The 124,235-nt window shown below is 31.0% G+C and overlaps 3 protein-coding genes and 4 long non-coding RNA genes across 27 annotated transcripts; 3 read left to right on the top strand and 4 right to left on the bottom strand.

Annotated features, from left to right (window-relative positions):
• The first annotated feature begins 11,624 nt into the window (after positions 1-11,624).
• Positions 11,625-19,860, top strand: LOC121126599 (ATP-binding cassette sub-family F member 2). The gene is made up of 7 exons (XM_040721886.2): positions 11,625-11,845; positions 14,406-14,866; positions 14,917-15,360; positions 18,761-19,081; positions 19,138-19,329; positions 19,382-19,585; positions 19,640-19,860. Exons 1-7 carry the CDS (start codon positions 11,710-11,712, stop codon positions 19,760-19,762), a joined length of 1,881 nt encoding a protein of 626 aa, XP_040577820.2. The 5' UTR covers positions 11,625-11,709; the 3' UTR covers positions 19,763-19,860.
• Positions 19,861-30,747: 10,887 nt separating this feature from the next.
• Positions 30,748-60,603, top strand: LOC121127201 (uncharacterized). Of its 2 annotated transcripts, XR_005867636.2 has the most exons (8): positions 31,120-31,518; positions 31,721-31,854; positions 55,846-56,816; positions 56,868-57,571; positions 58,327-59,638; positions 59,694-59,831; positions 59,894-59,947; positions 60,242-60,603. It is a non-coding gene; the product is annotated as an uncharacterized lncRNA (long non-coding RNA). The 2 variants fall into 2 exon arrangements; XR_005867635.2 differs by lacking the exons at positions 31,721-31,854; positions 55,846-56,816; positions 56,868-57,571; ... (2 more) ...; positions 59,894-59,947; positions 60,242-60,603 and adding an exon at positions 31,580-31,720 and having other exon boundaries at positions 30,748-31,518.
• LOC121127198 (protein tweety) lies at positions 39,193-68,934 on the bottom strand. The gene is made up of 6 exons (XM_040722538.2): positions 67,876-68,934; positions 66,277-66,554; positions 51,897-52,078; positions 47,851-48,010; positions 39,717-39,994; positions 39,193-39,664 (listed from the first exon to the last, which is right to left on the bottom strand). The coding sequence occupies exons 1-6, from the start codon at positions 68,597-68,599 to the stop codon at positions 39,484-39,486; spliced, it is 1,803 nt and encodes a 600-aa protein (XP_040578472.1). The 5' UTR covers positions 68,600-68,934; the 3' UTR covers positions 39,193-39,483.
• Positions 62,152-63,084, bottom strand: LOC139906763 (uncharacterized). The gene is made up of 3 exons (XR_011782650.1): positions 62,871-63,084; positions 62,543-62,801; positions 62,152-62,458 (listed from the first exon to the last, which is right to left on the bottom strand). It is a non-coding gene; the product is annotated as an uncharacterized lncRNA (long non-coding RNA).
• A 3,617-nt stretch (positions 68,935-72,551) lies between the features above and the next one.
• LOC139906679 (uncharacterized) lies at positions 72,552-83,141 on the bottom strand. 3 transcript variants are annotated; one of them, XR_011782411.1, is made up of 4 exons: positions 73,563-83,140; positions 73,378-73,509; positions 73,226-73,315; positions 72,552-72,966 (listed from the first exon to the last, which is right to left on the bottom strand). It is a non-coding gene; the product is annotated as an uncharacterized lncRNA (long non-coding RNA). The 3 variants fall into 3 exon arrangements; XR_011782410.1 differs by lacking the exon at positions 72,552-72,966 and having other exon boundaries at positions 72,992-73,315; positions 73,563-82,725; positions 82,923-83,141; XR_011782409.1 differs by lacking the exon at positions 72,552-72,966 and having other exon boundaries at positions 72,992-73,315; positions 73,563-83,138.
• A 5,575-nt stretch (positions 83,142-88,716) lies between these two features.
• Positions 88,717-89,227, bottom strand: LOC139906762 (uncharacterized). The gene is made up of 3 exons (XR_011782649.1): positions 89,090-89,227; positions 88,960-89,021; positions 88,717-88,849 (listed from the first exon to the last, which is right to left on the bottom strand). It is a non-coding gene; the product is annotated as an uncharacterized lncRNA (long non-coding RNA).
• Positions 89,228-89,492: 265 nt separating this feature from the next.
• On the top strand, positions 89,493-116,072 carry LOC121126605 (uncharacterized). 18 transcript variants are annotated; one of them, XR_011782648.1, is made up of 13 exons: positions 89,527-89,652; positions 89,826-89,917; positions 89,970-90,015; positions 90,070-90,275; positions 104,783-104,998; positions 105,069-105,213; positions 106,558-106,915; positions 106,970-107,204; positions 107,412-107,634; positions 107,691-107,819; positions 107,882-108,406; positions 112,554-112,779; positions 112,848-113,972. XR_011782648.1 is itself a non-coding variant. In XM_071892100.1 (11 exons), the coding sequence occupies exons 2-10, from the start codon at positions 89,861-89,863 to the stop codon at positions 108,756-108,758; spliced, it is 1,800 nt and encodes a 599-aa protein (XP_071748201.1). In that variant the 5' UTR covers positions 89,493-89,652; positions 89,826-89,860; the 3' UTR covers positions 109,641-109,826. The 18 variants fall into 18 exon arrangements, 12 of the variants coding, with proteins under 12 accessions (XP_071748201.1, XP_071748200.1, XP_071748199.1 ...); XR_011782644.1 differs by lacking the exons at positions 104,783-104,998; positions 105,069-105,213 and adding an exon at positions 109,883-110,048 and having other exon boundaries at positions 89,493-89,652; XR_011782643.1 differs by lacking the exons at positions 104,783-104,998; positions 105,069-105,213 and having other exon boundaries at positions 89,493-89,652.
• The last annotated feature ends 8,163 nt before the right edge of the window (positions 116,073-124,235 follow it).

Genomic DNA, 124,235 nt, shown 5'->3' with positions numbered 1-124,235 from the left:
AAGAGTGTTAAATCAAATCCTTCATAACTTTGAGAGTCCTAAAACTTACAATAAACATTCTTTAGCTCTTGATTATTATAACTTATACTTATACATTCCTACATTGAAGTAGTAGAAGAAGATATTCCCAATATTAATAGAAATATGAGGTTAGACCAAACATAAATCGTACACACGTTTTGGTATAACCTTATATTTCTATTAATGTTGGATATTTTTGTTACTAATATTTATATTTATTTGAGTAATAACAATGATACTTATTGTCGCGTTAGTTGTCTTGGAATTTGGTTATGTTCTTAGTTATGGGGGTCATATAAACATGGATAAACTTAGTCCTTTTTAGTGCGGGTGTAACCTTTATGTAAGATATCGAATAAAATACAAATTTTTTTAATTTCTATAGTATTTTTAGTATTCGCTTTGGAGTTAGTTATTTTGTTTCTTTTACTAGAATTACCTTGTTAATTTTTAAAAAATCTGGCATTTAATTAGTCATAATAATCTGCCTTACGTAGTAATGGTTTTAGAGGAGGTATCAAGGTATGTTGTAGGTACTGCATTATATTATTTTCTCAATTTAAATTTATAATTAAAGGGGTCTGCTCATTTCTCTGAATCATTGTTTCCACTCACGATAAACCCGACCCTGGTATCATGTACTTATTCTCAATAATGTGTCACAACGTCATAATTACTGGTTTCAGTGTGATTCTTTTTTCATCATATTTTTATCATAATTTAACGTCGAAAATCATAATTAAATTTCCCAAAGAGAAATGACTTTTTTTAGAGACCTACAAGAAACGAACATATTTGAAATCTTAGTCAACTACTAAATAAGAGGCTTCGTCATCCAACTCTGAGTCGCTACCAAAAGTATCAAATATAGATGCTTATATAAACCCTAAAAAGAGAATAAACAGTAACACCAGGGTTAATAGAAATACAAGGTTATACCATAAAACAATGTTTGACTTCCACCACGCTTTTTAATATTGATGTCATAGTGTATGAGTGGCTGTGTTCTTGTCAAAATCTGCTTGTATTGCTCAGCAGTCGTTTCTATACATCAAATTGAAAATTATAGCAAGCCCGATTACATTATGTTCTAACATATAATTTCTATTAACCTTGAGTAACACATACCTCAAATTTGGCTGTATAAGTACTGGGAATACAAGATGTCCTCACGTCTTTTATATACATTATATGCAAGCTTGTAGTAGTATAAACTTTAATCGTTTAGTTCACTTTATTCGCTCACTTTTTTGAATTCGTGTAGTTTATTAAATTTTTCAGTTTTTAAATGACATTTTGTTTCATTTGAAACAGTTTCAGATAAATAAAGTGCATTTAAAGTAAATCAAAAAAATCCAAAATCTTTTAATACAGGGTCCTCAAACTAAAACTCACGTGACTCGTCCGGTCTGACATGCCCTTTTGGTGGGCCCTCAACTCCGTCTGTGTGTTATTATATACACTGGTCGTTTAGAGTTTAACGTTCGGAAAATATTTTTTATTGAACGAGTGAGTGTACTTGATTTATTTTATCTCATAAAATATATAGAGTAAGATTCAGATGAAATTATTATGATACTAGAAAAGTGTACCCGGTGTTGCTTGGCCAAGGAGAAAGCCATGGCATAAGATTGAGAATGGTGAAAATAGTTGAAAACTTATTCAGAAAATAATTCTAAATTCAGAATATTTCTATTATACTAATAATTATAAAATGAATATTTCATTGTTGTCAATAAATATCCTCATAATTATAATTCTCTTGCTATGATAATAAAAACTACTACAATATTAATCACCCTATATCCATTCGGTTAAGTAAGGTAATCCACTAAGTCTCATCATAGCACCCCTTCCCTAAAACACTCTTACTATTGGCTCTTATAACTAATTAAAAAAACATATTTTGTTTAAGAGTTCAAATAACATAACAACATATATCAATAAAAAATTTTTGTATAGATGAGATGTCCATTTTTTATTTTTGTCAAAAAATTGCCAAACCAAAATTCGCGTAGTAAATTGCAAAAAAATGGCACTTTTTTGCAAGAAAATGTAAATAGCATTTATTAACACTGTAAACAGAAAAACAAAACTACCAATTTTATGTTCAAGTGTTAATTTAATCAGGGTTGCCAATAATCAGATAATTAGTCCGCTCAAGAAATCCTGTGCGCACTCCCACACATTCGCTAATTTTGTGAGTGTACTCTCGCTTGATTAAAAAAGAGCGTTACTCATTATTTTGCTCGTAAAGGAGTATTTGAGTTTGACAACTCTTTACAATTACAATTAAATTCCTGAAATTTATATATATTACTTATTCCAAAAATGAAAAGAAATAAGGTAGATTAGTAAATGAACATCTTTTGGTGTTCCTTGGGCATAAAAAGTTTTAGAACCACTGTCTGAGGGGACATGCAATCACGATTATTTGTCCCTATCATCCAGTTAAGTCTATTAATTAGTTTGAGCTTAAACACAGGGTTCTCAAGTTTTGAACTTATGTTTCTGTGAGATTTATATGAATTTGCTACATAAAAATATAAGAAAATCATATTTCAGTAGGGAATTTTTTTTTCAAAAAAGAAAGATGTATCTTCCAGCGTAACCTCCACACACGAAGGACCTGGCGGTGTCTCTGAGGGAACTTATGTCTGAGTTTTCTTGTAGTGGGCAGCTAGGTGAGAGGTAAATTTGTCATCCAAAGACAGCAAAGAGCCATTGATACAGCTTTAAAAAAATGTGTAGCTTATCTTGAGACATAACTTCAACCATCTTTTTTTGCAATCTTTAAAATTATTCTTTAACTATAAAATTGTTTGATGTTATCGCATAAGAGATAGAAACGGAAAAATCCATACACTTTTTTTATAAATGAGAGAAAATTTAAGCCATTTCATCGCTCTTCTAAAACTGTCAAGGTTTTTGAGTACAACTCACTAATGATTTCCCAATAGGTTATTATATGGCCAGATACGCAAAAGACTCAGATTCCAACCGAACCCCCAGAAAATGACAGGTTTGTCAGAAAATGACATTTTATCTTTGCATATTCTAATTAATTTCCATTGAAATTGACAGATGTCCATCTTATAAGGTTTGTAAGTCTTCCCAGTAACCCTAACGATAGGTGGTTTCCCTAATGTGCGTAAAGTCTGGGATATAATAAATGATATGTAAGCTAAAGTATATACTTAAATGCAAATCTTATTCCTTTTGTTATTATTATTTCTCTGGCATACTTTACAATAACTATTCTGAAAAGTTTCCTGGAACTCTTAACGTAACCTCTCATTTTTTTTCATAATTTTGTAACTTAAATGAAGGGAAGAAAAATCAAAGAAGAAGAAAACGTACTAAGAATCATGAGCAAGTTGCTTCAACATACTTCAACTGTGTGGAAAAGTGATTTTGGCTGTGGGCAAATGAGTTTGTAATATTGTCCTGTTGTTGAGGAAAATGTTCCGAAGAAATGCTGAAAAGGAAAGTTTGATCCATGAATCCGACGTATTCAAATATATTTAATTAATGATTACCTATTTTTAGGGTGTATAATCTGATTTATCGTGGAGAGTTGCAAATAATTAAAAGTAGTATTTCGTCATAGGATATCCGTTGCTTAAGTTAATTGAAATAAATAAGAACTAATTGTTATGTAGATGTATGTTACATCCTTATGCGGAGAATGTATGAAAATAATTTTATTATATATAATTGGATTGCCATCTTCGTCCTTACATTGAGCCCTGCGGCCTGTAACAGCTCCTTTAAGTCCCTTAAAATTCCCTTCCTCTCTTCTCATAACATATTCATCTTCAACATGTGCCAAAATCGCTCCAATACTTAATGCCTCTTTCAGTTTTAATTTAACAATATTTTTATACCCCGGGCAAATACGAATTTCTTGTACATTTTTTTTGTTCTAATTTATGAATTCCAAAAAGGATGTTCTCTATGTCATAGTTAGTAGGTCTGTTGGGAAACTGGTCACCTATTAGAGACTTCAGGTCTATAATAAGCATGCTTTTATTGGCTTTAGATGCCAAGTTCTCCTTCAGAGCTGGCAGATAGTTATATCCGACTGCATTTCCATCTGAAGACATATTCATATTTCAATTATAATTTTTGAGTAAAATACTTTGTGTGTTCTAAAGCTCATGCTGCTCCCAACATTTCTCCCTCTACCAGAGTATATTGTTTTTCAGTGTGAGAAAGAAATTTGGATCACAAAGTTGTAATTTTCCATCTATCAGAGCCATATTCTTATATTTGAGAATGACACTCACTATTTTTTTGACTTAGATAGTAATACACTCCTCCATTGGACCAGTCTGTTGATAGACATGTAGCTTTTTTTGGGTCAAAAATCGAAACTTCATGTTCTTTTTTATTGACTATCAGCTCCTTTGTAAACAAAAACATCATTGAGAGTATTACTCAATGAAAATATTATTTTAGGACTAAGTAATAGTTGAAATAATCAGTCACTTGTGCCATGTGATGTGTTCCTCGTAAAATTAATTAAAATATAAGAATGAAGCATATGTAAAATATCGAACTTCCATATTAACGTTCGCTTTTTAAGTCTATTCAAATGCATATTTAAAATTTCATCCAGAGTTCGATCTCCTAATAGATTGGCTAGCGGCTTATCGTATGTTATAAACACCAATTTTCCCCATCTTCATACTGCTCCCAACATTTTTCCATCTACCGATGCATATCGTTTTTCAGCATAAGATATAATTATGAATCCCAAAAATATAATTTTCCATACATCACAGCAACATTAGGGTATTCGAAAATGATAATTACGATGTTCTCGATTGGTATAGTATCCCAGTCCTCCATTGGACCAGTTTGTTCGTATACATGTAGCTTTTTTCGGGTCAAAAATCTGAACTTTATGTTCCATTTTAATTATGATGAGCTCCTTTGCAAACAAAAAAACATAATTGAGAGTACTACTCCATGAAAATATTCTTTCAGGACAAAGTAATGGATTGAATTGTTACATTATATCGTTCATACTTCTATAAAGAGTCACTTGGTTTGCTAGTCCAACCCATGACTGAATATCTGTATTCAACCTTATGAGTTGGAAATGAACGAATCCATTCAAAATATTTGAATAAGGGTTCAATTATCAGATATTCTGAGCCCTGGAAAGTCAACAACCTTATTCAGAGGAATTCAAGAAAAGAGATGCACCTTCATGAGCCATTTAATCTCGTTGATGGTATAAGTAAATAGAGTAGAGAAATAAGAGGGTACCCACAACGAAGGAAATATAAATCTTCGGACTAGAGCTATGACAAATCAATAAATAGTCCTTTCTTTCTATCGATGGAGTTTCTTCCATTTCTTCAAGCCTCAACTAAGACCACCACAATGATTCATTAACGTGCCACAAGTTCTTTCGAAATAGATTAATAATCCCACATCCGTGATTCTTTACTCCTTATAAAGTATAAGACAGATTGGAATAGTAATGTAAATCCTGTGAGTTTTTTAGCAGGGCCGTTAGTGGAATTGGTAATCCGAAGAATGAATTTTCTTTTCCTTAGCAGTTGGCATTAGTTGTTGATTAAAAACGTGATTTAACATTTGTGTTCACTGGATTGGAACAATACCATTTGAGGAGTCCTCCCCTCCGTTGGTCTTTACCTTCCATTGATTCCCCTGGACAATAACTTTTGAGTTCTTCCTTTATGTAAGGAATTGTGGCCTTGGTGTACTCAACAACTCGAGCTGGCTTTCTGTTGATAGGGGAAGAAAAATCCTCATTCTACAAATAAGTCATATTAAATTAAATATTTGTATGCTGGTATAAATTATATACGTACCTTGCTGTCAACAAGCCAAATCAATTTTCCATTACAGGTCTCGCCCACGAAAGATGGTAATTGTAGATTCTTTCATTAGAATGTAAAGTTCTTAACAAATTAGGCTTTAGTAGAAATGCCTTATCACCACCAAATAACAATGTTAATTAGATAGTATTAGGTACACTCCAGTTGCTCCAAAGTACAACTAAATGAGGCATCTTAAAATTTGGAATAAAGTTAATAAAGTTGAAATACTTATTAAAACTTAAGAACAACAAGGCCTATGAAAAAAATAGAAACTTTAATATCTCTTAAGAAATGATTTTAAATCATTCATGTTTAATGTACATTAAATTTGTATGGTTTAATTAAAGCTGAGGGAAGTAATTAACATGAATAATTTTTTTTGGGTGGAATATGGAACTCTAGAAGATATAAAAAATCGATATTTTGTGCTATCCTTCATCCTCAAATTGGACCTTAAATATATGTATCCAGAAACATAAAAGCATTAAAAATAACAGCTTTTTCTTAGTTTAAGATTATAAAAAGAGCTATATCTCGCTAACTGTATGGCCGATTTTAAAATTATTTTTTTATGCTATCATATTTAATGATGCTCTATACATCAGCCTAGTTAAAATTAATTCTCATCGTAGTGGGTATAAAATTGTTTGAAAATATGTAGAAACATAATAGAACTAGGAGTTCCATTATATATCGACAAATAAGTACCTTATTTGTACCTAGCTACTAAAAATAGCATTATTTTGATCCTTTTAAGTTCATGAATGGGGATATAGGAAATCGATACAGTTTGTCAAATGTTTCTAATTTGTTCCATTTTGGCACCAAATATAAGAATCTTGAATTAATTACATTATTAATACAACAATAATGGAGCAATATTTCAAGTTGTTTGAATAAATCATATTCTAATTCAAAATCTATTCAACTCAGTGTGTAAATACATGCAACTTTACTTACTCTTGGCTTAATTAAATGTAACTACTGAAAATTACATTATTTTGAACTTCTAAACTCATAAATTGGGTGTATGAGTAGAGTTGTTGGAATCGTTAAAAAAGAACGAATTTGATTAGTTGAAAGAGATTATATAAAAAAAGGAATAAAACATGTTGGTAACCTTGCATCTCCTAAACAACTTTTCCTCAGTATTGTATCATCAGCAAAGCAACTTCCCGTCACTGCTCTCTCACGTACATCCCCATCATGCCGAAGAAAACGTGCATTTTTTCATTGGTTTCTAACAACAGAGGTACTGATAAGGAATTATGATTTGGAAAATAATAGTATATCTTGCCGTTTTTGCAGTTTCTTGTACCCATCTCGTTCTTTATGGCAAGTATTCCGCCACTCCAAAACCTCTTGTCACATCAACAACTTAAAAGTCTTCAATAAACACAAGATTCAAGGAGACGAAGGAGAATTAAACGGTTCACCATTCAATTTGGACCTAGCACAGTTATTTGTGTCGTGTAACATCCCTTTAAATGTTCTGGATCATCCCAATTTCTCCAAGTTTATTGAAAAATATAATGGAAAAACTTCTCCAGGTCGATGGGTCGTTAACAACTTGGTTGGGGAAGTATGTCAAGGAGTTTTGAATAGAACAAAAGAAGAAGTGGAAGAAAAATATATTTTCGTTACACTAGATGAGACAAGAGATTATCAAGGGAGGTCAATGACTGCAATTTTGATGGGCCCTTTGGACGGACATTTTGTGGGAGACCTTACCTTATTGACTTGATTGATATTGAGATTGCAAATACAAACTATGTAAAGAGCATCGTCATAAGCTCAGTTTATAAGTTATTGGTAGAAGATTTTGTCCCGTGTAGACTTAAAGTTTTCATCACTACGAAAAAAATTCCCGGAATTGATTCTCATTACATGTATTACTCATGGATTACATAGAGTTGTAGATATGGTTCAACAAAAGTTTCCTCTAACGAACGAACTTATTTCCAATGCGAAGAATATGTTTTTGAATTCTGTAACAAGAAAGAGAGTATTTACTGCTTCGTACGAAATTCCCCTCCCTCCATCACCAATTATAACAGGATAGGGAACTTGGTTAAAAGCAGTGGAGTACTACTACTGTTACCTTAACGTCCTCAGAGAATATTTAAATAGCATTGATGAAGATTTGGTAGCAACCAGAAGAGCATAGGAAGTAATTGATAATGATTCCTTAAGAGGAGAAGTCGTATTTCTACAGGAAAATTTTCGTCAAATACCTTTGGCAATAACTGTGCTTGAGAAAAAATTGCCTCTTCTTACCAGCCTAACCATAGAAGAAAATCTGACTCAAGATTTGAAGGAAGAGCCATTCAAAATGCTTCAAAAGAATCCTGGGTACACAAAACTAAAGCAACTCTCAACAAGTGAAAACCTTGTATACTAAAATACTCCAATTGTCAATTGTGATACTGATATAGTCTTTAGTATGATGAATATCATCAATGCGAAAAGGAGGTCCAGACTAAGTACTGAGAAATTGAGGGAATTATTGATCACCAAATGGAATGAATGTTTGTTATCATTTAATTGTCAACGCATAAATATTAACAATATTTTTTAAATAATTTATTACTTTATTGCCTCATTTCTATTATTCAGATTTCGTTCCAAAGTTATCTATTCATCCTTTAGTAGTCACTAAGAAGTTATAAGTACACTTCCTGTAATGATGGGTTTGGTGTTCTCTAACTAACAATATATTTTGTCTTGCATAAATTTACAGAATATAATATACACTTATACAGTTATCTATAGGGAAGTTATATATTAATAATATACAACAATCTCTCTTCCTTTATGTGTAAATAAATTAATAATTTAAGTTAAAGTTATATTATAAAGGATACTCTTTTAATCGGGTTGGAATCGATATTTACTTTGAACTCTTGATCCAGTGATAGATACAATTACACCACTCTCATATGTAGCTATTATATTTTTGAAGTAATTTCCATGGACATTCAATGTATCGATGGGAAATTTATTCAGTTCAAATTTTTGAATAGAGTTGATGATCGAAATAGAGTTTTCTTTTAGACACCTGAATACTCTTGCATAGTGACTTCTCTTACTACGTCTTTTGCATTCGAAGCTTTTTGTAAGCGAACTTTCCAATTCTTATGAGGAAATTGGAAACCACACTGTCTATGCAATCTTTCTTAGTTCTTGTTCCACGATCTCCTACAGCTTTGACTTCTTCGATATATAATGAATCCACATGACCGTATTTGTGTTAACACCCTTTGATACTAAATCATTTATACTATTTTGATTATTCTTTGCCGTTTCTACTATTCTCCATTAATATATACTTCACATATTTTATTTGCATCATCAAATAATCTTAATTGTGCTTCTCTATACTTACGGACTCCGGTCAATTTTTTAGACGTCATCCTTGAATGTTCTTTCAAATAGAAGTTATATACTTGTATCTCAGGTCTAATGATGATTAGACCCACCTTTACTATTTGTATAAGAATAATAATAACAATAAGAAAGCAAGGCCCAGCTATTGGTACCGATTATTAGAGTTGAGTAGTTCGTAATGGAAAAAAATAGCACGAGGAGAAGAGAAAAGCGAGACATATGGTACTCCTGAATTAAGACCATTGTTAATATTATCTGCCTGTTACATGATTTTGAGGGGAGTAAATTAATTACTCCTATAAAGAGCAGAAACTTTTACATTCGTGCTGGGAAATATTGTAATAAATTTATATATATTTATTTATTTTATTATGCATTTTAAAAAAAATACACCAAAGATAGGCAATAGTTTATACTTAAGAGGGAGAAATTAATACGACGACGAACGATTAAATAATGAACAAAAAATAATAAAAACATACCTAACAATTTATCCTTTCCTAGTTTTTAAATGTAGTTTTTTTTATAACAAACTTATCAACTCTAACCATAAGTTAACACTAGAACGACGAGGGTATTATTTTTGATTCCCATTTGGGATTTAATGAAATATTGCAATAAACTGGTTGATTTTATGAGTTCACTGTTTATAAGTTCTTAAATTTTCCTAATTCATGTTATTAACTACAAAAAACAAAAACAAAAAAATTAGTAATCGTTAAATAATCTACTTTGTTTTATAATTGTGTATGAACAGGCTCAAGCCCATTTCAATAGGGTCAAGCAAGTTCAGACATGAATGTAGAATTCTTGGAAGAAATCGCTTACCTTCTTTGTATAAATATAAACATAGATTTTACTGAGCTAGCCATTCTGCTTCCACCTTTTAATTTACAAGGATGTCCAAAATAAAATTATCCATTGAAGAAATAAGACATTATCTTGTGTACACATCGTACTCCAATTCAAAAGGTGATGATTAAGAATTGGAACAAGATGAAAAGTGTCTTCCACCACCTCAATCAAGTTCTTCTGATTACTATTCTAATGTTTTTGACAAGACGGTCAGTAAATAATTTTGTTGAGAATCATTATTAGTTTGGATAGATACTATATGTATTTATTTACAGCTAATTGGTATATTTAAAATTTCAAGAAATGCCAAGATGCAATCAAGTTAATCAATTCCCCCTTCTAAGAAACATAAATCAACAGACCTATTAGGAAAGACAATATATGTCGGCAAAGATAACACAATGTAGGACAAATAAATATGTAATGTTAAGAGTTCAGCCTGTTTTAGTCAAGAAAACATTTGAAGGAATTCCCAGGTCCATCATCATTTGCACGTAACATCAAAACATTATTAGCTTTTGAACTCTTGATCGATAATTATATTATTGATCACATTGTAAAATGTACAATAGTTGAGGCTTGTTCAAAACTTAAGAATGATATAGGGACAACCAGCAAGCGAAAAATACTCCAAGTAATTGCTATAATGTATCCGAGAGGAATCTTAGACAAAGTGGAGCCTACTGAAGTCATTTGGTCAAGAAAATTGGGGATCAATCTCTTGGGGAACACTATCCCTCGCAACAAAAATAAGAAACTATTGAGATTTTTCCACTTTGAAATTCGTTCCACAAAATCACAAAGACTCTAAAACGACAAGTTCGCCTTGATTTTAACAGTATGGGATCGATTCGTGGGAAATTGTAAGGCAGCATACAAATGAGGTTAAAATATTACCATTGATGAGCAACTATTCCCAACAAAAGCTAGTTTTCTATTTACGAATATAAGGCTATAATGCATTTATTTTAAAATTTTGGTTAGTAGTTGATGCATCTTCCAAATACTTGATGAATGGATTTCTTTTTGGAAAATATTTTCAAAAACCAGCTAATAAATATTTATCAGAAAATTTCGTAATGAAGCTAATTGAGCCATATTTGAGGTAAAGAAAGGAATGTTGAAAATTCGTTTTTTTAAGACATTGTCTCTTGGAAATGAACTTCAGAAAAATAGGACGAGTATTTAAGGAACAATGGATCGTTCTGACCAAGAAATACCTCTTGAACTAAAAGCTACCAAACAAACACTATGTTCAAGCTTAATCTTTGTAAATAGTGGCAAATAATAATATACTTTCAACTCTAGTAACTACTAACTGTTATAATTATAAAAAAATTAATAGGTATCATTTTTGATATCCACCGTCGTTAAAGGGATATTGTTATTATTCATTGTTCTAGTGTTAAGTGTTAACACACCCTTAAAATGGATGTCCTATTGTTCGGGTAAGAATTGCGAGTCCAGACACTCTATACATATTTAATTTTTACTCTTTTCTTTTTTGTTTTGAAGAAAATGTTATATCCAAATTGGGATACAAGTGACAACACGTGAATTTCTAGGACGACGGATATTTGGGGTGAAGATGCCATCAGACTATCAGAAAAAAAAACTTGCCAAAAAAAAGGAAGCTGCCAAAATAAAAGGTGGAAAAAAAGCCACGAATGATGAGAACAGCGTGTCTAAAGATACTAATGACGGTACTTCTTCATACATGAAAGGTTTGGGCTCATTATCTCTTTCTTAATATTCGTGATTATATTACTATTTATGCGTCCGTAATTTTGATGAATTCCAAGTCCTGATTTAAGGGCCACATTGTGTTTGATTTCTGTTACAAATGAGCCTCCATTGAATGACTTGCGATTTGAGCCGGTTAATGAATTGAAAATGAGGTTTATCTCGTGTGAGTTGGTTCTTGTTTGAAAATTTAGTCTGAACATGATTGGCGTCTTGATCTAATAGAAAGCTGGAGTATTGAACGTGATCGGGGAACAGCTCCACATTGAATATATTCAGGGCTATTGAAGATCAATTCAACCTTAGAAATCCCTCATTTTTAGAGAATTACTTTCAGTCATTCCATCCCTAAATATTTTTGGATTCATTTACACCCAAATTAATTAGGAGTGAAAATGTACAATAATGCACTTCTATAAATATATGAGATGTATGAAACACAATTTCATAGTACATTACAAAACCTTTTGACCTATTTAGTTTATACTAGTCTTTTAAAAGAAGCCATATTTACCATTGGAAGGAAATGGGGCATGATTCAGATAGATAGATTCCTTCCAGTTGTTTTTACTCATCTTTCAATGTCCTGGAGAAAGATAATAGCAAGCAGTAGTCGTCATTTTGTTGTAGTTTCAACTTCTTATGGCGATCACCATAGTGGACCTTTGAAATTGTATTTATTGATGCTCACATTATGATTTAATAGATTTCGGAATTTGTTGGGTCAGATATGATCAATCTTCTCATCATATCAAGATCTTCGAATCCTAAGACATATGTCATCTCTGGATGGAATGATTCAGTTCGTTTGAGAAAAGCAAATACTTCAAACAATTATGTTTGAATTAATTGAAAGACTGGTTGGCTGTAAAATACCTAGGATATCTCAAGGATTTAGTATTTTCAGATGAAGATAAAGTTCTTTCATTTTAAGTACTATTTTTTGGTATCCAACATTTATGGATGTTGCTAATCGGAAGAAGGTAGAGGTTCTGACTGTTTAAGTATCCGAATTACTTCCTGGGTTTTTTTTTCTAGAAACATTATTTATCCCGCTGATAAGGTTGCTCAGTTAATCTCTGAAGCCACTCCAGATTTTTATAGAACTCCATGGTTCATCATATGTTAATATCATCCCTTTATCTTGACATTTTATACTGATCAATTTACTAGACAACAGTTCTAAGAAAATTGCCCGTCATTTAACAAAAAAAAAAAAAACCCGCTTGGATTTCAATATACAGGTTGCGTAAACATAACTTTATTTTTCCAAAAAACAATCAAACTACTTTTATAAATCAGAAATATTTTATTTTCATTTCATAATTATAGTACAAATTTTAAGTTTTGTTTAACACAGTTTTGAAGGATTGGCTTGGCGAAGTTCTCTATTGTCCATACAATGTACTGTTGATCTTTTCTTTAAATAACATACAAGGTTTTAGAAGGATAGTTAATTTATACAAAAGGATGTAAAATTTAATTGTCTACATATTTTATAGTTTTGGATGATTATGTAATAAGTTAGTGGCTTTTTCACAAAAAATGGGAACGTTACTTAGTAGAAGAAATACCCAACTTCTTTTGATTGATATAACATATATTAAGATAAAAGAAACATAAACACACTTGACAGTGGTTCGAATGACAGAATTGGAAATCACTTCAGTCTTCATAATCAATTTTAATATAATTAGATATAATGAACTATTCATATTGGACAACACTCATGGATTGACAAACAAGCATTAAAAATCAGTCTGAGAAAATGTCATAAAAATTTAAAAAACTATGATATATAGTTATCCTTATTATCTGATACGTAAGAATTTCCCAAATATGGAGCAACATTTAATGAAAAGAGTATTCATATTTTGCTTCTTCTTTTTTTTTTTCAATTGGGCTAGTTTCAATTTATACAATATACCCGTCCCAACATATAACTGACCAAGAGAAAACTTGCAATTGACAAATCCACGCGAACAACTTGGAAATGTTTTACCTTAAACGTAATTTATGTGAAGCTTACCACAGATAACTTTACTTTATTTTCTCTCATGACGTATCCTACTTTTTCTTCCCTTCGCAGAATTAATCTGGTTAATTCATTGAGGTTTCATAGTTAGGTATACTTGACGCCCCTTGTGGACCAAAATGTTATCGCGCAGCCAATGATATTTTGACAAATATTGATCACTTGGTCTTCGTTTCGCCACTTTGGTTTATAGCCTGGAATAGACATTCAAAGTAATATATATAGGTACAATATCTTAATACACCATTTGTAAGTTATAAGAATAATACACTTTGAATCATATTAATTGATTTATGAATAATTTGAAGTGTGTGATCAATATGTTTTAAGATAATGTAAATATTTTATAATTATACTTTTATTTGTACATTAAAAGTGTCAATACTTTGTTTTAACATTATCCCTCATCATTTTAATATATGTATTGTATATATTTAGAGAGAGTTTTCAGTGTTTTCACAATAGTCATTACGATATTACATGATTGCTTTTTTATTTTTCAATAGATATGTTGTCCAATGGTACTAAAAAAGAAATGACTAATGAAGAGGAGTTATGTTATCGATTGGAAAATGAAGCAAAGCTAGCTGCTGAAGCAAGAGCCTGCACTGGTGTCCTGGGGATTCATCCTATGTCTCGGGATATCAAAATTGACAATTTTTCTGTAACTTTTCATGGAGCAGAATTATTAACAGATACCAAATTGGAACTTAGCTGTGGGCAGCGTTATGGCCTCATAGGTGACAATGGTTCTGGAAAGTCGTCACTTCTTGCTGTTTTAGGTAATCGAGAAGTTCCTCTTCAAGACCACATTGATATATATTACCTGTCACGTGAGATGCCTGCATCTGAAAAATCTGCTATTCAAGCAGTTATGGAAGCTGATCAAGAAAGAATAAAATTAGAACATTTAGCCGAAAAACTTGCTCATTTAGACGATGAAGAGGTTCATGAATATCTAATGGAGGTATGTTAAGAGTAATTATCTGTTATTATTACTAGTTCCTTTATTGATAGGTATATGAACGTTTAGAAGAAATAGGCTCTGACACTGCTGAAGCTAAGGCAAGTGCACTGCTTAAAGGTCTGGGTTTCGATAAAGAAATGCAAGCCAAGGCATGCAAAGACTATTCTGGTGGATGGCGTATGCGTATTGCTCTTGCTCGTGCATTATTCATTAAGCCTCACTTACTGCTGTTAGATGAACCTACTAACCATCTTGATTTAGAAGCTTGTGTATGGTTGGAAGAAGAACTTCGAAAATATAATCGTATTCTTGTATTGATTTCCCACTCGCAAGATTTCATGAATGGAGTTTGTACAAATATTATGCACTTAGACGGCAAAAAGTTGAAATATTATGGTGGTAATTATGATGCTTTCATTCGAACTAGAGTTGAATTATTAGAAAATCAAGCAAAACGTTATCAGTGGGAACAAGATCAAATTGCTCATATGAAGGTATATTATTTTTTTAAATTATTCTTACAAATTACACTATACAAAATCATTTTGGTTCGCCAGTTGGGACTCACATTAATTATTGTTATTTAAGATGTAGAATACAAAAATGACCCAATTAAATCCTTGAAACAACATAGATTTGCCCTTAAGAGCCTTATAAAAAATCAATTTTTTAGGGTGTAACTACGACTCAGTGCCATATTTCAACGTGGAAGGATTATATATACAGCGATTACATATGGATACCAGACATTGCAGCATTTGGAAAAACAATTATTTTTTACTTCATTTTGATAACAATTAATATAAAGTGTGTATATCCACCATCAAATTAAGTACCTTACTTAGAAGCCATTATATTTTTTATTCAAGTGCTCTATATATAGTGATGTAAGTCGTGTGATTTTCTATTATATTCAAAACCTGATTGCACATTTGTGTGTGCTCATAAAAGACGGGGAGTAGTAACCTTAAAAATAAGTTTGCGGAGTCATAATTGTAAGACCTTGTTAGACTCTTAGTAGAATGGAGGATCGAAATTTGCTGTAAGTCTTGCCAATACTCATGTTTATTTCCTTCTCCCTTGTCATCGCTGATTGTAGCTTATCTAATGAAACGTTATGACAGCTAAGCTGCTCTCCTCTTTAATATTCTTCAAGTTGTGATGCTTGTCATATTAATTTTCCTATTTTTAGTGTTCTACTTTATAAAATTTTGCGTTCCCTTCATAAATGCAGTTAAATTTCGAGTTCTGTTCACAAGCCTGCAAAAATGTGGAGCACAATATATAAAAGTTTACTACTGTGTTTCGTAAACCTAATTACATTCTAATATATATATATGTGCCAAAATTGTATTCCAAGGTTTTGTAAATTTTTAATCGATTCCGGTATCAACGTAGGGTTCAGTGAAGTTATTTTTTGTCTTAGTTGCAATATTGAGCAATGGAGGGTCAATTTCTTGCATTTCAATAACATTACCTTTCCTTCAAATTTGAGTTGAAGCATATTAATAACTTCATATTTAAATTTAAGGAGAAAAATTGAGGGGGGAAAAAGATTATAAAAATAATTATTAATCGCCTTTTTACAATCCTATTATTTTACTTCAATCTCATTGGTTGTTTTACTAATCCATTTACTTGTTTTTTATTCATTGTCAAACTTGGAAATAAAAACAGTACATGATATGATATAGTTCGAAGTACCCAGGATAGTAATTTACTATGTAAATCAGCTGTGATGGACATAACCGGCTAGTCCTTAATACAATAACAATTGTATGACTTCGTACCTTGACATTTTAAATGAATAATAGTTGTTCAGATTCATTGTGTTTGGTATATGCCATATTAATATCTGCCCCAAGCGCCAGAGCGTCAATAATAATTTTTTTTTCTCGTCAATTTATGTCATACCCTTGGCGTTTTTATAAAAAATAAAAGTAAACAAAAAATTTTGAAATGAATCGTGTACAAAATTTTAAGCTCCAAGCTTGAAAGAATGTAATTATAATCCGATGACCTCTCAACCCCAAACTATCCACAAAAAACCGACAACTTTTTTTTTCAACCTGCGTTCGTCCAAATATTGTAAGTGTTCTAAATACTGTAACTCCATGGATAAATACTTTTTTTTTTTCTCTTATTAAATCTGCCAAATTTGATCATGATCTCTCAAAAAATTGAGTTAAAGCATCAGCATCAATGTCCAAACCTTGTAAGTTTTCACAATCAGTGTATAAATACATTCTGTTACTGGCATCTCCCACTCTTAATATTTTTCAATGTTATTTCATATAAAAAAAAGTTATTCTTGAAGAATACTGACTTAATTTCTTCAAAAAAATTGCCAGTCCAGCACAAGAGTCCTTTAAATAATCAGTACCCCGCTCCATTAAAAAATCTAAAGAAACTCTGCAAGGGCTGTCCATGCACACGAAATGTCGAAGACTGAAAGAACATCATATTTACTGGAATTATGAAGTCATTTTAGAGATAAATTTTTCTTCCTCTTAGTTTACAAAAGAAGTTATCAACTTCCAAAATAAATCCCATAGTATATCTAAGAAAAGGAGTTACATTTAATAATTTAAGTATTTAAAGCTTTAATTTTATTCTACATATTTAGCGCGAACGATTTTAAAAGGATGATAGCCTTCCTTAGTTTAGATCAAATGTATTTTTGATTAATTTCAACAATATTTTCCCCAATCCACGAGCCAAGTAACTTTATTTTGGATGTTGTCTTTAAAATAGGTTAACTTTTCTCCAAAAGGGCGTAGTAATGACTCTTTCCGAACAGACTTTGTTAGCCTTTCTACGAAATGACATCCCTTTGGTACTAACAACAGATGCTTCTTTAATTTTAATAGGCACATTTCTTGAAACATTTCATCTTTTTGGGATGGTTGTCAAGATTCGATTTTCCAATCTCCATTGATTCCGATAGGGGACCATAATTTACCGGAACTCTGTAGAGGTGCTTAGGTCCACTTTTCGGATCCAATTGCCTGTGTACTACAGAATTCCATGTGGAGTCTAACGGGATCTTGGAAATGTTATATAGAACCCAACTTTCTACCAGAATGGTTTAGGAAATAGAATCGTAGCTTGTGTCCCACCTGTAATACTTTTCGGTGTTATGTATGCGTTCCCATCGATTTATAGAATTTTATTTTCGCTGTTACTTTATTTATTGGGTACGGCTTCGACACTACCGTTGTCTCTTGTGAAGTCTCCAAATATGCTGATCGGTTGGTGCGATTTTGATAAATTTAAAACTATGAAGCACTCCCCTCTAAGGGTTCTACCCGAACCACCTGTTAGGGTTCAGTTCAATCGGCCTTCCAAAGTTAAACTTAGCGAACTTTGTGTTTCTTAAAAAAACCTATTAAACCGGAAATAGCATGAACATACTTAGAAACGTTCAAAATTCTTTCAAGAATAGAGAGGGCCCTTAAAAAATAAGACATTGAACATCGCTCGAACTTTGTATCGGTAGACTGTTTGAACCAGCTTTTGTAGTTAATTATATCCTTCCTTCAAAAACGGATAATTTTATACTCTGATCCGATTACTTTTAGAATTTTGTTTTAGGCTGGGACTCAGCCTCTCTGGAGAGTTTGAAGTATTTGTATGTATTGAGTTATTTTAGTCGAAAGTTGAAGCTTGGATTTTCTTTATTGTTATGTGATTGATCTTTGGTAATAATAGTCAGTATTCTTAGAGAACTCATTTACTGAAGTTTTCTCCATATACTCGTATATCTTGAGTACAATATTAATGTTAGATATGCTATCATACATTTTGAACAATCAAGTTTTTTAGGTTGTTGTTTTAAAAATATGAAATAGGTTGATTTAGTAGTATAGATAATTGAGATATTTTTACCATTAGAATTATATTGCACGTTTTGGTCATGGAAGTGCAAAGTTGGCACGTCAAGCTCAATCGAAAGAAAAAACTTTGGCAAAAATGGTTGCTAGTGGTTTGACGGAGAAAGTTGCTACAGAACGAAATTTTTCATTTTATTTTTTTTCCTGTGGCAAGATTCCTCCTCCTGTCATAATGGTTCAAAATGTAAGTTTCCGCTATAATGACTCATCGCCATGGATTTATCGAAATCTTGAGTTTGGGATGGATTTAGATACCAGACTAGCTCTGGTTGGTCCAAACGGAGCCGGAAAATCTACACTTTTGAAGTTAATTTATGGTGATGTACGTAGCTTTAAAATATTGATTCTTTGTTCAATAATATTTATTCTGTTCAAAAGCTCATACCTAGTGAAGGGATGATCAGGAGAAATAATCACTTAAAGATTGGAAGATATCATCAGCATTTACATGAATTGCTAGAGATGGATAGTACTCCACTGGAATATATGATGAAACAATTTCCTGCTGTGAAAGAAAGAGATGAAATGAGGAAAATTATTGGCCGTTATGGCATCACGGGGAAAATGCAGGTAATTTAACTTATCGATTTGCTATATTTCAATTTAATTATATATTGTTTAGACCTCTCCTATCAAACAACTAAGTGACGGTCAAAGGTGTAGAGTTTGCTTTGCATGGTTGGCATGGCAGTCTCCCCATATGCTGTTATTGGATGAACCTACCAATCACTTGGATATGGAAACTATTGATGCCTTGGGTGAAGCTATTAATAATTTTGAAGGAGGATTAGTTCTTGTATCACATGACTTTAGACTTATTAATCAGGTGCGAAGTCTTTAAGTTTTTATCTTTCATAAACATAATTAAAACATTTTTTAGGTAGCGGAAGAAATATGGGTTTGTGAACATCAGAAAGTTACAAAATGGGATAGTGACATTTTGAAATACAAAGAACATCTTAAAAACAAAGTTTTAAAAGAACTTAGCAAAGACCGAGCATAGTCCAAGACTATTGAATGTGTAAAATGGTAAATTTGAATTTTGTTGAAACAATCTATTATATGAACAAATAAAAATTTCCATGAATAATTATTATACAATTTTTCATTATTTGCGATGTTTTATTGTTTTAAAAATACTTTAAAAAGTTTTAATAGTTAATAATACAAAATGATATCTCAAACAGAGATAAAGGCATCTTTAAGAAATTTCAAACGGATATTAGAGTAAATATTCCAAACTACGGAATTCTCTCAAACGGAAATTCCCTTACCTGGAAGAAACTCTCTTGCATTAAATGATTTGACTTCTTTTTTATATCGATTTTAATTCTGTCCAACGGAAATTCCTTAATCTGGAAGGCTTTTGAGGTACAAAAAGGTCAAAAACACATTCGATTTACGGAGAGGAAGTTTTTTGCCAGAAGAGTAATTTTAAGTACATATGTATGTATTGAACCGCCACTTGAGATGCGTATACATGACATAGTTATGTATCTAGTTTGACATCAACTAGTTAATTCAGATAATGTGGTACAGCAACCCATGAGCTTGTTGTTTTGTTTTATACATAATTCTATGAAGTGTACACCAAGGGTTTATTTAGAATTTAGAGAAAAATAGAGTTACGTCCATGTGCAGCATCAGAAGATGAATCAAATGAAGAGCTTACTAAAGAGGAGCCATTTAAGCCCCCACCCACCCAGCAAGGAAGTGATGGAGATTGCATCAGCGATATTGCTAATGAGTCATACAATATACCTTAGGTTCAAAGGGCTGACTTCCTCGAGATAGCTAACAAACTGTATGATACCCAGGTATCCCTCATAATGGCGGTCATGCATATCAGCGTGATTTTTTTCAGGAGGGCTCATTTGGGTGCACTTTTTACAGCACAGCTTCTTTTCTGCATAGCTCTTTTTAGCGCCATCAAAATCTTCCTTATTTATGTTGACTTTCTTGCATAAATGAATACATTAATACAATATTGATAACCTAAACTATATTAATATCTATTTTACATTGTTTAATTTCCAAAATTTAATCATCATATTTTACTCCCAATTTTAGCTAGAAAATTACAATATAATCCATTTGAATTCATCAAAATTGCCGTTGTATTCCTAACATCCACAGAGAAATGAACAAACGAAGTTAGATGGATCTTTCCTACGAAGCATTCGGTTACACTGGTCCATCGTTTCCATTCTTAATAATTAAATCATTCTTTTTGGATATCTAGTCTTATGCCTTCTGATCCTTGCTTCAACTTCTTGTTCTGTTCAAGGGGTCTCGTCTCCTTTAATGGAGGGATCGTTCATTGTGCAGATGCCCCTTCAGATCAGAATCTTTGATAGTGACTAATAACTTCTGATCTTGTGAATCATCGCTTCTATGCTCAAGAACACATCCTCTAGATCTTGTAAGGAATCATCGTATAATTCTATAAGAACTAAGGAGTTTCATAAAAAGACAGAATAATCGACTGAAAGACCCAGTGAGGAATAGACACAGAATAATCATCCTCCATCCACAGCTCATTCAATGAAAATATTGAGTCAATTCCTCCTTAATTCAACTCTGATTTGTACTCTATGAAAACATTCATTGATAAGAGTCCTTCAGTGTCCTCAAATGCAGGAATCATTCAAATCTATTACATTGATATAATTCCATTAATAAGATGGAGTTTGTGATGTGCGGTCTATAGGGCTAATTATATAACCTGAACACTTCAAGCTCACCCTTGATCTCCACACAAACAAATTTATTATAGATAATGACTAAATGTTTTCCATAAGAACTAATTATAATGTATTTTATTGAAGACAATAGTTAAAATGTAACAAAATAATAATACGATTTGGTTGTACAAATAAATTAAAACATAACAGATATTCCTCAAAATTTAATTCCCTATTTATGAGCTATCCGTTAATTTATTTTTGTATCTTATTGATTCCTTCAACTTTATTTTGATAGGAAAATGCTGCTTAATTGTTGTAATTGTAGACATACAAGTTATCAAAATTATTTCTGTTATCAGTAGAAGAACTATTATATTGGTCTGTATTACAAACTGTTCAAGCAATATGCATATAGGCATGCTTTAGAAAATTTTATTTCCTGAGTATCATTTAAATATTTGCAAAAATATATATCTCTAAAGAAATAATAGTCAAAATCATATGGCTTACTTAAGACATAGTCTTCAGTTATGTTAGCAAGATCATTATATTAAGCTCTATATTTATTATATTCAGCATAAATGACAAATTAAGATCTTATTATTATTATTTTTTGACATGATCATTTCATGTTTATTACATAGTATATTACTTATTTATTCCTAGCTATAGAAAATAGTCCAGATAGTTAGATATAGAAAAAATAAAATATTATTCAATTGATGAATTAGGGTTCTTGGATATGCAATATTTGCTAAGCTATTCCACTGAGGTTGATGGATTAGGAAATACAGCACTTTTCAACCTGCCAAATAATGATTGAAAGACTTCCTCGTCCAGGACTAATCTCTAGAATATGATCTCCTCCGCGAAGTATCAACTTTTTATCATCTCTCTCTGCACTCCATTTCTCCTCTTAAGATCTTGGGGGAGATTTAACTTCGAACAGTCTCAGCACATTAGAAGAGCAAAAGGCTTTTCCGCTTTTCAAACACGTTGGTTCAACCCCCCTCCTTCTTTTGGTCATTGCGTGGGGTAAGACTCCTCGGATATAATAGGAGAGTCTATTTCAAGGCTAAATGCAGGCATACTGTATGCCATATATTAAGTAAATTTAATGCTACTTCTTATCTGAAGACTCTGTGGGAGCTTAGTATCAACATGTGGATAATATATTGAATTGTTATTGGACTAATAGTGAGGACATGACCTTATCTGAAGACTCCGTGCGTGCTTAGTATTAACATGTAGATTATATATTGTATTGTTATTGGACTACTAGTGATGACATGATCCTAACCTTTTGATTGAAAGTAATTCCAATATTGTATAGATATGATACGCCGAAATGATACTACGCTAAATAGAAACAAGCTAAAATAATCCGCGCTGAAAAGATGCACGCCCAAAAAAGCGCACCCAAATGAGTAGACACGCTCATAACAAACCAAAAGTTTATATCTTAGCAATCGAATATAGGCTTTTATTTTTCTACTGGCATTAGATAATTATTAATAGTTTCCCATCGCCAATTATTGGCACCTATATGTAATATAATTAATAAGCATTTATACATTTCTTAAGTAAATAAAATGAAATATAAAACTATCGGTACCTTAGTTTGCCAAAATAAATTTTGTTTCGCAACCCCGAATTCCCACTAGCGGAAATTCTCTCATTCGGAAAGTTGTTGAATGCAAATATGATTACGTTATAGAGGATACTACTGTATTATCAAAAACAATTAATAAATACTATTAAACGTGTATTAGTTACTAGCGGGAGTACTTGGCATTGCTTGGAGTTATTTTTTCAACTATGACATAGTTTTTCTGTTTTTCATACCCATATACATAGTTTAGTCAATTTGATTTTTTTTTTTTTTTTACTTTTTTTATATCTAAAGCCTAGTTACAACATACATCGTGTATGAACACTTAAAAACGTGTATAAGAATTTATTTATCATAACATTGCATTATCTTCAAACCTTAAAAATTCACCTTTCAAAATAAATAGGTTCTGTGGTTTAAAAATACTAGAATGATACTCAGGCCCGTAACCACGGAAGGAGTTTGTATTGGTTGCTCCATCCTTCTCATCACGAAAATTTGCCGACAAAACAACTTTATTTGTCAAAAAATGAACGTATTTTTTCAAAAAAAAAAAAATTTTAATTCACTTATGTAATGACTAATGAGTTCGAACCAGAGACAAAATAAGTAATTTTAATAGATACAAGACGGAAGAAAAATAAACAAACACAACTGCAAAAAAATCACTTAATTACCCATTCTCAATTATCATTTGATATTACGGATTATTCATATTGGAAAATACACATGGATGGACGAACAAGCCTAAATCTACATGTATTTGAGAATGAGATATATTTAATATTTATATTATACATCGATATACTTCATTAACTTATCGGTTATCACAGTAATAGATTTTGATGTGCTCACTTCGACCCTTCATCTGTACTTCCCTCACTGTGCCTCTGGAAACGAATGAATATCGAATTTTGAATAATGCTTTGAAAACAACTATAATCTATACTCTTGATAAATATCAGAGGTACGAACCGAAGCTTGCATGATTATGAAACTTTTATAGTGGTTTTAAAATATTGTATGAATAATTTATTGGCCGAAGGAACTTGTATATCAAATAAATGTCTACAATCTAATAACACGTACAATACTTATAAAATAGCCTACTTTATACCTATTATTGATTTGTTCTACCAATGTAACTTGAAGCCTTAAACCCATTTGCATTTTCTCCATTTTCATTTTTTCTTTGTACTACTATTCTAACATAAGTGTATAGTTTCTAGACTCTTCCAAAATAAAGCATCCTTTTCAGTGGTTGATAAATAGTAAATACAAGAGCTCCTTTGAGCTGTAGAGTTGTCAAACTTTGAGAATTTTATAGGATTAGGAAATCTTCACAGTGTGAGGTTTAATGTCGGAATATCAATTACTAATATAAAACTAACTATAATTATTATTTCAGTCTATTTCAAACTCATAAAAACTCAAAGATTCAATGGCTAGGATGGACATGGAACATCGGTGACCATTACATTCTAAGGAAATTATGCAAATGGTGTAATTAGTTGGCTAATTTCCTAATACATCAAGAAAATCATCTCCACAGGCTGTTAGAACCGGAGATATCTCTAATAGGAAAGAATGTATAAACTTGTGTCGGACAATATCATCTTACGTCCAAGTTTATTTCCTCAAGAGATACAGAAGAATAAAATAATCAATTTCCATTTGAGGAAATACAAATGGTTGCTCAGTGAATTATTTCGGATACTCTAACGATCACAAACACTGTACTGACCTCCAAATTGCATTAAAGGAGTAAATAGAAAAGTGTACAATATATAGAATAAAAGTCAGAAACCCCTTTCTATTGTATAATTAAAGTTGATAATCCTGTAGAGAAAAACGCGTGCAAGGAGAAGGGGTGGGGGGGGAGAAAGAATTATGTTATCATTGTTTAATATACTGGTGTGATTATCAGCTGTCTGCTTGATTATGATTTTTGAGGGTGTAAAAAAAAATATTTATTAGCAAAATGTTTAATGAAGATATACTACGTATAATTGACATAGACATTTATTATCCGTTACAGTAGATTTGAAAAAGTGACACTCCATGAAATTTCAATTTATTATGAGCCATATTCTGAGAATCATCACTAATGAAACGACAAAGTAGAGTATTTCAAAATATATTTGAAGTTCCAAGTTTAAAAAAGAAGGCTTAAATTAAATATAATCTACATGCTAAAAAATAAACCATTATACATTTATGTTAAATATACAAAATTTAACAATTAGAAACAGATAACTAATAATAATAATAAATTATAAATACAGATTATTGAAATAATAGATTGATCCAAATAATTTTTCTTGTCCTGACATCGGAATGCAGTTAAATATGTCATAACTTTAGGTTGCAAAATACAAGCGAGACGTGGAGTTTAATCAAAAAAGATCATCACCCCTTTTTCTTCATCTGGAAGTTTATATATACATTGTGCACAGGATAGATATATCTCTACCGATGAGATCTATGTAATTATTAATAAGAAAGTGAAAGTTCAAAATCATAAAATTAGACAATAAATATACAAATAATAAAAATGTTAGAATTAAATCCATCGTAAAGATTTAGTGCAAAAGCTAATTATGTAGTAATGTCCTGCGATATTACTCCTAATATCAGACAAACTAGTTGCAAACCCTCCAAAGCTACTACCCCCGTTGTTGTGACTATTTAAGCTCTTGTTTTGCCATTTAATGAGTTGTGTATCATAATTCTTGATAATTTGAGCTAAAATAGAATCCTATTTTATGATTACATTGAAAAAAAAATGAATAAATTCAGAGTTCCATTTCGTAATTTGGTCTGGATGACTCTAAACATGCTGAAAATTATCTCAACTTCACAATGTGGTATTTCTATAAATGACATCATTACCAACCTCCTCCATTAATTAATTATGTTTCCTTGGGAAGAGAAGAATTTACCCGTGTATTTCTCCATAAATTTTTTGAACGTAGGATGATTTGCAAAGGGTAAAGGTTTTATACATGCAATAAGCGTCTTTTTTATATCAAAGTTAAAGTCTGACTTCATGTATTTATCGTTAACTTGATTTTATAGATGAATATCCATACTCTTGATATGAGATTAGGATAATAAGTTGCGTGTAATTCTAGATAGGGGACTAAAAGCAGATTTTATATCGACAAATCCGACAAGCCATCTGTTTCTCATCCGGTATGTATTTTCCAAATTCCTGGGCCTCGATTTTCAGAAATCCAGACAGAAGGCAACGTTATTTTAGGCGTTTTATTCAGTTCTCTATCGACTATCAGCATAAAATATTATATTAATATTGAATAATAAAGGCGGGATTGATACCGTTCTTGATAGAAGAAGATATATATTATTAAATCAATGATACCATATGTATTTCTTCCCTTCTCCTCAACGCTTTTGTATTATTTTCAAAATTATCAACCCTATGTATAATACAATTAATTGTGATATATTTAACATTTACTTCTCTATTTAAAGAAACTGTATTGAATCATTATAAGTAAATCAATCAATATCAAAAATTTCATCAAATATATAACTTAGGGCATGATTCAGAATATAAATTGGTTCCAGTTTATTTATATTCAACTCTCAATGTGTAAGAGGGAGATAGTATAAAAATAGTTGTCAATTTTATGATAGTTTCCATCAAAGAGAAATCCATGAAATTGTATTTAATGATGATTTGTCTAAAGAATCATTTAATACATATATGAAATGTTTGGTTTGGTATTATCATACAAAATATCCTAAGACATATACATTGTGTCGATGAAATCCTCCAGTGAGTTAAATAATAGTTAGGGTATATAATTATCAAATATATTATACATTACAAACTCCACCTTATAAATGGAAGTGATATTAATGTGATTGATATAAGTTTACTTCTGCGTTATATACATCAAGGAAACTTACTGACTCTTATCAATTAAATAGTTTTCTTGGTGTAAAGACAAAGCAAAGTTAACTTAAAAGAAAATTACTTCAGAACTAAATTGAAGGAGTAGTGGATGGAGAATGAGAACTCTTACTGTTCTTCACTTGGGCTTTCAGTCGATTATTTTGTCTTTTTTTATGGAACTCATTAGTTCTTAAAGAAGTATACGATTATCTTGTAGATGATTTGGATTAATTTAGGTATTTTTGAGTATAGAGAAAGGAAAGAAGAACCTTTGTAGTTTTTAGATAGACTACTCTTATTCACGAGGTCATAAGATGGATCCACCGAGTGAGGTCCACATTCCTCGATGAGAACATGGAGAGAGGATCAGCAGGCATCGTGTGTCTAGGATATCCAAATGGAAAAATATGAACTCTTAGGAAAAATGAATAGATGCAGATCCATTTAATTGCAACCCAGGGGAACAAAGAACATTTTTTCAGGGATTTCCCTAATAACATTAATTATATTGCACATAGGTACGCGAAAAACTAAAGATTCTTTATTGGAGGGAGATGTGATCACAATAATGATTTGACGAAAAATGAATATATAAGAAAAAAAGGGCAACAAAGGTTTTTCCTTTTCTTATCTCAAAACTGTAATTTATCTGATAAAGCAAGCCCACCCCTACTCATGAGTAAAGCTGAGCCAAAAGTTTCGATAAATAACTATAACGATTTTTGTTTGTACTCTTTCTTCTTTTCTGTTCATTATTTGGCAAACATTGTTTTGATAACCTCTCTCTCTAATAAAGAATCTATAGTTTCCCACCTACCTTTGTGTAATATTGAATATAATTAACACTATTATAGAAATAGCTTTAAAAGATTTCCCCTACGCCGGGATTGTAGTTATTAGATTTTGTATCTACCAAGCGTTCCTACGACTTCATATCTTTTCATTTGGATATCCTATGAACACGCCTTCTGAAAAAATTGAATCTTTTATTATAATTTATATTAAAATACTAATAACTTAGATGTAAGGGGATTAAAACAAGCTTATATATGCTTCATATTCAAAATAATTGATAGTTATAAACTCGTAACAGATCCATTTTCCTCTTGGAATATCATTGTAATCTATATTTACACAAGCTAACCAGTTCATTATATTTAAATTTCTTTATAAATATTAATAACTAAATTGACCAAAAATAAATCAAAAACGACCTTTTTTAAATTGAAATATAAGGTATATTCTATAACTTCAGCTAGGATATAGAGCATTTGAAGAAAAAATAAAAAGAATATTAGCTTCTAAGTTAGGTCCTTCATTTTGTTCGATTTTTCGTTGTTTATATACATTTTATTAATTTTAATAAAGATAAAGTAATAAATAATTCATTTTTCAAATGTTGAAATGTTTGTATTAATTTGTTATTTACTTTGACTTTCATCTTTATAGTTCTTTTATGTCGAAATATGGCACTGAATCGGAGTTATCCCCTAAAAACTTTATTTCAAAAAAAGGCTTTATAGGTCAAACCTTTATTAGTTGAAAGTTTAATGGTCATTTTCGTATTCTACGGCTTAAATAACAATAACACATTCAGGTTTCAGCCTGCAGGCCAAAATGTTGTTGCATGGTGTTATTATCATTAATAAAATAACACAGAAAACAGCTCTCAATCAAACAAAATATTGTAGAGAAGGATAAGAAGGTCCAAGAACAAAATATAATGGAGGGAGGGGAAATGCAATATGATTCAGAGATTAGTTATGGGTCTAAGGTAAATGAAGTAGAGAGGAAGTGTAAACCAGATCCTGATAAGAAGAGTGACGTCACGAAATTTCAGTGCCCCCTTGTGACATAGATCAAATGGGTTAAAAGAACTTAATATAATAAATTAATACTAAAAAAATAATTTAATTGAGCTTAGTTATTATGAAAAAAATAGAATAATTTATTTAACTTACTTAATTTCGCATACACATTCTTCGTCTTCCGAAAATAAAAGAAGCTATTCTATTTTCTTTATAATTGCAGTTTGCATTTGTAAATGATGTGGGTTCTTATACTACCATAGTTAGACTCAGTAAAAAATTAAATTTTATAAAATTTGGCGACATTTATAGACGACTTAATTAATTGAACTACTACTTCAGTTGTTCAGGTTACAATTTTTTTGAATTGATTTACATGAGATTTGAGTAAAGCCTCTATTTTTGCAAATTGATCCAAACAGTTCTTGGCGCAATATATTAATTGGACAAAATATAGTTCCTCAACGAATCTTAACTGAAGTGAATTCTCTATGGTTTTAATAGACAAAAGGCAGATTTTGGAATGTGAAGACTTGCAACTTAAATGTTTTATATGGTTTGAATTAAATACCGAAGAGTGGCACATTTTTAAAGACTTAAACTTTGATTCTGCGCCCCGAATTTTGACATCTTTCTCCTTCAACTACTTCTTTAATTCCTTTATTACTGCTTCATAGACTCCAAGTTGGATTTTTATGTTGGCATTTATTTCCTTCAATTGTTTTACCTTAGGAGAAATATCTGTAACGCAACATACAATTATTATTTTCTAACGATAAAATAACCAATGCAAAAAAAAAATATATATATATATACTTATAAAAAAAATCTTCTATTCTTGATGAAATTAGATTCATGTCCACTAAGTCTATTTATCTATTTTCAGAAGTAGGAGGTTCCAAATAAGGTGTAAAGTATGTATGATCCTGAAATTGTGGAAATCTTTTTTTACTTGAAATTCTAAATAAAAAAGTTGCTTGAGATTTCCTTGATTATTAAATTTTATTAGTATCAGCATTGTTCTCCCGAATGAAAATGGGTTTGTTGGAGTATTTGGTGAGCCTTAGAACTTTAGCTTTTAGATGTTTAAACAATGTTGGAATGGCTTGAGAGTTGGAATTCCTTATTTCTTCTAAATGTTAGGAGCACAGTCGAGAATCATATTATGTTTCCCAAAGATTTCATTTTATTTTTAAGACCCATTGCCTTCCAAGGAACTTGTCCCTCGGATGTAAAAAAAGTGCCATCCCCTCAGCTCAAGAACGATTCCTGTAATCCGCAGCGCACAACAAGAGGGCATACTTGTGGTATTTAAACAAAATATATTGCCTTTGTAGAGTTTTTCACCTAAAGTATAGTATTAAATTTTGAATGTTTTGGGCCGTGACTCAAACACATGAGAAAGTTAGCTATTGTCAAAGCGGATAGCCCGGTGACGTAACTGTACTTATAAGGCTATGGTGTAAACAACGAAATTCATGAAGCACAGAGAAGAAAAGTGGGGAACTAAAAATAATAATAATATTTCATGGCTATCAGACTAATACAGATGAACGTAAATGGGTTATCTTCCAAAAAAAAAAAAAGCGAGATTGCTTAAATATTATAATTTACTAAGTTACAGCGATGTAGTGTGTCTGGTGAATATCAGAATAAGAAGTGAATGTGAATTCAATTTTGTGCTTGAAAATAGAGAATATGGTACTCCAGTGCAGTTACAACTCAATATGGATATCTTTCAAGGGGTGTTGCTATATTGTCCTTGAAAGATTTGTATGGTTAATATATAGATAGAGGAGATGATGGTAATTAGGTCACAATAAGATTAAATAGAACGAGAAAAGGAACATACATTATAAGCGTTCACATACCGTACCACATACACAGTTTCTAGCTAAAAACTTGCGAGGTATGAACTTAATACCTGGAAAAGAAAATATAATTCTGTCCAGAGATTTTAATTTGGCTCAAAAATAGGGCAGGGATTAGGGACATCCCTATTGGGTTACAAAAAAAAAAGTGGAAACCTAAGTGAACGAAAAAATGTTAATAAAATGATGGATATAGCTGATACTAAGAATAACTGGAAGGTAATATTTGTTAAACAAAACGCCAAAAACTCAACCAAAAATTGAATAGTTCACATTTATATATCCGAGCCAATGTTGGGTTTAAAGATAAAAATGAATAGAATATCATCCAACGAACTGTCTGACCATTTCTTTCTCGAAGCCATGCATGGAAAGGAAAGCTCTATAAAGAACCCTAATAGATGGAAATTAAATAAGAAACTCGTAGAAGTAGATAACATCCCAAGAAATCCGAAGAAAAGTATAGAAATGATTGAACAGGACTTGGAAGATAGAAGGAATATTAGGAAGGCTTTAAAAAGGTTCTACAAAAGTGCTAATAAAAAACTTCTAAAATTTGTCGGGTGCCGGAAATCTAATGAGAGAAGGGAAAAAGATACTCAAATTTGGTCATTATAGCAAGAAGGAAATGAAACAAGTCTCCAGCAGGAATTGGAAGAGATAATGGAATATAAAATGAATGAAGCAAGAGTTCGTGCAACAATTTTAAATTACAAAATGAATTCCAAATAATTTAAATCTTTATAAAACCTCGAAAAAAAAAATGGAAGAAATAATATGAACAAGATACTAGTGAATGGACAGAAAATTACATCTCTGCTAGCTATTCTGTTTTATATACTTTTAATTCTTAGTACAAGTGCGTTTAGTTTTATTGAGCTAAAGGCTCGTCACACTTTTTTATTTCTTTCTTCTTCTAGTTTCAATTGTCCAACCTTTTCTATTCTCTAATTCATCTCAAAGATCATTATTGAAAATAATTAACGACTTGTCAGTTTTCCTTGACATTTCCTAACTGAATATCTTCCCACGTTGACTTAAATAATCCTTCTTCCTTTCAGGATACACATCCTCAACGATGTCTACACACTCTATAATTCCATCCTCGTCTGCAGGTCTACTCCTTGCAACATTTGACGGGTACTTTTTTGCATGTTTCCTGCTTCTTCTCTGATGATTCTCGGGAACATATAAGGTAATATAACTTTCAATAATCACATCATCTCCAGTAGAAAGCCCCACGGTCGCGATACTTACTAAATCTCCCCCTCCCTTTTTCACTTAATTAAGTTTTATAATATATATTCATACATTGACGTTCTAATGGGTTCACAATTTTGAAACAAGAAAAAAATTATCTAATAATAAAGCAAGTCCACTAAAACTTTATTCTGAACTTTACTCTAAGCATTACTTATGGTTTTCTATTCGCAACGATCCCAATGCATTTATCAAAAAGCAATAAAACACGTACTATGGCATAAAATTAGTCGAAAAAAGAATAATACAATTAAAAGATATAAATGTGTGTGTTGGTATATGAATATGTGAATATGGTATATGAATATTGTCTAAATTGAGTTGAGTGTCAATTTAAAAAATATATTTATGTTTGTAAGAGCAAAATATGAATGCTCTAACTTATTATTTCTCCCTATTTGAAAGTTCTAATTTATCAGGGAGCAAGAAACACTATAGTTGATAGTGATTTCTGTCAACAAATGTGTCGTCTCTCTGGGCTACCGTATGTTTTATGACATTTTCTCAGGTGTGGTTTTTACGTTCAACGCAATTTACGATTTAAAATCTTTTATCTTGACTATTAAAGAGTTTTATATGACATATATAATCTAAACAGAATCCTTTATGCTATAAAAGTATTATATAAATAAAAATTATAACTGCTGCAGAGACAAAGAAGAAACCGGAGTCCACTTTTTTTTTACATGCAAGTTCACAATTTACATAACAAAATTTGAAAAAAAATATTTTTAAATGCATTTTATTTTTGATTTAAGTGATAATGACATTCTTCTACTTCAATTCAGATGGGAGAAATTAAATCCCATTATAAATATCGTTATTTCATTATCTGCTCGTGGCAACAGTCAACAATGTAAAAAGACTTATCCGACTGGAGCTCCAAGCAAAATATCAGAAAACAATAATTGAACACTCGTCCTACTATTTGCTGGATTTGAAACGTACGGGGAATTAACGAATATTATCTTACAAAGTAATTACTTCCCTCCAGAAAGATATGCTCTACTAAAGGACGCTTTGCAATGATTTTAACATCTTCATTTAATTTTTTATATATTGATGTCTATTTTAAAACTGTCAAACTACCATATTTTCTGGTCTATTTTAGTTTAATATATTTTAATCTTTATTCATGTTATTCTTTCTCATCGTTTTCAACTTTTTTTCGGAGTATATTTATTCAGAAAACGGCACATATATTGTATATTAATCAAAAAATATTTAAAAAACTTCCAATACTTCAAAGATTAGTTTTTAAGAACAAACAGTGAAAATTTTACCTTTGATGGAATCTGGACTGGAATAATCAGGTTGATATGTAAGTATATGATAACTCCTTCAGTTCCTCTTCTTCAATCTTATTCTATTTATTGTTCAAGACAGTTATAATATATAATATAGTAGTTCACAATTCAATACTTTGGGCTTTTATTCATTTACACATACGATTATACTATGGTGCAGTTGGTCATCTACGAACTAGATTTGTGATATAAAAACGAATATCCCTAAAATTCCCTAGAATTCAACCTGATAGGATCATTATTCATTTCCATAAATGAAGGACTTATCACTATAGACGATTTAATAAGCTTAAGACTTAACTGGATTTTTTCTTTTCTGCGAAGACTAAAGACAAATAATTTTTTATTATTTTTTTGTGTACACTTCTCTGTATTATAAATGCATCGAAAAACTCAAAGCCTACAGGAGAGGCTTGAAAGCAAATTCTACTTGTATTCGGAACAATTTTCAAGCAGGTCAAGAAATTCATAAAGAAGGAGACGATCCCAAGAAATTGGAAGCTCTTCTTCAAATATGGGAAAAGTATCTTACGAAATATATCGAAGAAACCTCTGTTTTAGGACATGAAGTAGCTCAGACACATGACAAGGATACCGATATTGCAAAACTTGATTTAGACTTTTGTGAAGTTAAAGGACAAATAGTATTACTTCGCAGAGATTTCGAAGTAAACAAATTAAATGAATTTAATAGAACTCAAATCCCTAAAATTCTTATATCAAATGAATCAAATATCTCAAAGCCGAGTTTACTGACACTGAACATCAACCCACCCCTATTCTATAGGAAAATACTGATTTACTACTATATGTTCTAAAGTGGGCTTAACCTTGTCTCGGAGTGAATAAGGTATTTGATGAGCACAATGAATAGCAAACGGCTTAGCATCGGACTTCAGTATACTCTTCATTGCGTCTCCAACATCCAGGTTTAAGTTCATTAGTTTAATCAAAAACACAATTGTATACTAACCGTAGTTTATCTTCTACTAACTTAAATAGTTTTGGAAGATCCTTTCTGACTAGACATCGTTTACTAATGAGGGGTTGGTATTTGTTGAAAAGCAATCCACATTTTTGGACATAGGTTGAGGGAAATTATCGTGTATAATATTGAGATTATAACATGTTTTACGGTCAAGGTAAAAACTATTGACATTTTGACAAACAACAATTAGAGAAGAAGCTTTTGATTTACCAACACAGCTATTTGCACAAAAGGTTCCACATTGAACTAAACTATGACCATTCACTTGAACTTATGTCTTCTTTTATTCTTGGCTTTAATTTAATTTGATTTTTGTAATCCAATCTTTCGAAATATTTCCATTCCCATCACTGAAATAACTGGAACTGCTAAAGCTTTAGGTTTAAAGTTGTTTCCGTTGGACTTAATCACAACCCGAAAATGTGTTTGTACTTATTCCTCTCTACTATATCGGTCGTTCAAATATTAATAAAGTAGGTAGGTTTAATTTTTTCTATATCAAACATTTTGAAGGAAAATTACCTTCGATTCTACAAGATTTGCATATTTGATTAATGGCTGGACTTTCACACCGTTTATATTTAGTCCCGTTGCAAATTAACACTGATTTTGATGGTTTCTGTGGTTGTTTTTTTTGTGCCAGTTTACAATCTTTGAATTTCGTTCTTTTATTAGCATTGACATACTTAGGAATTTCTTGTGAATAAGAACTGAATTGTCTAGCACCCTTTCTCGCCGTTTCTAATTCCATGATTAATGTAGTTCTGAACATAAATAGTTATTTCTATATTCTATTCTTCTAAAGACCTTTTAGTTAAAACATATACTTTTAAGAAAAAGCTTTAAAAAAATCATATGTGGCATCTTCAAAAGATTTCAAATCTTCTGTCATTAATTTAGCCCTATCAGATTCATTTTTCATAGCTTGAATTAACACACCAATGTGCAGGCTGTCTTTTGTGATGTTCTCCGTGTTAGCATAATCTCCCAGTTCAGTAATTTTGTTACATAAATCCCTATAATCTTGACTTTCTAACTGACGTATACTTAAGAGCTCTTTCATATCTAAGTGTCAGTTAAGAAGGCTTCTGAGGTGAGCCGTAATAAATTACAATATCTCGTCCGAGTCCTTTCTCGTATTAGCTTTAATACCGAGAGATTCACCAACAATTTTTAAGAATCCAAGGGAGCAGCATTGCCACAAACATCGCACCCTTGTGTCACTCGAGCCCATTGAAAATTGCGTGAGTCTTGAATAATTTTACAATAGAGGTTTCCAACTTTGTTCCCAAATTAAATGGAGATATTAGGTTTTGTGTGGATCTAACAAACTTAATTCTCAAGTATTTTGTACGTCATATCATAACAAAAAACCCTGCTGAAGCTATTTCTGGATTTAGTAACCAAGATCGTTATTTTGCTAAAATAGATTTAGCAAAAGGGTATTGGCAGATGCCTCTACATTCAGATTCCCAAGAATTGACAACATTTATTACTCCTTTCGGTATATACAAATTCATAAGGTCTTCAATGGGATTTATTTCTACAGGAGATTCCTTCTCCTATAGAGGAGATATAGCCATTGAACTCACTAACAAGGTTGTGAACGTTATGGGAAAGGGGAAATCCAAGTTCAATAAACTCTTCATCCTAGTTTGTGAAACGTTGGAAAGATGTTTGAAACATGGATTAACTTATTAAGAATATTAACTTTGTTGGATATGAAATCTTTGAGAACTCAATCAGAGCAGATATTAGGAAGACTTCAGCGATATATGAATTCACTATTCCTTCATTCGTACAGCAGGTCATTTATGGGATTAGCAAATCAACTTGGTGGATTTTCCCAAGAACTCTCTAAAAATACACAACCCCTTCGTGATCTTCTCAGGTTCAAAAACGAATTCCAATATTTTATATCTACTTTTAGGTACCCAATCAAGACAAGTAGAAGTGAATCACTGTCTTGAATTTTCATAATTGCTTGAAAAAAAGATGACCTATTTTTGTTGATGACATAAATTTAATAATCTTTTTAGATATTTTTATTTTGTACCAGTCGCTTTTGTAGGAATATTCTATGATATACATTAAAAAAGACTTGGATAAAATAATTCCTTTAAATCATTCTATCCTACTTTGAAAAATAGAAAATCATCATATTTTTCTCAACAAGGATGTAACCTCTTATGAATTTCCCTCCCTGAAGTATTTGGGATTTGTACATAAAATATGTAGGTCCATAATATCCAAGATGCATCTTTCCTTCAAAATTAACTTTCTCTTTTTAGCTCTCCTATTTTTAGATTGTTTTAGCCTTCAGAAATTGAATAAAATCGAGATGAGGTCCTTGCATATCAATCTAATGTTTCAGAAAAGCGTGAAGCTCTGAGGAAAGTGACAAACAGAGCTCCATGGAATATCAGGATTCAATACTATTTTCATTGAGAAATTATGGAATCTTTTGGATACTTTCATCATTCTTTATTCTACATAACACATTACGCAGGTAACGCCAATATATTCAAAAAATTCCGGCCTACATATTCAAAGGCAAGCTTTTTATGATATGGATGTTCAGTATCCAGGTCTGGTGAATCATATTCTGAATAGAATTTGGAGCTTAAAAAAACATGTATTCTACAGGAAGTTGTGACGTTAAATTCCCATTGGTCCACTTTGTAGCATAAAAGAACAAGATAGGAGGTATATATTTAAGAAAAAGGTCAAACTTTTTTGTTATCATAAAAGAATTTGCATTTGCAGATACAACTTACATTTGTGTTTTTTAATTTAAATTTGGAACTTCTGCATTTGGTTTGATTGAATTACCTATTTTGAATATAATTAGAACTACAAGTGATATCTATTTAAAACTATTCAGACATTTGAACTTTTAACACTTCCTTCCGGAAGAACAATCAATATCCCGTTGATTTATAAATTTATTTCCTGAATAAAGCCGATCAAGTTCAGAACTTCAATATATAATTAGGATCTAAAAGTGGTTTTCTGAGGTTCCTTAAACAAAATTCTTCTCTACTTTTTCTTCCAGATAATTCATTAGAAATATGTTCGCCTTCTTTTCATTCGTCCGAGATCTCTACAACATCCTTACCACTTTCTATAATGGTTGTGGACGCTTTAGATTGGCTAGTTATATTTTCCGAAATCACCACAGTAATGTTAAGTTTGACCCAGCTAATTGATAACTCTTTACCACATACTACTGTCGGCGCAGAGACTTTAATTAGAAATGGCTATTTAGATCTTTGGTGATTAGAACAGTACAGCTAATGTTTTCTATAATGGAAACAATGTTTTCTTTTTTTAAATTGTCCACCTTACTTTGCTTTCTCTTATTCCTTACCAAAGGTAATGAATCATATCTACAGTAGTCATAATAATACGTAACCCCCTGCCTATTCTCAATAATTCCACCATTCGTTACTATCCTCTAGCTGGTTAACCCCTGAATTTACCTAATCCTGACCTCCCTTCTCAGCCTCTGGTGAAAGACCAACTGTCATAACATTTTGTATTCAAGTATACTTATCAGATATATGAAGTTTTACTTTAATTGTTTTGCTTAAGATTAAAAATTAGGAAAGTACCGATTTCAAATTTTCAGCGGATTAAGATACTTTCTTTATGGAAGATTCCGATTCCATATTATTATCAAAGGAATTTCATAAATAAATAACAAAGTTTTTTAAATGTTTTTATTAATTACGGATAGGAAAAAAACATAAATTTATCAATCATTAGTTGTTACTAAATTTAAATTTAAAAAGTTAATTACTCTCCGTCCTCAAGAGTCAATTAATTTCTGGTTAGCTCATATTAGGGAGTTAGACGCCCTTCATTTGTTAGATATTTAAAGTGAGCCTCCTTGCCCTCTTCTCTAATTTCAACTGCCTCACTGCTAAAAAAAATACTTACGATACTATTTTCTATTATTTTACTGGTTCGGCTCACGTGAGATCAAATGGTCTTTCAGTCTACAGTTCCTAACTAGTTTAAAATGCTTGCCCTCGGAATTGAAATACGTGAACTAGTTGTCGGGTCCGAATTCGTATCTGTTTTAACGGACCCGGAACAGATACTGATGACTCCAACTTGACTCAGAAAATATATACTCCACTTCAGTTCTGTTATAAACAATATTATTCAACAAACAGGCGAGAAATGAATGTTTAGTGATGAAGTTACTTAATGGTTTCAGAGTAAACCGTTCATCTCAACTCCTACCGTTACATACTTTTTGAGCGACTCATGAAACAATTGAAATGTATAGGCACTAAAAATGTAGTTATTTCTAAATTGTTGCTTTCAAGTAAATTTCCTCTACAAACTTTCATTATGTCTACATTGAAGGGGGTTCCTTACTTTTTTTGAATTTGTTTGAACGTCGTATAGTTTAGCTTTCTTTTTATTTGTTACCGTAATTTGGTCTCCAAAAATTGAGCTCAAATAAGTCATATTATCCATATAAATAATTATGCATAGGTATCGGTGGAATCGGCATTATTGAGCCAATTTCGATATATCGTTACACCCCAAGTAAAATGCGTCTACTAATTCTTCCTTGGGTAAATATTTAGTGGATCTCAATTATGTATACAATAGACATCCCAAACAAAGAAAAAATAATATAATATTCAATCTCCTCAACTTCCTCATCTTCATAATTTTTTCATTCAAATTTCGAATTCAATAACAAAAAATATATTTCTATATATTCATTCCTTGTAATTGATTTCATTTATTTATAATTAGCCGTTCCTTTTTTTAATCTAGTATTTTTTCATTCCAACAATGTCAAGCACCATAGCTTGATATGATTTTACTTCTTTGAGTTAATGTATATTCTATTTAGCTATCGAAAATTTAAATTATAAGACTATTTTGAAACCCTAAGTAAACTTATTTTAAGATTCAATATGAAACCATTTTTTTTAAAGTAAGACAATATAAATTAATTTTAAAAAGTGAAGCAAGGAATAAAATTTATTCATACACAATATAAATAAATAAGTAAGAAAATAATAATTAAAACATTCTGAAAATGGAAGGAACAATAGCAAATTATTTTTGAATTACCTCACAGTTATCAACAATTAAAATAAATTGAAAGAAAACTTTCATAATAGTGATTTGACTAGCGCATTGACAGAAAAAGAACTAATTAACTCAAATAAAAATTAAAAAAATACCACAATAATTTAAATGTCTTTATATTAAATTAATTGAAGATGAAACAATTTATTTAGTAATATTTAGACGATTCTAAAGTTTTACATTGCTTGCTTAGGGTAGGATATTGACCAAAGTTAAGTCCCATAGGTGTATTGTCGGTTGTTTCTATGCGTCCATTTACACGAAGACTAGAATAAGGGCCTCGTCTTCCCAAAGTCATTGTAGAAGGTAAATAATCTATTCCTTTTTGACTAAGATTATGAATTAAAAAAAGTTTTCATCAAAAATATGAAAAAATCTTACCATTGCGTACTACGGCCTAAGGTTCCCAACCGATGATTAGAAGTAGGACCACCCAAAGTATTATGATAAGTATTACTTCGGCAATCATAAAGTGGATCAAATACTGTGCTTTTATTGCATGAGTTATTTGTGAAAGAAGGAGTTTGTGGTGGAGTTCGACGTGACTGATTATGCATACTAATTGAAGAGGGCCCAGGTGTAACTGCTCCTTGAGGGGCCATACCACTGCGTGATCTTTCTATGGTGGAAAGAGGCATATATGGATCTTGATCATCAACCTGCACAAAAATAGTAAATAAACATATAATTATTATGATAATAAATTAAAGTTAATTATGTACAATAGAACCGGTAAAGGCACCAACACTTAATACAGACGTTAGTTTATAATGTACATTTATGAAAGTTTCGAATTAGTTATAGTTAGTGATGTTCCAATAATGCAAATAAAAAAGCAGAAAAATGCCACAAATGCAAGTAAATCCAGTAAAAAAAGGTTCATTATGGTTTTAAATATTTGTATTAAATTATCTTTTTTTTAATCAAGCAACTAGTACACTAATTTACATTTTCTACTTTAAAATACCAAATAAAAATAATGTAAATTATATATAGTATGTTGGAAATTTCATTGAAAAAATTAACCACAGTGGACACCCAATGTCACAGATTTAGTTGAAATTGAGACTAATGTAATTATAAATACTTTTTTTCAGTTTTCCTCAAATATATATCTAATTAGCTTAAGTTTAAAATTTCAAAATTCCTTAGCAAAAGTTATAAACATCTGAAATTCAGCCCGTTTCGATTTTAAAAAGACTATAACAAATATATCATTAATATCGAATCGGAAAACAACAACGAAAAAATAACAAGCGGAAAAACCTCTAAGAACCTAGAACCTTTTTGAATAGTTATGTAAAAATGTTTATAAAAAGTTAATTTATTCAACTAAAATCTAAAAAAGTGTAAAATTTTATACCTATAGGGTTGTTGAGCTATCTATTGATATTAATAAAAATGGTTCAAATTTGTCGACCGTATTTTTTTTATTCAAAGAAAGGCTTTTGAATTCTGATACATTTACTTTTTCATAAATAGGAAAATAACTGACGCAACCTAAAAGAGAGCAAATAAACGTTTTTATTTGGTTTCCTAGGTCTTCCATCTTTCCCTTAGTTCGCACACTTGTTTTTATTTTCCCCATTTAATGGCTTGTTTTTTTTTTTTTTTTTTTATTGCACCAGTGTATGGCAGCAAATTAATTATTTTAAGTGCTGCAGTGTATCCCATAATTCTCACCCGCACCTTTCCCTTGCTCTCTACAAAATACCGATCCAGCATAGTCTAACTAATTAATAAATTATAACTATTATTAAGTAGTCTTACAATTGGACATCAACTACACTTTGAATCAACTGTACTATTTGAAAACACACGGCTAATTTAATAACAATATCAGATTTTTTATCATCAAGGACGTCAGAGTAAAAATATTTCCTACATGATTGACGAAAATGATTACAACTATAGATGTATGAGGGGGCATTGTACTTTGATAAAAGATTATATTATGCTTTAACTAGTTATTGAAGAAGATAGAGTCCAAGAAATTCAATTTGACAACAGGTTGATAACATATCAATATAAATCAATTGTACAATGATGATGATGTGAGCGATGTATGTTATAGTTAATTATATTGTTGATGCACAAACATAATCAAAATCAGAAAAACTAGATTTTTCTTTGAATAATTACAAGAAAAGTTAAAATGCGCGCATTATGAAGGGTGCGATAATAAAATTGTATAAGTTAAAATGATGACTTAACTTATGACGTGCTCATTTTTCATTCACTGATGATGACCAAGTAAAGCTTATGCCGTTGATATTATTTTAAAAATCATAAAGAAGCAGGGGCTAAAAGTAAAGCATTTTTTTTTAAATGTTCGAAATATTCAGTATTTAAATGTCTCAAAATGTTCATATTGGTCAAAAAATCCCATTTACAAATTTCGAGCAGTAAAATTTTGATACATAAAAATTGTAATAAGATACATATATATTTTTAGTCATTCGTTCTACTCGGACTCAAATGATTTCGAAAGTAATTTCTTTATAAAAGTGCCTCCTATTAATTTTTTTAGCATTTTTATTTTATTTTACACAACTTTGTGTTTTATTTATACAATCATGTTGTATAGGATTTTTCTCAAATAAAGGTAAGAAAAAGGTCACAAACGTCAAAGTCAGAAAAGATCGCAATATTAAGTTAATCTAATTAAAAAATATAAGTACTTAAAATTGTGTTGTTTATCAGTCACATTGTTTGATGGGGAAACACTAACAAACAAATAGGTAGACGGAAATCAATGTATCATTGAACTTGAATTTCGTTGTAACACAGATAAATGCTAAATTATCTTTCAAAAATTCATAAAAAATATATATATAAGAATTTCATTTAACTTTTTTTTGTTTGTTCTAAATCTAAGATCTTATGTGTAGTACATAGATGATTTAAAAAGAACCACCCTAAAACTTACAAAATGGTGATTATTTTATTTAGCCATGATATACGACTCTCATATCTTGAATGAATCCAGCTTTCTTGAATAGTATGAAGAAAAAAAAAAAAAAAAACGATGTCTCAAAACGACAGATAATTAGTCATCAGTCCAAGGATCCCATTCCTCCCTCAGACAGACCAATGTAGATATTTTGTGCTCACCCACTTCACTGATGACTAGGGGTGTAAAGATTTATTAGAGTAATAGTTAGTTGTTTTTAGCAACCTGAGCACTTTTTATTATTATTATTATTTATTGAACCTATTATCATTTTTTCACTCGTGAGGAAAGAACTTCTCAGTATTACTAAAAGTGTATACAATAAAAAAAAATGGAGAGTAACCCTTATAATTTTTTGTGGAGTTAATAGTGTAACTCCCTGTTGGGCTCAAGAATAAAATCTAGGATCGAAAACTGAGTAATTCCCACATATGCCCTTATTCGAGATAAAGTGTAGCTTGTGTTTATTTCCTTAATCTCACAGCTGCTTGTAGCTATTTTAATGAAACGGCTTTACAGCTAAGCTGCTCTCCTTTCAAACATTTGTCAGAGTGATAACGTTAATTTTCAGGGGTTTTTTTTTTACATAAGGAAATTTTTTACAGCTTTAAATCCCACTGATGACTTCCAAAGAACTTCCTTGTCTGTTCCCCTACATCATAGCACCATCTATGTCAAGGAGTCAAGGAACAGAAGCTCCTACAAAATAACTATTCTTAAGATCGCTCGTATGAAGAGAAAGGATCTCTGACTTTATCATATAAATTTTCAGTCCAGATTGTTTTCAAAATTTGTCTAAAACATTGATCACCTTCTAAAACTATGGTTTTATGTCTGGAAGGGCTTTTCTAATAAAGTTTGAAAAGTGATCAGATAATTGATTGCCAGGATGAGAGAGGATCACCGTATTTACATCCTCTACTGATAGTTAATTTGTTAGAATACAATAAATCTGAAAGAGAATCCAAACTTCTGAGAACACATGAGATCATTATGATTGATATAAAAATTTATTGTGTTGGCTTGTGAGTTTACTCACTTATGTTAGGTGAACTAACAACCCTAGTTTTGTTGCTTGTGGTGTGTTATCAATATTCATTGTTGTGTTTCTGACTTCGATCCATTTTGTACTTAATACAGCCTAAATTTGGTAACTTAAGTGATTTTCTTATTTCAATTTATTGGAAAAAAATGCTAAAATTCACACAAATTTATTAAACACAATGAAACTCCAGCGTCTTGAAGCTAATCCCAGCAACGCCTCAGCCTCTAGGCCTTGGACACATTGGTAATAACTCATTCAAGAATTTCATCACGAGGGTGGTTCATGCTGGCTCCCAAACTCAGGAAACTCCTGTCTCATTATATCAGCTCTGATGTGTATGAATATATATTTGAGTGTTAAACATATTCTCCTGCTGTGTGTGTCTTGGATTCCGTATATATCAAGAAGAACAATGATACCTTTTCTCTACACCAGCTTGCTACTCGAAGCCAGAGTCTAAGTGAATCTCTTAAACAATTCTTTCAAGTACTGAAGCTTTTGGGGGAAAAAATGTCAATTTAAAAAGCTAACAATTGACCAGATTAGAGAAGATTATATTAGGGATTCATTCATTACTGGCATGTATTCTCACCATATATTAGTCTATCAGGACTACCAATTCTCTGATCACTATTGCCTCTACTGCTCACTCTTCTGAACCAGTTAGGAGTAGCTCCATTCCGGTGAGTTTAAACGATAATAACTGCTCCAATTTCAAAATTTTGGTTATCGATGATCTATGTTGCGACTGCATCCTCGGACAGGATTTCTTTAAATTACATTCCAAAGTTGTTGTCATCTTCGGAGAATGGAGAAAAACTTCTTAGCTGGTATGAAAGTTCCTCTACCCTCTCTTTTTGTAAACTTACACCCCTCATTTAAACCTATAGCCATTAGATCTCTGAGACATATTCCTGCTGATAAAAAGTAAATTAAAGATAAAATTGAAAGTCTCCTTGAAGAAGGAATTATTGAACCTATTATGTTCCCTGGAGAGCCCAAATAATAATAACAAGTAATGAAACCCACAAGAAGCTACTTGTCATCGATTACTCACAGACAATAAATTATTTATCTTACTCGACGCTAATCCTCTTCCTCGAATCGAAGATATAATTGCGAAGGTAGCTAAAAATTAATATTTCAGTACTATAGATCACATAAGATCTTTCCGCCGAGTTACTATAAAGAAAAAGAGAAAATATACACAGCTTTTGAAGCTCAAGGTAAACTATACCAGTTCACTTGTGTACCATTTGGGGGTAACCAATGGTGTTGCCGGATTTCAGCGGATAATATATTTTGTTATATCTGAAGAACGGCTTGATAAATCCTACGCCTTAATAGATGATGTAAGCTTATCTGGTTCTACACAAGAAGAACACGATATTAATTTAAAAGCTTTTCTTCATGCAAAGAAGAAATATCAGCTCACATTCAACTCACAGAAGAGTTCGTTCTCTGTACACAAGATTCACTTGCTCGGGTGTACAGTGGAAAATCAAACAATTAAACTTAATGCGGAGCGATTACAACCTTTATTGCAGATGCCAATCTCTGGATCTTTGTCAGAAATAAAACGAACTTTGGGCATGCTCTCTTATAATTCCAAATGGTTACCTAGCTTTTCAGAGAAAATACAACCCCTTTGTAATTCTAATGAATTATCCTTCGGTGAAGAGGCTGTAAAAGTTTTAGAAGATTTGAAGAGATAACTTTCTTAAGTTGTTGTAGTAGCTGTTGATCCTTCCCAAAATCTCATTGTTGAGACTGATGTATCGGACTATGCCATCGGAACCACTCTCAGTCAGAGAGGGAGGACTGTTGCATTTTTTTCTAGTACACTATCAAAATCCGAAGAGTGTCATTCTGCCATAGATAAGGAAGCTTATGCAATTGTAGAACCCCTCAAAAAATAGAAACACTTCCTCTTAGGGTATCCATTCCTACTAATGTACATTCTTAACACGTGGAAAGATATGTTGCACCCCTTTACCAAACAACTAATATAAGAGTTGATGAAGAAAAGATGCATCAAAAACTGATGTTGATTCATCATTCCAAATTGTCAAAGAACTTTCAAAAAGACAGAATTCATGGCTTAAGATGAAATAAAACATGTAATATATTTGATCAACAGAAATTAAGAAATTTCAAAAAAACTTAGATCCTAGAATTATAGGTACAAATTAGTCGTGGCGGGTTGGCTTATTTATAGAGCCTGCAGGTCTCACATCTTATGAACTCTGCAACCCGACAAGGAAAATGGTATCTATTATAGAATTATTGACAAAAACACATGGTACTAAATTATATCTTGCCCTGATGGACGACACGTTCGGGTAAAATTATTCTTGTGAACTCAATGGGTAACGATAAAAATCCAGTATAGAATGGGCATGTCATTAAAAATAAACGAAAATCAACATGGTAGCCCTGACAATTAGAAGAATGTTGTGGAGGAGAGAAATAATAATGTTCATGACGTTTCATTAGATCAGCTGTGATAACGAATGTAGGAGAAAAGTATATAATCAAAGGCATTTGCTAGAATTAATTTAATGTCGATCCCCAATTCTACTCTGATTCCAACAAGGACATACAATTATGACTCCTCAGGGTTACCATATATTTGAATATAATTGAATCTATTTAGGAAAGGATGCTCACTACTCAGGAATTAAATAATAATGCCAACTGCCAAGGAATAGAATATTCATTCTTCAGACCTCCAATTTAAAAAAAATAACGAGCCTGCTAAAAAATACATCAGATTTTCATAACAGTCAATGTACGTAGATTCTCTTTCAGTTGCTCCTTTGAAAAGGAAATATACATTATGCTTGGAACTTTAGATAAGAAGGATGTTGATTTGTATTATTAAAGGATTTTAAATTCAATGACATGCTATTAATTTATACTAGCATCTATCAGACTGAAAATGTAGGAGAAAGGAAAAGCTGTCCTATGGTACTAATTGCACCTTTCTTGGTTTGATCTCAATGGCAATAATACCCAAAAAATCTTTTCCCCCAAATAAGTTTAAAACGCAATTTATGAAAGGTTACGTTGAATATAACTATTTAAGTACTGGTTGATAAAATATAATAATAACAACACTTTCAAACGAAGTGCTTCACGTTGAAATTGGAATTTTATTAGCTTAGTTATGAGCAAAAATGAAAAAAAACCTGAGTGTATAGCAGTTATATCAGTTAATGGCCAAAAAGTTAAGGACATTTTCAAGGTTGATGACGTGAGTACAAGGTGAACTAACTTGAGGTGTTAAGAAAATGACTCTGGTGCAAGTCTTGGTCCGGCCGACGTCTGATAAGGCCCAAAAAGCCGCTATAATACTCACAGTGAAGTAAAAACCCACATCATCCTGCTCAATTAAGGGCAATCTAGATAAGAGGACGTGCATGATTAGTCATCCAAATGTAAATGTTATGACAGGCACCTTCCAACAAGTAGTGGACTACCACAACATCATCATATGGGTCTCTTTTCTAATCCCGCCTGGAACGCATTCTGGGATGACCATTTTGATAATTAAATGTCCAAATATATGACAATGGCCCTCCAAAGGTTTAAATGGATAGGTCAAATAAAACTCCAGGCTTCATATAGCAAACCTGTTTTTCTCCATGATTTTTTTAATACGCAATGTATATGTACTTTAATGACAGGAGTAATTGTAATACTCTAATGTTTACTTATACTTAATCGGGGAAACTTTATCTGACCAATTAAAGACACATTAAAAAAAAGTATATAGCTTGATCTACTTAATTATGAAATACGTTATATTCCAATGTATTTAGTTAAATTTAGAAGTTTATTTACAATAAGACCCATACAATTGCCCATAACCCCTTCAACTCACCAATTGACACGTTTTATTATGAAATTCCGCTATTTATTTTTTTAAGTGTGAAGTAACGTTTTAAAAAAAAACACATTATATTCCTCACCCCGGTTTAAATAACAAAATGTGATAGAAATTACAGAATCTACGACTCTCAACCCTTACGTTTAATATTAATTTCCAAAAAAAGTCATGGCCTCATTCAAGTACCTTTTCTATGTTTAAATAAATGTGTTCGAAATACAATGCATGGAATAGAAGTATCATAAATGATAGACTTTCTAGCATATAGTACAAGACTTGAGAGCCCTTAATAGTAACACTTTTGTTTACAAAAAAAATTTTCACGAACTACTACGAGATAATCTTTGTTAGAATTGTAGGTTGAAAATACACAACCCCACCTTAAATGATTTATATCTAAACAGCAGGTCTTGCAGGTTTAAATTCAACCCATTACAACATCAGATTACCTCGTTTTTGAGTTAGTTTTTTTTTCTCCGACTGCTCAAAGTCCTTTTCTGCAAGGTATAGTTTAAAAAAAATATATATATATACCGAACTTTAATGTTATCAACCACAAATCATACAGAAAGGAAACAAATAAAATAAAATTTGTTTCAAAAATGATAATAATATTGTATTATACCTTTATATATCTGCCTTTGTGTTTAAAATATATCCAAGTGTGAGAATTGCACCATACAAGTAAAGTAAAAAACAATCCAGAAATGACAGAAGAGATGAGCATTAATATCATTCCTAAAAGCCCATTGTCACAAATTGATACCAAAGCAGTGTTGTATGACCTAATCAGCATAAAGGTGAAAAAATTAATGGTAAGACACATAAAAATTAAATAAGTATCAAAATCATTATCAAAATATAATTTAAATTAATTACTGATGAAAAATTGGTATAATTTAACTTAAAATATAAAATACCTACTGAGGGGAGGGGGATACTATGAAAAATGGCAAAAGAAGTAATTAAAAAAAACCACCACAGCCTATATTATGTTATTCAAACACATTCAGATAAATGCAGTGTCCTACTTATTTATTTTCCAAAATTTAATTAAACGACGACTGTTGATTTTTTTTTCTAAAAAATAAATACTAAATATCTACTACTAAAGCTAGTTTTGAATATTTTTTTACCATACTAAAACTTTAGGAGAATAAATAAATGCAATATATGCCAATAATTATTGAGCATGGCGCTTAATTGAGCAAGAGCGCGCTCATCAATTAAGAAGAAGCTCGAATTTTCGCTCATTTATATAATTTTTCTATTTTTACCTCTTATGAGAAAAATATCTAAAAAATTTTAAAATAAAGAATAATATTAAAGATTGCAAAAATAGACGGTTGAAGTTATGTCTCAATATAAGCTACAATCTTTTATTCTATAATGTATCTGTGACTCAGCTGTATCGGTTGACAAGTTTGCCTCTTATGTAGCTGACCACTAAGAAAACTCAGATATCTTTTCCCTCAGAGATACCACCAGCTCCTTCCTGAATAAAGATGTCATTGGAAGAAAAATTTGTATTTTTTGTAAACAAATTTTCCAAATAAAATCGATTTTGTAATATTTTTATGTAGGAAAAATGGCCATATGATTTCAAAATCTCACCGAAACATAAGTTCAAAAAGTTGAGATCCCTTTGTTCATTGTCAAGCTAATTATCAGGCTGAACTGGATGGTAGTGCACAAAAGCTCGCAAATACATGATCCCTAAGACAGTGGTTCCCAAACTTTTTTTACCCCAAACACAATAAAAAATTTCAACTTTTTTCGAATTTCGATTAAATAAAGGGCGGAAAAGTTGCCTTGAGGTATGAAAATAAGACGTACAAAATTTCATCGCTCAACGATTTAATCTTCAGTTGGCACATTTTGTTCAAAGTATTTGAAAAAATAATAATTTTCCCTTATTTTGTCAATATTCTTTGATAAACCCATATACATCTTTTTTTAAATATAGAACTGCTAGATGTTAGTGCAGTCTATATATAGTATTAACTAAACTTTTTCGTAAAATGATAATATAAGCCGCAAAAAGGGAAAATTCATACCAATTTTTTGATGACTCCCGTATAACACGCACCCGTTTTAATGCATTTCAATTAATAATTTATATAGTAATTGATTAAAAAGTTAATTCCCTTACATTCACTAGTGAAATTCGGATAGAAAGATAGAAAAATATAGAATTTTGCTAAATATCTAATTAATGACTTGCACCTTATATGTAATAAATTTCATATAAATATGAATTTTTATCATCATATCTCCAATAACCTAAAAATTTGAGTCATTTACAATAACGGATGACAAGTGACTTATTAATTAATCATTATTATATTCTCATAAATTTTTAAACAAAAACAATAAAAACACGTACATATTAAGTTAGGATTACAAAACTTTCAAAATTTACATAGAGCCTTAGGTTCAAACACAAGCATTTTTTTTCTTGAAGCTAAAGTTACTTCTACAAATCAATTTATATTATTTTTTCCATATACGCTCTCCGATGAATTTGTTACAAATTTTATCGTACGCTCTACTGTCTGGGCGTGGCATGGTATATCCACAAAGTTTTCATATTTTCCTTTTGGTTCTATTATTTCTTGTATATTGTATGACTTGTTTGTCAAGTGCCTTTTCATTGGCGGTTCTGTAACATTTTTTCCCCATTCTATCATTCCATAATAATATTCTGCATGAAATTGAATAGTGTCGATTATAAATCGCAGCTCAGATACAAATTTTGCTTAAGACTGGTAGACTTTTTGTTGAATTATTATTTATATAATTCCTTAGAAATCTGTTTAACAAACTTTCTTCATAATCAGACGTGCTTGTACTTGTAAAACTTGAGGTTTCACAAGACTCATACATAAGATGAGTTGGCTCAATGTTATTTTCAACTATATTATATACTTTATATATTATTTTTCCGTGAAGCAATATCGAATAATTGGTTTAATACATTTTAGAATAGTACTAACTTTTTTTATATAGTTAGCTGAATTTTTGATGTCTTTGCTCACATTAAGTACGCTTTTATATTGATCATGGAGGTTGTCAACCTTTTGAAATATTCTTGTTTCAGAGACGATAGGTATAGGTATTAAGCGTTGATTAATTAATAATTCATTCATTCAATTATGAGGATGTGTTAAAAGTTGTCTCAAACAGCTATTAGAACAGTTATAACAAAAAGAATAAAAACCTTTTAACAAATAAATTAGAAAGATAAAAAATGCTTTAAGAAGAAGTACTAAAGAGTTGATCAATCAATGAATGTCGATTGACATTCAATGGCACATGCTAATGAATCAATGTTTTGGATTTAATGTGTTGAAGCTCCTATGTTTCTGGTCAAGATATGATTGAGACACCTCTATCCCAAGATAGTTTCGATCTCAATAATTGTTATATGATAAAAATCTTTTGAAAAAAAACCAAAAAAACACACACACTGTTCATGCTGTAATAACAAAAAGAGCACGATTTTCGATTGTCATATTTTTTTAACTATGAAGGTATAACCTGTTAAAGGTTCCTAGGTATTCGACAGAGAAATCAGAGGAGATGCATCCACCAATTTAAATATTTCTGCTATATTTTTAAGTGATAAGATTATTGAAGGATGATCTTGATGTTAATATTGTTTTGAGACCAATCAAAAACTGACGGAGAAAAATAATGTTAGAACTGGAGATAGAAACTATATAAAATTATATATACAATGGATTTAACAGAAAAATTGAAATTAGAAGATCATAATATGAAATTTTCTTATAGATAAATTGCTTGCAAACGCATGATAGATATAGTAACCGCCTTGGGTGTAGACTATGATATATATATATATACTTGAACCACTTTTCTATGAGCATAAAACTACTAAATACATCTTTCACTCTAGGACTCAATTGCTAAGAATAATAACGAGTATAAATTAATCAACAACACATACGTGCTGTTTACTAAATAAATATTCAGACACCAACATATTCTGAGGTAAAATTGTGTTTGTGCAATTAGAACCGCTGGGCTACAACTTATTTATTCCTTCACATGACAATATTACCTCAAGTTCTATGAAATTGTGTCGTAAAATATGACGGAAGTATATCGTCTGCACCAAGGCCGAACATTTTGCGCTACCTTAGATATGAAGGTTATTAATAGAGGAGGAATCAATATTTACTAGTAAAAATGAGAAAACCATCCTTGATTCATGTACCATCATTGATATCATGAAGAACATATGTTCTTTCTTCAAGAATTTAATAGATACGAAGTGGTTAAAGGAATTCGCTATGATATACACCATTTTTACGATTCATGATACAAAGGAAGATTTTTTAAATAATAATGGAGGGTTTTATTTCCCTTTACAAAGCACAGAAGTAGCAGAAAATATCCGACAATAGTTTCATAACTTCAAGGCGGAAATTACAATTGAATTAGATATTTCCAATAAATTTGGAATTTCAATAAATACAAGTATCTATACAACAATACCTTGTAGAAACTAAAGTGCAAATATTATTTAAGTAATTTTTTAAAATTTCATTGAAAAGTTAATGCAAGACAAAGTTTGTAAAAATTTGTTGGTCAGTATTATAAATGCATCAATCTCAGAATACACAGTCATGTAAATTTACGACTCACCTGTATATTTGATCACACTTTAAAGACGAGACCAGGTCCCCAACTAATTTGGCAATATTTTCACTACTTTGTTCTAGATCATCTAGATAAGGACTGACATCATTATGAGGGTAATATGTACGAGCAATAGATGAGATTCGTCGAACTCGAAGGCCAATATCCTGTACAGCTCGTTGTGAAGTCTATAAACAAAAAATGTTAGAACTACGTTTAATAATATCTAAGTCCACATATCATTATATAATTTTAAGTTCCATAACGAGAGTTCTTAAAAATATTTGATCTTTTAAAGCAAATTTAGAAAATTTGGAAATTTAGTTTTTTTTTAAAACAGTATTTTAAAAACAAACGAATAAATATGAAACAGTCATAAAGAAACATTTTAAATAGTAAATTGTATCACGGCGTCAATATTTTCTTATCTATTATGATACCCAAACTGGTATTGGCATTCGTATTTTGATACTATCTACGTACAGAAAAATAAAACAAATGTTGTTAACTCTCCATCACGTATGGTACCTTTATTTAAAAAAACAACCAAACTTACCTTTTCAAATACTCTAGGAGAGTAACAGACAGATAAGGACAATTTACATATATTTAAAAGGCCTGAGATGATTTTTTGTTTTAAATCTCATTAATTTGATGACTACATATATTTACTTAATATATATTAACGACCTACTGCCATATAACTCAATCCAAACAAAATGATTAAGCAATTTCAAAGAATTAGTATTGGTCGTGAAGAGAAGGACCTACAATCTATCGCAAGGCAAAGATTCGAACGGCTTGGAATTAGCAAGGGCATGGAACAAGCGAATCCTAACGTCATTATGAAGACTCCATACATTTATGCACGTCAAAAATGGCTGAGGTATAGATTAGGAACGGCCTATATTTTTACAAACAAGTTCAGGGAAGATTCCGAAGAGAGATATTACTATTTTTGCCTTAAGAAGATGAAAACGTCGTTCCATCTATACTACCAATGTGAAAAAAATACTCCGATCCTTAGAATAACGGAAGAAGAAATCTGGATTAACTTAGAGGCCAGACTGAGTCCCTCAGATTGGTTCATTGTAACGTCGTCACCATATAAAGATAGGTGGAAGATTGAGTAGCTCATCTCCAAAGTACAATGCATAACATAAGCAGTGAAGTACAAGAACCAAGAGCTCCCTTCGCGGCTCCATGATTTCGTCTCTCAGGCAGTTATAATCCTCAACTCCCTTTTAATCGATGGGAAATATAAATAAACAATACTTATAGAATGTTAACTAATAATGATTTGTCACAACTAGCTCAAGATCCTCTTCATGATATAATTTATTCACCACATCTCTGAATTTGCCAGTTTTTCATTTTTGTTTATATCCGTGTGTTGTTTAGCTGAATTTTAATTGTTTGACATTTCTTAATACAGTAAAATTAATACTTTTAGATGTGAAGAAATTAAAATATTTTTTTGATGACAAAGAAGAAAAAAAAACTACTAGTTTATAAACATACTTGGCCAATTATAAGATTTATGTTCGAATTTGTGGATTGGGATACTCAGGGGTATTATAAAAAGTTAAAAAGCTTCAATTGATTATATGACTATAACTTATCTGATGGTGAAACATATATTAAGGGGCCAGACAAGGAAAACAGAAAAAGCGAATGCTTATTGCGGGTAACCTCTTTAACCATGTTTCCCTATTTTGTAAGAATTCTAAATTTAGAAACTGAATATGGCTGCTTTTTGCAGTGACACGCTGAACTTTGGTGGTAGTTACTAGTTAGACGAGGTCTGACTGTATTTATAGCCTTGAAAACAGAGAGTTTATAAGAATTATAACCAATTGATCCAATATAGCTTAATTCAGTAAGAAACAATATTATCTCTTTCTATGTTTTTTTATAAATAAATAATAGAATATTATACTATTCGATGCCATTTTTTTTTTAAAGTTTCTAAAAGTTATTAATTATGCCCCACAAAATCTATTCAGCCTCCTATATAAACATTTTAGCTTACCTCCATGCTTCGACACTTAGTTGTGGAGACAAGAAAAATATCACATAGTTCGTAATTTCTACGAGGTAGAGTATAATTGAAAATTAAGACTTCAATCTACAACTTGAAAATGAGATATCAATGTTCTTTCCAAAATCTAGTTTTCTTAGGAATAAGTACTTAGAAATGACAAGTTATGAAGATTCTCTTTAAGTGTATGTTCTCGGATTTTTTTTTTTTTGAATGGATAAAAGAGAACTGAGTATGAAGCTCTATGTTGGAAGTACCATATGTGCTATAACCCTTATAATATACATAATTTATTATATTATGTAACAAAATTTCTTGAAACTCCCATCGGCTTAAACCACATTTACAATTGTTATTAAGCCGTAGAACACGAAAATGAACATAAGGGCATTCCATGTCAAATAAAATAAGCTTAAGATATAAAAACGTAAGTAAAATGGACCAAATTCTGGGAGAAAAGTAACCTAACTTTGAGATCCCACACTGGGAGCTATGATAAAAAAACCAACACGAATTTTGGCAACAGTGATAACCTTATTTATATTTAACATGTTCCCAAAGTTTCATTTTCATAAGAGTTGGGCAATTTTTTTTAATGTTAATCAAGTACTTGCTAGTGTATTTCAGTTTTTTTTTTTTTAAATAAAAATTGAGGTAATAAGAAATCTAAATATTGGAATTTTGACTTCATTTTTGGAATTCTCACACTCCAAAATAGTTAAGTACCAAATTTCTTTTGAATAAAAATATATACAAGAAAAAGTAGCGTCTGGTAAAAAGACAATAAAGCGACGAGTATCTATATCTCATGAACGACTCAAAATTATGTACTCAAATTTGACACACTTAATCTACTCATGAATTTAAGTTTTGTGCCAAAACTCATCCAAATCTGAAGGGCTAGGGTGATATGCTCTCGTTGAATTCATATGGAATGATCCAATACAAGCGAAATTGGTTTTGTATTTACAGCAGAGTTTTTTAATCACGATTTATAGATACAATTTAACCATATTTCGACGTGAAATAACTATATCAATGAAAGGGTAAGGTAACAAAAATTGAAAAAAAATATTGCAGCACAAGAAAATAATTTGAGTACTTTTGAATACAGCTCCTATAGAAATCGGCATATCATACAAAAATCAATTAAAATGAAAGGCCTTATTTTTTAACTAATAATTTTTGTTATATTACTTTTATTAGGGAATGTTATTACTATAATAAATAATGCAATTAATAAGCAAAGTAAGGTTGCCTGAAAAAAGTTATGAAATTAAATATAATGTATAATGTAGTCGATTATTACTTAAAATTTTAGTGCCCATGAGATTAATCCCAATTTAAATATTTTCATATATAATGTACCGTGTTCGGAAATGAATCACGCAGTAGGATTTTAATTTTTTTAAAGCTCGTACCCCTTATTTTAAACTGTTTTAAGTTATATGAGCTAATTCTATAACCCAATTAAAACATTTAAAAAAGAACAAACCAATATTCGTATTACGATCGAGAGTAAAGATGAAGGTTCAAAGAAAAAGGATATCCAACTTGCTCAACGCCCAAGGTGGCAGAAATTGTCAGTATCGTCTGCTACTCGGTGAGGTTCGTCTTCATGGCGAAGAATCTGAAAAAGGATTGCCCTTTGCCTCGGTGAAGGAGTAGATAGACAGGAGCCCGATGAAGAGCATGAGAAAGATGGCCAATTTTTGAAATTTAAAAAATAAATTGAATATTTAAAATTTTATTTCCTAGGAAAAATAATTTTCTGTAAATAGTTTTGAATTAAAAAAAAGAGATGAATATTTCTAATATCATTTTTGAATTTTTTTCCCAAAAAATTTAATATTAAATTTTTTTTTTCAAATAAAATCAAAAAACCAAATTATGATCCTGCGGACGACCCTGAAGGAATGGAGGTGAAATGACTTTTGACCACCGTCAAACACAGACCTGATCATCCTGGACTGTGGGGCGCCATTGAGAGGCAGGGTTGTGCGACCTCTCAACCCAATGTGGAGTCCCTGATGGCTGCGGTGGACAAGGAGTAGGAAGACATGAGCGAGGACTTTGTGAGGAAGAGATACTTGGTCTTCTGCGCTAGGATGGAGCCCATGCTGGTGCCCAAGGGAGGCCATTTTGCGAAGTAATATAGCATATCACATCCCAATAAACTAGAGTTTTCTTAATTATCTGCCTTTTTTATTTTCGACCATCTGGGTAAAATTGTACACGGGAATCAATTACTGCACGATTGGCTGTCGCATACTTTATTTGAAAATGAATTATTCCGATTTGGTTTATATTTCATTTCGGAAGTTTTTCAAGCTATAATTTTTATTCCTTATTTAGCAAATATTCCATAAGAAAATTAACAATTAAGCTGAAAAAGTAAGCTTTTGTTTAACGACAAATATTTTTAAGTTGGTTTTTTTATTGGGTTTTAGATATAATATAAAGCAACTTATACAAATATGAAAACAATATTAGCTTTCAAATATGCTCCTTCATTTTTATTTGATTAGAGTGAACAAAAAGCTTCTTCTCTTATTTTTGTTTGTTAAAAAGTCAATGGATTTTACCTTGACCGTAAAACATGTCAAAATTTCAATATTATACACGATAATTTTCCTCACCCTATGTCCAAAAATATGAATTCCTTTTCGACAAATGCCAACCTCTCATCAGAAAACGAAGTCTGGCCTGAAAGACATTCTCTAGTGTTGCATACGCCTTATCATACAAAAAAATCTACTGGATTTAGTAAAGAAGATCGTTATTTTGCTCAAATAGATTTACCAAAAAGATATTGAAAGATTCCTTTACATTCCGATTCCTAAGAATTCCCAACATTCATTACTCCTTTCGGGACTTACAAATTTGTAAGATATCCCATGTGATTTATTTCTATTTCTATTTTCCATCTCCTATAGAGGAGACATTGCAATTGAATGGTCTGTATTATGGAACCCTTCATAATTGCAAAATCATTAAAGCAATGGCCATGCTGAAACAACAATAAAAATTGTTACATCTACTCTCCAAAATGCACTAATGGATTTAATAGCAACGAATTCTACTCAGCAATGTTTGAATTGAGAAATTCCCAAAGGAATGATGGTTTATCTCCTGCTCGCCGTCTAAAAGTACTTTAAAGTAGAGAAGTTATATGATATAAACTGTGTCTTGTTTGGGATTTAAGATCTCAAGTACCTGCCCATAGGTAATCTTTTAACAAACGATGGCAACTTAAATCAAAGGAAGCAGACCAAATACGTCTAAAAACAATATCACTGGGAAAATTTTACTATGACAGATTTACACCTACTCAAAGAATAATGTCAACTGGTTCTCACGTCATAGTCCAAGCCCCGTTAACGAAGAAGAGGGACACATTCGCTCAAGTCGTCGTAACTCCAAATTGCTGAAGATGTCATTTACTAAAATAATTATCGAACAAATTCAACTTTACTCAACGCCGTCGTACTCGAACCAGAAAGTAAACTATTATATCAAGCTCAATAGATACAACGTCGTAACTCCAAATTGCTGAAGATATCATTTACGATGATAATTTACTAAAATAATTATCGAACAAATTCAACATTACTCAACGCCATCGAACTCGAACCAGAAAGTAAGCTATTATATCAAGCTCAGTAGATACAATCTTATGGACACATCCCTTAATTCGTATCAATATGATAAATTTCCGAAGGGGGGGATCAAGTTAATATGGTGTTCTAGAAGTAGTAACTCCTTAAGTTCCTCTTCTTAGTAGTCTTATTCTATTTATTGTACAGGATAGTTTTATATGTATATAATATAGTATTTTATAATTTCATATTTTGGTCTTTATTCTTTTACACATACGACCATATCAATATTCAATTCTTAATTCATCTGGATACTGCCTTAGTAAATAATATATTCGTTTAATATGCAATTTTTAATAGAGATTTTGTGAGTTTATTAAGCTCATTCATTTTGTTTTTCCTTTGAAATTCTTGGATTATTCTTTGTTTCTATCTGAGGACTGAGCTGTACAACGGTAGCTATAAAAATGTAAAATTCTAGCTATTATTTTATATAATACATGCAAACACCGAAACGGATAGGAACTAATTAGATTTCCAAAATTTGGATTTAATAATTAATATTTCATAGAATTTTTTTATCAAAAATAAAAATTGAATGTTTTTACTGTAAGAAAAACAAATTACATCATATTAAAACCCCAAGTTAGTATTGTGTCAGTCCATATTAAGGACTGAAAACTACAGTGCCGTCTAGTTCATTCTCGGTATGGTAGAGTTTAGTCTTACATATCAGCCATAAAAACTAATATAGTTTGTTCTTAATGATGTCACTCTACTATATTTCTTTATTTAGTTCTAGCACTGGCAGCCGAAAGACTGGCAGTCTTAAGGAACTGGACTACACCAAATAAATAAGGACAACACTACCACAAACTCATGTTATTAAAAATAAGTAGAAAAAAAGAATATATTTTTTCTCCATGAAATATTTATTTTCAGCACTATAATTGATATTTACGAGAGTAAAATGGAGGGAATAGTTACAAATGAGATACAAATTTAAATAATGTAATTTTTCTAATTATTGAAGTGTTCATCATTTAACAAAATAATTGTGGTTTCTAATTTATTCAGTTTACTTTCCGGGTTATAAAAAGGTTAACTAACGGAGGATTAAAAATGTATTTTAATATACTTGACATTGTTATTTAAATTATATCAAATAAAAAATAATAATATATTTTGGATTGAGGTCCGCAATAGCTAAGATGTATTTGGTAGTAACATATAATATAACAACTAAACAAAAAAAATATATCATTTTTTATAGATAAGATATCACTAATTCATTGTGATACTACATAACTTCTAGTAAGAAAATTTATCTGCTCTGGATTACATATTAGTTTCATACTTCTCTGCCACATCATTGATTACTCATACTGATCTTATAAAACTATGTTCATTTCTGTAGCTGTTATTATCTTTTCATGTGTCAACTTGAGTAGTGAGAAAGTCATATTTCACTGCAATATCATCAAATAGAGGGCGATACTTTGGCTTTACCAGGTCTGAGAGAAATGTAGCTCTATTGATGACAGGAGACAAATCGTAAATCCTAACTATCAATACAGATGCTAATAACTTCCAGAAGATGAGAGACAAATCCAGATCCTTAAAATACAACCACTCCTTCCAATTTACACATATAGGTTCAATATCTACACAAATTTTACCGGATGAGAAACAGATGGCTTGTCGGATTTGTCGATATAAATGTACCTTTAGTCCCCTGTCTAGAATTACACGCCACTCATTATCCTCATCTCATATCAAGAGCATGGATATTCATCTAAAAAATCAAGTTAATGATGAATAAAGCAAGACATTAACTCTGATCTCACAAAGATGCTTATTGGATGTATATACCCTTATCCATTGCTAATCATCTACATTCAAAAAATTTATGGAGAAATGCACAGGTAAACCTATTCCTTCCCTAGGAACCATCATTAAATTAATGGAGGATGTTGGTACTGATGTAATTTATAGAAATACATATAAAAATGTTTTGAGTCATCCACACCAAATGATGATCAAGTTGTTAAAAGTATAAAATATTAACTAATTTCGAAATGGAACTCAGAATTTTGTACTATCTAACGGTAAGAATTCAATTTTTTTTTATAAATCTAACCATTAAATATGATTATATTTTAGCTAAACATATCAAGAATTAGATACACGACTCATTAAATACCAAAACAACTGCTTAAATGGTCACAACAACGGGGGTAGTAGCTTTGGATGGTTCGCAACTAGTTTGTCTAAGACTAGTTTACTCACTTAAAGACTGGGGTATGATCATTAGGTTTTCCAATATTACATAGTCAATAAATATTCATTTTTTATCACTTAAGGGTTAGCTATGGTTGATAGGCTCCAAGAAATGGTGTTCAGAAAACTCATAAAAGGTAAAAAAACTGCTTAAATGGTCAAAACAACAGGGGTAGTTGCATTGGGTGTAGCATTATAATTAGCAATTGTGTATATCCTTGATGACAATAGTATGTTGTTATATAAACATAAATAACGGGGAAAAAATCTTTTTTGATGCTCTTAATAAGGAATAATATCGCCGGACATTACTACATAATTGGTTTTTGCTCTAAATCTTTAGGATGGATTTATTTCTAACATTTTTTTATATTAGTATATTTATTGTCTAATTTTATGATTTTGACATTTACTTTATTATTAATAATTAGTTAGATTTCATCGGTAGATACATCTATCCTGTGCACAATTGTATATTGCAACTTCCACATGAAGAAGAGGGGTGATTATCTTTTTTTGATTAAACTCCACGTCTCACTTGTGTTTTGCACCCTAAAGTTATGACATATTTAACTGGATTCTGATGTCGGAACAATAAAATATTATTTGGATCAATCTATTATTTCAATATTCTGTATATATCATTTATTGTTATTAGTTATATGATTCCAATTGTTTAATTTTGTATATTTAACATAAATGTATGATGGTATATTTTTTAGTATGTAGATTATATTTAATTAAAGCCTTCTTTTTTAAACTTGGCACTTCAAATATATTTCGAAATACTCTACTTTGTCGTTTCATTAGCTATTATTCTGAGAATAAGGTTCATAATGAACTACAATTTCATGGAGTGTGACGTTTTCAAATCTACTGTAACGAATAAAAAACGTCGAAGTCAATTATATGTAGTATATTTTCATTAAACATTTTGCTAATAAATACTTTCCTAATACCCTCAAAAATCATAATAAAGCAGGCAGCTGATAATCACATGAGTATTTTAAACAATCTTTAAATGTCTTTTTTTCCCCCCTTTTCCTTGCACATGTTTTTCTCTACAATAATATCAACTTTAGTTATAACCTTTCTGGGACCGCTCACACTCAAATGTAAACAGAAAAAGTACTTAGGTTACCTTCTGATCAACTTGACTGAGTAAAAAGAAGTAATTTTTTTTTTGTTCTATTTAAACAAGATCTCTATGACAAAAACCATCTACAGAATCATTACCCGCAGGGCCATTAGAAATCAAAACTCCAAAATTTGCTCTTGACAAAATCACTAACTCAGAAAAGAAAGGGTTAGACATTGCAATTTGCGTGGAGATAGTAGATTACCTTTCTTTCAAAATCCTCTACAACCACAACGAAGTAAATAAGAGCTTAGTATAAATTCAGACACTAAAATTAATGGTTCTAGGTAATTTTATCACTAACATTTTCGCCCCTACATTTTTTCCGCTTGTATTTTTTACTCGAGTAGATTTTGTCGCATGACATCTTCGCTGGCTTTTTATATTTTTTCTATTATCGGTTCGAACTTTACTGTTGTATCTCGATCAGATTAATTATATAGGAGGAAAAAAAAAGGAATAATGATCAAGAAGTAATCTGTAATCTTGTACTGTTTATTTATTATTATAACTTATAAGGAGTAAGGAATCAGGGATCTGGTATGCTGAGTCTATTTCGAAAGGACTCATTATTTAGTAATATTGTAATTTTACACTTTTCATTTCATATATATCCCTTAAAGTTTGAGTTATCGTCGACTTTATAAGTACACATATATGTGATGCCTCTAATCTTAACTAATTATTATTATTTATTATATTATTTTCTGGAGTTCACTTTTTATATGTGTAAGTTAGTTTCTTGTCCTTTTTTATTATTAATTCATCCGTGTACTGTTAAAATAAAAGGGTTGTGTTTTTGTCATAAAAGAGTGAAGAAGTTACTTATTTTATAGAATGTTCTAAAGTGAAATATTAGTAGTGTTTCGAACAAACTATATACAAAGGACTGAATAATATACAATAGATATAAACTATCTAAAACTCTAAGACCATGTCAATTCATATTATATAATATATATTATATTATACTATGCATCATATCATATATAATTGTGACTCGGGGTGTATGAAGTTAAAAAGTGATAATGGTCTACTTGGTAATAAGTAATACAGAAGGTTCAAAGTTAGGGGATGATTATTTACAGACATAATACAAAAATCGGGGTAAAAACTTATTGGAAATACGAATCCCCTTTATCTAATACAAGAAACATACTGTTTCAGAGAATGATAAAATTTAGAGATATAAAAACCACAAAATTAAAAGCTTCAATCTAATTATTTATTGAGTTCCTTACAGATACAGCAAACAAACGTTGTTTATGAATACATGAACATGAGATAGATTCACAAATAAAAAGTCGTTTAGTCGAATCATTAATTAGATTATTATCTTTTATCAAATCTAGCTGTTTTCTTTGCTACGTAGATATACTAGAGATGATTGTTTATGTCAACCCATGTATTTCCTAAAAGACGTTCACTCTCCATATATATTAATAGTACTCCCTGGATAAGACTAAGGCCAAGTGAGATTAATCCAAGAAAAGAGATGCAACTTCGTGAGCTATTAAACATCATTGATAGAAAAAGTAGATAGGGTAGAGAAATAAGAGGCTACCCACCATCATCGGACAAAAGCTATAATTACCCTTTCTCCCTATCTATGGAGGTGTTTTTTTTTCATTTCTTAAAAGTCCTGAGTCCTTTCGAAATGGAGTCAGCGTACCAGATCCTCGATTCCTTACTCCTTCTCCTTAGTTATAATAATATATAAACAGTACAAAATTACAGATTACTTCTTTATCATTATTCCTTTTTTTCTTCTTCTCCTAGCTATAATTAATTTGATCGAGATGCAACTTTTAAGTTCGGACCGATAATAGAAAAACATAGAAAGGCGACAAAATCTACTCGAGGAAAAAATACCAACAGAAAAAATGTTAGCTACAAAAATACCGGTAACGAAATTAACTTACATTGCAGCTTTTCTGTGCTCCACAGACCATCAGACAGAGAAAGAAAAGATAAATAATATTTATGAACAGCGTTCCCCATTTCTTTAACTCGACAAAATCATTGAGTGCGTTGCCCATCGATGCAAAAAACACCATCATGATCAAGTCAGTTAACCTTATCTTATTAGTAAATTTAAGGCAAAATGAAAAGCATAACGCCCCTTTTTTCTATACGCTAGAAAAATGACAAATACTTAATAAATAATGAATATTTCACTTTTTTAAATCAATAAATACATTAAAACTATTGTAAATCAATAAATACATTAAAACTATTGTAAATCAATAAATAGTATTAAATTACAGGAATTTGACACCAACTTTACAAATGAATAAGAAATTTATTTTAGCATTGAATCATGACGTCGTATAGATGATAAGTTTTTAGACGATACAATTAACTAAATTCATTAAAATGTATTGAAATACCCATAAAATTGTATTTTATAGCTCAATTTATGAATTTATCTCGTAAATGTCGGAAAAAAAGTTCAAGGTGGAGTTATTTCCCTTATAACTTTTTCTATCCATTTTTCTGGAAGCCATGCAACCATTCCACTCAACTGTAGTTTTTTCCTTTTATAACTTAAAACCCTTTGAGGTTTCTACTATCTTAGATAAAATGGATTCATTTGATACATTTCTACTTGTCTATAATGAGCAGAATATACCTTTATCGGGTATTATTGTGATGTTTCTAACGAAAAATTAGCAGGATATCTAAATATACTTGGTCCAAGTCTTATAAATATTATCAATAGGAGTTGTTCCCATCGGGGAAAACTTCAATTAGGACTTGTACTGTCAACAACTAACCATATTGAAGCAGGCGATCGATCAAGTTATTATCATTTTTCCTAGAATTTTCAAAATTAAAAAAACTAGCCACCAGAGAGGCTTGTGAAAACGAGCTGGTCAAGTTTTTTACCAATAGGGACGAGGATTTCTTCAATCATGAAATACGAAATTGCATTCAAAATGGACTAAGGTTATCCAACAAAACAGCGCCTATTTTATAAAATAGAATAGCCCTAAATCTTAATTTTGTTGTAAAAATAATGGGAAAAACGCTCAGAACTTTTTACTTTACCATCTATTTTGAGTCAACTACGAATGAACCGACTCCTAAGCAGCGAGACGAATTAATTTTTTTTAAATTTAAAATTATTCACAACTAATTATAATTATGATCGAGATATTTATCTATTTTCTTGCCTAACCCTAATCATTAAAAATTTGAATATTAAAAAAAGTCTATTATTTTGTTATTTGTTTATGTAATTCATTTATCCCTAATAAGTAGGTATATTAAACGACAAAGCATTAATTAGCGGCGCTGTAAATTCTTGAGCGAGCGCGTATTGTTTTAAATAACGAGCAAGAGATGACAATTATATGCGCTTACCACGATTAATAGAAATACAAGGTTATACCATAACGCGTGTACGACTAATGTTCGACTTCCACCACGCTTTTAATATTGACGTCATAGTAGATGAATGTTTGCGTGTTTTGTTAAAATCTGCCTGTCTTGCCCAGCAGTCGGTACAAAACATGAGATTGAAAATTGTAGCTAGCCCGATTACATGATGGTCTAACCTTGTATTTCTATTAATCTTGTGCGCTTACATAATTAGTAACTGAGCGGGAGCGCGCTCAACCTTGAGGTGAGTCATTCCCTGCAATTTGATATTACATGAGTGTAAATATAGGTTCATTGAATTGCTTACGCACACATAATTTATCCCTTTATATTATTATTATTGCACTTCACTTCATAATTATTTCTTTAAATTAAAATTTAAGGATAATAATAACAAAAAGAGGAAAAAGATATGCATGCTAAATAAGAGCTCAAGCACATCAGTGAACCCACCTTTACAAAAGATTCTATTAAATTTATCGTCAATATAACCTGTATAAAAAAAACCATGTACAATAAAATTATAATAAATTATTATCATTCAAACTTTCTGTTAATTTTTGTTGGAATTTGTTGATAAATACAAGTAATAAAATAATTAGGTGACACTTTGTGGTCAGCTATATAATCATTTAATGGAGACTAGAGTAGGGTTGTCCGGAAAATTTGGAAATTACAATTTAATTCTTAACTCTTCCGCTTCATATAAAATATAACAAAGAATTATTCTCGTTTCATGTTACGTATCTTTGCACACTTTCAAAAAAAATAATTATAAGGTTAAAGAAGAAAAAATAATCAAGTTGAACTGCAATTTGCTCTGAACAGACTATAAGGGAAAGAGGTGTCGAGTATATTTATCAAGAATGTTTTTTGTTATCTCTAATTCTGATTCGTCTGAAATTCTGTATATGCGCTTTTTCATCTCTTAGGCTATTCATTGTTGTATCACGTCTTTTGAGTAAGATTCACCCAATGTAATTTAATAGAAGTCAACATTTAGGACAGGGTTATGTATTTTACTTTAGAATAAACCAGAAAAATAAACTATTAATTAAAACTATATTTCATAGTATCTGAATCATAATAATGCTCTAAAAAATTATAAAAGTAATTTTTTACTTTTAATACTAGACTCTAATAATATACGAAGGGTATTTATAATCTATATTTTTGATCGAGGTTACATGAATCCTGAACATAATTCATACACTTAGTTTTTGTTTACTTTTTATTTCCACCATCTTGTCTCCTCTTTCCATTTTAGTATCATTAGTTTGCTCAACTTTAATATTATTATCAAATTCTCTCTTCTTGTTAATTTTCTCCAAACTTAAAACCTTCTTTTAAAAAAGTGTGCCAAAATTCATTTTAATATGCAACGAGAATAATTCTTAAAATTATACGGTCTTTATTTATGCTTTTATATAAAATAGACTTTTTGTTGGTCAAAAATTTTTTTTTTAGAAAAATGCTATTAAGGGCTGCGATGGCCTTGAAGGCCGAAAAATTGTTGCCAGAACCATTTTTGGAGTCTTAAGAAGCTACATGAAAAATTTCAGACAAATTCATTCATCGGATTGGGCGTGATTCACGGAAAAATAAAAACATACAGACATTCGCATTTAATATATAGATGAATAAACTGTAAATCTTGTTATAAAAAAAAACAAACATCATAGTTAGGTTATGTCACATCTCCAGAAAACTCTGAAGTGCCCTTAAAATACAGTATCATGGTTCAAATGATGTAATGCGAATCTGGTCCAAGTTTCATCTAATCATTAATATTAAAACAAATAAGCTTGGGTATAAATGATCTAGACAATAAAGGACAATACATGAACAAGTATAAATATAATGAAACATTAGCTAAAATTGATTAAGATTTAGCAAGTCATATATTAAAACATACGAACTAACTAAATCAAGTAATATACTTACAACAATCAAATGCTGAAAAGGATGAATTTGGTCATTCGAACATTGAAGGTAATATGCAGAAATTTCTCTTGGTACTTTGTCTTCAATGGCATGCATTACCCATGGAGTAGGTTCATAACAAAAATCCGCAGTGGCTACAGAAATAGTTATATATACTGAAGAAAGTAACCAAAGGAGTATAATAGAAAAAAGGCCAAGAACCGAAAATAAAATCAAAATACATCGAGAATGAATTATGGCACCGACGAACAGAAGAAGACAGAATAGGGTGAACAATCCTGGAAAAATTAGAAATTATTTGATTAAAAAATGTTAACATAATTAACTCTGACAATCTGTTAGTAGGGATGCAAACAATTGAGTAATTTATTAATCGATCAATGTATAAGGGCTAATTTTTCTGAAAATCTGATTTTCCCCTGAGTTCCTATTTATGAAATAGAAATTGCACATCATACTCATTAATATGATAATAATAAGTAACAAAAGGGAAAATACATTAACAAACGGAACTATGCAAAAAAGAAAAAGAAAAAAAGAAGCCAATTAATATGTGTTAGAAATTAATGTATCAAACAGTATATTCATAAATACAACAAAATGAGGATGACTTTAATTTAAAACAATCATTAGTACACAGTCTTTAATTATCAATATAATGATAGATTAATTTTTAAAAAATGTATTAATTTTTAACAAGCACAATCCTTTATCTTAAAATAATGGTTACCTGTATCAAACTAAATTATCCCTTAAAATAACAGTTGTGTTCATGAACAAAACCGAAACATCCAAATCAATTGAACAACAATGGATAAATTTTTGCATCCCTATTTACTACAAATTTATAATTTTTATAGAATAATACTCAATATCGTGTGGAGCAACTGAGATTTAAAATATTAGATGGTTAACACTATTTTCCAAATTTTCTTTTCAACATATTTCAAAGGAAAGCATTAATCCTCATTTAAAAACCAATGGATTCTTGAAGATTAGAGTTAGTATCCCTAAGTAATTCCCATAACTGAAGTCAGAGAGTCGACTCAAGGAACTCAATTTAAAGGAAAGAGATTATATTAATTATTATATACGAAATAAACTATTTTATTGTTGATAAAACTAAACACATCTTTGAAAATTAATTACTTTTGATTTCTAAGCGGAAAGAGTTGTAGTATAATTTTTACAATCTATGTACAGGTATGACATGAATATTTAACCTTAAATAAAACCCATTATTACTTAACTAAAATATATCGTGTGCACAGAACAAATGCGGAATAAGTCATTTAATGAAAGAATATATATATGGCTATGATTGATATACTACAATAATTACCCATACTTTACAAATACTGTGAGTAAATATTAGTATTTGTCTTTATTAGATTTATAAAGATGTAACTCATTCATACTTATTATTGAAAACTAAATGCACTTGTTATACTTTGGCCCACAATGCACTCTCATATAAAACATGTTCACCTAAATTTAGTATTTATATTAGTTAAATTAGTTCCTCTACCGGGAATTTCAGACATCAAACCCCAAAAGATTGAAGTAATTAAATTATATATATAAACTTAAGATAAAGACCTTGTAAGGCCATTGTAGCCGGCCATCGATACACTTCCAGAATCCTTGGCCAACGCGTCGCGTACTTGAAGTCGATAGGATTCTCATGGTGATGAATGGCAAATTGGATTTGCTTCATAGCTTTCTGAGCTTCACTTATATTATAAAATACGAGATCGGCATTATTCATCAAATTTGAATGCTCATTTTTAGACTGTGGAGTAGACTTTCGAAAGGGGCCATCAAATAAGTGACTAAGATTATCATTAAGATCGTCTGTTAGAACAAGTAAGTATTTATGCGCAATCTCCTGACTATGAGATATAATTGTGTTGATATTTTTGGTGGCCTTTTCCAATTCAATAACTCCTTTGTGAAGCAAATGATTGCCAAAGAAGCCCAATGTCAATGTTGTACAGCATCCCAAGGCAAAGAAAGAGAGACAACAGCGAATGGGCCGAGATTTGCGCTTCTTGCCATCCAAAGCACTTCTGATGCCTTTGGTTCGGTCACAACAACGTGTCAAAAGGTACATCAAGAGCAGAAGAAGAGTTCCAATCAACCAACCTGCGGGAAGGGAGCCCAAAATACCCAAAGATTCCAAGTACACATCACTTTCAGGGTTAAATCTCCCATCTACTTCATGACCCGTAATATTCACATGCGGCACGGAATGAAATACTTTGGCCCAAATTGTGGGCTCATAAGCTGTTTGAACTTGACTACTACTCTCAATTAAAGACATCCAGACAATAAAATCTGAATCAGGCACCTCCAATTCCACTCACACCTTTCGTTGTGAGAAACTGACAAAACACTCTAAAGTCCAGTGAACAGCATCACCAACAGAAACTGAGAAGTGGGGTTGCAACTTCAAGCTTGCAAGCCGCCACTATAGACATAAGATATGTAATGCTCAATTACTACGCGAAGAACACAAAAGAGAGCAACAAAAGAAAAGGAGAAGTTCACTTGAAGGAAAGGAAAAGAGGGAGGAAAAAACAGGCCCAATTCTCAGGGAGTAAAAGTAGGTTATAGCATTAAAAAGAAAGAGACAAGATGGTTGAAATAAAAGTAAACAAAAAAAAATAAATAATATGAATTATATTTACCATTCACGTAACCTCGATCAAAAAATATAGAAAAAAATAAGTATGTTAACAAAGTAAAGGGGACCACCAATCATTTTTTTCGCATGGGAATAATGTAGCTCTACCATATGATTCATTTTCAAACCAGTTCTTCAACGAATGTTTGATTATTGAGTGATTAAACATTATTTGATTTGAATACTGTATTTTGGCAAAGTTTTGCAAAAGTTTATTATATTTATTGAGTTTAACGTTTACATAAAGATCCCAGCCATATCACTCTCCAAAAAAATATTCAATTCTACGAGATATAACTATATTATTTCGTCATTTAAAGTAGTTTCTTCAAATTATTGTCACGGATAGCTTTTATGTTTCGACTCTCGAGTCTCTCCAGTTAACCTGTAGGTGCTTGTCAATATTCCTACGTACGTAGTAGGGTTATATTTATTAGTTTGTCCAAATTTCAGCATACTTTACACTGGTTATTGACACTCAGGTCGTCCGCAAACTAGGGTAATAATTATTTAAGTTGAATTAATTTGATTTCCCCCCCCCCCTTATTACAAAGGTTTTGATGTAATTGAACGATGACACATTCTTTATGTCTATGTAATATCTGGGAACTATAATGCAATGAAATCTTCACGAAACTTGAATGAAATATGAGAATCAAGATATGGAATATAAAAATATTTTTTGTTTTACTTAGCTGTTAAACAGATTGGTTTAAGGATATATAAAAAATTCAAGAAACTTTCGGATAAAAATATGATGACAAGATTCTCCAACGAATGTAATACACCGTTCCTTTGATCACTTAACGCTTTTGAGCCTATAAATCCTTCTCCTTATAACTCAAACTTAAATGACCCTCAGATCTCTCTCTCTCAAAGTGCCTCCAAAACAACTCCAAATAGCATGAGTTAAATGAACCCCAAGCTTCTTTTGCCCAATGTGCCCCTAAAACATTCAATGAAATATTTGTCTCACTTTCTTCACTCCAAAAGAAAAACACAGACTTAGAAATTTTAGTATCAAAATATAAGGCAAAGTCCGAAAGACTGGAAAATTCCATTTATGAAGATTTTAATGACCCTACTTGTTTAACACAACTTCAAGTTTTAGCTGTGCTGGGCAAACTTCTGAACTTGGTTATCATCAAAGTTGTGGTACTCGAGTCATTTTATCATAGACTTGGTCTCTGAGTATGATTAATCAGGCTCAACTCGGAAAAGATAGTAGGAAGACACGTAGATATGGTAACTTAGCAAAACGAGTAGTCTCAGAATTTTTAAATTAACTTGAACTCCGGAATGGTTGACTCGACTACAACACAGGATATTACATTCAAATTAAGGAGTTTTCTGTTAAAAGTGGTTTGGTTAACTACAGATTTATGTGTATTAAGTCAAGAAGAAATCATCATCTTCTCCACTCTCCTCGTATTTTAACAGCGACTTTAGTATTTATGTTAATGAATAATACAAGTTTGAGTAATGAAGTTGATATCATGGAGCCTATGTTTCAGGAATTAACAAAAATGGAACTTAAATTGTCAAGCAAAGATCTATAATGAAATGATTATAACATATTTTAACAATAAAAATTAAATATTTTAAAGATATCAAACACCAACTATTTATTTAAGAGTTTATTAGGACAATTTCGTTATCCGTCTTTTGGAGGGTGGATAGTTGTCTGATCTGTATTTCTTCCTGGAGCTTAACAAGCTTATCTTGCTATAAAATATTTTTACAATTGAATTTTTTTTTTTCCAGCAACAGTAAACAATAAGTATTCTCAGAACAGTACAAAACAACGTTCTTAATTTCTTCTAAATCCCAAAATAAGAAAATCTAGTGTATAATGGATATGTCAAAAAAACAAAAAACAAAAACGAAAATCAACATGGAGACCCTGTTGAATGTGATGAAAGAGGATAATAGTATTTTTTTATTAGATCAGGTACAATCAGCTGTTACAAAGGAGGAAGAAGAAAATGATATAAAAAAAGAAATTTGTTAGAAATATTTCGATGTCGATCCTTAATTCTACTGTGTGTCCAACAAGGACTTACAATTATAACTCCACAACAAATCCTGAGGGTTACGCTCCATTTCTGTGAGCACAAACGAATGTTCAATCAGATTTGGAATATAATTGAATCTATTTAGGGAAGGATGTTCACTACTGAGAAATTATATAATAATAACAACTGCTAAGGAAATACAAATTCATTCCTCAGATTACTATATAAAAAAACCAAAAAACGGGCTATTTAAAAAATACACTGGATTTTTATCACTGATCATAGTATTTAATTTAAACAAAATATTCAATGTTTTAATATAAAGTTCCTTGACCTTTGTAAAGCTTATTACAGATTAGTATGACATAAACACTTAAAATTATTATCTTATTTATCAATTGTGAACAATGATGTTGTTAACGGAAACTATACCCTACAATGTATAAAATCTTAATCTTGAAGAGGCTGTCTCTATTGTCCTTCAATGCCAATTCTATTTCCAATGTACAACGGGCCAATAAATTATTTCCTTATTTACATTCAGTGGGCTCCCCAGATATAATCTGCCTATTAGATACAAGGATAGATCATTGTAAGATAATCTTATATAAAGATTAAAACCTGTATCTATATAGTATTTAGATGTACCCTTGCATAGAATATATAATTTATAAATATCAATAGAATCGTCTAGCAATACAGTTGTTCGTAAATTGGTATCTCAACATGGGACAGCCGACATATTAAGTGATTTACCGAAGAATTAAAGCATAGCTTACTCGTCAAGTAATAGCACTAACGAATTATATGAATGGAGTGGAGTCCATAACATTGGAGGAAAGAACAGAGGATATCATGGTCAAAGTTAAATTCATCATGTCCAAAGTTAAATTCATCATGTCCAAAGTCGAGAATGTCTTACAATAAATGGAGACAAAATTCAACTCTTAGTTAGAATGAGAAGAAAAGGAGACCAAGATTCAATCCTAGAAACTTTCCCAAAATTCTATAAAACCAAAATAAAGAAACCCCCCTCTCGTCCAAGAAGTGAAAACTGTAAAAGTAAATAACGATTTGAACCCAGAGAGCCTCACGGCAGACTTGACACTTGCGGAATTTAGATCATGGTGGACAAGTTAATAGCTATACTACTGAACAAATAAGATGCAGCAAATGAGTACAGAAGAGCAAAAGGAATTTTTAAATAGTTGTATACTTTAAAAATACATTGTATAATACCATTCAATACAACTCCAGACACTTCAATATAAGCATCCGAAGATATTTAGATGAAATATATAAAAAATTTCATCAAGCAATTCCCTTACTAATTGGTATAGTTGATAATATTGTAGAGAAAAACGCGTGCAAGGAGGAGGGAAAAAAAAAAGACATATGGTATCATTGTTTAAAATACTGATGTGATTATCATCTGCCTGCTTTATTATGATTTTTGAGGGTATAACGAATGTATTTATTAGCAAAATGTTTAATGAAGATATACTACGTATAATTGATTTCGACATTTTTTATCCGTTACAGTAGATTTGAAAACGTCACACTCCATGAAATTGTAATTCATTATGAACCTTATTCTCAGAATAATAGCTAATGAAACGACAAAGTAGAGTATTTGAAATATATTTGAAGCTCAAAGTTTAAAAAAGAAGGCTTTAATTAAATATAATCTACATACTAAAAAATAAACCATTAAACATTTAAATTAAATATACAAAATTAAACAATTAAAATCATATAACTATTAATAATAATAAATTATAAATACAGAATATTGAAATAATAGATTGATCCAGATAATTTTTTCTTGTTTTAACATCGGAATTCAGTTAAATATGTCATAACTTTAGGTTGCAATACACAAGCGAGACGTGGAGTTTAATCAAAAAGATAATCACCCCTCTTCTTCATGTGGAAGTTGCTATATACAATTGTGCACAGGATAGATATATCTCTACCGATGAGATGTAACTAATTATTAATAATAAAGTAAATGTCAAAATCATAAAATTAGACAATAAATATACTAATAAAAAAATGTTATAAATAAATTCATCGTAAAGATTTAGAGCAAAAGCTAATTATGTAGTAATGTCCGGCGATATTACTCCCTATTAAGAGCATCAAAAAGATTTTCCCCCGTTATTTAGGTATGCTTATATAACAACATACTATTATCATGATGGATATACACAATTGTTAATTATAATGCAACACCCAATGTAACTACCCTCGTTGTTGTGACCATTTAAACAGTTGTTTTTGCCTTTTATGAGTTTTCTGAACACCATTTCTTGGAGCCCATCAACCATAGCTAAGCCTTTAGTGATAAAAAAGTAATATTTATTGACTATGTAATATTGGAAAACCTAATTATCATACCCAAGTCTTAAAGCGAAGTAAGTAGTCTCAGACAAACTAGTTGCAAACCATCCAAAGCTTCTTGTTGTGACCATTTAAGCAGTTGTTTTTGCCCTTTACTGAGCTGTGTATCATAATACTTGATATGTTTAGCTAAAATAGAATCATATTTTATGGTTAGATTTAAAAAAAAATTGAATACTTACTGTGAGATAGTACAAAATTCAGAGTTCCATTTCGATATTCGTAAATACTTTTTACTGATAACTTGATCATCATTTGGTGTGGATGACTCAAAACATTTTTATATGTATTTCTATATATGACATCAGTACCAACATCTTCCATTAATTTAATGATGATTCCTCGGGAAGGGATATGTTTACCCTTGTATTTCTCCATAAATTTTTTGAACGTAGATGATTAGCAATGGATAAGGTTATATTACATGCAATAAGCATCGTTGTGAGATCAAAGTTAAAGTCTGACTTGATGTATTCATGGTCAAATTGATTTTATAGATGAATATCTATACTCTTGTTATGAGATGAGGATAATGAGTGGCGTGTAATTCTAGACAGGGGACTAAAGGCACATTTATATCGACAAATCCGACAAACCATCTGTTTCTCATCCGGTAAGTATTTTCCAAATTCCTGGGCCTCCATTTTCATAAATCCAGACAGAAGGTGACGTCATTTTGGGGATTTTATTCAGTTCTCTATCGACTATCACCATCTCATATTATATTAATATTGAATAATAAAGGCGGGAATGATAACGTTCATAGAAGAAGATGTATATTATTTAATCAATGATGCCATAAGTAATTCTTCTTTTCTCCTCGCACGCTTTTCTATTCTTACCAAAATTATCACCCTTGCTAATTGGTCAAAGTGAGCCAAACCATGAAAAGATTATCGAAATAGCCACGGCATATAATGTCAATTCGATTTCATCGACGTTAAGGAGAAAAAAGCTTTTTAACTATTCGAGTGCAATCTCTTTCCCTGGGCGTCCTAATCCTGTAGATACTATACTACAAAACACCAATTATATACAAAATCTTATCCCTAATCTCTTGTGTACTTTCTCACCAAGGCAGTTAAGGCTACTTTACACCCGTCCAGAAGAGTGATTGTTCGTATAAAGAGTTCTATCAATCCTCAGCTTGTGGCTTCAGATCCTGATGGAAATTATATTATGGTAGATATAGAGTTCAACATTGTATCCAATCCATGATATTAATTCGGATTGAAAAAATTGGTTCTCTAATATAACGAAAAAAGACTCCCACTCACTGCCAAATGAAACCATCATTGCAACGTCAACTTCAAACAAGATAAAGATGCTCTCGGATATAAGGGGTCAAATAATAAAGCCAATACCAAAAATATGGACAAAATGATTAAAACTCTGAATTTGTGCGATCTAGATTTTAGTAAGGAAAGCGTACTCTCCTCTAATGACGTTCCACAAAAAGGTAAAGTCCTGAGTAGATATACATATATCGACGACTTGATTGTGTTTTTTCATCATATAGAGCATCAAGCCGTCTTAAAGATTTTAAAGTTCTTCCATGCTACATATTGGATCACCGCCCAGTCTCTACATCAATTAGTTACCCAACTAGATCACCGTAAGTCATATTGGAAATTGGACGAGTCTTTGCAGGAGTAAGAGGAGATCCTAAAGGAAATTTTTGAAATATTTATACAAAAAGGGAGAGAAGCTGCAAGGACAAAAAAAAATTGAAGTAGTCAAATTGAAAAAATGGACGACAAAAGCCCTGAGGGGATCCTAAAACTGGAGAAAATTATTGACTGTGAAAATAAGTGAGCTATGATTAAAATGAGAAGGAACTACTCGAATTATATCTAAAAGTGAAGACCTCTTTTTTTTAGAATTTAGAGAACACTTTTTTTTTGGTAACAAAGTATCATCCTTAAATTATCTTCCAGTTAGCATACTATTGACCCAATAATAACTTCTAATGAAATTCTCAGTACCATTTTGAACTTTTCAGGATTCCACAAAAGTGTTTTTCTTTCATTCATTTTAGTTCTCTAGCAATCTTTTAAAAATATTTCTTCATAAACATGTAAAGTGCATATCATTGTTTACACCAAGAGCTTCTTTTTTTTTAAAGATAGCCGGGCTCTGGAAGTTAGACCACCAGACGGAGAAGCAACAACGTATTCGAGGGTGGTGAAACAAGAAAGGGTAGAAGTGTCAATGAGGGGAAGTTTATTGACTGGGATAAGAGACATTAATGGAAACCCCTTTCGTATTGAAGGTCTGAAGGTTGATTGATGTTTATGATATTACATTATTACATGGTTTTAAAGAACATGAATTGGCAGGAGTAAATCCATTTTTTAGTATTAACCAAGCTGGGTTTTACACCAAATTTCTAATTTATATAAGAGGAAGATTAGAGAACCTCAAAAGGGTAAACCCTTTTAGGGTTAAAATGTGGATGGAACTTTAAATTAAAAGGGATTCAAAAAATTAACCTTAATAAAGATAAAAAAATGTTGTCACAATTATTAACGCATTCAAACGAATCGATGAGTTAAGAGCTATTAATTGGTTGAAACAACTTTGGCAAGTAATCGATCATTTCCCCCAAAAAAAAAAAAAACTTTGTTAGATTTTTTTTTTTAATGGTCATCATAACCGTCAAATTTGAAAATTTATTTTGGAATGGTCCTTAATTTCTTAATTTTAACATTGCTGAGATGAACTTATTTCTATTAAATCCATTTGTGCATTTGGAGAGTAGATGTTTATCTGAATGTATAATGTTAATGTAGAAGTATCTCCCAATATCTGTTTGCTAAGTATATTTTAGCAAAATAACGAACTTCTTTACTGATCCAGAAATAGCTTCAGTAGGGATTTCTGTATGATATAACGTACGCAAGACTTGACAATTGAATTTTGTTAAATCTTTGCAAAACAAAATATCCACATTTAGCTTGAGAACAATTACTTTTGTGGGACACCATTGAGTTGGAATATCTCTAATATTTTTAATATTTCCCCCCCCCCCCTATATCTTCTCAGGTGGACTTCACCTTGTGTCGGAGTGAATGAGGTACTTGACAAGCAGAATGAATAGCTAATATCATACCATTGGACTTCAATGTTATCTTCATTGCCTCCACAAAGTATTGACCTCTCATACGTTTAAGCTCATGCGTTTCATAAAAAATACAACTGTATACTAACCGTAATTTATGATCTACTAACTAAAATAGTTCTGGATCATCTGTTTATCGTGGAAGAGTTTTGATCCAAGCATATCTTTCGGGCTAGAATTTGTTTTTTTGATGAAATGTTGGCATTTATATAAAATAAATTCATATTTTTTTATATAGGGTGAGGCAAGGTTAATAGAAATACAAGATTATACCATAACGAGTGTACGACTGATGTTTGACTTCTACTACACTTTTTGATATTGGGTCATAGTGTATGAATGGTTGTATGATTGGTTGTTTCTTGTACTGCCGCTGGTACGATCATCAAATTGATAATTCTAGCAATAGTGACGTCATAGACTATGATTAGTTGCGTATTTTGTGAAAATCTGCCTGTCTTGTACAGCAGTGGGTAGCAAAAAGAGATCCAACGTCAAAGAAAAGTTACAACTGTAACAAGCTCGAGCACATTAGCCAGAAATAGAGAAGACCTATACATTGATGGTGTAACAAAACCCTGGTCTACACGTTCCATTATGGTAAGAAATTTGGGTTATCCTTTTATAATATTTTATGAATCTCTTAGGGAAATGAACGTCAATATTTCCCTACACGATAAAGTAATAACTAAGTTTGGTCCTTGTAGCGAAGAAGTGGAACTAACGACATTCTTAGGATCAAACAATGTAATTGGAATAGATGCACTTACGTTCAGCCTCAACGACAACTATTGAAAACTCCACTTTCAATTCAAAGGAACACAACGCTGCCTATTGATTGTACATTATAGTTGATGTAAACGTCCCAATCAACTAAGAGCAGAAGAATTAACTTAAATCACTTGCATGATTCAATCCTCATCCTATTTACAATTGGAAGGTTGTTATTAGACCTCAGATGGCTGAAGTATGACGAATCAAGGGTAATATTCTAATTTAATTGGATATACGGATATTGGAGAAGACCCCTCAACGATGAAGAAAATTATGAAAATTGGGTCAATTCATACAATGCAACAATACAGTCAGAGTAACTTCTTAAGTAGACTTTCTCCTCAACAATCAAAGGCAATCCACCATACAACGTACTCGAAATCGTCAATCCAAACACGAACTACAAAGAAGTAACAAAACTTCTTTTGGAATATATTGGTCAATCTACTGTACCTACTAGGAACGAGAAAAAGACGAGAAAAGAGATAGATACCATGTTTGGAGAACGAGTACAAAGTAACGAACACCAGAGTAAATACGAAAGACAGTTTGTAGAAGATGTATTATTTCAGTTTGATCATATTCTCTCGAAATACTCATCCGATTTTGGAGAAACTGAAATTCTGGAATTTGAAGTTAATACTCTAAACAATGGTCCTGTCCCAGTCAACGTGAGGCCTACGGTTAGAGAATGTTTCAAAATGCAACTTGAACAATGTCAAAACGAAGGGTTAGTACCACCTACAATCTCTGAATAGGGCTGTACTTTAGTCCCAGTAAAGAAGAAAGATGGTACATGGAGGTTTGCTACTGATTATGGACAACTTAATCAAATTACAAAACTGACAACTACCTATTGCCCACTCTATGGAACTTCTAACTGATCTCCAGTTAGGGGAAGCCCGTTATTTCATTCCCATTGACATGGCTGGAGTCTACTTTGCAGTCCCCGTGAAGAAACACGATCAAGACAAACTAACGATAGTATCTCTATGTGGTACTTACAAGATTATACGAATGTATTTTGGTCCAAGGAATGCTTGTGGAACATATGCAAGACTTATGCGACAAGTTTATGGACCTCAAGTAAAAAGGATTCTTGGCTTTCTTTGACGAAAACTTAATCACCGGTAAAATGGTTATGCAAGCCCTGTCATGCTTTGCAAAATACTTACTCAGAAAGAAACAAGCCTATCTACGTATCAAAACAACCAAAATCGACCTATTTACAAACCAAACGATATGGTTGGGACACGAAATTGGAAAAGGACATAATTCTCCCTCAGAACCATTCTCTTAAGCAATCTAAAAATGGCCATTATCCCATATCTAAAGTGTTAAAGAACTTCAAACCTTCTTGGGTAAAACATCTTATGATAGGAAATTTCTATCTAATTACAGTAAGATTGCCCAGCCATTAATGGGATTGCTACAGAAAGAATTGAATGGATTTGGGAAAAAGAGCAACAAGAAGCCTACAAAGAACCCAAAGAATACTTATTAAAAAGACCAAAATATTAATAACGCCTAACATTGATAAGGAGTTTATCTTGGAAACTGACGCTTCAAACTTTGTTACTGGAGTAGTCCTTAAAAAAGTTGTAGATAATGATAAAGAACGCCCTATTGTCTATGGTAGCAAGAAACTCAACGCAAGTCAATACAATTATTCAGCAACGAAGAAAGTGCTACTTGCTATAGTTAGATTTGTTGATCATTTTAAATATTTTCTAGCGGGACGAAAATTCACGATCAAAACTGATCATCTACCTCTTCAATGGCTTATGAAAACAACCGTAATATCGGAAATGCTTCATAGATGGCAAGATCACATAGGAGACTACGATTTCGATATTATCTATAAGCCTGAAAAGAAAAATCGGTAGACGACCTGATCACGAAAATCAAGAAAAGATACTAAGGTTAACAGAAGAGGACGAATGTAATTAAAAACATTTTGAATATAAGATTAACGCCATGACAACGATAAATCAAAATAAATTATGAAGTAACAACGAGCAGCACTCCAACAACGAAGATAAGGATAAAGAAAACGATGCTCCATCTCAAATCAACGAAGTAAACATCTTACAAGAACAACGAAAGGACACAGTCATAAAAAGAAAAGAAGTAAAGTGTATTAAGCAAAGTATGAACAATGAAAAAACATGATTTAATTACGCAAAATCTCTAACGAAATACATTAAGATATATTTAAAATAATATAATAATTTATGTGTTATTAAATCTGAATTATATCTTAAAGACGATGTTACAGGAGATATTCGTATTTGCGTACCAGCAAAACTAAGGAAAACGGTAATAGCTTCAGTACATGTGCATCCTCTACTAGCTCACCTGGGAATGAGCAAGTCAAAATTAATAGACAAACAATATTTCTACTGACCTAACATGGATAGATACATAGAGGATGCGATTGGAGAATGTGATATTTGCATGCGAGCGATAGAAAGAAAACAACGACCTTCTGAAGTTATTGGTCAACGGCTATAGGAGAACGATTTCAAGTCTTCTAAAAAGATATAGTAGGCCTAATGTTCAAAGGACTTGCAAATGATCCTAAGTATATTTTAACATTAATTGATGCATGTACTAAACTCCCCGAAGCTTATCCTTTACGTGACATGACAGCTGAGAAAGTAATTAATATTCTAATCAAATAATTATTTCCGCGTTGTGGTACTGGTATGAAATTAGTCACGGGCCGTGGAAGTCAATTCGTATTAAGACTAATTAAACAAGTATGTGAGGAACTGGGAGTTATCAAGCTGAAACTCAAGCTTATTAACATAACACAAATCCTGTAGAGCCCCTACATCAGGATTTGGAACGAGCAATACGTGCTAATACAAGAAGGATTACCTGGTACCAAATGGCATCTATGCTTGCTCAAGCACGATTTATGGTAATCCTACGACTAGGATATTCTCCATTCTTTTTACAAATAGGAGCATACCCTATTTTATCCGCTGTGCAATTGGATTCAAACGTTAAAGACGCTCCTCGAATAACTTCTCAACTTGTCAAATCAACATCTGACTCATTGGAGAAGGTAAGAATTCAACAACTGCAATGCCATCTAAAGAGAAGAGAAGCATACAACAAGAAGGTGAAGAGCAAGAAGCTATTAGTTGGCTGTATGAAAGTATGAAAGTGATGTGCAAATAAGTCCAGCAAAGGAATAATTAATTCCTTCTTCAACAGCCAAAGAGTTTAAACGTTAAAATGAAACAAACTCTAATTATTTTTTTCCTTGCAGTTTATACCTTATTTGCAAACGCTAAAACAATCATCGAGCCAGTGAAATCTTTAGCATACTTCGAACCAAATGGACAAATAGCAACATCCCTGACAATTATTGGGATCAAGTTACAAATACCAATCCAGGACGTCATTGAAGAAGTTGAGAAACTGATAAAGGGGGCTACAAATCCCACGGTGAAGAATATAACGGTCTGGATTCAACGGAAGACTCACATCGAATCAACTACTATTGCTAACGAAACAAACAATACCTCAACAATTTAATAGATATGGCTGGATTCAACGGGATGAAACGATCCAAACGACAAATTGTGGCAGGAATTGGTATGCTTGGAGGATGAGCACTGAAAAGTGTAATAGATGGAATCTTTGGGCATGGAGGAGACCACCACTACAACCTCGAGATGCTTGAAAATATGAAAGGACTAAACGAACAGGTAGAACGTCTTTAAGTTTCCTTGAGACACTTACCAACTGTCGAAAAGGAAAGGTTGGCTCCAGACAGACGAACAAACTACCAAATGAGACAAATTGAGAATGTGGACAGCACGATGATCATAATGGATTCAACGAAATGAAATGATTAAAATGGGTAAATGGAATTCAAGAAGCATTCACTGGACTAATCAAGCCAGATATCTTCCCAATACAACATGGAAAAAATGTTTGGGATACTATTTGAAAACATGCCGAGGATTGAAGTTGATAAATAATCTACCCATATACAACACAACAAACCTTTTCACTCTACACCAATAGGTAGAAATTGTTAAATCATTGGAAAATGATATATTGGTATCATACAAATCAATCGAAAAAGCGCACCTCGCAACGGATATGTTTGAAGTCACGTTCATGGAGTTGAACGCAAAGATCTCGTGGAGTGTTATGAAGTTAAAGGTTATAAAGGTATTGTTAACGTGGTATACTTTATAGCCTTTTAACAGTTGTTCATTTCAAGTATCTCTTTTTTTACACACATCTTTTATAACCTATGTCTTACTCTCATTATGTTATTTAGGGTATAAATGCATCATGTACGACACATTATATAAGCGTATAATGTGTTTTCTAAAGTCTGGATGGATTGTAAACTCTTTTATATAATGTGTAGATTTACGAGATGATTAAAGAGGCAAATCAATTGCAAATGCAATTTCTCAGGATCTTTTATTTTTATAAAATTTACTACTTATATGCTTCTTACTTACTTAGATCCACATGATCGAATATGGAGGAATTAGTTGACATGAAATTTACTCTTTTGGGATATTACTTAGTCTTTATTTGTGGTACTTTACCAATAATATACAATATAAGGTTTGGCAAAACTTTTGAGGCACATCCATTTTCAATAATGATTAACAGAAAAAAGAGCATTTATTGCTGTAATTGAAACAAATTTTAAATTAAACCAAAATATATATATATATATTAAATTATTTGATGAGAGGTCCTCATATAATTTCCTACCCTGTCAACATTTAAAGTTACGATGCTAAAGAAAAGTGAACTGTATCCACGAACCCCTCTCTTTTCGTATATATTTATATATATGTAATTGAAGTATACATAATACATATCTTTCAACACTGCCTTTTCACTAAATAATTAAAAAGACATCGTTTGAATTGGATATGTATTTATTTATGACTAAAAATTATTAGTTTATATTTTTTCAAATGATCTTCAGCTTCAAAACTGGGTGTTATCCACATAGGATAATTATATGTACTAGGCTTACATTTTATTTACAAGATAAACCTTTTTTGTGCTGTAGTAAATAGATTATGTTCTACATGTTAAAAAAAAAAAAAAAAAAAAAAGATCCGTCTCTCTTTCATTTTCGTTCAACTACGTTATCGAACCATATCAAATAAAATATATTAAAACGGCATGCATAAAAGTAAAATTTAATGTGTATGATATCTTGCTTAAGTTACAATTTAGAATTATTTAAAAACTAAAATTGTTGAAGAATTAACCCTTGTATGTATTTATTAATATTTTAAATTTATCTATTTAAAAACAAGTTATACAAATTACTATAAGTGGAAAGCATAATTACCTCTGCCTTTGACAGAAAAAAATAAAATAAAATAAAAATAGAAATACTCAATCTCTCACACTCTTCCCCGATTTTGATAAAATTAAAAAACAAATATCTGTAAAATATAAAAATATCAGCATAGAATGCACATAGATTTAGTGCAATAAAAAAATTAATACAATTTTGTACATGTAAAAAAAAAAAAATATATATAAAAATAACAATAGTAAACATGGCACACACAGAAGGAAAACAATGCATCTACCTCTGCACACAATGCATCTAACTCTGCACACAATATCACGCTGTTACCTTTCGAGGAACACCAAAGGGAATTAAGGGTGATGATGAAAAAATTTACGGGAGAAACTGACGACCTCGATAAATTCATAGCGATCATAGAATGTTTCAAAACCAAGGAATGATTAATACAATTTCAACTGCTATGCAGACCAAAATGTTCCAAAATAAGGTTACACGACAGGCTCAAATACTATGCTGGAAACGCCTGAATGTCTATAGAAAAGAATATGAAAACAGTTTAGCTTTATTTAAAAAAAAAAAAAAAAGAAGAAGAATGTAGGAACAGATATTTCACAGGGAGACAGATCGATAACGATGGCTATTGTAGGAATCGTGTCTGTACTCATATTTGGCCTCTCTGCAGCAACTATGACACAAACTGAACTGAATAGAGTGAATATATATATTTTGGAGAAAAACGATTAGGAGATCAAGTTTTTTTCTCGGAGATAACCGCGCCAGGATGAAAGAAACCAAAATAATTACGAAATATTATGAATATTTTCTAATATTATTTTCTATTTACTTTCATTTGCTGTATCAACATATAAGTAGAATATTATGCTAGTTATAGAAATAAATAAGTATAGGAAAACAAAGTTATGAAGATATATCAATTTATTAAATTCAATTTTCAACAATGAAATACTCAATCATAACTATATATTTATAAATTACACGTATTAAACAGTGTCATGCATAGTAGCAGTCTTACTACCTCGTGAACTTCCACTTTTTGAATCTTTTTCTTCATTTTGTGTTTTTCTTGAAAATTTTGCATATATTTTCAAGCGAACTTTTGTAAATTTACGTATTACTTTTGTTTTTACATTATAGCAATAGGGAATATTTACATTGACGCTTAATTGTTTAAAAAGGTTCATTAGGATTTTACTTGCATTTTCTATTTTTTGGGTATCGTAAAATACTTGAATTTTTTTTCAAAAATAATAATAAAAAGTTTTTTTTAGTTCCTCCTAACAACGGGATATAAATTTTCCAGAATAATCTTGTAAGTATAACAATTTTGAATATGCACTGGCACTATTTTCTTGGGAAACCATCAAATTCATTCATTTGGAACATACAGATTGATACTTATTGATTTGAAATAAAATGTACCCAGCAATGTAGTATAAAATATATATTTGCTGTTTGCATAGATCCATTTCGACGCTAAGCTGAGGAGCTAATTAATGAAGAAAAGATGTATCGTCAACTTCATATAATTGTTTTCCCTGTTTTTAAGCTCATTTAAATATTCTATTAAGTACTCCCCTCATTATAATCATAATTTGATGAACTTTTGTAATTCATAAAATGGCTTAAAGTTGTAATCCTCTAACTGTTTTGGGCCTCTCAAGAGATGTAGGTACTGGGCTTTTATATCTTATAAGACTAAATAAATTTTCCAGGGCATCCTGGGTAAACCTTCCCGTTAAAATGAATGAAAATCCCTTATCAAGAAGCTCCTTATGTAATTGAAGAATTGATGTTGTTGTTAATATCATCCTTGATTGCCATGGTTTCCAATTACCTTTTTCCCCACATGACAATATCAAATAACTTTAATTAATCTTTCTAAAGTATCAATTGCTTCATTATATTTGCTAATATTTCTTTTACTTAAAGTCATAGCTGGTGATCTAGAGGTCATGAGTTCATACCAAGGGTGAATCAAATCAATGAACTCAGCCATTGGTAGGATAGAACTATCTGAATCTTGGATTCCTAAATACTTTAGGCCCGAACTTGTTGGATGTGAGAAAAAAGTAATTGCATCTACTACATTCATCTTTGAAAAGTGAGTAGGGTGTATAATTTTTGCAGATAGTTTAGAAACAATTTTTAACTCATGAGCTTTGTCAAACTAAATGAGATTTTTTAAACATTTTATAAATACGTTAGAATTTATTAGGTGCTTCTCCTCGATAAAAAATGATAGTAAAATTATTTCGCTATTATGGACTAAAGATATCTGTAAATTTTTAAGAAGATGGAGAACATCATAAAGAACATATAAATTTGGATTTGGTTTAGCAGGATGAGGGATGAAGTTGGCAATGGTATCTTTTTTCCCCTCAATTAACTCCCTGCCAGCTAAAAATTGCCTGGTTTGATGGTCCCATATCTGTTGTTATAGACCTAACATTAAGACCAATATAGGAAGTTCTTATTATTACGGCTTTTGTAATTTTCCCAAGAATGGTCCCATCAACAGAGTCGGGAGTAAAATACTATCCAACTACTTGCTTTCATCTACAAGCAATTAAGTCCTTTAGGTTACGGCTCTAGTATTTCCTCGAGCTGTATTTCTAAATGGATGTTGTTTGGAACGAAAATGATAAATAATCACGGGGTCTAATTCTCTTCTTGATTGTTACTCGACAATCGACATAATACATCAGAACAGGGAAAGGTGGTATTACTTTAAAACCATGAAAATCCGTTAAGTATGGAGAGGGAAGCATTGGAGAATAACATAATTTATATTCATTATGTTAAATACAGTGATATTTTCTCGAAAGAGAAGCTATTCTTTCCTTAACAAAGGAAAGCAGTAACACACTATCCGCTAACTCCTTTGCCTATGAAAATTGATTTATAAAAAAGCAATATCTACTGAAGTCATCACTGTTTGAAGAAAATATCTCCTTGTTTTAAGTTTAGAGGACGAATGGACACGCCATTTAAAATATTTCACTACAAGTATTGCCAATGGTAGGAAATTCAGTGCCTAATTTCAAGTGGCAACAGGGTCCATAATATCTAATAATTATTGCAGAGATTGTGATAATGTGTTCAAAACAGTTGTCCATGGTTTTGCTGAATGTCTGTTTGTTGCATATAAGTTAGAAGTACATATAAACACATCGCCCAAATCCTATCTAGACAATAATTATTTTTAGGCTGACAAAAATGAATCAATTACTTCGAAGAATGCTAAAGCAATCAGGTTTGGCATACTTAAAATTAAGTCGTACCTTGTAAAAAAGTTGTCCTTGAGGAACCAATGGATAGCAGCGAGGTAAAAGGCATACTTATTGGGACTGCTTCAAGATTATGGCTTTAAATTTGAAAATCTCTGAGAACGATACATCGACATTCGATGTATCTTTGGACATTGTACGGTATTTTCGGGTGAACTCAAAAATATACATTGAAATTTTAAACCATATTATCAGGGTCTTCAATAGGCATATAAATAGGTCAATCCTAGTTGGCCATTTTTTGATTTCTGACTTTTTGGGTATTTTGTATTTTTCTCTGATGTTCTCTTGTTTTATCATAACCAGTACTTCGAGACAAGGATCTTGACTAGTTATAAACAAAACTCCAGCAAAATCTAAATAGCAACAGTGAAACAACAGCCGATAATATGGAGAGACGTAGAGTCGCTATTTTGGAACTTTCCGCGCGGAGAAAGACTCCCACTGAAATTGCCAAGGTTCTGAACTGCAGCCGCACCACCATTTACAGTGTGGTTGCCAAAGGGACTCCTGAGGCGACCACAAGATTTTAGTCAAGGCCTCGAAGGTCGGACGAAATGGTTGCTGCCGTGAAAAAGTCTGTCGAGGACAGGAGAGGCAAGGTCACCGTCAGCGTCCTCTCCAGGGAGTTCAACGTCAGCAGAAGGACCATGGACCGAGGAGTTAAAAAAAGATTCTTGGCCTTAAGGTCTACAAGAGAGCCCCACGTCAAGCCTGTAGACAAGGAAAAACGCCTCGCAAGGTCGAAGATTTTTCTCAACAAGCTTAAGAAAAAGGCCTCACTCGCCTGATTGTTCGCCGCTTGACTTCCCAGTGTTTGGGGGTTTAAAGGGAATGCTGCCGGTAGTCCAATACAATTCCAAGGACCAGCTGAAGTCTGCCCTCAAGAATGCTTGAGCCAATTTCGACCAGAGCTTCATCGCCAAGTCATGCAGCAAGTTCCGGTCTAGGCTAAAGCTGGTAGTGGAGAACATGGGCGGCCATATTGAATAGACATGTGTCTAAGACTCTCACCTTTCATGTTATAAATTAATTAATCCCCCACTTTAAAAATTACAGAATTATTTAACTGTGTTTAAAAATTTCAGAGTGTTCAGTTTTAGACGCGCACACATGTATAAAAGTAGTCAAAAACCTTAAGCAACATTTTCCAATGATGTTGCATGCCACATGTATCGATCAAGTTCTGAACAAAATAGCAACAGTTTTTCCTAATTATTTCGAAAATACCAAAATTCTCATCACTGAAGTAAAATTTTTGTAGAATAATCCTGGTGATCGAAAACGATTGATTACTACGCCGAGTACTTCAATTCAGTCTCAATTGTATGGATGAAAACAATGATGGCATCAATAAATCAGCGTCGATAATGTTCTTCATTCATGATATATAGGACTTTTGTTATGGGGAAATTTTTACGCACAACATAAATGTGTACTGATGAATGACACCGTTACACATTTTCATCGAGTTTATCATCTATAAGACCTACATAAGTAATACAATCAATATAAGGAACTAAATATTAAGATATATTTTTCATATTATACCCGATCCTACCTAGATTCATAATTCTCATTAACTATTGCATCTTCATTAAATATCCTCTTAGTATTCCATAAATAATTACTCAGTCGAAATTACTGTTTTCATCCATACTATTAAGACTGAATTGAAGTACTCGGCGTAGTAACCAATCATTTTCGATCACCATGATTAATAAACAGAAATTATACTTCATTGATGTGAGTGTTGGTATTTTCGAAATAATTAGGACAAAGGGTTATTATTTTGTTCAGACCTTGATCGAGACATGTGACAAGCAACATCATTGGAAAATGTTGCTAAAGGTTTTTGACTACTTTAATACAATAATGATTAAGCAGCTCAACTGATAATGAAAACCTTTAGTATCTAGCCACAGATATTGGACCCAAAAACGTTGTTAATACTTTTGACTTCAATACTTGTAATGGTTCGATTTCAGTTTTCTTAAAATTTTCCAAATTTATGAAATAAGTACAACCTAACAATGATCATACATAGGATCAATCAACACTGCAGTCAGTATGGCATTTTCGTCTAAGATAAGAAGATTGTAATTTCCGACAAGTTCTTTCCTAATCTTTGACAACACTACTTTTCCTTGGGACTCCAATGAGTTTGTGATGGCGTAGAATGAAGTAATGGCTTTACCATTATAAAGTTCAATGAATATTACAAGATTTTGATAACTACCAATAGGGAGTGGGATATACATCCTTCTTGTTCATATCCGACATAAAATTAGAATCATCTGGAGTTGATTTAATTATATTCTTTGAATAAAGCTTCAAATTATTATCGTGAATACGGCTTTTCTTATAGTGTTGAAATTTGAATTTGATAAGAGCTTGGATCCCAAAACCACAAAGGCCACACGGCAAAAATCTGCAAGCCTTGCCATAAATCCAAACCTTAGCTCCTTCATTATCGACGAAAAAGGAATTTAAATTTATATTTATTTATATTTATGAATTATTTGATGAAATTTAATGTAACAAAAATAAAATTTAATTGTTAGGTATAATCATTTGTTTTTGTTACATACAATAATTAATACCTTATTTAATTCATGATAGAATTTTATATCAGAAAATTAAGTAATATTATTATTGTAGGTAAACTAAGTTTTAGAATAAATACAATTAAACTACCTATAATATACGCATTATAAATTAGAAAAATAGAAATTTAATATATAAATTTTATCTTACATTAAGTATGACTACACACTACAAAAGTATTATAAGAATTAAGTTTTATTTTTAAATTCCACATCATTTTTGTTCATTTTTAATCAAACTTCACAATTATACATTTAAACAATTTGGGTTGTCTTTTTTGGGTCTTGATGATGACGATGGAATTTTTATTTGACGTCCTACATAATATTGAATCCGATTCTTGGTAATAAAAATTTTGAAATTAAGAAGCTAATATGATTACAATATTCATGTAGAGGACATGGCAGTTTAATATTGTAATATTAAAGGACCATATCGTCAACCCTTACCATGCCTTTAGCGAGAGCATTACCAATTTAAAACACAAATGATCAAGAGCTGGATTCTTTTCCTGAAATTTGACATTTGATAAGTCCTTTAACCTTGATATAAACGGAGTAAGAAAATGTATTATATTACTATTCTTAGCTAAACAACGTGGGTTGGGAAGTTATGATAAAAAGTATTTTTTGAGCTACGATTAGAGTTAAGGATCGAGTTCAAAGTAATTCTTGCAAAATGTTTTTATTAGATTTGGAGTAGAATTTGTGTTTACTTCCTTTGCACCCCTCTCAGGGCTCCTCAAAACTAATCAAATAAAACGTCATTAGAGCTAAGCTGCTCTCACAAAAAAATTCCAATTGTCAAGGTTGTCATTTTATTTTTTTTGGTTTTATTATGACACCGTTGGATAACATTTTTTTCATCTTTGTTCATCACTGTTTATAACCCTATCCAATGAATATTAAAACAAGAAATTGTTAAAAAATTATTGCCCTATCTATAGCTAATCTTGTCTAGTGGTAACTCTCCTTTAGTGTGAGAGTCCATATATTTATTAAGAAAAGATTAAATGTTTTGAACAAAGGGAAAGATATTAAAGATTGAGGCTGGTTTCCTTGAGTTACTCTTCAACTCTTCTCCGCGACCTCCTCTCCGAATGTTAGGATAGCCTAAATGTTCATAAAAATAAAGGACTAAAAGTAATTAATGGATATTTTGAATAATTTCACGATAGTTAACAGTTGTTAACACCACTCCCCGATCGAGATCTAGAGTAGTTTTTTTTTATTGTTATGATAATTCTAGCACCACTTCAGTAGAAATCTTCATTAAATTAATTTATATACATTTTAATCAACTTCATGTCTTTAAGTTAAATTTCTGAAGGGGAATTTGGAATTGGAGAGAATGGGTGATCTCATTGGGATTGTTGACGGTGTAGTGAAATACAGGGATGGGAAAAAGGTATTTAAAGGATTTAGTCCATTATTTAATCTAACAAGGATTTATCTTTCAGTGGAAGTTGAGATATGGAGTTGTAACTCGATTGTCCCCCGTTGCAGGTCAATGCTCAGGTTTTTCTCTTTGAGCATTAATTGAAACATCATTACTTTCAGATTCCTTGATTTTTCAATTATGGAAGGACCGGAAAGATAAAGAAAGAAATTGCTCACCTTCAAAAGGGAGTCTGGTTTTGGAAAACTATTTTGGCTATGAAACAGGATTTACTCTGGACAAGGAATCATTGACTCTAGCAATTCTATTTGGAGAAATGGTTGTTGTTTTAGCATTCAACTGCAGAGAAATTTTAATGCGTTGGCAAGTAAGAACAGCTCTTCACTTCCTTACTTTAGTGTCTTTAGTGTAAGGATTACCAAACTTAGTTCATGATAGTCGGATAGTACAATGAATTACATTTAAATGCTTTTCCACTTACCTCTATTTTACCCATATTTGCAGTTTCTATTGCTATAAACTAGGTTGAGTGTTATGAATTTATATTATACAGTTCTTGTGATTAAGAGAATTTCATACTTTAATATTCCATCTAATCTTTGATTAGTTAATGGAATACATTTTTCATTTTCTTCCGATAATTATTATTTAATACACATTGTATGGGTAATTAGAAAGCTCAAAGAGCCACGATTTTTATATCTAATGGTTTACTTGTTCAAGTTACCAATTTATACATAACATATTTTCTCCTATATTAATCTTTTTTAAAATGAGATTAAAGCTGGATTCCATCCTGCCCTTCTAGTATTAATAGTCTGTAGATTAGTTAACGATTGGGAATCAAGGGCATGCTGATATTAAACTTTATAACAAAATAAATCAGCCTACGGAAATTGCACGTATTTAAGTGAATGTTTAATTCGACAAAAGCTTTATAAAATTTTCAAAAGATATTCAGAAACTAGAAACCCCCTCCAATAGCCAAGAACTTTTCATTGCAGATAGGATTGTTAAAGCCACATAGCATACTTTTCCACTGAATAAATTCGTAGCACATTGTAGTTGGGATATTTTCACTTCTGAAATACAGAAAAATACTGGCTTTTTATTTTCCGAGCTAATTGAACTCAGAGAAAGGACAATTATATGCATTAAATTATCAGATTATGTATTCAAGTCAAGGAGTGGAAGAGTGTCCAACTATCTTTTGACCAGCTTCCTCCTAAGATACCAAATATTTTTTGGCTTTCTATCTCGTAAGTAATAAGTTTGGTACTCACATGGTTTGGTCTTATATCCATAAAATAAATAAATTTTTTAAACCTTGTAACTCAACTCGTTATAGGGCTCTTGTTTCTATAAACGCTCTTTTTTAAAAGTCTATACCAATTAATTCTACTAATATCTGGAGTGGACCAAGACTCAATCTCTTAATCCCCATATAGGCGTAAATATATTTTTTATATTTAAAAATTAAATGGCAAAAACTTACTGACTTTGTACAACATTACTCCCTTTTATTTCATCAGCATCCGAGAATCTGTGTGAATCACGTACTACAATTAATGTATCTTCTACATAGAAAACATTTTTGAACTGAAATAAAAAAGTTTTTGTTTAAAGAACCTACCGTAGAGTGAGTGTTTCAAGCTGTAGAGTGCATTAAATTACCTTTAATATTTTTCTACAAGTCAACATCAAAAAAAGAAATTTAGACAGAATATTTTATACGTTAAAGTTAGGAATCATCTTAGTGGCAAAGGATGTACAATATAATTTCAGGAAAAAATAGCAGGAAAAGTGATTAAGTGGAAAAAATAGCAAAATTCTTTTAAACTGATATATCACAAATATAATGTACATCGGCAAAATAAAGTTCGGGAGAAAAATATTTTTTCGTCATTTTCATCAATGTTTATGTCTTCATCAATATTTTTTAACTTTAATCCGATGAAAATTATCAGAAAAAAATAGATCCATAAATTTTTTTAAATTATTTGTCTGTCAAAATCCAGCTGTTTTGTCGAGGCTTAATATTTAATGTAATGATACTCTCTGGCAAGTACGAGAGATTGGTAGTTAATTCCTTCAGAATGGTTATCATTCTATCTTGAAGACGCAAGCCATTCCTTCTGGACCGAAAATTAATTCGAAGGAAGTTTGTTTTTCAACAATACAGCAACCCAAAACATAGATCCATGCTCTGCAGAAACTTCTTAGAAAAGAAAGAAGCCTCTCACATATTATCTATTATGCAATGACCAGCTCAATCTCCTGATTTGAACCCAATAGAGCTATTGTGGGAATACCTACACAGAAAAGTTCGGGAAAAGTGCCCCACAAGTAAGAATGAGTTGTGGAACATTTTGAAGAATGCTTAGAATTATATTACACCTGCCTATCTTGAAAAAATAACAGCAAGAATGCCAAAAGTTTGTAAAGCAGTTATAGAGACAAAGGGAGGATTTTTTGATGAAGCTCAAATTTAAACAAAAATACTTTGATTTTTTTTACATATAAATGTTTATACCCATATTGAAATTAAATTTTTCTTCATTTTAATAGCCTAATTACTGTGTTACCTGATAATAAAGTCATTGGTAGTTAGAAAAATAAGTGAAGTTCTATTTTTTCCAAACTTTTTTTTGCCAGTGTACATTAACATACACTGAAAAATGATCAAGCACGACAGCGATTCGAGTGGAGGAAGTGCTAATTACTTAATTCTCTGTTATCAATAATATATTTAGAAATATATGGCACCTTAATTTTTTGTTAGCCTGAAACCTTCCCATAGAGTTGGCCCCAATCATACGTACCACTATTCACCAAATTAGATTACTATATGGGTGTCGAATATTTTTTTAAAGCCTTATTTGTTGTCATTAAATGTGTATTTACATTTATTCAATAAATTAATTGATGGAATTAAACATAGACATATGAATTTTCATTAATATTTGTTTTACAAGTTAATGAAGTTGGAGCCGGATTCTTATTCAAAATTGAAATGAATGAATTTATAGAGATTTAATATTAATAATCTTTGTCTTGTTGTTTGAGTGAGTTTTTGTCAAACTGTTAAAAAATCGAGTATGGAGGATTAATTAAATATTTGTTTTGAAAGAGTAGCCTTAAAATAGATTCAAACAATATACCCTTAAAGGCTTGTTGTTTTAAAATTTGACCCGTCAAAGTCAATCCGACTGGGAGTAATTGAGTCAAAAACAAAAATTGTCGCGTGAACAATTATTTTGCAGAGAAAAACGCCAAGTACTATTTGGAAGGGTTGCAAAGATTGGAACATCGCTGGGAGAAGTGTGTAGAGTTACTAGGAGACTATTTTCAAAAATAGAATTTTTTTTAAAATGTCTTGCATCTTTGTGAAGTCGGAAACTTTTCAGGCCACCCTCGAAGAATTTTGGTTTTTTTTCCACTTAGTCACTTTTCCTTATTTTTCCTCGTCATTTTTTTCCAAATATCATAAAATATAATATAGAAATTAATATAAATATATTAGTGCTAGGTCATTTCATTCCCAGTAAATTCATCCCGATATTTCATTCCCACCTTACAGATGGATATTTAGTGACGTCATATGGTTTCAATCCAGAGATGAACTTAAAGTAGGTGAGTGCAAGTGATCATGGAGAGAGGTGTGAGAGACCCGAGTATACTTGCTTATTATTTACGTAAATCTGAAGTGTGAGAAGAGTGATTGGCATAATGAAATTGATGGGAGGAGTAATAGTAATAATATACGATCGCAGGGAAGAGTAATGACGTCATTTACTTCTATTTCTCTAAGTCTGAACAATATCAACGGTTCAGGATTCCATTCCTATTCACAATTAAAGATTTATGATAATGACATTTATAATCCATAATCCTTTATATCCATGTCGAATTCATCATCAGTCATCTCCAGTGCCGACTTCCTAGGCCTCCCTACATATTTAAAAAAAACTAACTGGTTTTGACCGCATGCCATCATTAAATATTAAAGTGGGAATGTAATGTCCGGGGATGAATTTTTAAAGAGAAGAATTTACTGGGAATGAAATTACCGTTCACGAAATATATTAATATCTTTAATATAGGTAGAACTAAGAAAGAGAGAGGATCGAATGATTATAAATTGATAAAAAGTATTAATATTATAGTAAACAGTATTGTGAGCCATTTTAGTTTCTTCTTTAAGTATTATTCATTTATGTTGTTTTATATACTAATAGTATAATTACTATGTATATTTGAATGGCTTAATTCAAGTTATTCATTATTACAAGTATTTTTAATATTTTATTTTAAATTATGAAATCTACGTATCACAGTATTTGGTATATTTTTTGAATAAATGATAACCCAAGATTAATAGATTTAATAGCACTGCAATTATTTATTCCATACATATCTCAGGGATTGATTATTTTTTATAGGTGCAGATTCGTTATGGTAATGATTTAATCTCTAATATTATTTTATTAAATATAATTACACAAACTTTAATTTCAGAAGATTTTATCAAGTGTTCCAAAATATAATAGTATATCAATGACTGCTTAACAAAATGATGTACAAAATGTATAAAAAATACTTTCTAGGATATATTTAGTAAAATTTAAATGTTTATTCAAAAATTTCAATGCTTATTCCATAAAAATATTATAAGTATATTGGATTAAAATAACAAAATATAAAGAACTATACTTACTGGAAGCTTAACATTCAATTCGGTCGAAAACATATGAGACAGCTAATGTGAAACCAGTACACAAGCTACATTTTAGTGTATTGTAAAAAATAAATTATGTGTGCAATGAATGTTTACCGCGGAATATATATCTATATAATAAGATTTCGCTTCCCATAGTTTAATTATTGAAATGACAGATTATTAAAAATCACAAACCTTTACTCAATATACAGGGTTGCTTTTTAAAATTTACTCACAAATAATTGGCTCTAAATCAAAGTCTACAAGTCCAATGTTATTGAAATCTTTTGAAACATTTAATTTAACTATTACAAATATTTTATACATGAATTTATTCATTTTGGCCACCTTTCACCTTTTTTACAGCAATCAATCTCTTCCAAACCGCATTACAACTCATACGTACTTCCATCATCTGAAATTTGGTTCCATTTCTTCTCAAGAGCTGCCATGAGAGCATCCTTATTTCTTTAAGGATAAGTATTAACTTCCTTTTCCAGCATTCCCTAAATGGAAAAGTCCAGGGGATTTAAATCAGGCGAAGAGGGAGACCACATAGGGTTGTCCCAAAAATGCTGGAATTTTTTTAGACCAGTTTTAAATTGGTTGGGCACCATGACCTGGAGCTTAATCCTGAGTGAAGCAAACTTCTTGACGTGGAAATACTGTTTCAATCCAGGGCTTCACATTTGTCTTCAAAAAGTAAATACACTTTTTGATTAATTTTTACCCAATCAGGAATCCTTAATATAGGTGATTTTGCTCCATTTGAAGCCACAGTGCCCCAAACCATGGTTGTCTCTGGTTTTTTCACTTTGTAGGCAAATTTTTGTCCAGAATGAATGATGTGTTATGTCTTTTCCAAGACTCTGTCATTTTGCATGTTGAATATTCGACTTAGAGGAAATAACTTTTCGTCACATTAAATCATGAGTTTTTATGTACGACATGCATGTTAAGCAAAAATTTGCTAATATCCTTTCTCTTTGCAATGACACTCTTTGACAAAAGATGACGATATTTCTTTTTGTCAGATTTGCCCCCAATGTTTAACAATCTTGGTCACTGTGGTTCTGCTTACATTGTTGATCCTGGGTCAGCTTTTGTATGGATCTTCGTTGATTTTGCCGAATTTTTTCACGGATAACCTTTGAGTTTTCAAAGTTTTAGTTGTTCCACTCCCTGACCTCTTATCAGACTCCAATCGCTTTTGTACCTGTAAATAATTTTCTGATTGATCTTGGTAATCTTCTGGATTGACTTGGAAGTATGCACAGCTTTTTATAGAGTTATAATCTGTTCCCTTTGGGATTTTTCCATTTTTTGAAAAAATTATATGTTCCAGGGCAATTATGAAAATGTAATGTTTGTTATGATGTATTTATATACAACATATATTTAACAACATAACATCCCAGACAGTTATTTTATGGAATACAAGTCTTTAAAATATGGACAATTTTAAAAAGCATCCCTTTATAGTTGTCATAACGGATTTATATAGGGCTGAAATTTCTATCTATTAATTTGTGACTACTATAGATGGCCCAGCGTTGCTTGGGGTGTTAGGAAAGAAAAGAAAAAATCTATTTTTTACATAGTTATAAAATATAATAATTATTTAATTTTATTGATAACATTTGCATTGAATGCTAATTAAAATACCATTGATAAACACTAATATATTCTGTATATTAAATGCTATAAACTATTTTTTTTTAAATGTCTGTGTGTCTCAGCGATTCATGGGCAAACCAATGAATGGTTTATGTTTATGAAATAAATTATAGTACTATAATATTTGTAGTTATTACAGATATAAGAATAATACGATATAAAATAATTATTCGATTTAGTTATCACAAATAAACAATGGTGTTTTTGTCCTACCAAGATAATTATTACCGGGATCACAGGGTGACTTTTTAGATTTTGCTTTTGAGATTACTTTTAAATGGATATATACATTGTAAGAAGTTTAAGATACTTTTATGTAAGAAAAAATTATTAATTTACTTCAAGAAAATATTTATTTCCTATAATAAGTAAATATGAATAAAAAAAATATAGCTTTGTCAATTTTTTAGGAGATCTTGGGCATCAATCAAAGTTTTAAAGCCTTAGAATGTCCATTAATGTCACGTCATTGCATGAATTTGTCCTTTTTAGTAATTGGTTGTTTATAATCATTATTATTTCAGGGCTGATGGGTAAACTATATATATATATATATTTCTTCATTGACCGTTCTTTTATATGTTCAAAGCAATTACGTAAATAAATATACATAAAAGTTATTGCTTCATAAAAGAAGTTCCAAAAAGTTCTATTAAAAAGGCCAAATAAAAAATAAAAACACAAAATAGCATATTTCATGCAAGCAGTGTATTCTAGTTGGGGGTGGGCAAGTTCAGTGTCATTTATTTACAATTTAAAAATAAACGAAATGTATTAATAAAAAATAAAATACATCATTAATAAAATACATCCATTAAAGTTACTATATAAATATAATTGAAATCAAAATAAATACTAGCAATGTAGAGCTCATAGCTTTTAGGGCGAGATCTCAAAATTATGTCACTTTTCTCCGGAAATTTTATCAATTTTACGTACGTGTTGATATCTTAAACTTATTTTATGCTTTACACAGACTTACAAAAAAACAACTAAACAATAGTAATTCATAGTATTGATTAGAAGTGGACAAATAAAAAAAAAGAAAGAGTATTTTTAGTGTATCTCTTGTTGATAAAGTTAGACAGAACTTTAAAATAGTTTGTTCATAATTTTTAGAGAATTGGAACTTTCGTACATAGCTCTTGCTTCTGCTGTTATCACAATGTTGTTGCTAGCCCCTTTTGAGCGATTTCAAGCCCCAAGTGTTTCTAAATATCTCCTCTGGCCCACAAAAAAATCAAATATATATTTTTTAAATATTTAAACCTTTTTATATAAGTAATTATATTGCTATGTTTATAATTGTAGGGGCTAAGCCCTATATGATGAAAGCTAGCATCGCTCCTGATCACACATATAGCATAGGTATTGGGAACCCAACAAATATGTTTAGTAGGCCAGATAAGAAGGAAAATGGATATAAGGATGGAGAAACTTAATACTTATGTCTTTGCTTTCGTCATCTTCATTAGTAACCACGACATCCATACCATGTTGTCCTAAGTCTGAGCAGCAAATTGTGATATTTTTACTGCGATAACTGAAGATGGATAAGCAAATTGAGCTTAATACATTACTTAGATTCTTCGACAAGTCTTTTGCTAGCAGGGATTGGCTAAAAATATTTAAAGTTCCTTGTACCTAAAAGGGTTTTTGCAGCTTGATACCATTTCTGCATGTTTTTTCGCAATTGATACGCATTACTTTTATCAAAATAAACAACATTATACCTGCTATGACATCTCTACAGAATTTTGAAGAAACAAATTGGGTCAAGTATTAGATATTTGAATGGTCGCTGCAGACTACCTCATTACCGTGACTTGTGATAAAGATTGACGAGGAGCATCTAACGCCAAAGTCATGGAAATGGCGGCAATGGGGGGGGGGAATGTTCTGATACAGTTCTTATACTGCTCTGCACCATCGTCATAAAAGTAATGTACTTAATATAGGGGGTCCAAGTAATACAGAACATTTGGGGAGGCTTTAAACCCCTAAAAAGGGGCTTACGACGCCATTGTAACAATAGAAGCAACAATAGGTAGGGATTACAGTGTCAACTTCTAATCAATATTATGAATTACTGTAGTTCAGTTTTCGTTTGTTAGTGTATAAAAATCATAAAACAAAGGTATGTTATAAACACCTACGTAAAATTGACCAAATTTCTTGTGAAAAGTAACATAACTTTGAAATCCCACCCTGGGAGCTATGATAAGAAGGCCAACAGTATTTTTAACACAGTGATATTTAAAACATGTTGCCAAATCTTTATATTCATAAGAGTTGGTTTTTTTAAAATTCTTCATTCAAGTACTTCCTAGTCTATTTCAGATTTTTTTTTTAGATCAAAATTGAGGTTTTAACAATGTTAATAGAAATACAAGGTTAGACCATCATGTAATCGGGCTTGTTAGAATTTTCAATCAGATATATTTTACCGACTGTTAGGGAAGACAGGCAGATTTTGACAATACACGCAACCACCCATCTACTATGACGTCAATAATAAGACCGTGGTGGAAGTCAAACATGAGTCATACACGCGTTATAGTATAACATTGTATTTCTATTAACCTTGAGGTTATATGAAATTTAAATATTCTACTTTTGACTTCACTTCAAAATAGTGAAGTACCAAATTTCAAGAGGTTAACTCTTTTGAATAAAAAAATAGACAAGAAAAAGTAGCTTCCTGTAATAAGACATTAAAGCGACGTTTGAAAATTTTGGTCTGAGACGAGTATCTATATCTCATGAACGACTCAAAATTATGTGCTGAAATTTGTCGAACTTAATTTTCTCATTAATTTGATCTTGTGCGGCCAAAAAATTTATTTGTTTTGGTCGATTTGACATGGAATGACCCTTAAGTCTTACTAAAGTCAACTCCGATAATAGCTCCAAATTTGTTCATAGTACTTACTGATTTGATAGCTATTTGGATGTTTTGTGAAACAACATCAATTTCCCTTTTCTTCAAGAAGCCTTTCTGAATCATTCCAATATTTTTTTTTGATATAGGCTCCATTTAAACAGCCAAAACTACGATCAATTCAGTAAGAGGCATTCAATACGGTTATAGGGGTCCAGTGATTGAAGTCCTATCCATCTCCAGTTTTAGGAATCAAAGTTATTCTTCCTTTTGTGAATGATCCAGTTATTTTACTTGTCTTTTTTATGGTACACCCCATTCTATACAGAAAGGGTGTAATTTTATCCAGGCATATGATAAAAAAGCTCTCCAGAAGCTCCATCTGAGCCTCTTCTCTTGTTAGCTTTAAGCTTTTTCATGATAAAATACTTAATATTTCCCATTGAATCCATGTTATCTTTTGGTTCAAATCCATGTCTTTTAGGGAACAAAATCGTCTCAGTTTGGACTACTGATACTCGAATGAAAATATTTTAAAATATCTTTCCCATTAGGAATAATTTTTTTCATCCCAGGAGCTCAGTTTTTTTTTTTTTTTTTGTCTGGAGAAATTTTTAATTCTTCTATTTGAATCACTCTCATCCAATCTCCTTTTCGGCTATTTCTGCTATTCTAAATGAATTAACAATATCTGCCGTAAAGGTTCGAGTATTTAAGAGCTAGAATTCAATAATTTTTCAACTTTGTCTTTCCCTTCTCCTTAGTTGCAAAATTCTGAAGCATAAGTTTGAATAGCTCGAGATTGAACATGCATTACTTGCTTTGCGTTCAATTTGGATTTATTACATTGAATGATATTTTTTTTTAAATTTTTACCTTAAAATTTTCTTCGCCTAGAATCAATTTTGATAAAATAAAGGAACGCCGTTGTAAATAAGAATAACATTTTATTTCTATTAGTTTATGATCTGATGCTGGCTCAGGCCCGAATATATTCCTTTTTCTAGTTTAGTTTAGTTTGTAGGATATTAATGTCAAGTTAATCCAAGAAAACTCTTAGATTCTTTGCCTATATACTTACTTCTCTGGACAGTGCTTTTTTAAGACGTCTCCCAAATTAAATATTGCACAAAGCTCACCCTAAATTTTTATATTTGGATATTGATTTATCAAACCATCAAGCCGACGTAAATATTGATGATAAATTGGAAGAACAGATTACCCCATTAGCGCACAAAGTTATTCCATTGAAGTAGAGGTTTATAATTGACCCCAGATATTACTTAATTGATATGTACATATATCTTTTACGGAAAAAAAATTATGTAGCTTTTTTTTTTTTCAGAGATATGGACTGACCTTTTTTTAGGACGCTATGCACTGATTATATTTGATATATTTTCTTCTTTTCTCATTCAACAAATAAATAACTTAGGAAATAGAAATAATATAGTTATTTCCTTTCATAATTTTACATTATTTCTTATGATGATATACTTCTTGACTTTTGGGATGAATACCCACATTATATTTAACACACACATACAAAAAAAAGCTTTGCCCCAACAGTTTGTACATCTGGATTTGCACTGCCGTATCTAATAGGGTTTTCTTTTATGAATTGTTTTGCAAAGTGGCGACCATAATAAGGAATCATAGATTCATCGATGGAAAGTTTTAATTCAAAGGATGAAGTTCCAAATTTTTTTCCTACAGATGCTTTATAAAAGGGCCTAAGTTTAAAGTTCCATCTATTTTTGAATTGACGTTCAAATGCAAATAACGAAGGATTGCCTCAAATCTATTACATAGAATGTACTCCCTTAATATTGGGGGACAATCTGACTCTATTTCAATATATTCCTTTATTAGGATATTTAGCGCAACCAGAAATCATGAATAATCCGAAAACAACAAATCCTTATTCACATTTAAAGTTTTGTTATACTGGAGGGTATATAAGTTTTGTTTGGTTGACTAACTCGTCCATAAAAATAGTTTCAATACGTCAAGTTCTGATTCATATGGGACAACTTTTTGATGTAGCGATAGATTTTCTTCAAATAGAGTATTGATATCAAAGTTTGGAACTTCGGATGACTATTGATACTGTTTTCTTCTATTTTCAATTTCCTGAGCTTTTAATATTGTTTAGTCTCGTACGTTCTTCTCATTCATTGGGGGAGGGGGGTTGGAATAAAATCAAATGTTATATTTAGAAAAAGCAGGCCAAGATTGTTCATATTTCCTGCCATTTCAACATCCGAAAAATTGGAATCGCAGTCCGAAGCTGGACTACTTTGATCGTTTGAAATATGAAGTGTGATATCCGCAAATTTAAACACGTTAGAATCAATATCAACTAATATTTTTAATAACTCGGTCGTTTTTATTCTAAACCAAAATAAAAAATAAAGAGATAAATGCCAAGGTATACAGAAATTCAAGGTATTTTTATAATGTTGTTTTGTCCGATGTTTGGATCCACCACGCCTTTCTTATTCTTTTTACACGAACATCAGAAGTGACGTCAATATAGTGATATTTCAGTGTTTACTCAATATACCTTGTGTTTACTTATCAAATGGAGAATGTGTAGCAAATTTTTATGTTTGAGAATCGTGGGAGAAAATATTACAAAAGTTATCAGTGATTAGTTAATTATCACAGTTATTATGAAAGCATTAATGTGATTATGTACTTCCACACTTCGAGAGTAAAGGCGACGTAAACGTCTAACTCCGTCCTTGCTAGGTACACAAGATCTGGTAAGTAGGTCCATATGCCTGCGTGTATGAATTATTCGTTTCCACGTTAGATGTTTGAATTGCTGAGTGACGTTGGAAAGATTGTGTTGCAAATTTCAGAGATGTTTGAATAAAGGTTTCTCTAAATCTAAATTTAAAATTTTCTAAATCCTTGTGGGCAGTCATTTTGGAATCTACAATCTCCTTTCTTTTTCTTTTTGCTTGTTGTAGCTCTCTTTCACAAATAGATTCCTGATTTATTCCACCTGGAAGAAGAGCTAAGGTAGGAACAGCTCAATTTTCTTTTTTTTAGAGGCAAACCCAATAGCTCGTTTTTTAAATCTCTTTCATGGTTTCTTTATTGAAAATTATTAGCACAAATTTCGGGGTCCTTTCCTATGGGTCTCTTTCCCAAATCTTTCGCCTGGAGGAATCTTGAGGGAAACGGTGGTACACAACCTTACTGGTTGAATTATAAAAAGTGGCAGCACAGACAGCCTTTTTATTTTTAATTCCAAAACTTAAAAAAAAACAAGGATTATTAAAAATAATAGTTCATAAATTTAATAACTTCATTTAGTAATCACTAAATATCTTCTTTTTTTCTTTTTTTTAACATATGTAGATTAATGAAAATATAACTTATTGAGGAAGACAATTCTATATTTTTATCATTGTTGATTTTGGTTTGGGCCGATTTTTGTTCTTTGGTCCGGTCTGAAGTATTTACATTGATTAAGATCGATTTTTTAGTGAAGACTGTATATCTATTTTTTGATCCAGACCGTATACCGATATTGATAAGATCCAGACTGTAGATTTGAACTGGCCCAAACGAAATAAAATCGGTCTTGGACAGGTCTAGAATTTTCAGAGACCATACGCATTACTTAGTCTATCATCTGTCTCACGTCACCCACGGCTTATCTTGACCACCAGCCGGTACGGTACAAGTAGTTAAAACAAGAACGCAGGCCCGAATGCTTATGAACATACCCTGATATATACCAAGTACATATAGCATTCCAAAAAAAGTTATGGAAATTTTTGAGAGTATATAAATTTACAAAATGAAGTATTATCGTATCAATTGTCACAGTAAAAACCAAGATTGAGGGTTTACTAAATGTTTGATATATAATAACATAATAAGTAAAACGAAAAGAAAAAAAGTCTGCACACGGATTTTGATTACGAAAAGGACCCATGACGAAGGAAAAACTTAAACTGACCATACAAAAATAGAAGTTCAATAAATCAGATATCCTATTAAAAACATATCAACAGGATAATCCTATGTTCTCCTCCTTTTCATTTTGGATATTTATTGAAATCTAACGGATAAGGAGAAGAAGATAATATCTTGCTGTCCTATTTTTGGGACACTAAGTATTAGTAGTTTCCTCTAAAATCAAGCCTGGACCATTCTAAATCTTGGGTTAGCACCTACCATTTCGTGCTCTCTGAAACGGAACTGCATAGCAACATCATATATATCAACATGGTTAACATTATCTGCTTAGGAAGAATTTCCATCAACAGTTTCAAGTATGAGAACAACAATATCCCACTTAAAGTCACCACTAAAATTCGTATGAGTATCTGCATCTGTATGAATGCTGCTTCTTCGTTTAACGACGGTGGCAGATTGCCTTCGTGGAGATTTCAATCAGTTTTTATCAGGGGTTTTGCCTGTTGGTGCATCGCGCCTCTTAACCAGAGATGAAGATGAAGTACAGAAGAAAATCATAAAAAAAAAAAAAAAAAAAAAAAAAAAAAAAAAAGACGAGGTCTAACACACGCTCCGTTTTCCATAGGAGAAACAAAATAGTGATAGGTATCAATTAAATGATTTCTAAGCTTGATTCTCCGTATAACAGGAACGAACTCCAAATCCCGTTCCGAGATTTTCGAGTTCGATTTATAAAAAAACTTGAGTGTCAAACATACACTCGATAATTCAGCGTAAATAGACAAATCAACACAGAACAGTCACTATCCATTAAAAATAAATACCATCAATGTAGTATATTACGCTTTGAATGTTTTGTTCAAAAATCGAATTCCAATTTTTTGGCTAAACTTCACAAAATACATCATTGAAACTTAAAAAATCACTATCTAGAGACATTTTTAGCCTTGAAAAAACTTTTTAAACAATTATCAATGATTATTTTCTACCCTAAATATTGTTTCATACTTATAGCATTCAAACCAGGATCAAATCTCCAACCATGACTTAGACGTTTTTACGGAGAGCTTTTCATGGTTTAATTATGTTTTTGTATATAAACTTAATTACTTTAATCTTAATTGTATCGAACGGGTATTAGTAATTCTTAAATAATTGATATTCATACTCTAATTTTCGTGCTTACATTTTTATAAATAAAAACTTTATTTAAGGAAATTCAAACCACTTGTATGATCCATTTGACAAAAATTTAGGATTGTGAATGGCTAGATATAGACATTAATTTAATCAATTAATTTCTTCTTGAGATGATGATCGATAATAATTTTCTTCTTGACTTAATATACACAAATCCTTAGATGACACTTTTGACAGAACAATTCTTCAGTTGAATATAATATCCTGGACTATAGTCGAGTCCACTTTTTTCCAAATTCAAGTTGTACTTACGACTCCAAGATTATTCAAAGTCTCCATGCCTCCATGTCCTAATCCTATCTTGTTCGAGTTGAGTGTTCATCATAAAGTCTATGATATAATGACTAGAGTACCACAGCTCTTGTATTATTCAACTTTATGGCAAATTATCAATACATAGAGATGATTTTTATCTCTTTCCACACAAAATTATATAATATTCTTTTTGCCATTGCAGTCGTACAGAGATCCTTAGATGACCATTTTTTCTGTTTCAAAGTCCCCATTCCTCTGAGTCATCATGCTCTAAGTCCATGACATGATGCCTTTGAAGCATCTGAATCCAAAATAACTGAAAGTTCTAATGCTCAGGGACAATTAAAAAAAAATGAATTGAGAGACGCACGTAGTGATGGAGACGTGATTGAATTATCAAATACTTCCTTTCAATAAGGTATGCATAACTTAGACCATCAACGGAATGACTTCGTCAAATGAATTATTCTTGATTCTTCTATTTATAGTCATTCAATCATAGGACGAAAGTACTATCCGCTGCTGTGACACGTAGAGACGAGCATGATGACCATGACTCAGGATTTCAGATTTTTACTTCAAATTATGGATCCGTCACATCAGCGATAAAACAATTAGAAAAATACAGATCAGGTAATTTTTACTTGTAAACAGAAGAACCTAAAATATTAAAAAAAAAAAGTCGATTTTTGGTGGAGCAACGACCAAAGTCGAACTATGAAATCATACTCCACATAATTCACTAATAACGATAGAGAAGGGTTTATAAGGCATAGTTCTAATTTGCCCGATGCTCCACCAAAAATCGACCTAATAAATAAATAGTAAAGGACTCAAAGGAGTCCTTTAAAAAAATACCAATACTATATATAATCTGGGACATAATAAAGATCGCTATTACATCCCAGTTATAGTATAAGAATTAACAACAGACGTTGTTCTAGACCCCTGTTCGTGAACAGCTGAAATTCATTTCAAGATATTTCTCGACTTGTCACCTCTATATATTTCTTTTTCTATAGTCCAGCCGTTCAACCATATAATTGCCCCCTTTATTTATTTTTTTTACATTGGAGTGTCCCATAAAATCAAAATTAATTTTTCCTAGATGTATACCCCCATTTTTTCCCCTAACTAGTACTAAATTTAAACCATCTGAACATCGGAAATATCTTGAAGTATATTTACATTTTATATGTATATTTTGTCTTTGGGTTGGCTGGGATTCGAAGTTTTGCACATTTATTTCAGGAGATTAACTTCTCCCGAGCGCATTTTCCACTATGTTTTCTCCCTCAACAGGGTTAAAAAAAGTTATTCGATGTTAAAAATGAACAACACGATTACTTTTGCATCACTATAAACCCTGACATATGGAAGAAAAACTGATTACGTTTTGGAATCTGCACTTAAAGTTTATTATTTCCAAATTTTATAATATGTGACAAAAAAAGTGTAATCTGTCAATTAAAGTGTATTGCATATATTATGAAACACTGCTGTTTAATGAAGAAAATTACATCTTGACTTTGCTGCTAAGAATTGGAACTTTCACACAAAGAGTGCCATGGCGAGACAGAAATGCAAGAAGTATGTTTGATTAAATTAGATACCCTAAGCATAAAGTATATAAATATTTATGAGTTATATGGTTTACATCTTTGGTTTTTTAAATATAAATTTATTATCTATTTTTGAGTATTTTATAGAAAAAATGAAGAAAAAAATGATTTTTTCTTATATATATATAATTTGCCGATCTATTGTAGGGTTTACCAGATTACGTATTGTCACAATTATACATCTACCCTTTCGACGATATTTCTGTTAAAAGATTGATATATTTTTCCAAAACAAAATCAGCTCCGTGCTCTTTTTTTCTTTTATATAACTTTTTAATAATCCTTGATATGATCCTACATTTTTACCGCCTTATAGTTGTATAATAAAATGATATGAATAATTTTCATTCTATAGATCCGTATTTCATCTCAATTTCGACAAGGTTATTCATTTTGTGCAAATTTAGTTCTGACAACGCAAAAGCTAAGCTTTGCCACAGGATTTGTTAAGATATATATGCAAAATGATCGATTTCTTCTAACTGCTGGAATTCCTCCTGTATCTATTCATTGTTGGAAATTGATTAACCTTAGACGCTATGGAGTTTTGGATGACAATCAATTTGTTTTTGAAGGGGGTTCTCAATGTGGAAAAGGAGAAGGTCCTCATATTTTGCGCCTGAAAAATCCTAACGAATTAAAGAATGTTTTTGATCTAGCTACAAAAGGGACATTACATAAGCAAGAACAATATTCTCCTAAATTATTTGAAAGTATGTCCTAATATATCAGTTTCCATGTGAATGTTTCCATTTGTATCATTGTAGTACTATTAACTGAAGAGAATACATTTAAAAATTCGGGTAAACTGCCTTCAAAACATCAACATTTATTGTCAACTAGTAGTCGAAATGACGTTACAAATTGTTCAGAAGTGTGGTCCGACAATTATTCTACATCGTGTGATACTATGAGTGACGTTCTCAGTGAAATTAATTTGTCATCTGAAGAGACATCGGAACGTTTAGTCAATAGAAGAACATTACTAGAAAATATACAAATGTATGCATTCTGTTAAGTATATGGATATAAAAATAGACTCTTGTAAATAGAGGTGGACTATACAGGAATATTTGACATCGATTTTCTTATTTGAATTTTTTTAGTAAATGTATTGATGTAGATTATAGGTATAGTTCCCCACCATATTGTCGATCTACCCACTTCACTTGTTATCTTAATGTTAAAAGTAAAGTTTTATTTTTTTAGGACTTCATGTGATTTGTCCTCTAAATGGAATATGAAGAGTGATACATCATCTCCACATACCAGTTTTACAACATCCCAGAAGGAGAAAAAAGAGTTACAACCAAAATATTCTTATGCTTCTAATGAACCATCCTATATACATACGCATGATATACTTATTCCATTGGATGTAACTAGTAATACATGTTCTATTGATTATGATTTGCCAAGAACAGTACACAACGTATTTAAAATAGATTTGTAACTGTCTAAATTATTCATGGTTTTATTTAATTATAGAATGGAATTCAAAATGTAGTTGTTCGTACTGGTATAAAGTCATCACAAGATTCAAATGGGAGTAAAGAAAAATATCAACATCGGGTTGTTAATATAGATACGGGTGGCAATTACGACATCCCTAAAAATGTAATTTAAAATATCTCAAATTTATTTTTTATCGTATCATAAAACTATTCTAATTTTTATAGGATTATCAATCTACTTTATATGATGTTCCAAGATCAATTAACATGGTCAAATATAGAAATTATGACATACCAATTTCTGGAGGGGCTTGTTCAAATTTAACGAAACCCGACTCCTGTTCTTTTTGCTTTGAAAAATATGAAGCTTCAAAATTTGAAAAGATGAAATTGAATGGTATTGGTAAAATGCCAGTTGCTGACATGAGGAATTATAGAAAAGATTCTCCGTCAGAAATGTCCTTTCATGGGAACAATGAAGACAATATGTATTTCAATATTAATTACAGTAAAGAGTTTCCTCAATACGAAAACTGTAGACCAATAATGGAAGTATCTACCGATTCTCCGTTAAAAGCAACAAATTATGATACAATTAACAAAAAATTGCGGAATTTTCATGATCTTCTCAATTCAGGGGAGGGTACTCATTCACTTATGGAATATTCTATTTGCGATTCACACAACATAAAAAATAGATCATTTTCTTCAGATAGTATATTGTTTAATTGCAATACAACACGATCAAGTGTAAGTAATGACTACAAGACTGCCCTTGATAATTCAGCTAATATTTACAACGCATGCAATTTATCTAAAATACAAAACCTGTATAGAAAATCATCATTTTCTTGAAAACTTTATTATAATTTCATAAATATTTGAAAAAATCATTTATTCAATTCATGCAGAATAATTTATGTCAGTTCAAAATTGATCTGATAGAGCAAAAGTTTTTTTCCTAATTAAAATTTGTTAATTCTTTTTATAAATCTACATTAGTACAAAGGGTAATGGAAAATTCATAATGTTCACTCTATTTTATGGAATATTAATAGAAAATATTATTTTTTATTAGTAGGACAAGGATAATATAAATTAGGTTTATGTTAGGGGCCATATACAAAGTATGTAACAAAGTGTTATGGCATTATATTTTTTTTCTCCCCCTCCCCATTTTTGCATTTCGTACACATTTCTATAACCTAATCTTTTTATAAAGTACCTACATTATAGATTATATTTCGAAAAGTCTCTAATAATCAGTTCTTTTTTCACTTAGTAATTTTTCATTTTAAATATGATATTTCTTATTAAGCAAAAAAGTCCTTTATTAAGAGTTATTAAAGTTATCCAATAATCTAAAGAATAAAAGAACTCCATCCTTTTTCACGAATCTATGAGAAGCCATTGAATTTTACACATATTTTTTTAAAACATAGAAAAGGTAAACTTGAAACTAAAATTTATCGTAACGGTTGCAATTTCTGTTATAAGTTTTATGAATTGTGGAGGGATTAGTGTTGGATCAGTCCTTGGACGGATTGCCTTTTCACTTTGTAGATTGTAGAATATAATAAATAAATAATGATACCTAGAACTTATTATTATAAGTTTTAGCTACACACCTACTTTAAACTTCAACTATCTTGTCTCTTAACAGAGGTTATGTTAAACTGCTGAAAGGACATGCTCAACGTAAAATTGGACATAGTAAGTAACTACGTCATTTCAGCTGTAGTAGTTACTATAAAGGGCTGATAAGGTCCGGTCCTAGGACTGATAAATTTTATTAGGACCGGACTGGTAGGACTGTAGTTTTTTTAATTTTTTTGGACAAATCCAACACTAGGAGGGATACAATGTTTTATTTAAATACGTAATGTCATTGTTAAAAAATGACTCGTGGGATTTAAAAAAACCAACATGCGCATCACTACGTACGTACTTTGTAATTTTCCTGAATAATTTAAATACATTTTAGTATTACTTATTCTAATTCTTGCGGTTGGTAGAAGTTTGAGCTTATTCATGGAATTCTTATGATTGGAAATTAATTATTATTTTCTAATTATGTATTCATCTATACATTTTTTATATATTCTGTAGTTTTTATAATATTCTTACTCTACGTGTATTCATAAATAAATACTATATTTCTTTAGTATAATTTTCAAAGTTTAAAATTTATTTAAGGATAACCCTAACCTGTTTTACCAATTATAGAAAAGAAATTCCCATGATCATTAAGAGAGGATGGAACCATCTTTGCATGCTCGAATGATTGTTCTTATTGTACCATTGAGATACTTATGGAACATTTTGAGAAAACAGTCTAAGAGTGAAGTTAATTTTAAAAATTCATCCGAAATTGTCAATTCACATGCCAGTGGTAATGATTTTTTTTTCTTTTTTATGTTTGATAAATATAATCCTTTTAGATATGTAACTCATTTATGGGTAAATCTTAAAAAGAACATCTAAAAATGACACTTTCGTATAAATTTTGTTATAATTGTTTATATAGGGACTTATTGAAGTACAAAAATTGGCACTTGGGGCCCCTTTATCAAATCAAAAGCTAGTAGTATCTCAAATTTGAAACACTAAGATATATTTTAATTATAATTAAAAGTGCCATTACTTTAGAGTGGACTATCTGCCAGTGCCATAACTTGATTTTACACAAAAAGGAAAGGCCACATTCAATGTATCTATCCATCTTTTTTATGTTCAAGAAGTTCAGATACAATAAAAAAAACCTAAGATATCAGCGAAGCTGATTAAAAAAAACAAATATACCGGAATGCTCTTTGGACTTATACATATAGGTGGACAATAATCGAAATGTTAAGGTACATTGCGAACAGTACTTCTGGTGTGGATAATGGTTGCTAACATATATTATGTCTTAAATTTCATTAATAAGATAAGATCTGAATCCTCAACGGATGAATCTCTCCGATTTTGGACACCAAGTCAACGTGCTCGGCAATTGTATCTCAAGAGTAAAATCGCTGGTAGGAATTTCAATTACTCCATTCCTATATGTCTCACCTTTATGTCTACTACTCAATGGTTTCACAACAATTTATTTATTAGTTTGATGAACAGTAAAGCTCGACTATATTTTAAGAAATTGGAAACTATTTACTTCACTGTAATTCTTCCAGCACTTCTGTAGTTACCAATTTTTCAATAGAGACTTAAGAAATTTCAGAAATAATAAATTAAATTTGTATAAGTATTATATTATTTGTCATAAAACTGTATAATTGTCAAAAAAAAAAAAAAAAAAAAAAAAATGAGTTCAGAACTGGATTTTGCGCTTAAAGATAGATAATCTTCTTGGCTTAATTGTAATAATTGAGGTATTTACGGGAAGAGACACTATACACAACGTAAGAACCCCTTTTCAAATTCATATTTGGACTTTTTCAGACTTTGTAACATACCTAAATAAGATATGAAAATAATATGGTATGCCTAATAAATGTTTACTATTTATATAAGACAGTAACATCCACATACTGTACACAATCCCAAATTTAATTATACTTAATAAAAATTATTCAAAAAATAGTCTTAAAATTCATACAGCTCTGTGATACAAATATTTAGATTTCTTATAAAACTAAATTATTTCTAATATGAAAATACTTACACGAAAAGATAACCATACTTTATTTAGTTTTTATGAATTGAAATATTTGTAGTTGCTAATGAATAGAGGATGTAATGAGCTGCAGATTTGCATGGACGTTTGGGGCAAAAAAATCACGTCTTCCAGTCGACAAAGCAAATTTTTAAAAACACAAAAACAAAGCTTGAATATTTATCTATTCATTAGTGAAAAAAATATATAAATTGATTGACGGAATCCGTTTTTATGAGATGAATAAGTTTGTTGTCGCTAATTAATAATATCATTCTTTCTTTATCTTTAAATTGGCTTCAATATTTTGGGCAAAAAATGACCCTTCTAATTCATAGAGATTTCTTTTTTAACATAAGGAAGCTTGGAAAATTTTCTATTCATTAGTGACAAAATTATAAGAATTGATTTATAGCATCAGTTTCTATGGGAATTTGAAATTTGTAGGTCCTTATATATTATGAGGAGAGTGTCATATTTATGTTATGCTCATTCTTTAACGATCATTGAACCTTGTACAATTCACAACTAGGAAAGTATTCGTGATTCAAACTGCGACAGTCCTAAATGTAGAAGGACATAATTGGAGTGAAATAATAATAACAATCTCCTTGTGTCATATTTTATAAGCTAGTTTTAGAAAACCAGTTCTTAGTAAGTGCAATTTAAAGAGAAGACAGATTAAATTTTCGACCACGAATCTCTGGATTTCTCAGTGAATAGCGAATTAATTTTAATAATTGAGGTAGTTATGGGAAGAGACACTCTATACACAACGTAAGAACCCTTTTTCAAATTCATATTTGGACTTTTTCAGACTTTGTAACATACCTAAATAAGATATGACAATCTTTTGGTAGACCTATTAAATGTTTACTATTTATATAAGACAGTAACATCCACATACTTTACACCATCCCAAATTTAATTATCTTTTATAAAGATTATTCCAAAAATAGTATTAAAATTCATCCAGCTCTGTGATTTAAATATTCAGATTTCTTATAAAACTAAGTTAGTTATAATATGAAAATATTAACACGAAAAGGTAGCCATACCTTATGGAGACAGCCAATCAAATTATTTTCTCCCTTTAAATCCCTTAAACGGACTATTTGGATATATTTTGATAAAATTAGTCGTTTGAACTGTTTTTTCCTATAAATGAAAAAAAAAAAAAAAAAAAAAAAAAAAAGATGAGAAATACAAATATTAATTATTGTTATACTATTCCAATCAAAGATTGAAGTTTTGACGGATTCCTTCTTTGAATCGGAACAGACTTCGTGTGGTAGGAGGACTACTGATAGAAGAGAGACTCAAGATTAATTTCTCATTACTTGATGTGCAAAGTCGCCGCATCCCTAGATCTCGTCAAGAGTTCCTTGCTCCTTGTTGAATGAATGAGCAAGTCTACTTCTTACCTATGTACGCAGCATGCTATGCCAACAGATGAGATGCCCAACACGTGAGTATATTGTTCATCAGTAGTAAAGTTCTATTTTCAGTTTGTTCATACCCTTTTATTGGTTCCAGTGCCACGAGGAGGAGAATCTGGACCCTGAAACTGGTGACAATAATAACTTAAGCTTATGGAAGAGTCAATAGTGAATAAGAATTATTGTGCTTTGTTGGTCATTATTTTGTAAAAATGCCTGCTTGCTTTTCGTTCGGTTGCAAAATCACTTGAATCACTGGACAGATCTTTGGCCCTGATATTTTGTTTTTCTATTGAGTCTAAAGAAAGGATGACTTCGATATGTGTCTTGAGAAGAAAGAAAAGACTCTCATCTGCTATGTTTTGAGTACTTCAGCGAAAATATAATCGATTATGAGAATAATCGAAGGAGGAAGTTTCTTTTACCTGGAGCCATACAATGCAATTTATATTTTCGAAGTTGTCATGACTAAGGACTACAAAAAATTCAGTGAAGTCAAGAGTCAAGAGAGGAGCTAGCTGCATTAAAGAATAATTTACTGAGATACCCAGTGAGGAGCAGGGAGAGTTCTCATCTACCCCCACAGCTCCTTCTTTGAAATTATTGAAAGTCAACTCTGCTTCGTCTCCTATTTTGAGGAGTAGAGAACACAGTCTGAATTTAGCTCCTAATCTAGATAGGTTGTTGAAAACTAAAAAAACTTTCAAACTCATAGGATAGAAGGGTTCCCTATTTCATTTATTTATAGTGGGTCGGGTTAAAACATAGAAAAAAAGCTTTTTACATGCACATCCCAAATTTTAATGGGACATAACTGAATTCACGTTTGATTACTCCCCCTTCCGCCCCCTCACGTTTTATTTTCCTTAAACAAGTAGAATCATATAAAAATTAAATATATCTTATTAGAATGTTATTTGAAGTTTATAGCACTTTTTTTTTAATTCTTTTGAATTCACCATAATAGTACTAAGGCTACAAGAGCCAATATTTCAGTATTTGTGGGCGTTGCTATGATGAGACATTGTGGCTTATCTTAAATAACCTGATTGATATAGTGTGATGAGTATATGTAATATAAAGTATAGACAATTTCATCGTTATTATTATAGTAATATAATTTTAATTATCAGGATTCTTCTCGACAACAAAAAAAACAAAAAAAAACCATTAATAATATAATTATAAGTATATGTAGAATATAGAAGTAATAGTTTTTCAATAATTTTGATCATCGTGATTTCCGGCTTTCTCCTTGGACCGAGCAATGCTGGGTAACCCTTTTCTAAAAATATAAAAATGAGTTTGTATCTGTGTGTGTCCTTTATGGGTGCCCACACTGTTGAACCTAGGATGTTTAAATTTTGCAGGGGTGCCTCTTTTAAACCTGGTTAGGCTAAACAAGGGGTGACAATTTTTTGTGGGTCATATATGGGGGCTTATTCTATTAAAAAAAACACAAAAACTGTTTTTAGATCTCTATGAGACTAGATAGGGGCTTGAGTTATAAATCAAAAAAAGACTGACGAATAATTTTTTTTTGAAAATAACAGTTGCAAAAATATGGATTTTCAGTGTAATATTGGATTCGTAGATAAAATATAGTTTGTAGATTTATTTTTGGAGATTTGTTTGCATATAAATATGATACATAAAAGTTTTGTTTAACTGAAATATCCATTATTTTCTGAATATATATTTTTTTTAAATCAAACGTCAATTTTAAGAAGAAATGCCACTAAACAATGCATTGAGGACTTCAAATTTTAAACTCTTACATTATAGTGTTGCTTGTCACTTGTCCACTCATAGTCTGTACATAATAGCAATGTTTTATCCTAATTACTTCGAATATACCAACATTTGAAACTCTGAAGTAAAAATTTTGTTTATTAATTCTTGTGATCGAAAGTGATTTGTTACTACACCGAGCACATAAATTCAGTCTTAATGGTATGTATGAGAATAGTGATGCAATACAAACAGCAAAGGATGTTTTAAAGAATCGCATAAGAAACTTATGCCATTGAAATTCATTTTTTTTTCTGATGGTTTGGCCCCAAAACGACGAAGTATACATGACAAAAATCAGCAAGCCTTCTTATAAATTCATACTTTCTCTCCATTATTATTTGCGATCCAGAGTTGGAATTCATCCTTATGAGGCATCTTTTCAATGTAATATTAACTCTCCTTTTTGGAAAAAAAAAAAAGATTTATATTTGAATAAGTACTGCTAAGATTAATAATAAAAATTATTTCACTTTTAAACAAAAACTAGACATTAATACACATCCTCACAATACAAAGTCAAAATCATAAAAAATGTTAAAATAATTAACAATTGAGAAAAAAATAATAATGATGACTAGTGAAGCAACTGCAATACGGGGCCAATATAAATATTGCTTACCTTTAATCTTTGCTTTTGTTATTGAAGAATGTGCTGACAATGGATGTGTATGAATTGCTTCTATCAAGTTTTGGTATGGATATACGTAAATTACCTTAAAGGTAAGCAATATTTATATTGGCCCCGTATGGACAATGAAGTCGAGACAGCCATTGTAAGTTGTGGATGTGTATTAAAGCGAAATTGAAAAGCATGTAACGATGAGTAAAACATTAAGTGCAATAGGGCTTGAGAAGTGTAAGGTTACTTGAAAGGTTCCAAAATTATATATAAATAAGTCGACTGAATGACTTAATCTATTACAAATACCAATAAAAAATTGGATATGAAACATATTTAAATTGAGCTTAATCTCCTAGCCTCTGAAATATTAATTATTTATTACAATTAGTCAAATAATCGACTTAATTCTGAGCATTGACACAATAACAACGTAACCTTATATTAGTTTTATTATTTGATAAAAAAATTATAGGTTGATCTAAAAAATCTTACTTTTTTTTACAGCAAATTTTTTAAAGTTGAAATATAAGGTTTATTCTGTAGTTTTAGTTATAATATTAAGCAATTGAAAAAAATATTATCTTCCAAATAAGATACTTAATTTACTTGATTACTGTATGATTATACACTTTAGTAAAAATTGTATTCCAGATAACTAAATAAATAAATTATCTTTCTAATACTGGAATCTATGTGTTAATTTTTATTTCCTTAAACTTTTATCTTCACAGTTATTTCACTTCAAAGTATGGCTCTAAATCGAAATTACATGATTTTTAAAATAAGATTTAATGGTCAAACCTACTGTGGTTGAAGATTTTAATGGAACTGAAACTTGATTTATTTATATACGTTTTATTAAATGACTTAATCATTTACAAAATTAAAAACATTTTCTTTCACTAATAACATTTTGACATTTACTTTGTTATTAATAATTAGTTAGATTTCATCGGTAGAGATACATCTATCCTGTACACAATTGTATATTGCAACTTCCACATGAAGAAGAGGGGTGATTATCTTTTTTGATTAAACTCCACGTCTCGCTTGTGTTTTGCAACCTAAAGTTATGACATATTTAACTGGATTCCAATGTCAGAACAAGAAAATATTATTTGGATCAATCTATTATTTCAATATTCTGTATATATAATTTATTGTTATTAGTTATATGATTCCAATTGTTTAATTTTGTATATTTAACATAAATGTATGATGGTATATTTTTTAGTATGTAGACTATATTTAATTAAAACCTTCTTTTTTAAAATTGGAACTTCAAATATATTTCGAAATACTCTACTTTGTCGTTTCATTAGCTATTATTCTGAGAATAAGGTTCATAATGAATTACAATTTCATGGAGTGTGACGTTTTCAAATCTACTGTAACGAATAAAAAACGTCTAAGTCAATTATACGTAGTATATCTTCATTAAACATTTTGCTAATAAATACTTTCCTTATACCCTCAAAAATCATAATAAAGCAGGCAGCTGATAATCACATCAGTATTTTAAACAATGATACCATATGTCTTCCCCCCTTTCTCCTTGCACGTGTTTTTCACTACAATATTATCAACTTTACTGCTTTCCTACTTACTTTTCCCTTAATCTAAGATGGAAACTTAAAAAAGAACATTTACAACCTCACATAAACAGATTTTTTAAATTTTATATTTTTAACATTTTATAAATTAATATTGACAAAAAAGGCCCTTAGGTCCCAAAAATATTATAAACTACTCTGTAATTATTATTTAAAATATGACACGTTCCCCTTTCCAACATTTCTAACTTATTATCATGCCACCTTGTCATTTTTTTCATACTCTTATTGGTATTTTACCAGGTTATAGAACCGCTAACTTTATCCGTTCTTTTTTTTTTAAGTTTCTACTCGTCGTTCATTTTTGAACTGTGGAAATAGAAACATGGAAGAATAAAATTTTGCACCAACAATAAAAACTAATGTTCCCAGGATATAGCAACAACTCTAGTAAAGTCAGAACTTGTCAATATAAGTTTATTAGAGGAAGGTTCATAGTGAATAAGACTTTATTGTTTAAACTCATATTATTTTTTTGTAGGAATAATCTTAATCCCATGATATATATACTAATGATAATAATTTAAGGAGGAAACTTTACTGAACCCTCAACTTTTTAACTGATTCGGGCTTCATTGTTTGTTTTTAATCAGTTTTTATAAACTATAATTGAGGCCAATCATTATAAATTTATAAAAAGTTAGGAAAATTCATTATATAAAGTTTATTTTTGATCTAATTTTACTATAAGAAAGATCTTGAATTAAATCAGCCAAACAAATTATATAGGTTATCTTAAGGCTAAGGTTTTATTTTCTTCAGAAATATGATTTGTATTTATTTACCTTATTCTCTCAATACTCTCTAAAAACCAATTTTTAAATCATTTGTATATGAAAAAAATATTATTGTATAATATAATATTAGCATATTAATTTTGGGGCTCTTTTTATGCAACTGGTTGGTTATGTTCAAAGCTGAAGTCACTATAACAGATAGTGTAAAAACAATACGCTAGACTTTAGGGTGCAGTGACTTTATATAAAGGTCGGGTGACAGATATCTTCTCAGGCAGTCTGGTTGGAGTTAGTTGACGTAGTGGTGTGACTAATGTGGCAGTTCAGATAATTTTGAAGTGAAGTACACTAATTTAGATTTGTTTAGAAAAAATGGTATCATCTCGAGCTTCAAAGTGTGTTTGTGCCATGGCCTGCCGTCTCAATCCACGGGATTCCAAGTATTCTGCATTTCCGCAGAAAAATTTCATGTTACAGCGTCATTCGATCTCAGGATCAGGAAAAAGAACCAATTAATATTAAAAATGCCAAAATTTGAGATAACCATTTTACATCCAATGATTTTGAGCGGAATCTCTAGCCTAAGTTTCTTGACTTACAGGCTAGGAAGAAATTAAAAAGTGTTACAGTTCCCTCACTCCATATTCCTTGGCTTCTCCTAGTTCAGATGAACCCAAATCCTCCAGAGATATTTGTAAGGAAACTCGGGAAAGTAATTAGAATATTAGAAACAATTAAGGTCCAGGAAACCAGTTTGGACTCGGAAATAGAAACTAATAATGAAGCACTCATGGAAATTTGTAGAAGGATCACTGAGTCCCAACAAGAGCCTTTGACCAAGACACAAAGCACTCAGATTCACGTTTATATATTTGGAAAAAAAAGTCCAGTGTGAGGAAGCAAATTGGCCTATGTCTTGGGATCGCTAATGCACTAATTACAGAAAAAAACTTTCTTTGACCAAAAGGGAATTGTGTCTGTACAAGACCAACAGCAAGTTAGCAAATTCAAAGAAGTTTAAACAAAATTTTATTAGGACCACTCTAAAAAAAAGAGGTATTCCAAAATCCAACTAAGAAGAATTATAGATCCCTTACAGAATTTTAATCGAGAGTACTCAAAAGAGGACTTAACCACTACTCTCATCTTATGAATCATTAGTTCTCGAGCCTTTGAATATCTACGTTTCAGGAAACTTCTTCCATTGCCCAGTCACCAAAATTTTAAGTGTGATCCTGGCTTAGTCGAAGATAGCATCCAAATTCTCTCTGAAAAAATGAGTATTTCAGAAGAATATCAAGAGTGTATGGCGGTTCTTTGTTTAAATGAGATGGAAGTTAGTAGGACGTTCCTACTTCCTCTAATTAAGTATTTGGACCTTGGAAAAAAAAATCAGGTTGCAATGTTTAGAGAAATTATCAATATATTTGGAATTTTACTATAAAGTATCAATCAAGGATATCATCAAGTTTCATAATAATCGAAATAAGTATTGGAAAGGATTTACTTTTATAGATATTAATATCAATATAAGTTGAATATCTTTGCTTTTTATACTTTTTGGCATGGTCGTAAGTTTAATATTGTGCACTATAAATCCAACCTAACCTAGAATACCTATTTTATACAAGCCCATTCCATTGTTTAGTAATTTGCAAATGGCTTGTTGTGAGAAATTTCATAGAAAGTAAGCTATGTACACAATAATTAATAATTGCTTACAGAAAGTGATATCCCTAATTTTTCAAAATATATTTATTTTATTTTAGATACCCTCAAATACAATAATAATTATACATATCATAAACCCATAATAAAAAAAAAAATTGTAGTAGAATCCTTATAAAACAATAAAAAATGAACCTTGCCATTTTTTTGTACAATCTCCAGGATGGTATTTTAAGATTATTATATCTTCTCTTTTCAATAAAGCAAAGTTTATCTGTAATTATGAATAAAAAAGAGTCACAGCCTGCAGTGTATATAATGTTCCCTGATGTATCATATACATATTTTTTATCTAAGAATTAACCTTGTAGTCGTATTAGTGAAATATTTTAGGCGTGTGATGTATACAAAGTGCCACTTTTTCTGTTTTTTTTTTAATGATATATCGTATTACATATTAATTTACTGTATATGTTAACAACTTGAATAACACCATGCAACAGCATTTTGGCCCTCAGGCTAGACCCCCACATTTATTATTGCTATTGAAGCCATAGAACACGAATATGACTATTAAAACTTTCAATTTATAAAGGTTTTTCTTATAAAGTTTTTTTTTAAACCAGTTTTGACGGTATAACTAAGATTAGCTACCACATTTTAGCATGAAAAATTATATATATGAAAATCAAAGTCAATAATAAATTAATAAAAACCTTTCAGCATTTAAAAACTGAATTATTTGTTACTTAATCTTTATTACATTTAGATTAAAAAATGTATGTAACCACCAAAAAATCGAGTTAAAGAAAGGACCTTAATTAGATGCTAATATCTATCTTATTTCTTATTCAAATACTTTATATCATAGCTGAACTTATAGAATAGACCTTATATTTCAATTTTTTTATATGCTTTTTGATTTTGGGTGATTTTAGGTCAATTCAGTTTATAATATTTATTAAGAAATTAAAATCTAATAAGATGGTTAGGCTGCGTGATTATTTATTACAGTAATATTCCGATGGGGAAAAATACATATTAGTCTATATAATTACATAATTTATATGTAACGGGATTAAAAGAAGTTAATATATGCTTCATATTCAAATTAATAGACTTAAATAACAATAATAAATGTGGGTTTCAGCCTTTAGGCGCTCCAAAATCTTCATTTTGTTGCATAATGTATTATGTAGACGTTGCTATGTAAAAATGAATCAACTATCCTTGTTAGTTGTAGCATACATGGAGTACTAGTTTGTTTGTTTTTATGAGTGAGGTCTCTAGAGAAAAAAAACTAATATTTTATCAAACTGTTATTTTATTTTTGAGAAAAGAACACATGTGATAAGAATATATTAAAGTACTGAGTAGTTACGTGTTAGTATGCTCATAAAAACGGAGGCAAGTTCTATCGTTAACATTATATAATATGAGGCTGTCAATCATTGGAAGGAGCTTTTTTGTATCAAAATTTATTTGGGTGTGCTTTTAATAGCGAGTATTCTTTTATATGGTTCTTTTGAACTTTACCGTTGTATTACTACTTATTAAATACGGCGAAGGAAGGAAATTGAATAGTATTAAGAATAGTGACTGTATCCATTCTCTAGGGCTGAATGAGCTGTTATTTCAATAAACGACGGCTTGATGAACTTTTTCGCCTGATGATGGTCTTTGTGAATAATACTCATAACTTATGAGTTGAGTTGAAATGTTTGTAAATAAAAAAAGAGGGCGAGAAGGAGGCAGGAGCGAGACAAATGGTACTACTGAATTAAGACTCTTATTAATATCAGCTTCTTGTTATATCATGATGATTATTATTATTTCATGGAGGGGGGAATAGAAAATTAATTACTGCTCTGCTATGAGAGGAGAACTTTCCACATTTAAAAAGTCATTACGGGTTGGGAAATATTGTCATTATATTTAAATTCATATATATTTATTTCATTTAGATATATAAGCAATTTGCACCAAAGATAAGGTCAACATGCTTACTTCAAATAGAATAATTAAGAACGAGATTACCTATTTTTTGACCTATCAAGATTGTTTACTCAAGAATTACTATTAGAAACATCGTAAACAATCTTCATGTGTACTTTAAACCAAATTTATCCAACTTGTTTCATTTTTATATTGATTTTTTATTCTAATAGAGCATGAGTAAAATAAAAGAAATAAAATCTGTAAGGTGATGTGAAAGTCTGTTGCATGTTGTTTACAAAATTGTACATACTCAGAATTTTTTGACAGCGCCCTTTTTTTTTTTTTTTTTTTTTTGTGACGAGACGAAAATACACTTAAATCATTCCATCATATTAACTTTTTTATCAAACTCTTATTATTGTTCTGTCATTATTGAGGAAAGAACACATGTGATAAGAATAGATTAAAGTATTTAGTAGTTACGTGTTAGTATGCTCATAAAAAACCGAGGCAAGTACTACAGTTAGTATTATATAATATGAGTCTATCAATCATTGGAAGGAGCTTTTTTGTAAGGAAATTTATTTGGGCGTGCTATTAATAGAGAGTATTCTTTTATATGGTTCTTTTGAAATTTACCGTTGTATTACTACTTATTAGTAAGGTTGATAATTTTGGTGAGAATACAAAAGGGCACGAGGAGAACGGAAGAATTACTATGGCATCATTGATTAAATAATCTACATCTTCTTCTATCAAGAACGTTATCATTCCCGTCTTTATTATTCAATATTAATATAATATTAGATGCTGATAGTCGATAGAGAACTGAATAAAATAACGTCGCCTTCTGTCTTGATTTCTGAAAATGGAGGGCCAGGAATTTGGAAAATACTTACCGGATGAGAAACATATGGCTCGTAAAATTGTACATACTCAGAATTTTTTGACAGCGCCTTCTATGTAAAAACATACTTATCGGTTATTTTTTGTAAAATAATATTATAATTCCGGGAGTTGTATTATTTTGTCACAAGACGACACCACAATCTGTCGCTTCGTTTACAAACGCATATATATATATATATATGCAAAGTTCATGCTCCATTAAGAATGATATCCTATTTAATAAGAAAATATCACGAGTCAAACCTATTTTCATACCACACATTGTTGAAAATTATTATTCTAATAAAGAAAGACTATGTAATATAGTTATTTGCCTCAAAAGTTATAAATTATGTTAATGATGAATATGATGACGGACAAAAGAATAGGATTGGCTACTAATAATGACTAAGATATATTTGCTAATAAAAAATATGTAACAACATTGACTACTTATAACCGACTGAACAATACACCATGACTTAAGAAGTGTACAAAGTACACACACATAGTGCCAGATTTACTTGTTTATGTTTCTGGATTCTCCCCATCTTTTCTGTTTGTCGGAATTCGGCCAGTTTAGATCACCTCAATGAGATCGAATGTTGAACTCCCATGTTTAGTAAAACAATTCACCAATTTATTTTTCTAACTTTCTTTATTTCCAATCTTTCCATCATCTCCTTCAGCATTACAATCTAAATCCTCAATCTCTTGTCCTCTACTTGCTTCGTTGTTTGAAGGGATTCTTTTAAGCATTTGCAATCTGTTTTTAAAATCACTTCTAATTTAAATCCACAAATTTCTTACACTAGACTATTGATTTAGAAACACAGGGCCAACGTTTCAGCTGCCAAGATTGACTTACCCACTCTTTTTATTCTTTCAGATACCCAGGCAATTGGAAGTATCTCTGCGTTTTTGTCTTCTATCATGACACAATTCCCATTTCTGATCCACTATTTTTGATGTTTGCAAAGGGTGCATCAGCATAACATGTAAAATTTGAACGTTTTCAAATCTTTCAATCTTGGTAAAATTATTGTAACATTGCTTGTTGGAACTTTCTGGACTATATTATTTGCTTCAATAATATCATGTACCACTGGTTCCTTCATCTTTGATGCTCCCATATTGACTCCAAAATAAATTTCTGGTCGAATTTGGGTCAGCAGCCCAGTTAAGCTGGCCGATTATAAATCTGTATTCTTTGATTTATAATTCTCTCAAAGGTTACCATTTTTCTTTTCTTCTTTTATCACTCAAACTGATGTTATCCAGAGACAAATTATACTGAAATGGATCCATTTGAATAGTTCCATCCTTTTGGCTTCTGATATTGACTCCCAGATATTTGAAATTTCCGATTTCTTCCACTTTTGTTTGAAATTATTTTCGAATCTTCCCAATTTTTTCTTTAAATACACTAGATTCAGCCCACAACAAATGATCAACATTAATACAGATAATTCCTTGCTACGGGTAGGTGGATCTGTTCGGATTTTATTGTCATATTCTTCAAATCCTCTTGCTATAAGTCTTGATTTTATGATTGATTAGTCTTTTACCATCTTTTCTGTCACCATCCATCTCGTTGAAATAGTTTTCTTTCACCATGATCTTCCACTTCTTCAAAAACTTTGTTTTCTTTCCAATGGTTAATTTCAATTCTTTTTGCACTCTTTACTTCTCCAAATTTAATATAAAACAATACTTCATGATGATCTTCTACCACTGTCCACTCCTTCCATGTATCTATATCAACATATCAATATTCTTCTCCAGTACTATTGTTTGTAATATCATAGAACCTCCTATTTCTTCCATTGGCTTTGCCAGCTCCGCTAATAAATTTTCATTGGAACCACTTGCCAGAATTAGCATCAATGGCTTCAAAATTTTCTCAAACCTTTGGACAGTTTTGATCCTTTTCAAAAACAACTTTCAAGGTTAATTCATTTTGGAGATACATTTTAATATAAAGGCTCGTGATAGTTACTTTTAAACTCATAGATCGTTGTTTCATGAATACATTAATCGCTCCAGATCTTTTATGAAATTGTCTTATACTCGTATGAGAACTGAGTAGTGATGAATTCGATATAGAGGAAGAATAATAAAATTAAAGACCCAATAAGAAATAGAGAATGATCATCCTTTATCAGGCTCTACTTCATTAAACCCCCTTAAGCCATTTCTCCTAAATTCAACATTACTTTATATTT

Source organism: Lepeophtheirus salmonis, chromosome 12 (assembly GCF_016086655.4).
Source record: "Lepeophtheirus salmonis chromosome 12, UVic_Lsal_1.4, whole genome shotgun sequence".
Classification (NCBI taxonomy): Eukaryota; Metazoa; Arthropoda; class Copepoda; order Siphonostomatoida; family Caligidae; genus Lepeophtheirus; species Lepeophtheirus salmonis.
This window is presented reverse-complemented; position numbering and strand designations above follow the sequence as displayed.

Coding starts and splice junctions, on each gene's coding strand:
- LOC121126599 (XM_040721886.2), top strand. CDS start 11,710: ATGCCATCAGACTATCAGAAAAAAAAACTTGCCAAAAAAAAGGAAGCT. Junction 11,846..14,405: donor TACTTCTTCATACATGAAAG/GTTTGGGCTCAT, acceptor ATTTTTCAATAG/ATATGTTGTCCAATGGTACT. Junction 19,082..19,137: donor TGAAGTTAATTTATGGTGAT/GTACGTAGCTTT, acceptor TCTGTTCAAAAG/CTCATACCTAGTGAAGGGAT.
- LOC121127198 (XM_040722538.2), bottom strand. CDS start 68,599: ATGTCTTTAATTGAGAGTAGTAGTCAAGTTCAAACAGCTTATGAGCCC. Junction 39,995..47,850: donor ACAAAGGCAGATATATAAAG/GTATAATACAAT, acceptor ATTTTTGTGCAG/GTTGATGATCAAGATCCATA. Junction 39,665..39,716: donor TTAGGCCGTAGTACGCAATG/GTAAGATTTTTT, acceptor TCATAATCTTAG/TCAAAAAGGAATAGATTATT.
- LOC121126605 (XM_040721898.2), top strand. CDS start 89,861: ATGGGTGATCTCATTGGGATTGTTGACGGTGTAGTGAAATACAGGGAT. Junction 89,918..89,969: donor AATACAGGGATGGGAAAAAG/GTATTTAAAGGA, acceptor TTTATCTTTCAG/TGGAAGTTGAGATATGGAGT. Junction 90,016..90,069: donor TCGATTGTCCCCCGTTGCAG/GTCAATGCTCAG, acceptor CATTACTTTCAG/ATTCCTTGATTTTTCAATTA.